Below are 144,179 nucleotides of genomic sequence, written 5' to 3'. Positions count from 1 at the left end.
GTAGGAACAGGTAAGGAGAGATAGGGCACCCCTGAAATATACCTCTTTGCATTGAGATGCGATCAGTCAAGGAACCATTATTCAAAACATATGTCTGTCTGTTTGAATACAGAGTTTTTATCCAGTCAATAAACTTAGAGCCAAAATTAAAATGTTTTAAAGTTCGGAAAAGGAAGTTATGATTAACACTATCAAAAGCTTTTTCAATATCAAGTAATATTACTGCTCCAGGAATGTCATTTGTCTGTGTATATTCAATGATATCAAAAATTAAACGCACATTGTTGCTAATATTTCTGCCCTTTAAAAAACCAGACTGATCTGGATGAATGAGATCATGCATGAAACAAGTAATGCGATTGGCAAAACATTTGGCTAGTATCTTATAATCAGCAGTCAAAAGAGTTATAGGTCGATAATTTTTAACAAACAGAGGGTCTTTATCTTTCTTTGGGAGAAGTGTTATAATTCCATTCCTCTGAGAAATTGATAACACACCATTTTGAAGGGAATAATTGTATGAATCCAATAGTAAATCACTAATATCAGCCCAAAATACTATGTAAAATTCAATAGGAAGGCCATCAAATCCTGGGGTTTTATTCATCTTCATAGATTTAATAACATCAAAAATTTCATTTTTGGTTAAAGGATTTTCTAAGTTATGTTTTGCATTATCAGAAAGCTTGGGGATATCTAAATTATCAAAAAAGGCTTCATTTAGGTCATCATTTTCTGTTTCTCTGTCATGGTTAGAATACAGGTTTGAATAGAATGCACAAATTTCTTCAAGAATATTATCAGGGTCTGAAACAATATTGCCTTGGGCGTTCTGAACTCTAGTAATAGTTTTTTTTCGCCAAGATCTATTTTCTAAATTACAAAAATATTTTGAACTTTTTTCCCCTTCCTCTAACCATCTGACCCTTGACCTTGTGATAAGACCTTTAGTTTCAAATTCATAGATTTTATTCAACTTGTCTTCCAAGTTTTCAAGTTTTAATAATTCAGAATTGTTAGATGAAGTATTATTACCTAATTGTGACCTTAATTTATCAATCTCATCTAATAAATGAATCTTTTCTTTCTTTCTCTCCTTTTTCTTCCTGGCACAGTACTCAATACAGTTACCTGTTAAAGTACATTTGAGGGAGTCCCATAGTGTGTTTGGATTGCATTCTGAATCGTTATGAATGTGTTTAAAATCCCGGATACTATCCTTTATCAAATTAATAAAGTCAGAATCATTGTGTAAGTAAGAAAAGTTAAGCTTCCAGTAGCCTCTTCCTCTGATTGGTTGATTATCAGTAAACTGAATAAAAACAACAGAATGGTCTGACTGAATTCCTGGAAGAATTTTGGATTTAACACAATTTTGCAAAAAATTACTAGAAACTAGAATATAATCAAGCCTTGATAGAACCTGGGGTGTTTTTTGATGTCTTGTGTACTGTCTCAATGCTGGATGATAATGTCTCCAAACATCAACTAAATCATATTCATCAATAATAATAGATAGCATTTCACTTGCCCTAGTATTAGAATGTTTTTGTCTTGTACCTTGGTAGTCAAGGGGGCCAATCACTGCATTAAAATCTCCACCAATAATCAGAGAGGAGTTGTCAAATTTATCTAATTCTGCAAAAACTTTTAGTACAAAATCAGGATCATCATTATTTGGGGCATATATATTCACCAAAGTGACTGGAACATCATTTAATTTACAATTTAAGATCAAAAATCTACCATCAGGGTCGTAAAAAACAGAAAATACTTTGACTGAAATAGATTTTCTTATAAGAATGGCCACACCTCTACTATTAGAGGAAAAACTAGTAAACCATGCAGATTCACCCCATTGGGATTTCCAAAAAACTTCATCCTCTTTGTTAGAATGTGTTTCTTGTAAAAATATAATATCACTGTTAAGGTTTCTCATGTAGTGGAAAATTTTCTTTCGTTTTGTATAATCCTGCATTCCCCGACAATTAAAGGAGCTAAGTTTGATCAACATATTAGGTTTTGTTCTAAACTTTGATTGAATAGATGCATGCAAATTAGACTAAGAAAACTATGCAGAGAACAAGTGAAGTCTAATAAGATTATACACGAGTTCACATTTACATAAAAATCAGTTTGGTCACCAAAAAGAGAAAAAAGAAAAAAACAATCATTGCCAAGAATAAACAAAAAACAAAAAAGAAAAAAGTAAAAAATATCATTACAATAGCTTAAAGGGAGCAAAAGTGCAAGATGAAATGCAGAGCCTCAAATTAAGTAACAGCTCTGCATTCAGCACAAATCCAAAAATCAGCAATACAACAAAAAGCATCCAAAATTCAACGATGTTTAAAAGAGGGTAAAATAAATTTACAAGCTTCAGCATTAAAATTTAAGTATACATATACATTATGCATGCATATTTAATCACAAGTAAGTTACAAAAATGCACCTTTTATGTGTATGATTATGCATACACTAATACAAACAATCTTATGACCATATGAAAAAAATAATAAAAATGAACATACAAGTATAAAGAGTTCAACTATGCTAAACAAACAAGTATAAAAAGTCCAACTATGCTAAACAAACAAGTATAAAAAGTCCAACTATGCTAAACAAACAAGTATAAAAAGTCCAACTATGCTAGTAAAGCTGTGCCAAACAAGGTGATATAAGACTTTGGCATGGCATGATACTAAAAAAAGGAAAATGAACTGACATTTAAGTTCCACCATTCAGATCAACGTAACATTAAGTATACAAGAGAAAACACACCTCTAAAAAAAAGTTCACCGAAAAAGTTCAACAAAATATGTTCATGAACAAAATAAAAAACAAGAACTCGGCAAAGTATGTCATCATAAGATATAATGGAACAAGCTAGAGAGTTATTTTACAATAACGAGCTTTCCTGAGGTATCTCTGTAGGCCAACTTGTCCGGATATAAAAAGAATGGCCTTTTCCCATTTTCCTTTAGTTTTTTTAATTCATCCATCTTTTCCTTCCTCTGCATCATTACCCTTTTGGAGAAATCTTCGGCGACAAATAATTTCCTTCCATGAAACTTGGCATCTTTGACTTTGAACTTCTGAATGCATGCTTTTCTGACTTGCTCTTTATCTGCGAATGATGAGAAGCACGCATGAATGATCCTAGGTTTCAGATCCTGGTCACCGGCTTGATCGCGAGGCTGGATGGGAGGTCATGTAGGTGTACGGTGGCACCTTTCAATCTTGTACTCGGAAGCAGACAGCCCCACAAAATCCTGCAGCACTTTCTGTAGAGTGACAGCTACGTCTTCTCGTGAGCCTGGACCATGAGCTTGCTCTGGTATCCCATGGAATATTAAATTGTTCCTCCGACCCCTATTCTCTAAGTCATCTATCTTGTTAACGAGCTGGGTGTTATCCAGCTTCAACTTCTTGACCTGCTTTTCTAAGTCTTCTATCTGCATAGAGCATGCAGATAGTTTTTCATTTTGCTGATCTAGCGTGGAAGAGAGCTCGCTGAATTTGGCCAGAGTAATGTTTTCAATGTAGTTTTCTAGACGAGCCTCAAATCCTTTGAAGAAATCAACGAACCACTGTGGAGGTGATTGACCAGGCCCAGGGGCCAAATCACTAGTGAACAGGGCCAGGGAGCGCTTCATACTCTCTTGTGTACCCGGTTTCGCACTCAACGGAGAATCCATTTCGACAGTACCCTGATCTCCGGGGGGCGAGTTTCCGTTTTACACCCTGGCGAAGGCATTTTCCGGAAAAGTAGCCAAAAAGCGACTAGTGAAGAGTCTACACACGTCGCTGGTTGCATTCAGCGTGCGACACAGGAACGACAAATTGAAGTTTGATGGATTGATACACTTCGAAGCTGCCGAAAGAAAGATATAGAACACTGATGAATAGATAGAGACAAGATAGACAGATAGATAGATAGAAAAAGAGAGAGAGAGAGGTGGATAGATAGATAGAAATAGAGAGAAAGAGGGAGAGATGGATGGATAGATAGATAAATAGAGAGAGGGGGAGAGACAGAGAGGTCGATATATAGAGGGAGAGGGGGAGAGAGAGAAAGAGAGAGAGAAGGATAGATAGATGAGAGATAGATAGATGTTAGATAGATAAAGAGGGAGAGAGACAAAGAATATTAACAAATTAACAGATAGATAAGTTAAAAAATAGATAGATAAATAGATAGAGAGAATAAGAGAAAGACAGACAGATGGATAGATAGATAGAGAGAGAGAGATATTAAATAGATAATTAAAGAATGAGAGAGACAGAGAAGACTATCAACAAATTAACTGATAGATAGATACTCTAGTTCAAAAATAGATAAATAGATAGAGAGAAATAGAGAAAGACAGACAGATGGATAGATAGATGGATAGAGAGATAGATAGAGAATTTGAGAGATAGATAGATGTCAGATAGATCGAGAATGAGAGAGAAGAGCGACAAATTAACAGATAGATACTGTAGTTACATAGGTAGGTAGAGAGAGAGAAATAGAGAAAGACAGACAGATGGATGGATAGATAGAGATAGAGAATTTGAGATAGATGTTAGATAAAGAATGAGAGAGACAGAGAAGATTATTAGATAGATAGATACTGCAGTTACATAGATAGATAGATATAGAGTTTGAGAGATAGATATATAGACAGATAGAGAGAAAGACAGACATCAGCGAATCGGAAAGGCAAATGATCAAGGCAAACTTTCGTATTGAACCTGGAAAGTACATGTATAAGCTCAGCTGCAAGTACGGTATGTATTTTCTGCGGATAACTTCGGTGCGGACTTTGGATCGCGCGCCCAGCTGATAATGTAAACAAACGTAGACGTAGACTCTTCACTCGTCGCTTTTTGTCTACTTTTCCGGAAAATGCCTTCGCCAGGGTGTAAAACGGAAACGCGCCTCCGGGGGAGGTAGAAGATGTAGATTGATTGGGCTTCTTACGGGCAATCTTCGAACTTTGAGGTGTTTTCTCCGGCGAAAGAGGATGTTTCCTGGAATCTCGATTGGTCGACATACTTGAGGATAATATAAAGTTTAACCCTGCGGAAGCTCTCGAATCACTTTTTTCGAACACCGCTGAAAATTGGACGCTTTGTCGTGAACTAAATCACGGACATCTTGCCATACCGCAAGATCTATGGAGCGCTGCTGTTGAGATTATTATTGTTCTATGTCATGTTTTATTTAGGATTTAATAGTACAATGTATGTGCCATTTTAGTGTTACCAATTTGCTATTCTTATTTTTCTGGCTTCTGAATATTCTTCCAACCCTATCCCTGTCCCTTTTTCACTCTTGACGAAACTTTTAATCCAACCTCTTTTTTTTCTGCCTGTCGACTTTCCTGTTGGCATAGTTACATGTGTCTGCCTCTGACCAGTGTTCTCAGCTGTTTTCCCCTTTCTGGCATCCCCCTGACCTCTCTCTGTCTGTGTGCTCTCTCTCTCTCTCTCTTTCTCCCTCTTTTTTCATCCAGGCCAGCTGCATGTTGTGGTCATCTCCTCTTTGAAGTATCACTTGATCCCAATGCATTTTTTTTATTGCTGTGATATTACAGAGAGTTGGTGTGTAGGTTTCTGTGTCTCTAGATGAACTTATGATTTTGTTTTGTCTTCCTACATATTGGTTTATTGATAGCATGAGAAACTAGAATTTCGTAAATGTATTCTCTCATTATACATTGTTCCATATCTATATTTTATGTTATCTCTTTCCCTTCTCCTTCTCTCCCTTTCTCCGTCGCTTTTCTTCAGGCTCTTTCTTCTCTCTTGGTTTTTTTTTTTCTCTCTTCACTCTCCTATTCTATTCTATTGGACTAGTATCAGTTTTTTGGTTTAGGTTTTAATCTTGCAAATGTTCTCATTGTGTTGGATTCTTGATAGTACATGTTTACTTGTTTGGATTGCTATGTTTTTTTTGTATTAACATGTATTGTTGCTGTCTTACATATGCCGACAGTATTTATTCTTGTAGAAAAATTGCCTTTTTGTTTATATCTTTCTGTTTCTGACATTTGTTTAGCCATATAGTGTAGGTGGTCTATATGCACATGTTTAGAATTGCCTCTGATGAGTGTATACATGTGGCTACTCCTTTTTTTTTGGAAGTTTCACACTTCTCTGATTTATGGGATATGTCGTGTCATGATTCAAGTGGTTTGTCATATGTATATATGTATATATTTCTTTGCTCCTTTTCTTTTTCTATTCTTCGGGGTGTGGGAAACATCTTGGTTATAATTTGTTTTTAATTTCCTGGTGCATATATACTGCCCACTTATACTTTTGGTTGCTGTTTTACCTGCTTTCTAAAATAGGCTATATAAAGATGACTATAATTTTCATCCACCATTGTAACTTGTACTCTGAAACAGATTTCACATTGCAATTATCAACGACATTGATCTGGTTGATTATTCTGAGGATTTATGTATTTGTCTTGTTTTGCATGCTATTCGCAAGTGTTTTTTTTTTTATTTTCGTTCGAATATGCATAGGTTTTACTCCCTTATAGATCATATTTAGAAGTACATATAAATGTACATTTATATAATTCTTGAAACTTTGCGGATTTACTGTTAACGGTTTTTTTTTTTTTTTTACTTAATGGGGCTCAGACACTCCATTTTGTTGTCTCCTTGACTTCAGTTTCAATTGCTAGAACTCAATGAATTTTACAATGTTATAATTTCAATAATTTGTATTTTTTTTCTTTGAGATTTTCCTAATTGATTTTCTGGTCTTATAATTATGTAGATTATCTGTCTAGCACTATGTTATTTTGACATATTGTACTCTATTCAAAACCTAACTATTAATGACATACAGGGACATTTTTACTTTATAGATATAGTAATATGAGTCTTAAGACTTTTGTCATGTATAATTTTTTTTTTACAATAACACCAGAATTTAACTGAAGTGAATTTATCTTCGCCTGGTTTACAGTTTGTGTTTGTATTGGGGACAATACCATCATTTTCAGAGGGGGGAATAGTGTTACGGTCACATACCTGACCTGTGTTTGACCTGATATGTCATATAGTTAGGCAGATGTAACATTTTGACCACTTCATAATAAATAGGGTCTCTATTTCCACTGACCAGAGGAAATGGTCCGATACATAAATTTGTCTGGGAAATGACAGGCCCAAGGTACATGAATGCCTTACATTGTATGTGATGATAAACACATGTTTCCAGGGGTGGTCCAGTTTCAGACCATCACCAGGGTATATAATGGGGTAACATTCATTGGAAGAGGGAGTTTTTCCTTCGACAGTTTGATCGATTAAAATGAACCCAATGAACCTGTACATACGCCTGCAGTCTACATTTGTATGAGTTTGTAGCAGACTTAACAATAGGGCTGGAAATAATTGGACTGGTTGAAATGTATACGTGCGTATCCAAAAAAGTTTACACTTTGAAAAAGTCCTGGAAATTGAATAATATACATATATAATATATATGTGGGTAATATGTTCACATTCAATCTTGGGTTTGGGTCTCATCTATCCAATGAAAGTAAAAGTATTTTCAGAATGTTACACTTGAGTGAGCACTGTCCATTTTTGTAAAGCTCGCAGAAACATGTTAGCGCAGAAATGCTCTTTTTTCACGCTGTGTCAAGGGGAAAGGGCAAAATTAAAGTTACCGTGTAAAACATTTCCCTTGCACTTTTAGTCCATTGAAATAAAACGGACACATTCAAGCATTTTGTAACAACTTTGCCACCCAAATTGAAATTTCAACACTTAGTAAGCACAAGCTTTACCATTTTTGTGCCAGCTGGATCTGAGGACATAACTGAATCTGAACAAAAGTTTATATCAGACATCTCAAGCATCAAGTTTTTATCATTTAATGTGGGTTTAAATTTCATTTTTATTTAATAATTGTTTCTCCACACTTTTCCCAATCTTGACAATGATTAACAAACTGAAAATCAAGCCAAAGCCATTTCATGTAAATCACAGCTCAGTGTAAAGCAGGCGCGTACGCAAGGGGGGGGGGGTTTCGGGGGTTCAAACCCCCCCTTTTCGTTTCCTTTTTTTTTTTTTTTTGCTCTCCCCAGAGGTCGGTCTGGTCAAGGAGTTATCGGGCAAGCGCCTGATAACTCCTTGGTCTGGTTACGGACAGTTCCCCTACCCAATAATGTATATGACAGCAATAATGAACAGAATCTCATGTTTCCGACGAAAAACACAGAAAAAATTTCCGCTCGCTTCGCTCGCTCCATTTTATTATATCTTTTATTTCCGCATGTCGCCGACATGATCACGGTATCGCCATTAACAAGGTCATACATGATTATCATGATGTATACTAATGAATACAAGTGAACCAAGACAAAGACATACGTTTTCTTACAAAATATGTTTTACCAATATGAAAACCAAAATGACGGAAAACGCTAAAATGTCGGTTAGCTCGCTCCGCTCGCTCGTAATAATTTATGAAATTCCATAAGTATCTAGTCTCCTGTTCAAGGCCGTATTATGAGTGTTACGAATAGAAGGACATGTAGCATCGACTAATACTTGATTTACTAACAAACTATTGACAAGAAATGTATGTTTTGACGGGAAAACGCGAAAATTTCGGCTCGCTCACTCCGCTCGCTCGTAATCATTTGAGAAATTTTTTAAGTTTCTAGTCTCTTGATCAAGGCCATATCATGAGACTTACGAGCAGAAGGACATGTATCATCAACTAATATGTAATCATTACCAACAAGCTATTGAGAAGAATTGTATGTTTTGACGGAAAAACGCAAACATTTCGGCTCGCTTGCTCCGCTCGCTCGTAATTATTCATGACATTTCTCAAGTTTCTAGTGTTCTGATCAAGGCCATATCCAGGCGCGTAGCCGGGGGGGGGGGGCGGTCGCCCCCCAAAAAAAAGTCCCCAAAAAGAAAAAAAAAGAAGGGAAAAAAGGAGAGGAGAAAAGGAAAAGGGAAGGAAGGAAAGGGAAGAAAGGTAGCTTTGTGTTTTTTCTATTTATTCTTTATTTTTTCTCAAAAGAGAAACTCCTTCACTCTTCTTGCTTTAAATTCATATATGAATTTTGCTTCCGCGCTGCGCGCGGTTAAATGACAATATTGAAGTTCTCCATTGTTCCCCCACCTTTTCTCTAACCCTGTTTTTCCACCTCAGCTATGTGCTTCTTGCCAGTTAAAGTTAAAATTGTATACATTAGGGCATGAATTTGAGTAAGGTTAGGCCGAAGTAAATGTATGAAGTTATTTTTTTTTTCAATTGATCGCGCAACTTCTGGTCTGGTCGGCTCCGAGCGGGTAAAATCTTTATATCAGTTTCTGCCGTCACCTCCATAAAGTCAGCTTCTCCCGCTTTTCAGCTCATTGCTAGCCCTCAGTTTGAAATTTTGAATGACACTTAAGTTTCTTTATATTCAAAATGAAGCGCTTCAGGATAAGTCAAAAAAATTAATCATCCTTTATTATATAGATAATTTCAATAAATCACAGAAGTTTCAACTTTATGCGCACTATTTTCCTTGTAATGAAGTTCAATAATCTTAGAAAATCAATTGAATTAGAGACGATTGGGTATTAGAGATATCTACATTTGATGAAACGTCCGCCCTTTGAAATTTCAGAGTTTCATTGCTCATCGCGGGGAGGAATATCTTCCTCTACCAATCTTCTCCTCTGTTTTGCGAGTTAAAAATATGCACTGATGCTAAGTTGTTTGTAATCAAATCTGATCTTTCCAAAGAAAGTTTCAATATATCTTTGAGAATACCCTTTTCTCGGGACCCTTTTTATGGCAAGAAAAATTGATAAATCACTTTAGCTTCCGCGCTTCGCGCGGAGTTATTATCATTTTAATTTCCTCCATTGTATACCTCTTTTGTGCGTTTACAATCACTTTTGAAAACAAGGTTCAAAATCGCAATATAGTCAACCGAATTGGAGGTACTAGAGACAAGAGAAACGGCTCCTTTTCATTTTAATTTATGAAACACTAAAAGCTTCGCGCTTCGCAAGGGAGGGGGAAACTCCCCCTCCCTGCACCCACCCCTAGGGAGCGCGCTTCGCGCGCTCTGTAAGTGTTGGCACGCTTCGCGTGCATTTACCGCCCCCTCCAAAATGAAATCCTGGCTACGCGGTTGGCCATATCATGAGTGCTACGATCCGAAGGACATGTAGCATCGACTATGATTCAAACAAACTATTTACTAAAAGGTTATGTTTTCAACGCAAAAACGAGAACATTTCTGCTCGCTCGCGGGTCATGACCGCACTGTTACATACCCATCCCCACTTAAATGTTATTGTCTTATTTGCAGCGCTGAAAAAAAAATCATCACCTCCCCCCGCTCATCACTTTTTAGAGACTGGGCGGGAGATTTAAAAAAAAATCAGCTCGAACCCCCCCCCCTTTCAAAAATCCTGCTTACGCGCCTGGTGTAAAGCAAATATCGTCACGATGGCCTCGGTGTGTGGGGGAGTGGGATGGGGCGCAATGCACCCTTCGTAGTGTTTTCGGCAAGGAAACAAGTTTAAGAGGTAGAAGCTATCTTCAAATCAATTTTACTAGCTAAATTCTACGTGTTCTTCATGATTAAGGTTACTTTTATTCGCATAACTATTTCAAAGCTCTGCGCAAATCATTTTTCACCAACTTTTCAAAATTAAGTGGTGCTCACTCAAGCGGAAATATTTTCGACAGTTATATCGTCATTTGCTTAAATGGATCTGTACTAATGTTTGAATGTGGGGAAATCTTCAGGATATTACAAATGTATAATTTTACAGGATTTTTTTAAATATAAGTGTAAACTTTTTTTAATACACACTGTATACAGTAATAGCACATCAAAAGTAGGTTGCAAAATATCGGTTATCATGATAATTGGCAAAATCCTATAAATGAGAGAAACATAATACGATAATACATACATACATAATACATAACATGTACTTATACTGTAAAGTGCTTTACCTAAATATGATCAAAGCACTTTACAATGAAAAACTAATGATAATAATAATAATGAAATTACATTGAAAAACCCTTAAGTGCTGTTTCGTTTTATACTGTACCGTAATCATACCACCTAATTAACTGTATCATTAATCTTTGTCCTTATCAGCCTTTATAAAATGATAGTAATATCACTTAGCACAGATAAGTGCCATTTTCACATGTTCCAGGAAGATTTCCTTTTAATATTTTTTTCTAGGCCAGGACCTGGTCTTACAAAAGAAAATATTTATCAAACATTTCAATCAAACAAAAATCAATAATTGCTATAGGTGATTGTGTGATATTTACAGCCCTTATAAGTGCTGCGCTAGCGACAAGCCGTTATAAAATTATCGCGTGCTCAGTAGACGATAAGCCGTAAAAATTAGATAGATAGATAAATGGTTTATTTGATAAAACTCATACATCATGGCGGCCAAGCCGAATTGTGATGCATTTACATCAGTGGCGTAGCTAGGATTTTTTTCCCGGGGGGGCACTGGGGGTCCTTGCTTTTTCAGGGGGGGGGCACCGGCCATTTTTCCGGTGTGTGTTTGTATGTGTCACAAGGGCGGATCCGACTTTCGCCAATAGGGGACGGGGCCCGAAATTATCTTCACCTATATTTTCCCCGATCAGTCACTTCTTACTTTTATTCTTATAAAACAACATAAACATGAAATAATCTCATAAGCCTTATGAAAAGTGCGAGCGCGAAGCGCGAGCGATTTTTTTTTTACTTTCATGTATTTTTTCCTGAAAATTTAATTTTCTGGGCAATGTAATGTGTGATCCTGAACAAGATTCGTATATGTAACTAGATGGTTACTGCGAACGCCAATATATTTCAATAATGCGAGCGCGAAGCGCGAGCAAATTTTTTTTTACATTCCGACCTAGAAATTGGTCATTCTAATTTTTGTATTGATAAATGGGATAGGTATGTAACTAAACAATTGATGCGAGCGCGAAGCGTGAGAGGAAGAAAATTGAGATTTTAGACCTAAAATTATCATTAATAATGCGATCGTGAATCATGAGCAGACAGATAATGATATTCTGATGTGAAACTGGATAATTTAAGTACATTTTAAATAAAGAACATGCAGGCTATCGAGCTTGTTTTAGATTTTGACCTAGAATCAATCTGGGCATTCTGAATACATTTGTTTAATGGAATACACGTAGACAATATGAACTTGGCAAATTAAACAATATGACCACGCAGCGTGAGCTTAAAATGCTGATATGTAGACCATAAAACAGACATTTTACAGACCAATTAAATTTGGAATTGAAAAAAAAATAATAAAAAACTCGATGTCCGAGCTAACATATGTTTTGTATATTGTCTTCAAAACTTGTTCATATCAGCCTATTGAACAAGATATGAATCTCATCGAACAGGCAATTCTAGCGCGAAGCGCAAGCAAAAATTTTATATAGTAACATGATTTGTTTTTTTAATTGCAAGTCTTCCTCCTCTTATTTTCCTCTTCTTTTTTTCTTCTGTCTTCTTCTTCTCCTTTTTTATTTTCTTCTTTCTCCTTTTTCTTTCTTTTTTTTGCTTTGCCAATTTTTTCTGGGGGGGCACCTGGGGGGGGGGGCACACCAAATCTCAGGGGGGCACGTGCCCCCCCAGGCCCCCCCGTAGCTACGCCACTGATTTACATATAAATTAAAATAAATCAATACATTAAAAAGGAATACATATCATTGAAATGGAATACATAGAAGCAATGTTAGTCAAAATGAGTCTTGTATTGTATATGTATCTTCCTCTGCACCATCTTAGATTATCCAGCGACGTATCTGCCATCAGGGGAGCGTTTCATCAATATTTTCATCCGACAAGTTGTCAGATCTGACATCTTTCCATGATTTTGATTGGCTGAAAAGCGTTGTTCCTATGGTAACTGTCGGATAAAATGGGACTTGTCAGATAAAACGTCCGACAAATCCTTTCATGAAACGTTCCCCAGGTGAATCACATTCAATCTATATACCACGCAATAGTATTGGAATGTTTTAACACTGCGTATCCCAGTGTTGTGATTGCATGTTCTTTGTGGTAGGTTGGGTCAAACATCTTATTGGTGACAGCCCGCTAGACCGAAGGTCCGCGAGACCGAGGGTCCGCTAGACCGAGGGTCCGCGAGACCGAGGGTCCGCTAGACCGAAGGTCCGCGAGACCGAGGGTCCGCGAGACCGAAGGCCCGCGAGGCCGAAGGTCCGCGAGACCGACTTTTTTTCCCTTCATCGGTTGCCGCGGTCGAGTGGTTTAAGGCGCCTCGTTGCAGCGGCGTAACAGGTACTTGTTATCAGAGGGGGCGGGGGGCAGAGCCAAATATTTCCGAGTAATTCCGTCTAGAATTAATTGCTAGGATTTCAGTTTAGGTGGCAGAAGTGAGCACGGGAAGCGCGTTCCGGGGGGGGGGGGGGTGCAGGGAGGGGAGTGTACCTACCCCCCCCCGGCGAGATAAGAGGAAGGTCCGACGTTTCTTTAAATTGTTCCTTAGCTGCTCTCGCTCATCTTAATCCATCCTCTGCCTGTTAACGGAGGGGGGCCGGGGGGACAAATTTCGAATTGCGGAACCCCCGACGTTTCTTTGAATCGTTCACTAGTCTGCATCCGCTCTTATTACGTTTTCTGCCTGAAATGGGGAGGGGCACAACAAAAAACTTCCCGTTAACTAAGTCTAAAATTAGTGGCAAATCTAGGATTTAGTTAAGGGGGCGGTAGTCGATCAGCACGCGAAGCGTGTGTGAAACACTTACTGAGCGCGCAAAACGCGTGCCCGGGGGGGGGGGGGGGGGGTGCAAGGAGGGAGAAGCTGCGACGGTCCCTTGAACTGTTCCTTGTCTGCTCTCGCTCGTCTTACGTTCTCCTATACATTTGTATTTTCTCGCTCACGTTTCCCCCTTATTTTTTTTGAGGGGGTTGGCGTTTGTTTTGATTTTTTTTGGCTACGAGGGTGTAATAAATTGTTAATATATCTATTCATTCATTCACTCAACTATTCTTTAACAGATTCCCTTTTTAACATCATTTTTTTTATATAGATAACATTTCAGCTTCTGCCGGAGTATCATTAGACTGGGAATAGTTTGTAAAAATGCTTTTCATAATAATTTTTAACATTTTAATGCGTAACACATCTCACCCAGGAAATTTGGCAATTGACCACTGAAAGTGCACGGTAAACTCAAACTAAGATATTTATAAACAGTTTTCTTTTCTCTCAATTTAAAGTTGGGAGTAGAATTATCGAAATCTCTATAGTCAAGGGCTGATTTTAATAGTATGTGGCAATTAAAATGTATCGATTTCTTTCTTTGTAAATGCTGTATTAGGCCAAATTGGGGGAGGGGCTGGAGTGCACTATTAACAAGGGGCAGATGAAGCTTACATGATATGCGAGCAAAGCATCGACAACTGCAACAATTATATTTTTTAAAACCCTGAACTAGGCCCTTTAAAAGGCTATAAAAAATATTATGAGATGCTGAAGCGAAATATATTAATGAGGGGAGCAAAGCGAACGAGCTTCAGAAAAATGTGGCATTTAAACCGTCAGAAGACTCTTTTTATTATCTGATGCATTTACACTACGAATGGGAAGGGGGCGCTTATGCCTCAATATTAATATTATAAGTTTCTCCATTGTCTACATAATCTTTTTTTCTCCTTTGCTTCTACGCTCACCTCCAAGTGCCACCCCATGTTATATTTGAATTTCTTTCAAAATAATGTTTAACCCTGGCGAATGCTGTATAAGGCCACACCGGGAAACAACATTCAAAGAAGCAAAAAAATATTCTACTTAAAAAAAAATCTTCTATAAAAAAAGGCTGGCCAGTACATCAGAATACTCAACCCTTGGCGTAAATCCCGGGGGATGGGGGATATATCCCCGCCCCCACACACTCACTTTTTGGAGTGGGCGGTTGGCGTGTACAAATACCCCCCACACACACACTTTTTAGGGAATAAAATATATTTTAAGTAATTAGTAAAAAAAACGTACTTCAAAATTTCTATTTGAAAATGCGATTGAAAACCAAAACAGTGGTTATTTTGGGGTCGCTCGCTTCGCCCCCTCGTAATATTTTAAAATTTATATTATGAAATGTGATTAAAAGCGAGAAAATTGGTTCTTTATGGCTCGTTCGCTTCGACCGCTCGCTAAATAGATATTCAAATGTGTGTATAGAGGGGGCAGGGGCGGATCCAGCCTTCGCCATTAGGGGTCCCTGAATTTTTTTCATCCATATTTTCCCCGATCGGCCGCTCAAAGATGATTTTTTGTTTGTTTCTTTGAAGGGGGTAGTCCTATGAGTCACTTCTTATCTTTATTCTTTAAATTAACGTAAATATATAATATCATAATCCTTATTCAATAATGCGAGCGCGAAGCGCGAGCAAATTTCTTTTTTAATTGTATGTATTTTTTCCTAAAATTTGAACATTCTGAAAAAAAAATGTGCCTGCAATAATTACTACGAACGCGAAGTGCGAGCAGAAATTGTTTATACACGTTTTGAAATGATCGGAAATGTAGGCCTACCTGTTAAAGACTGCTTGCAGTTAGCCATAAAGTTGTTACATATTTCAACAATCAAATAAGGCGAGCGCGAATTACGAGCAGAAAAATTTTTGTCATTTCTACATAAAGAATGGAAAATTATTTTTTGTAATCATGAAAGGATACCTACATAACTAAACAATTGATGCGAGCGCGAAGCGTGAGCGGAAAAATTCTAGTTTTAGACCTAGAACGGAACACTATTCATGTTTTTTAAATAATGAAAAGGATGAGTAAGAGGGGATATTCTTATATTAATAATTCGAGCACCAAGGGCGAGCAGAAAGTTTTTGATATTGTGATCTGAAACTTGATAACTGAATGAACATGCGCGCGCGTGTTTCAGATCTAGGCATTCTAAATACAACTTTTAGTATGAAATAAAGGTGAGCGCGAAGCGCAAGCTTAAAATATTTGATATTCCGATTTGATTTATATTTCAAACACTTTGTAGGAAAATTGTAAGGTGGATATAAATCGCACTTGATAAGGAGCTGATATTTTTCATTATTATTTTGAGTTTGGGACAAAGGACCATGACATCCTTAGGACATGTTATCATATGAATATGATGACTATATATCTTCCTATTCATCTTGTTAAGCGCGAGATTAAACAAAAGGAACAATTTAATTATTAAATTGATACCTTATTTATTAATGCATAATGAGGGCGCGGAATCTGATGATATTATGGCCTGAACAATGTACATTTCAAGCACTTTTATAATCATGAATAGGATGCTTCAGTAATCAGTTGATATATTTTTAACCATTAATGCGAGCGCAAATAGGGAGCCGAAATTTTCTTATAAACTGCCATGAAAAGGGGATTTTAAGTAGTTTGTTGAGACAGAAATACCTCACAAATCAAAATGCAAGCATGGCAGCGCTAGCTGATATGTTTTGACAATCAGACCTGAAAAAGGATATTTTGAAAACTTTAGGGAATACATGAAAATAATAGGTACCTGATAAATCTATTTCGCGAGCGCGCAGCGCGAGCAAAAAATGTGAATATTTAGACAATAAAACTGACATTTTTACAGCAGAGCACTTTTTAGTCATCAATTTGTAAATCACACAAATTAATGAAAGTTCGATTTCCAAGGAGAAATATGTTTTGTATATTGACTTCCAAACTTGATATTTAAGCTCCATGTTGAACAAGATATGTGAATCGCCTGACAGGCAATGCGAGCGCGAAGCGCGAGCGAATTTTTTTTTTCAAGTCTTCCTCTCCTTTTATTTTATTCACTCGTCTTCCTACTATTTTCTTTTTTTTTCTTTTTTGCTCCGCCAGTAGGAGGGGGAGCCGGGCCCCTCGCCCCCCTGGATCCGCCTATGGGGGGAGGATAAAACTCGATCATCCCCCACTCCTCAAAGTGGATTTACGCCGGTGTACTCAACACACCCTTTCGAGACAAGTCCCCTCCCTAGTTCCCATGAATAGGTGTTTATTAATTTATCTTGAGTTGAGTTTATTAACATTAACATATTTACATGAATGAATATATTATGTATAATACATATTTACAATAATGTGTTTGTATAACATGAATTATATAAATGCAGTTCATAACATAAGCATAGTCTATATAAGAACACAATGTGATACCCCATGATATCAGCATATAATACAAGAGTCTTGATGCAGTTTCACCTGACAAGAAGCAAATCACCATAAAAATTGATCGTATGCATGAACATAAATTATTAATGGTTTGGGTGATTTTGCACCAAAAGAAATGCTGTTTAAGGGAGAACCAAAAGTTAGCAAAAGTGCTAGTCGAGAATGGTTTCCCCAAAAGGATCAAAGTGCAATGTATCTACTCTACTAAAACAACTTTCTTTTTATTTTTTTTCCCCCAAACTCATGTCAATCATCAAACTTCATTAATCAAGAGAGTTTTCATATCTTTTACGAAATGAAAACCGTGTTCTTGAATACTCTGGGGCAAACTATTCAAAAACTCCAATAAAATATATAGAAAAAGTGCCATGTGTAGTGTTACTTTTCATGCTTTTGGGGAGTCTTAGCATGGAATGTTCTCCCCGCTCTCAAGCCATCCTGTCGCGATAACTGGAGAAGGGGTGGGAGGGGGGGCTTCTCTCGATAGGGTGCAGCCATCCCCGCTCTGCTCACCCACCCTTTCGAAACATCGACAATCACTTCCCCGCTTGCTCTCACTTTGTTTGCTTTTGTTTTGTGTTGTATTTTTTTGTTGTCTCCAGCCCGGTTGAAGAATTAATGTGTGTTTTTTTTCTTGGGGGGGGGATACCCCGACCCCTCTGGCTATGTAATGACGCAATCGATCCGCATCTTTTAGTTCTTGTATATCACGTCGATCTGTCATCATCTGTGGGATAACCCAGTAAGGTGGGGGACTGAGGCCATGCGGCATGTTATCTATTAATGAAACTAGAATACTTACCCTCATCCTATGTGGACGAGCCCCATCCTCAACTTGGAAAACATTTGTTGTTGCTCGTCCCTGACATTGTTTCCTCCAACAACGCCAAGATATATATGCCACATTTACTTTGATTTTGTGATATGGCCATGAGCAACTAGAACGAGCCCCTCCCAATCCCGGCTTTGACACATGCGTCTAATTCTTGAGCCAGTTTGTCAGAAGATAAAATGAAAGATAAAATGAAAGATGTGCCCGTTCTCAGGTGCATGCCATTGGTCAAGTGGGATTGTACATATCATGAATGTTAATTTCGTCGTGAGTCTGCCAGAAGGGCGTTAACTCCCGCTCACACTGTACAATTCACGTAGAGAGCGCTCAAGCTAACGCCCTTCTGCCAGACAGAAAAATTGAAATTGGAGCTCGCGCATGCTTCCCTTCGCTTTCAACCCCCTTTTCTGCCAGCTGCATGCATTGGCGGCGGAAGCCAAAAAAATTAAGGGGGTGTCCAACTGAAATTTTCGTATGGACACATGTAAAAAAAAAATTTACAAGCAAAAAAAAAAAAAAAAGTCATCAACCTAAATTTTAGGGGGGGGGGGACAACACACGTTTCAGGGGGGTCCACGTGAATTTGGGGGGGGGGTGTTGCACCCACAAATGTAATAACGCCCACAAATGTAATAACGCCCACAAATGTAATAACACTTTACCCACAAATGTAATAACGCCCACAAATGTAATAACACTTTACCCACAAATGTAATAATTTCACCCACAAATGTAATAATGCACTTTACCCACAAATGTAATAATTTTTGATCGCCCACAAATGTAATAATGACTTTACCCACAAATGTAATAAATTTGAAGGGATTTTTGTCAAATCCGTTCTGAACTAAAATCGTATAGTAATGCGTTCATATAGCACAAAAGTGCAAAGTCTCTTTTCCTGACCCGGTTAATTAACAAATTATAATATAAATCCACAGTCTTTATTCCAGACCTGGTTGTTTCAAAAATTTTAATATAAATCCAAAGTCTTAATTCCATACCCGGTTGTTTCAAAAATAATAATATGAGCCAAAAGTCTTTATTCCAGACCCGGTTGTTTAAAAAATAATAATATAAATCCAAAGTCTTTATTCCAGACCCGGTTGTTTAAACAATAATTATATAAGTCCAAAGTCTTTATTCCAGACCCGATTGTTTCAAAAATGATAATATAAGTCCAAAGTCTTTTCTCCAGACCCGGTTGTTTCAAAAATGATAATATAAATCCAAAGTCTTTTCTCCAGACCCGGTTGTTTCAAAAATTATAATATAAATCCAAAGTCTTTTTCCAGACCCGGTTGTTTCAAAAATAATAATATGAGCCAAAAGTCTTTATTCCAGACCCGGTTGTTTAAAAAATAATAATATAAATCCAAAGTCTTTATTCTAGACCCGGTTGTTTAAACAATAATTATATAAGTCCAAAGTCTTTATTCTAGACCCGATTGTTTAAAAAATGATAATATAAGTCCAAAGTCTTTTCTCCAGACCCGGTTGTTTCAAAAATGATAATATAAATCCAAAGTCTTTTCTCCAGACCCGGTTGTTTCAAAAATTATAATATAAATCCAAAGTCTTTTTCCAGACCCGGTTGTTTAAAAAATAATATGAGCCCAAAGTGTTTATTCCAGACCCGGTTGTTTCAAAACTTATAATATAAGTACAAAGTCTTTATTCCAGACCCGGTTGTTTAAAGAATAATCATATGAGTCCAAAGTCTTTTCACCAGACCCGGTTGTTTCAAAAATTATAATATGAATCCAAAGGCTTTTTCCAGACCCTGTTGTTTAAAAAATTATAATATAAATCCAAAGTCTTTATTCCAGACCCGGTTGTTTAAAAAATAATAATATAAGTCCAAAGCCTTTATTCCAGACCCGATTGTTTCAAATTTTATGATATAAGTTCAAACTAAGATACGATAATGATGTTCCGTTGGAATAAAAATGAGAATCGAGCCTAGTCTTCTCTCCAGACCCAGTCAATTAAAACTGGTGGAATCAAAGTCTTTGTCGTTGTTTTAAATTATACTGAACGTATTGTGAATTTATGCGCTATGAGTAAATTGAGAATCAAGCATAGTCTTTTCTCCAGACCCGGTTATTTAAAACTAAAAACTAAAACCCTATAGTAATGCCTTCATATAGCACAAAAGTCCAGTCTTTTTCCAGACGCAGTAGTTTCAAAAATTATAATGTAAGTGCAAAGTCTTTTTTCCAGACCCAGTTATTTCAAAAATTATAATATAAGTCCAAACTAAGATACCATAATGATATTCCAGTAGAAAAAAAGAAAATCGAGCTTAGCCTTTTCTCCAAACCCTGTTATTCAAAAATTGTAAATAACAATACAACAACAACAAAAACCGTATAAAGACCCCATAATCTTATTAATGCTGGATAACATGGACATATAGCGTAGTCTTTCAGCCAGACCCAGTCATTTGTTTTTCAAAATAAGGCTTAGAGTAAAAATACAAATAACTCCAAATCTAATACCAAGCAATCCTTGAACCTAAGAACATGTTTTTAAAAAGAGGTTTAGAATGTTGTCTTTATTCCAGACCTAATCATTACAAGAATTACGAAAAAAATCTTCTAACATAAGACCCTGTCATATTCTCTTGATATAACATGAGTTGTAAAACGTACTCTTTTCTCCAGACCAGGTTATCTAAGAAATTAATTAAAAAAGAAAATCAAATCTAAAGCCAGTTTTCAAAAGTTACACCCAGTAAAAAATATGTCTGTACCCCACACCAAGATTCTTTTGTATAATAATACTAAGACCCATACAAAACATTGTAATTATGCATTTGCAAAGAAAACGCCCATTTTCCAGACTTGGTTATTATTTAAAAATAAAATTGTCTAAAACAAATACCCAATAATCTAACTACTGTGGAATAACATGGAGATCGATTGTAGACTTTCCTCCAGATACAATTATTTCAAGAATAAAAAAACAATAAAACCCAACCCCCAACAACGATTCTAAGAACCAACAATCCTCCAAATTAAGACCAAGTACAAAAGCACATGTTTAGAGCGTTGTCTCTATTCCAGACCCAGTCATTTAGAAATTAATTCAAACAATCTTAAAAACATAAGACTTTGTCACATTCTTATTCCTGTTGAATAACATTATTATTATGCTTAGACCTTCGTATAGACCCAGCTATTTATAATAAAAAGAAATATTGAAAAAATCAAAGCTAAGACCAATCTTTAAAATTAAACCCAGTTAAAATGCTTGGGTTTAGAGATTTGTCTTTACCCCACATCCAGTTCTCTTAAAATACAAATTAAGCAAAAGATTAATCTAAAAACTTAGACACCAGCATCTCCCAAACTATAAAACCCTGTGATAAGGCATACCGTAAGTTGGTATACAACTTGTTTTTGTTTGATGGAAGTGAAACAAATAAAATTGAATTGAATTGAATACCACAAAAACGTCAAATTAATAAAAGGTGTAAGTATTCAGATCTGAATGGTACGCGCCTTAAAAACCCAAAATAACAACAACAACAACGTTATTCTACATCAATGATATTGTGGCGTCTTTGTTAATATTGTTTGTCTGTTTTTATCGTTTCTAATAATTTCCTATTTTGAAATAACTGCATGGGTCTAGAGCAAAGACTACACCATATTTAAAGACTGGGCGTTGTGGCGTGCGCCTGTAATCCAAGCTATGTGGGGAAGTTACAAATTGATGCAGAGGTTCGAGGTTCGAGCCCTGGTCACGTCTTTCGGATGGTGACGTTAAAGGTCGGTCCCAGACGTAAATAATCATATCTGATTGAGACACGTCTGACAAAACTCAAACACACACACCCACACACGTATGCCCCCTGGAAAGATTAAACCTCAAGATGTTGATGGACCTGAATCCACAGACGGGACAGCCTAACTCCGTAACTCTGGTACGGGTGTGGGAGGGGGCTCTTCTTTCTTTGCCTGTCTCTCTTTCAGTCATTTCAAATCAGTTTTTTTCCTATCTTATCACTTCTTGATCACATAAATCCTGTCTATCCCTCTCTCTTTACTTAACGGGTCAATATAACCCCAGAAAATATATCTTAGGCCACTGAGATTATTGGAATTGTAACTAATAAAAAAAATGCTGTATATATTACAAATGGTGCTTGGTACACTGAAAATTTAAAGTACCGAAGAACTTCTTAAAACTTTATCCCCTCTTGCTAGAATGATTTTCTTTTATATAATATCTCATAGATCGTCGATCAACAACCTTATCGTTTACGGGAAGTAATCCCCATATTGTGTGCTGATATCTTATTCCACAGTTTTTTGTTTTATATTCATTTAAAGGTTTTGTGTTTTTTTTTCATAAAAAAGCAATGAACTTTTAGAGATAGGATGGTAATTCAACAAATACCCCCAATGTGGCCAAAATTCATTGACCTCACATGACCTTTGACCTTGATCATGTGACCTGAAACTTGCACAGGATATTCAGTGATACTTTATTAATCTTATGTCCAAGTTTCAAAAGTCAGATCAGTAAACTTGCAAAGTTATGATGGTAATTCAACAGATACCCCCATTATGGCCAAAGTTCATTGACCTTTGACCTTGGTCATGTGACCTAAAATGCACACAGGATGTTCAGTGATACTTCATTACTCTTATGTCCAAGTTTTATGAACTAGACCAACATACTTTCAAAGTTAGGATGGTAATTCAACAACAACAAAAAACTAATTCGGCCGAAGTTCATTGACCCTAAATGACCTTTGACCTTGACCATGTGACCTGAAACTTGCCCGGGATGTTTAATGATACTTGATTACTATTATGTCCAAGTTTCATGAATCAGATCCAAAACCTTTTTAAGTTTTGATTGTAATTCATCAGATACCCCCAAATCGGCCAAAGTTCATTGACCCTAAATGACCTTTGACCTTAGTCATGTGACGTAAAACTCATGCAGGATGTTTGGTGATACTTGATTAACCTTATGTCTAAGTTTAATGAACTAGGTGTATATATTTTCTAAGTTATGATATTTCAAAATCTTAACCTCAGGTTAAGATTTCGATGTTGATTCCCCAACATGGTCTAAGTTCATTGACCCTAAATGACCTTTGACCTTGGTCATGTGACATGAAACTCTAATAGGATGTTAAGTAATACTTGATAAACCTTATGGTAAAGTTTCATGAACTAGGTGTATATACTGTCTAAGTTATGATGTCATTTCAAAAACTTAACCTTAGGTTAAGATTTGATGTTGACTCCGCCGCCGCCGTCGGAAAAGCAGCGCCTATAGTCTCACTCTGCTATGCAGGTGAGACAAAAAGAAGTGATAAGAAATAATACTAAATGAAATTGTTACCCTACTTCTCATACAGTGGGTGGCAAAAATAGTCAATCATGACTTATTGCCAAATAAAAACATGGTATGGAATGGTTATCCCCTCTTGTTACAATGTTTTTCTTTTATATAATATATCATAGATCGTCAATCAACAACTTTATCGTTTTCGGGAAGTAATCCCCCTATTGTTTACTGATATCTTATTTCTCAGTTTTTTTTTCATATGTATTTTAATGTTTTGTTATTTAGGTTTTTTCATAGAAAAAAAAGGAAGGAATATACAAGAAATTATTTTTTTGAAAGGACAAGTCCACCCTAACAAAAACTTGATATGAATAAAATGAGAAAAATTCAACAAGCATAACACTGAAAATTTCATCAAAATCGGATGTAAAATAAGAAAGTTATGGCATTTTAATGTTTCGCTTCATTTCACAAAACAGTTATATGCACATCTCGGTCGGTATGCAAATGAGGAACTGATGGCATCACTCACTCACTTTCTTAAATGAAATATGAAATATTTTTATTTTCTCGTTATTGTCATTTGAAATGAAGTTTCATTCCTCCCTGCAACACGTGGAAATTTATTATTTTAACATTTTGTGCTTTAGGCAAGGAGGTCCTAATCGTCAAATTCGTAAAAATTGAAATAATGTTTAATTCAAACAGTCAATGAAAACCAAAATAAAGAGTGAGTGAGTGACATCATCGACTCTCTCATTTGGATGTAGCTGGCTCGTTCATATAACTATTTTGTTGAAAATAAACAAAACTTTGAAATGTCATTAGGTCGCATTTCATAAGTTGGGTATGCAAAAAGGGTGGCGTATGAACAATTTCCCACAAGGTGCCATGGATAAATTGTTGCTACATCACAGCATCTTGACCGAATTTATTGGGCAATATCTCATTTTGAAGCTAGAACTATAAGCTAAATATATTACTATGAATTAGATCAATACAATATCAGGAACAAAAACTATAGCACATTAAGTTTGAAGTAACAGGGGTGGCGGAGCCGGTGGATGTGGAGCCGGTGGATGCGGTAAATGATAAAATATTAATTAAACCTAATTAACAACTTACTATAATATGTAATATGACTGTTATCCTCATATTTCTGGGTGTTTTAAAGCAGGGAACAACTAAATGTCATAAAACTTTGACAATTTTGAAAATATGCAGCAATGGAATACATGTGTATGTCAGCTCTGATCTGCAACCTAATCAGTTAGTAAACCGGAGAGATTTGGTTAATTATCTAATTTGTAATCTTAATTTTTAGTACAAATGTTGTGTATCATTGCAACAAACATTTCTACCCATGATGTTGTCATTTTGCCAAGTATATAAATACAGTAACAGGTATTTTGGGGGCAAAAATGTGAAATTAAATACTGTTAATTAATTAGTATAATTAATATGAATACAATAATAGATGATTATTCAATTTTTGGTACAGATTTAATTATTGATCTTTCAAGATTATAACTGCAAAATACTAGGGTGATCCAATGTTGCATTAACTTTTGACACCATTTCAAAATTCACATTTACATTGACGTCTATGTAATAATTAGCTGTTAATTAGTTATTTTAAGGAAAAATAAAGATAATCGAGACTTAAAACTTTTTCATTATTTAGAGAATGGTAATAGCTATAACATATCAAAAAATAAAATTTTTGACCATTTTTACCCTGTTCACGAAATTGGACCACCTTATGACATGCGACCATAACTTTCTTATTTTACATCCGATTTTGATGAAATTTTCAGCATTGTGCTTGTCTGATTTTTCTCTATTGATTCAAATCAACATTTTTCTGAAGAGGACTTGACCTTTAATGGTTGCAGGGTCTTTGTTTTGTTGTTGTTGTTGTGTTTTTAATGACTTTTATAACTGGGTCTGACAGAAAGACTACGCTTCATTTCCATGTTATTCAACATAAATAGGATCGTGGGTCTTTGTTTTTTTTTCAAATATTTTAATTTTTGAAATAAATGGGTCTGGAAAAAGACTTTGGACTTATATTATAATTTTTTAATTAACTGGGTATCGAAAAAAGATTTCGCATTTTTGTGCTATATAAACACATTACTATAAAGTTTCAGCTTTTAGTTACCGGGTCTGGAGCAAAGACTATGCTTGATTTTCAATTTTCAATTTCAATACGGTGCCAGCGGCGGAGGAGGCAGGTCATGGCTGCGGGCTTCTCTTGATTTTTCAATCTATATCTCGGATTTATTTAGGATTTTCTGGATTTATTAACTGGATTTATTAACTGGACATACGTGCCTGTCTGATAGATACATACATTGGAATACTATTTGGATTTGTCAAAGGTCTCGGTAAGCAAACTTTCTGGGTCTTGCAACTTTCATGCACAACTAACACAAATTTGATTTTCCCGCCAAATTTCGGCGCGTGGTCATTATGACCGACACGTCGTCATTGATGATGGATTCCGATCACATTGGTCAAAATAGTGGGGGAGATAATTGGTCTGTCGTTAATAACAAAACAGTAAGAAGAAAAAAGAGAAAAGTGAGAGAAGGCAGTAGCCAGAACATAGAGAATTTATCACCATGTCGAGGAGACTCGTCCTCGGATGGAAATGACCAATCAGTTTTTTCAAACTCCAACTGCCTCCTCCAACCATAATAATATGACGGTATTAATTATGCCCATTGCCAAAGAAAGGTCACTGAGAAATGTTAATATGCGGACAGTTGCGAATGCAATCCATAATTGTTCTGGATCAGCACCTGCTAACATGAACTTCTTTAGGTCAGGCATTCTTATCAAGTGTGTAAATACTAGACAGTATAAGTTACTTCATGACATTGAGGATATTGGTAACATACCGGTTAAAGCCATTGATAGAACAATCACGCTAAAAGGTGTTATCTCTGACATCCCCACGGAAATGTCAGAGGAAGAATTACTCGCTGAGTTGAAATCACAACATGTAGTAAATGTAAAGAGAATTATGAGAAAGGGAAATAATAGGCCTAATGGTGCAAACAACAAAGAAACAAATTACCCTACTCGCAGCTTAATCATTTCCTTCGAAAAGGTGAAAACTCTACCAAAAGAGATTGCCTTGTGCTACCAGAAAAAAGAAGTAAAACAATACATCCCCCGACTTATCCGTTGCTTCCAATGTCAACGATTTGGACATACAATAGCTAATTGTCGCCAAAAACTTAGATGCGTTCGGTGTGGAGGTGAACATCCATTTGAGGAATGCAATCGCAAGGAAGAGCGAAACTGCGTTAATTGTGGAGGTAACCACTCAGCCGCCTTTAGAGGATGTGAAGAAGCAATTAAGGCAAAAGAAATCTTAAAGATTAAGGTTGTCAATAAAATGAACTATGCACAGGCGCTCAAAAAATACAATGGGATGCAAAATGACAAAAATCTTGCTAATAATGATAGCGCGCCCTCCTATGCACAGGCTGTCAAGCCTAACTCCAAAAATGCTCAAAAAGACATTGGAAGCAAGGAAAGTCGACCGAATGAGATAACAATCGAGGCTGAAATTCATGATTCAACTTCAATTCATGAATCCGCACAAGTGGATCTCCCTGGCCCAACCCTAGTAGAAAATAAAGTGAAACAGGTTGAAACTAATAGATATATGCCAACCCCCCTGGCAAAAGAAAATTTCTTGATGTCAGCATCCAATGAAGATCTAATTACTTTCTTTGTAAAATTGTTTATGATTTTCTTCCAAGAACACTCAGAAGCCGAAGTTGTAACTCTCATTGAGTCTTCTGTTGAAAAACTTGTGGCTACCAATTCATCAAGAGCGAGCTAATTAATTCATTCATGACTGCACTTTTAGTCCTACAATGGAATGCACAAAGTATGATTGGACACGGTGATGAGTTAATAAAGTATTTAGAATGTAATAAGAATACACCTTTCCACCTCATCTGCATTCAAGAAACGTGGTTTTCAGAGGAACATATACTCCACATCCCGAATTATAGCTGCTTCACTAGAAATAGAGATAAGCAGCGAGGTGGTGGATGTGCATTATATGTTCACGACTCTGTTCACTACGATTATCCTACAATACATGCAGATATAGAAATGCAATTGATAAATTTATATATGCATAATTTTACTTTATCCGTTGTCAATTATTATAATCCTTGTAAGAGAATAGACGAAAACATTCTGAATACTTTATTGCGCCATGTTAAGGACACTACGAAATTGTTATTATTAGGGGACTTTAACTCCCACAATACACTTTGGGGAAGCGATACAACAGATAATAATGGGCTCTTGATAGAAGACTTCCTTATGCATCATGATTTGATGGTTCTTAATGATGGTTCAGGTACAAGATTGAATTCTGTAACAGGAAAAACCTCATGTTTAGATCTATCTATCATCTCCACTTCCTTAGCTATGAACTGTCATTGGTACACCCTTCCTAATAAATTTGGAAGTGATCACTTTCCAGTTATAACAGAAATATATACCGGTAAACAGATCTCGAAACAAGACGAAGACAGAGAGACTAAATACAAATGGTCCCTGAAAGGCATGAACTGGAATAATTTTAGTAATATATGTGAGAAAAACTATAAACAATATTATATGAATAATACTATTGATGTTAATATTCTTTATGAAAGATTTATGGACATTTTAGCAATGTCTCTAAATGAATCGGCACCCATTAAGAAAAGGGCGCATCGCAATCCAGTCCCATGGTGGACAAAGAAATGTTCCTTAAAAATGAAAGAAAGGAATAAAGCGAAAAATAAATTAAGAAAATGTCTGTCAACTGAGAACCTGATTAGTTATAAGCAAAAGAAAGCTGAAGCTCAAAAAGAAATTCGACTTGCCAAACGTCAGTATTGGCAGTTATACTGCTCTAAATTGAGTCGCTTCACTCCACTTGGTCAAATTTGGCGTTTTGTTAAAAGATTGAAAGGTGTCCCTAATCCAACAAGGCGTAACATGCCTGTATTGTTCTTAGAGAATGGAGAAACGCTTCTCAGTGATACAGACAAAGCCAACGCTTTTGCTCGATCTTTTGTACAAGTTGGAGAAACTACCAATGCTGACAGTTCGGATAAAGAGATCAATAGGCAGTTTGAAAATCTTCCTTTCGAGAACACAGGTAACATGCCTCTAGCAATTAACGAACAATTTCAGATGATAGAGTTAGAAAGTATCCTACAAAGTAAGAAACCCTCAACTCCAGGAGAAGATGGAATAGGTTATCAAGTGTACGAGCACCTGCCGGAGTCCCTTAAACATATGATGTTATATGTTATAAATAGGATCTGGGAAACCGGTACAATACCAGTGCCATGCAAGCACTCCATACTTATTCCCATGTTAAAGCATGACAAAAACCCATCCAAAACAGATTCTTATCGACCAATTGCACTCACGTCTTGTTTCATCAAAATTATGGAAAGTATGGTAAAAAAACGACTTCAAATGTACCTTGAAAAACACGTTTTACTATCTCCTATACAGAATGGATTCCGCAAAGGTCGAGGAACAATTGATAACATTGTTCATCTTGAGAATGAAATTCAAAAGAATTTGAAAACTGGTGTTAAAACATTAGCAATCTTTATAGACATAAAGAAAGCATTTGACTCCCTATGGACAAAGGGACTCCTAGTCAAATTAAGTAAATTAGGTCTTACAGGAAACATTCTACTTTTCTTAAAAAATCTATTGACACATCGCACTATTCAAGTTCGAGTAGGGGATCATCTTTCTAACATTATGGAAACCAATAATGGAATTCCTCAAGGCAGTAGCCTAAGTCCTGAATTATTTAATATTATGGTGCACGATATTCCAATTTCACCAACCATCCACAATTTCCTTTATGCCGATGATTGTGTAATATGGAAATCTGCCAATGATATAAGAGAGGGTACCAAAGAAATCCAGGAATATCTAAATATACTTTATGATTGGTTTCTCTCTTGGGGAATGATAATTTCTTGTGAAAAGACGGTTCCCGTACTTTTTTCTCATTCCCCTCGATATGATCCATGTCTCGAGATATATTTGGGGGACAACCTCCTAACGCCAAGGAAGGAGTACAAATATCTTGGTACTATTTTCGACTCTAGGCTAACATGGAGACCCCACATACATGAAGTAGTTCAAAGATGTAAAAAGAGAATTAACATTTTGAAATGCTTATCTTATGCCAATTTCTGTGGTAATGTTGGAGAACTACTCCACGTATACCGGGCAATTATTCGGTCACTCATGGATTATTCATGTGAGGCTTATGACTCTGCAACCACAAATGTTAAAAATATTCTTAACTCCTGCCAATATCAGGCACTCGCCATATGCGCGGGAGCAAAAAGGGGCACTTCCCTTCGAACTCTTCAAGTAGAACTTGGAGAAATGCCCCTAGATATACGACGTGAAATGCTGAGCGTAAGACTCAAGAAACGCATAGATAGTATACTAAATCATCCATTGAAACAAGATCTTCAAGACTGTTGGCAGTTTCAGTTTTACTCTGACAAGAACACGAGGAAGCCGTTCGGGGAAAGAATATCGAAATTACCCCAACCTCTCCAATATGAAATTGAATATATGTACTCGTATACTTTTATACCTTATTGGCATTACCGGTCACCAATAATATCCACGGAGATATCCGATTATATATCGAAAAGTGACAATTTAACATTCCAGAAACAAACAAGTCTTGAATTAATACACAAGAAGTGGTATAACTTCTTACAAATCTTCACTGATGGTTCGAAGTCTCCTGAAACAGGAAAAGCAGCAGCAGCATTTCACGTACCCTATTACAAATATATACATTCAATGAGACTCCAAGATAATACATCGTCTTATAGATCAGAGCTTGCAGCGATTATACTAGCATTAAATTGGTTGAACCAATTACCTGGCCTTTATACAGGAGCGGTCGTATTTTGTGATTCACTCAGCGCGCTAGAGGCAATCAAAACTAAAAAAGAAACTAACTTTGTGAATGAAATTTTGTTAATGTATACACAATTGTATAATAAAGGAATAACAGTGTATTTTGAATGGATCCCAGGTCATTGTGATATCAGGAACAATGAGGTGGTGGATATCGCAGCCAAACAAGGTTTACGGCACAGCCAAATTGATGTAAATAACAAAATTAGTAAGCATGAATCAAACTGCATTCTTAAAACGTACTTCACACAAATATGGCAAAAAAAATGGGATGAAACACTATCACCATTGAAGGACATTCAAAAATCAGTTTCGAAAACTTTCAAATGTGTTCTAAACCAGAGATATAGCACATCTATTTTACATTGTCTCCGAATGAACAATATTGATCTTAACGAGAATAGGCGGCTTGTCAACAACCATGAAACAGGTCTATGCTCATTCTGTGCTGTGCCGGAAACAACTCTCCACTATCTCACAAAATGTCCAGAATACTCACAAGAAAGGGAAAGGCTCTTACTTGAAATAAATGAAAGCGAATTGGATATAAAGAGACTTCTCAATTCAGCAGAGTACTCGCATCAAAAAGCTTTGGTATCCTTCGTAAGAAGGACCCAAAGATTCACATAGTATATTCGAGTCATTATTGTTAATTGAAATAATTGAACGTTGTATTAGTTCCATTCATATATAAATATTGATATGTTTGTTGAGTCTTATAAACCCATGTTGGAAAAAAAATATATATATGATTATATACGTGTTAGATATGAATGCATTACATATATGTCTTCCGTATGATCTTATTAATTTGTAAATATTTGATATATTGAACAAACTATGAGATGTGAAAATTAACCCAATGCACGATAACTGCACAAGACTCAGAACGTTTGTTTTGTCTCGAACCTAACCATTTGTATTAACATAGAGCTATTTTGAAACTCGGTTGAAGGAGATAATTTCGTCAACAGACATCACACAGCCTTGACTGGTATTGGGGGGGCCTAAGGCTACGCATGCGCATCATGCAGTAGCTGAGAAACCTGATCAATGTACCGATCCGGGCTTGGCCAGAAAATACATCTGAAGTGGTTAAGTGATTTGTGATGACAGTCTGTTGTGAATCTCCAAAATTGCGCGAATAATGCAGCGCCGTACCTGACTTTTACTGAATTGATTTAAGTACAGAAAAATTTATAAATAAAATTACCGCAAATTATGCTGGCGCAAATATTCACTACTGAATGACACGCGCCGTATAAGCTAAAACAACAACAACAACAACATTTACCATTAGCGTCTGGAGAAAAGACTAAGCTCGTTTCTCATTTTTATTCCACTGGAATATCATTAATGTATCTCATTTGGGACTAAAATTATAATTTTTGAAATAGCCGGGTCTGGGAAAAAGACTTTTGATTTATATCATGATTTTTTTAAACACCCGGGTCTGGAAAAAAATTTTGGATTCATATCATGATTTTTGAAACAACAGGGTCTGGAAAAAGTCTTTGGACTTGCAATATTATTTTTTAAACAACCGGGTCTGGAATAAAGACTTTGGACTTATATTATCATTTTTGAAACAATCGGGTCTGGAATAAAGACTTTTGGCTAATATGATTATTTTTTAAGCAACCGGGTGTGGAATAAAGACTTTGGACTTATATTATTATTTTTGAAACAACCGGGTCTGGAATAAAGACTTTTGATTGATATTATAATTTTTGAAACAACCGGGTCTGGAAAAAGACTTTGGATATATATTATAATTTTTGAAACAACCGGGTCTGGAAAAAGACTTTGGACTTATATTATCATTTTTGAAACAATCGAGTCTGGAATAAAGACTTTTGAATCATATGATTATTTTTTAAACAACCGGGTCTGGAATAAAGACTTTTGACTTATATTATTATTTTTGAAACAACAGGGTCTGGAAAAGACTTTGGATTTATATTATAAGTTTTGAAACAACCGGGTCTGGAATAAAGACTTTGGGCTCATATTATAATTTTTGAAACAACCGGGTCTGGAATAAAGACTTTGGGCTCATATTATTATTTTCAAAACAACCGGGTCTGGAATAAAGACTTTGGATTTATATTATAATTTTTGAAACAACCGGGTCTGGAATAAAGACTTTGGGCTCATATTATTATTTTTTAAACAACCGGGTCTGGAATAAAGACTTTGGATTTATGTTATAATTTTTGAAACAACCAGGTCTGGAATAAAGACTTTGGGCTCATATTATTATTTTTGAAACAACCGGGTCTGGAATAAACACTTTGGATTTATATTATAATTTTTGAAAAAACCGGGTTTGGAATAAAGACTTTGGACTTATATTATAATTTGTTAATTAACCAGGTCAGGAAATGAGACTTTGCACTTTTGTGATAAATGAACGCATTACTATACGATTTTAGCTTAGAACGGATTTGCCAAAAATCCCTTCAAATTTATTACATTTGTGGGTAAAGTCATTATTACATTTGTGGGCGATCAAAAATTATTACATTTGTGGGTAAAGTGCATTATTACATTTGTGGGTGAAATTATTACATTTGTGGGTAAAGTGTTATTACATTTGTGGGCGTTATTACATTTGTGGGTAAAGTGTTATTACATTTGTGGGCGTTATTACATTTGTGGGCGATTATTACATTTGTGGGTGTAACAGGGGGACGCAGGGAAAAAATTTGACAAGCAAAAAAAAAAGGTTATCAAACAAAAATTTAGGGGGGACCGTCCCCCCCACCTAAAATTTAGGGGGGGGGGACACGTCCCCCCGTCCACCCCGCTTCCGCCGCCTATGGCTGCATGACGAACTTTTTTCATTATGTATTCACCGTATTCTAGGGAAATAAGCATGAATGTTCAATGTTCCAGGTGTATGTATTTCCATAATATTTCCAGTTTTCTTGTTAAACATTAAATGCACAAGATCATGAAGCAGAATTACCATAAAAATAAACGTTAAAGGACAAGTCCACCCCAACAAAAACTTGATTTGAATAAAAAGAGAAAAATTCAACAAGTATAACACTGAAAATTTCATCAAAATCGGATGTAAAATAAGAAAGTTATGACATTTCAAAATTTCACTTCATTTCACAAAAACAGTTATATGAACGAGCAAGCTACATCCAAATGAGAGTCGATGACGTCATTCACTCACTATTTCTTTTATTTTTTATTGTTTGAAATATGAAATATTTTTATTTTCTCGTCATTGTCACGTGAAATGAAGTTTCATTCCTCCCTGAACACGTGGAATTCCATTATTTTAACATTTTGTGCTTCAGGCAAGGAGGTCCTAATCGTCAAATTCGTAAAAATTGAAATATTGTATAATTCAAACAATAAAAAACAAAAGAAATAGTGAGTGAGTGACATCATCAACTCTCTCATTTGGATGTAACTGGCTCGTTCATATAACTATTTTGTTAAAAATAAGCGAAACTTTGAAATGTCATAACTTTCTTATTTTACATCCGATTTTGATGAAATCTTCAGCATTGTGCTTGTCTGATTTTTCTCTATTGATTCAAATTGTTCTGAGGTGGACTTAACCTTTAAATGAGTAGAGGTAATGATTAAGTAGTGTCAGTAAAATTAGGCAACGTAAGTTTCTACTGCAAGTATCGGAAACACCCCCCCCCCTATAAGAGAGCCCTTTCAGTATAAGTGTTTCGCACGATTCGCGTGCTCACTACAGCCCACTACCGGTATCGGGAAATGTTTTGGCTCTACCCCCTCCTCCGAAAACAGGCATACGCCGCTTCAACGAGGCCCTTTAAACCACTCGTCACCTGATGAAGGAAAAAAAAGTCGGTCTCGCGGGCCTTCGGTCTCGCGGGCCCTCGGTCTCGCGGGCCCTCGGTCTCGCGGACCCTCGGTCTCGCGGGCCTTCGGTCTCGCGGGCCCTCGGTCTCGCGGACCCTCGGTCTCGCGGACCTTCGGTCAAGTGGTCGGACCCCATGATATTCACAACCTTATTTTCTCTCGATTTTATAAATAGATTACACTGCGACGTATCTGCAATCACGTGAATCTTATTCAATCGACATACCACGCAACTACACAAGACGATTTTACCATGCAACGGTGCTACAAACAAATGATACGAATGGATTTCGAATCGTGTTCCAAGATATCTATATCAGATATACTAATCAAATCCAAATAGGGAGAGGTACTGATCCATCTGATCCACAGTCTGTCATTACAAGCCTCTCTGGTACTAGCTCTTCTGATGATGTCTACGTGGAGACCGATCAGATGTGGATTGCTCTCGTAGGAGGTCTGACTGACACCAATCTTAAGATTAATGCGGACATCATTGCTTTCAACCTTTCAAGTAAATATGATATGTTACTAATAGTTTAATATCAGGTATAGAATAATAGGGCCTGCCAACTCTCCTGCAAAAATTATGAACCTGATGAGAATAAAACCTTTTTGAAGGTATGAGGAATATATCCAACAAATAACAAACAGAAACACGGGTAGATTGAGGGTAGAATAAAGTTGTAATCAGAAAATACCATTATATAATGCATTGTTATGATATTGTGCTCATATAGCTGTACGATTTTTCCTCTCCTTTCTCATTCCTATCAGCCCTGCTAAATTAGCATGCTAGAACATCATCTATTAAGATTGCTTGACATGAGACAAAAATCCTACATGAATTTAACGGTCCAAGTAAGAATGAAGTACTGAAATCAGTTATGTGAGTGTATGCAACACACAGTTGCGATGAAACTTGATGAATAAACTTCTTTTGATATAAAGTTTGTATAGCTGGGGCCGTACGAGCTCGATAAGTCTACTAAGCAGAGATATCTGTTGTTCATGCTTACACAGTTCAGTAATTCAAATACATGCTGGTTATTTACGAATTTCTTCTACCATTTTTGGCTGCTTATATATTCAAGCTCAGTAATATAAAAGACTTTTGCTCCTAAGGATTGGCATAGGCCTCGTCATCAACTTTGGGCACTCATATCTTGTTTTAAGAGCCTTCCTGCTGTGGTTGAAGTTGACATTGAAGAAACAGTGTTCACAACTAAGCTTATTGGTAACATTAGTTTTAAAAGGGTTATCAGTGATCTAATGTGATTTAAATTGTAATATCATTTTCCATGTGGAGATTCAGTTTGTAGGTCAATTTGAATGACCGTATTGAATAAATAATAATAATAAGTTATGAACCTAATAATCAAAGTTATGAAAAAGATGTGGATTGCTGTCATAGGAGGTTTGACTTACACCAATCTTGAGATTAATGCGGACATCATTGCTTTCAACCTTTCAAGTGAATATGATATTTTACTAACAGTTTTATATCAAGTATAGAAAAACTGGGGCCTGCCAACTTTCATTGCAAAACAATTATAAACCGATTAAAACATTAGTCTATTTTAAAATAAATGAGACAGAAACACATTGAGGATAGACATTGTTGTGATCAGAAAATGTCAGTACCCCTAGAATAACGCATTGTCTGGATTTTGTGCAAACATAGCAGTGCATTTTTTCCTTTCTACTCCCTGTCAGCCCTGTTTAATTGCCCATTGAGCAATATGAACGTGTCATCAGATGTTCTGTGTGATGGAGTGTACCATTGCGATCATTATGAAGATGAATCGACATGCAGTAAGTAAAAAAAGTGGTATTCTGTCTCTTGCGTACTTCTTGTTCCATTTGAGTTCTATTTAGGTAACAATGTTGTATGTATACTGATAATGATATCAATGTCAATATTCTAAGTGGCAGATATAGTTGTCATCCGAAGTCGCAAATTGAACTCCCGCGATGTTTCGGTTGCAAACTGCTAGTACATTCGTTATGTTCATCTGGTATGGAGAGCTTGATACTTTTATGATACGTGTTCAGTGCATGTTGTGAACATGGCTGTCCCTTCTTTTCCATTGTGTGCAAAATATCGGCAATCTTTATAATAGGGAAAGGTCTTCAAATAAATAAAAACATAATCGTACACTATACACATTCCTCTACCTGTATTAGTAGTCTTCATAAAATGATAGTTTTAAGGCATGCACTACTACGTGTAACAGAAGCATTGTGTGATTGGATAGCACAAATGAGTGCCATTTCCATAATTTATGTTCCAGGATAGTTTTCTTTTTTATTGGTTTAATTGTAGACCAGAACCTGGACTCTGTAACACAAATGTTTGTAATCTATCGCTAAATATCAATGACCAATCAAGATCATCGTTGCATACACACTCTGTTTCAAATACTGACCGGGAACCAATCAGTGCGGTTCGTTATTTCATAATTTATTTGCAATTCATTGCAAACATTTGTGTTACGGAGCCCTATAGTCTTACAAGATTGTAAAAATTTAAATCAATTGAAATGCAATTGGTAAAAATTCACTTCCATTGATTATAGAGATATTAGTTAATAATTGTAATCCGACGTTGATATGATTTTCATTCCTGGTAAGTGCAGCACTAACGGGCAAGCCGTTATGAAATAATGGCATTCTCCACCATCCAAACATCAATGTGAGTTTTTAGTTTTTGGCTCAAAGTTTCAACTTAACAAATTCAACATTGATTCCATTTCTATCTCGGGCAAAGACATCCCCTTGTCAAAATCATGTCGCAATCTTGGAGTTATTTTTTAAGCTCACATGTCCATGTCCAACCAAATTACAAACATTTGCAGATCAGTTCGTTATCGATTGCGCAATATTGGCTTCATAAGAAAATATCTCACTCGCTCAGCAACAGAGAAACTGGTACATTCACTCGTTTCTTGACGATTCGATTTTGGTAATAGCCTCCTTTACAACTTACCAGATTCTCAACTTGGAAAATTGCAAAGGTTGCAAAATGCAGCTGCGCGTATTGTAACTCTATCTAGCAAGCGCAGCCACATCACCCCTATATTAAAAACTCTTCACTGGTTGCCCCTGAAGGAATGCATAGTCTTTAAAATCCTTCTTTTGATTTAATATACAGTCAATGGAACTTCCCTCAGTTACAATAGGTCTTTGATGCATCATTACCAACCCTCAAGAAATTTACGATCCTCATCATCTAATCTCTTACAAATTCCAGTTGCTAAGAAATCATGCGGGGAGCGGGCCTTTGCTCATGCAGGACCTAGCCTGTGGAATTCTCTCCCACACAGTTTGAAAACCCAGACTTCAGCGACGACCTTCAAGGGCAACCTGAAAACTTACCTGTATAAAAGTGTTTTTTGATAGACATTGACTTATTAATTGTTCAGAAATGTGTTACATGTATATGTAAATAGTTTTTGTTGTTCTGCTCTGAAGCGCCTTGAGCATCTAATCAAGATGGAAAGTGCGCTATATAAATCGTATGTATTATTATTATTATTATTATCAAATAAGCATCAATATAAGTCGTAACGTGCCTTTCTGTGCATCTTATTCATGTTCTTAGATTACTCTACGACGTATCTGCAGTCGGGTGAATCATATTCATTCATCATACCGCGCAACTATACCATAACGATTTTACCACGCATCTTTGCTTCAAACAAATGATACGAATGGATTTCGAATCGTGTTCCAAGATTTCTTGCTCTATTCTAGTCATCGAATCCAAATAGGGGCAGGTACCGAACCATCTGATCAACAATCTGTCATCACAACCATCAATGGATACAGGAACTGCTGCCCTGTTGATGTCTATGTAGAGACCAATAACATTTGGATTGCTGTCATAGGCGGACAGACTTACACCAATTTTAAGATTGATGCGGACATCATTGCTTTCGACCTTTCAAGTGAATATGATATTGAATTCTTTATAAGGTGTAAAATAACTAAGACCTTAAACCTTTGTTAAAAGATTAATGCGAATAAAACCTTTTTCCACGGTAGTATGAGTAAAATATCTAACAAATAAAAAACACTGGTAGATTGAGGGTAGAAGTTGTAATCAGAAAATGCCAGTAAATAATGTATTGTTATAAATTTGTGCTCAAAGACCGTACGATTTATCCCTTTCCTTCTTTCTCCTCCATATCAGCTCTGTTTAGCTGCCCAGTGAGCAATATGAACGTGTCATCAGATGTTCTATGTGATGGAGTGTACCATTGCGATCATTATGAAGATGAATTGGCATGCAGTAAGTGAGATATAGAGTCATTTCAGTATCTTGTTTATTTCCTTTATTTTAGTATGATGTCTATTAAAGAAGTAACACTGATGAAATTATGTTGAGTGGTATATAGTTGTCATCCGAAGTAACAGTCTGAACACAGAGATTTTACGGTTGCAAACATGCCATCATCTAGTAATGTAGAGCTTGATGCATAGTGTGTGTGGGTGCAACTGATGACCGTCGATCTTGCTGCTTTCACCCAGTTGTGCAAAATATTGGTTTGCATCGTAACTGACAAAGGCATATAAATAAGAGAAACATATACACTACCAGCCTTCATAAAATCATAGTAATAATGCATGCACTGCCACGTGAACCAAAAGCATTGAGTGATTGGATAACACAGATAAGTGACATTTTCACAAGTTGCAGGAACATTTCATTTTTTATGTGTTGACTCTAGACCAGGCTCCGGTTTTACAAATATTTGTGAAACATTTAAATCAAACTGAAATTGCGTTTGGTAGAAAAACATTTCCTTATAAATCAATAATTGCAATGTGTATTTCATGCGATATACTCTCCTTGTAAAGTGCTGCGCTATCATGTAAAAATTGCGTTTCATAAAAATAAATTGCTTATAAATCAATGATTGCAATATGTAATTGATATGATTTACTCTCCTCGTAAATGCTACGCTCACGGCTATAATAAAGCCGTATTGAAAAAAGTGGTGTGGTCAGTTGACCACTTTCCAAACATATAAATAAGCAGCAATGTGAGTCGCAACGAGTCTTTGACAGGTTATTCTATATTTCTTCTCGTCTTAGATTATTCAACAACGTATCTGCAAGCAGGAGATTCACATTCAATCGACATATCACGCAACTACACCAGACGATTTTACTATGCAACCGTGCTACAGACAAATGATGCGAATGGATTTCGAATCGTGTTCCAATATCTTTATATCAGATCTACCAATCAAGTCCGAATTGGGAGAGGTACGGATCCATCTGATTCACAGTCTGTCATCACAAGTCTCTTTGGTACTAGAAGCTCTTCTGATGATGTCTATGTAGAGACAAATAATATGTGGATTGCTGTCATAGGAGGACCGACTTACACCAATCTTGAGATTAAAGCGGACATCATTGCTTTCAACCTTTCAAGTAAATATGATATTTTACTAACACTTTAATATCAAACAACTAGGGCCTACCAACTTTCATGCAAAAATTATAAAAACTGATGAAAGTAAAACCTTTTCCAAGGTAGTACGAGGAAAATATCAAACAAATAATAAGGAGAAACACGGGTAGATTGAGGGTAAAAGTTATAATCAGAAAATACCATTATCAAATGCATTGATATGATATTGTGCTCATATAGCTGTATGATTTTTGTCCTCCCCTTTCCCATCTCTACCAGCTCTGTTTAATTGCCCAGTGAGCAATATGAATGTGGTATCAGACGTTCTATGTGATGGAGTGTACGATTGCGATCATTATGAAGACGAATCGGCATGCAGTAAGTCATAACGTGGCATCTTTCTGTCCTCTGTTTTTCGAGTAGGCCTACTTTTTAAATCATTTGATATCTATTCTAGTAACAATGATAAAGTATACTGATAAAGATATAAATGTCAGTATTTTTAGTGACAGATATAGTTGTCATCCGAAGTCGCAAATTGAACTCCCGCGATGTTTCGGTTGCAAACTGCTAGTACATTCGTCATGTTCATCTGGTATGGAGAGCTTGATAATTTGATGATTCGTGTTCAGTGCATGTTATGAACATGGCTGTTCCTGCTTTTACCATGGTGTGCAAAATATCGGCAATCTTTATAATAGGCAAAGGTCTTCAAATAAGTAAAAACATAATAGTACACTATACACATTCCTCTACCTGTATTAGTAGTCTTCATAAAATGATAGTTTTAAGGCATGCACTACTACGTGTAACAGAAGCATTGTGTGATTGGATAGCACAAATGAGTGCCATTTCCATAATTTATGTTCCAGGATCGTTTTCTTTTTCATGTGTTGATTGTTGACCAGGACCTGCATTCTGTAACACAAAGGTTTGTAATCTATCCCTAAATATCAATGACCAATCAAGATCATCGTTGCATACACACTCTGTTTCAAATACTGACCGGGAACCAATCAGTGCGGTTCGTTATTTCATAATTTATTTGCAATTCATTGCAAACATTTGTGTTACGGAGCCCTAGTCTTAGAAGATTGTAAAACATTCAAATCAATTGAAATGCAATTGGTGAAAATTCACTTCCATTGATTATAGAGATATTAGTTAATAATGTAATCCGAGGTTGATATGATTTTCATTCCTGGTAAGTGCAGCACTAACGGACAAGCCGTTATGAAATGATGGCGTTCTCCACCATCCAAACATTAAATAAGCATCAATATAAGTCGTTACGAGTCTTATTTTATGTGCCTTTCTGTGCATCTTCTTCATGTTCTTAGATTACTCTACGACGTATCTGCAATCGGGTGAATCATATTCATTTATTATACCGCGCAACTATACCATACGATTTTACAACACAACCTTGGTACAAACAAATGATACGAATGGATTTCGAATCGTGTTCCAAGATTTCTTTCTCCATCATAGTCATCGAATCCAAATAGGGGCAGGTACCGATCCATCTGATCAACAATCTGTCATCACAGCCATCGATGGATACAGGACCTGCTGCCCTGTTGATGTCTATGTAGAGACCAATAATATGTGGATTGCTGTCATAGGAGGACCGACTTACACCAATCTTGAGATTAAAGCGGACATCATTGCTTTCAACCTTTCAAGTAAATATGATATTTTACTAACACTTTAATATCAAGTATAGAACAACTAGGGCCTACCAACTTTCATGCAAAAATTATAAAACTGATGAGAGTAAAACCTTTTCCAAGTTAGTACGAGGAAAATATCAAACAAATAATAAGGAGAAACACGGGTAGATTGAGGGTAAAAGTTATGATCAGAAAATACCATTATCAAATGCATTGTTATGATATTGTGCTCATATAGCTGTATGATTTTTGTCCTCCCCTTTCCCATCTCTACCAGCTCTGTTTAATTGCCCAGTGAGCAATGTGAATGTGTTATCAGATGTTCTATATCTTTATTGATGTTAACATAATTGCTATTGACCTGAGAAGTAAATATAAGATTATATGTATATATATAAATATAAAAGTGTATATGATTCAATGTTTTGCTTTATTTATTGCTATTGATCATGACTTGTTCTTGAACAATATATGAATGTGTAAAAAGAAAAAAGGTCATCATCTACATGTTATATTTTTTTTCAAAGAGCTAAAAAAACTACCATTCAATTACATTCTTTTCAAACTACCTATTCAACGACGCTTCACGTCGTTGAATAAGTAGTTTCAACTCCTTCAACTTGGTGTTCGTCCATTACACACACATTCTAACTACCATTTTTTACAATCACCATTTCGTCTAATAAACAGTTGGATCAACAGCCATTTAGTCCATATACATTTGGTCTAATTTGACTACGTGTTAATTTTGCGAAATTAATGAAAAACAAATGGATATTAGACCAACTAGTTATGGGATGAAATAGTGATATACGAACTGGTGATTAGACGTAATGACGATTGGACAAAACAGGTTATTGAACCAAATGGTCGTTCGACGAAATTTTAAATGATGAAATGGCATTAGACTAAACAATGTTAGACCATGTGATAAGCAAACGAATTAACAGTTTACCCCTCATTATATATGCATTCCTCCCTGTCTTGTAGAATCCTTTCATTGTCCAGTATCGAACAGAAATATATCAGTAACCTTGGCATGTGATGGATATTATGACTGCGATTATTTCGAGGATGAATTATATTGTGGTAAGTAATGGGAATCACTTCTTTGGATTATGTCCTTGTATTGACGTTTGCTGTTTTTTTCTCAGTGGGTTATTGAAATGATGATACATTCAATTCAAGGAATAGACAAACATAGAAGCATACATTCAAGATTCAAGAGGTTTATTTCATTTCCAAAACAAATATAAATCGAATGCAAATACAAATCAAAGTACGAATACAAAATAATTTTTAACTTAGCATAATTATATAACAAACGCTTGTATAAAAAAGCGTATATGGAAATGAGGAGATCCACTAAAAAGCATTGCTTGTAGAGAGTGGATCCCCTATAGCTAGTTGAATAAATAATTTACATAAAGCAATTAAGACAAGACAAAGCAATAAAAATTAAGTAAATATGGAAATTCATTCGGCTGAACGAATATACAATATCATAAAAATGGGAAAGTAAAATGTGATAAATATAATAGGAAAAACTATTTTAGAGTAAGAAAGGAAATGATAGCAAACAATGGAAATAAGGTGACAAAGATATGGGACATGTATTATCAAAGACACACACACATACAGACACGCGAACAAAGAAAACAATATAGTGACATATTAGAGGATGGAGGAGAGAGAGAGAGAGAGGGGGGGGGAGAACAAAATTTGAACATGGATCAACGAGAGCGCTAGCATGAAAACACAGATTTGGGATTGATACCCGGGTGATAAAGGAAAATTTAGTGTTAAATACAAGATGGATACAAGACAATCAGGACCTACAAACAAATCAACTTCGTTTGTAGGATACTAACAAAAATACTTTTAATTTTCTCTTAAAGGAGTTAATGGAGGGGGCCTGTTGAATATCATTGTGGAGAGAGTTCCAAAATTTTGGGGCTGTAAAAATGAAAGTACTTTGAGCAAAAATAGTTCTTAGCATTGGTAGATGAAAGTGATCGCCATGTCTGGTAGGATATGTATGATAACTGTTATTTTGAAGAAACATATCGTGGAATACGGAGGGAATCATGTCGTTTTTATAGTTGTACATAAACTGTCCTAGTTGAAATAAATACAAGTCTTGGATTTTAAACAAATTATATTCGAGGAATAGCGGGTCAGTGTGAGAACGGGGATGTGAAAATGAAATGATACGAAGAGCTTTCTTTTGTAGTAGTAATATTCTGTTTAGTAAATTTTGGTGTGTATTGCCCCAAACCAGGATTCCGTAGTTGAGATATGGTAATATAAGAGAAGAATATAGAGTTAGTAGAGAGGTAACAGGAATAAATGTTTTTATCCTATTTATGATGCCTGTGTTACGAGAGATGGTTTTGCAAATATTGTCAATGTGACATTTCCAGGAGAGTTTGTTTTCTACATGGACACCCAGGAATTTGATTGACGAGACACTTTCAAACTGAATATCGTCAATACATATATCAAGAGGCAACGAATCTATAGTATTACTGAATACCATGTATTTAGTTTTTTGAAGATTGATTGATAATTTGTTGGCTCTAATCCAACTCAAAACTTTAGTTAATTCATAATTTATTATTTCAGCAAGAGTAAGCGGATTCTTGTGGGAAAAAAATAGATTTGTGTCATCCGCAAAAATAATGAAAGATAGAATACTGGATGCTCTGCTAAAGTCATTTATATACAAAATAAAGAGGAGTGGTCCCAGGATACTTCCTTGCGGCACACCACAGCTAATATTGCACATATTTGAGGGGTGATCATTGAAAGAAACAAATTGTTTTCTGTTGGAAAGGTAGTTCCTGAACCAATCCAAGGCCTTCCCACGAATACCATAATGCGAAAGTTTATGAAGTAGAATGTCGTGGTTTATTGTATCGAAGGCCTTGGAGAAGTCCAGGAAAATACCAACCATATGGGAAGACTGATCGAGTGCATGAGTAACTTTTTCAACAAAAGATAATAATGCATGAACTGTACTATGCTTTTCTCTAAAACCAAATTGGAAATTAGAGAAAATGTTATTATCACAACAAAATTTGATCTGTTATATATTATTTTTTCCAAAATTTTACAAAACACGGTAAGAGGGATATTGGCCGATAATTGTTAATGCTAGATTTATCGCCTTTCTTAAAAATTGGAATAACTTTAGCAATTTTCAGGGAATTGGGGACTTGTCCATGAATTAAAGACATATTGAAGATGTAAGCAAGTGGTTCTGCAATATATGGAATGATAGTTTTAAGTATTAGATTATTGATGTCATCATAGCCAGAACTTCTTTTATTATCGAGGTTTGAGACAATATCAGTAATTTCATGAGGGGAAGTAGGGCATAAAAATATTGAGTTCGGATTGGGCTGGGCAAGAAATTCGGCAAAATGTTTGTTTGAGGGCGCTATATTCTTAGCGAGGTTATTTCCGATCGATGAAAAATGGTCATTAAATATATTAGCAATGGTAACAGGCTGTTGAATGATCTCATCGTTAGATCTAATTTCTGTTATAATGTCTTTATTTTCTGAGACATTCATAGCTTGCTTGAGAATTTTCCAGGTGTTTCGCATATCATGTTTATGTAATTGTAGCTTATTTTCAAAGTATTTTTTCTTTTCAATACGAATAATTTTAGTTAAAGTGTTTTTATAGGATGTGTATTTTGCTCTGTTTTTTGCGTTCCTTTTGATTTATATTTGTAATACAGGTTATTTTTCCGATTTATTGACCGTAGTATGGATTTTGATATCCATGGTAATCTAGGGGACTTTTTGTAATTCATCTTATTGTTTCTCTGTTTTGGAAGGTAAATGTCAAGTTGGCCTGAAAGCAAATCACAGAATTTATCGTAACAAGAGTTGATGTCTTCTATTTCATCAACACAGGACCAGTCGATATTTTCAAGACTAGCACTTAAACGGGTTAAATTATTTGTATTAATATTACGCCTTAAGGAACCGACACCTTGCCGAATGTTTGATTGTGATATTTTGTAAGATGTCACGATTGGATAATGATGAGATATATCGGACAAGATTATAAATGAATCAGGATGGGGGATGTTATTAGAGAAAATATTGTCAATGAGTGTAGCAGATAAATTTGCGACACGAGTTGGTTTGGAGACAAGTGGTAGGAATGAGGCCGCTAAAAAAGTTTCAACAAGTTCGTGCGCAATATTATTATTTGTAGTTTTTAGTATATTTATGTTGAAATCTCCCATGATTAAACAGTCTTTATTGGTAAAAATAGGCCATCGCAACAATTTCGACAAATGTGAAATAAATTGATTAGCATTAGAATTGGGAGGTCGATAAACGACACCTGCAATGATATTCCTGGCGCCGGTGACTTCAATTTCTATAAAAAGAGATTCAATAAAATCATTGACAATTGAAATATTTTCGTGGACAGAGTAATGAAAACTATTATGAATGTATAGAGCAACGCCTCCACCTGTCCTGCCCTGTCTGTTTTTGTTAATGAAGTTATAGTTATTTAAGGAAAATGGAAGGTTGGTGTCCTGCGATAGCCACGTCTCTGTAAGACCCATAACAGACAAAGGTTTGGGTGATGGGTTATTCAATATCAATTGTAACTCATCGAAGTGCTTGCTCAAGCTCCTTATATTCAAATGAAGTAGGGAGAATGTATTGGAGTAAAATTCTTAACAATATCATTAAATTGGGAAACAGTTACGTATTTACAAAGGGAAGTATGTGCCGGGTCATTGTGATCCAAGTCAAATTGCAGCTCTTCAGCCGATGAATTAATGGCATCAGCCAGGGGCGGATCCATGATTTTGAAATAGGGGGGCGCCAGCGGCGAGGGAGCGAAGCGACCGAGCGGGGTGAGGGTGTGGGAGGGGGGATACCCCCCTCCCACGGCAAGGGCTTTTTCAAAAAATCATGTCCAAAAGTCGTATTTTGAGAGCACATTTAGAAGAAAAATGCACACTTAAATCACTGTAACTTCATGAATAAAAGACACATACTGACTCATTTAGGAGCTGGTTTCCAGTCACACACCGTATAAAGCGGTCATTCAAAACATACATTTGGCAAAGGCTCTTCACTTGCTTGCATCGTGTGATTGAAACGTCAAATTTAAATGATACGAATGAGACTTGTAATCGATAAGTTCCGAATAATCCATTCTGTTTATTGTCATTTGTGTATTTACATTGTGTGTTTCAAACGAGAATTGTTTAGTCGTATGGCAACATGCATAAAATTTGGTTCTTTTTTCCCCAAAATGCACAGTAAATTGTTACAAACTACAGAAAAAAACGACATCATCTTCTGGTAATCAACCTTTTCCCTCGTATTATTTTCAAATCATCTTCATTTCAGGGAGGGGGAAATCTGTCTTCCACCAACCTCCTTGGTCAGGTGGATTTGGGTTTACGCGCATATCATCGGCAGCGATCGGGGGGACGGGGGACGTCTTCTCCCTCAAATATTTCAGGGGGAGGTCGTCCCCCCCTAGATTTTTAAAACTATTTTTTTTTTCGATTTTGCTGGTAATTTTTTTTAAAGATATATTGTAATCAGCAAACCTATAGATTATCAAACATTAAAAATGGGGTAAGGGGGGATTAATGTCACAATTTCTACTTTTTAACAATACACAATGTGTCCTCGGGACGTTTTTCCCCAGCACGAAAGTATTTTTATTCTCCCCCCCCCCCCCCGTCACATAAAATCTTTGCTCCCTACGCTGACATATAGCTGCCTATACACAGCAAACGCGGAGTGGGGTCGACTGGTGATTGAGAATATACAATTTTGCTCCTTTATAATTCGTTGGAATGATTGCTTCGGCGAAACTTAGTTGGGGCGCCCCGGATAATATGCCTCTGAATCTACCAGAAAGTGTAAAAGTTAGTTTACATTAAATACAAATATGTCTGACCTGTACATTTCAGTGAAAACGTACATGACCAAGGCAGAATGATAATGCTGCGCACGTGGCGCCCGATATAGGGCTTCATCTTTGAGTGAAGAATAATCTCGGGGATAGACATTATCATTCGCATCGTTGACACTTTCTCTCGCGATCTGTTACTTACAATTTACATGTATTTGCCATAAAGACGGACAAACGCATGTTACAAAAAAAACAAAATTTCGGGAAAAAATGATATCCAATCCAACATCTTCACACTGGTCACTGCACTGCAACTCCCGATTACAAGTGGTGCAACTTTCCAACCAATCGACTTGCGCGCCCTGGAATTCCGGAATTTATATATTGCAATACAGTATGACAGAGGAGCATTTGTGCGAACACAAAGGCCATGAGCGTAAGTTAAAATATAGTTTTTACTTAGATCTAGCCCTTGAAATTGACTACATTGTACCAATCCAGTAAATATGACCATCAAAAAAAAAAAATCCGGCGAAAATAGGGGGGGGGGGGGGGCGCGCCCGGGGCGCCCCCCTCTGGATCCGCCACTGTCAGCAATGAAATTTTCATATGTACCTGAAGAACTTGTGAGGGTTACGTTAGTGGGAGGAGATCTAAACAAATCAAATAGTTCGTCATCTGTTAGAGTGTTAAAAGCGAAATTGTTGTCCACACTGGCCATTGAGAGCTAGGAATTAAAGCCTGTAGAAAAGAATAATTGCCAGTATTCAAATCAAATGAGACATTGTTCGTGCTCTCGTTGATAGAGGAGTAGTGAAAGGTAAAGACAGGGGAAAGAAATATGCAGCGGTAACAGAAACAACGGTGGTGAATGACAGGCACACAAGAAATTGACAAACAAGATGATGATCGCAACACTTAACAAGTCACAGACAAGGAGGGAGAGAGAGGGGGAGGGAGAAAGGGGAAAGCAGGAACAGGGGTAGGGGTCTTAGAATGAAAAGGAATAAGAGAAAAGAATGATGTAGAAAAACTAATAAGATGCAACAAAAAAACACACTTAAAAACAACACAAAACAACGTACGAGAAAAAGGATGTGTAAAAAAAAGGATGCAATGAATGCAACAGAGAACGAGCACGTGTAAAACTGAAATATTATAAACTATAAAGAATGTGCAGAACAGTTACATAACAAACAAACACAAAACACGGAGACGCGTGAACGAACACAGTACACAGAAAGAAGTGAACGACTACAGAAACAAAATAGACGAAAATATAGAAAGGAAAATCTGGAGACGGCGGTAATTGCATAAATGGCAGCACACACAAACAAAAATAATCAGGCATTTGCCAGCAACCCTTGTGATTAAACACACAAACCAATAAGATCCAATTGAGAACCTTAACCAACTGATGGCACGTGAGTACTTATAAAAGCTGACGGCCACCCCTGGATACCAAAAAGAAATATACAACGGTTGAGCGGTTCCCAATAAAATCTTACTAGGTTGTGAAATACGTTCAAATTACCAGTAACAAGTTACATCCTATCTTGATTTATTGCAAGATATACACATTTATTCATGAAAAATATAAATTGAAGTAAATAAACATGAGCTATTGAGCTTGCTGCATGACATTAGGTCCGTGAAGGGTTTACACATATGCAATTCAGTGCGTCCATCTCTCCCTACTAACAAAAAAAAAACATTGTTCAAAAGCGAATAAAATTAAAATTATCAGTACAGCACAGCCATTACGTTGCCATGATATATGGAAGAAATTACATCGTAGTGGCCTACTTGAGTAGGCATGGTGATTAAAAATGGGAATAATCATGATACACGCTACGCACAATCTTGGCATGCTATGTTGGTGGAAAAACAAACAAAATGTAAGGAAAATCCATTTGCAAAATGATTATATCAAAAGTGCGGGATGATAGGCGCACTGAATGGGCTTATACACCATGCTTGGTATGAAAGAAATAGGCCTAATGGCAGAAAAAAAGAACAGAAAGAATGATCTTACAGTGATCATTATAAATATATTGTACTAATGACAGCAACTCACTATGGTGATTGTCGACTATGAATCAAAAGACAAGAAAAGAAAGTCTAGAAAGAGAGAGAGATAGGAGGAAAGAAAGAAAAACAAATCATCATCAAATAAAATTAATAGCAATATCACATACAATTTTTTTTTGCTTGTACCAAAGTTGAGGCTAGTTCTCAAGTGGAGATAAAGCAAAATTATTTACCACCTCCAACATGTGTGTCCAAGGCTTTTGAAAAAAAAAAAAAAAAAAGATCACAGGCCAGAATTTAGCTCCTTATAATATAGGCCTAGATATCAATTTGATAGTTTAAAGGAAGACAAAATTTTATATAATAGTCTTACAATAATTTTCATATAATACAGTCTTACAGTAACTTCAGTTCGAAGTTAATTGTAACATCAGGTAAAAGCTATATTAATTCTAAGTATGGCCAAAAAGAAAGATCAAATGCCTATGACAACAGCTTGACTCCTTCTGCATACAAATAGTCACAATGGAGGACAAATATAGTCTATAATTCAACCTCATCATCAATTTGAACTATTTTCTCATGTGAAGTTTAAAAAAATGCATTAGAAAAATCCTACCTAGCCTCTAGACAATATAGTCGAATGAAAGTTGCTATTACACGTACAAAAATAGTGCGCGGTTTAGATCATAACAGGCAGATTGTCATAATATATTATAAGGACAAAATCTGTTTACATTATTATATCGCCTATTGTAAGTCGTTTGTTATATCAGGCACATTCCGTCTATAAGAGCAGCAACAGATACAATTGAAATATGGATTTGGAATCACAAAAAACCACGTTTCACAGAAACCCTTTATAACCCAATTCAAGGCTGAGTGTTAGAGCAGGTTTGAAGTGTGATATTGCATTTATTAAAGTTATGTGTATTCAATCAAGTGAACTTGGTTGTAGAATTTGATTTCAAGTATAATAAAGTAATTATGTGATAGCAGACAGAAAGTGACATAATAAAATGATTATTGCATAGAGAAATATTTCAAAGAAAAAAAAATTCTATTCTCAAAGTGAAGTAAATGTTTCGTTTAGCAAAAATATCAGATATATATTGCATATATACAGTTAAACAATCTATTGTTCTATGTTATTGAAGTACTAACTCAGGAGTAAATCAAATGGTAAATATCGTGCGTTTGCAGTAATTCGGAGTTCTTATTCAAAAACAACAAATAAGTTTCTTCTCTTGATTAAAGACAATAGTGCTACAATTACACTCTACTCAAACTCAGAACACCACTTTTGAGTTCTAGATTTAAAGGTAAAAACTGACTGAAAATACATATCTTTTCCCTTCCTAGGTTTTCCAAGAAACGATCAGGTATTATTACACCAGTCATATTCAGTGGCATTAAGAAAGATAATTAAAACTCAAGTCTTAACAAATGTTTCCTTTTAGCAAGAATATCAGATATAAATTGCATTGACTAATTATGCCTCATATAATTGCAAATATCAATCACCTATTCGGGTAATTAATACTTTCTTATTCCCTTCAGTGCAATACACTTTTCCTATTAATGAATATTCATTTTTGAAGACATTATGATTGAATAGTTTAGGTAGATTGCTAGACTGTTGTTATTTGATATTTTTTTTAGTATCGTAAAAGAAGCGGCACATTCATGACATCATGCCATATAATTTACATGAAGTTAAAATGATCATGCAGATGTTGACAATCAGTTTTATATTTATCACTATTATTATCATTGTTATATGAATTAGTTTCTCTTATTTTTGTAGTCGCTTATTTGCCTTATTACGATATTTTGTAGATTACTTGTTTTGAGCTAATCTCCATCTCCATTATTGTATATAGCTTTGTTAATTAGTATTTTTATATACGGATTTGCCTTTTATAAAAGCATTGCTTTTCTTGGCAAATTCTGTTAATTTATCTTCAATATTTGTTTTGAAATGTTATTAAACTGTCTGTACTATTTTGAATATGTTACACCTATGACTTCTATTATATCTAAATCTTCTCCCAGCTGTTCGAAAATCATAAGTGATAGATTGCGTTGAATTTGATCCTCTTCTCCGAAATAGAAAAAGAGAGTGTTTTGGGGTTTCAGTGACATATGCAGTAAAGAATCAATAGCTTTCACGTGGGAAGATCCATTCAAGATTTAAACACTCGAGAAGAGCGATTATCTTTCTATATTCAGTCGAGATAGGAACCGTCATGAGATAGGACTGACATTAATTTTTTTCTTTTTCTCTTATTTTCTGAAACAACTTCAATTTAGATAACCCAGTTACACACCTCGAGGAAGGCCAATCACATTCTATCAGCACGCCATCTTTCACAAGAGAATTGTATAATACAACCCTGTTGAAAGCAAATACTACAAATGGGTTTCGAATTGCGCTTCATCGTTTGTATCTTAATTCTTATGATGATGAAATCCGAATAGGGACAGGGAACGATCCATCTGATATCCAGTCTATTGTAACAACTATCCATGGATATGCATACTACGAGGATGATATATACATAGATACCCATAAAATGTGGATTGTTGTTATAGGATCGCAACAGTACGGCCATTCGTCCTATCTTGATCTGGACATTAGCATTACTGCCATCGATTTGTTTAGTGAGTATTTGAACTTAATTTAATTCCAATTAAAATTGTTGTTTAAGTTCTAGATAAAATGTAATGAGAATTATATTACATTACACAATTTTAATTCTCAACCAACCTTGTAATATAAATAAGCCACTCTTGAATTTTTCTCACGTTTGAAATCTTCAATATACAGTGCGTCCCCCCAAAAACTATACACTTTTGAAATGGCTGCCAAATAAAAAATATAGCACTTTGGGGAAAAGGACTTATAGATATGGAAAGCCAATAAAGTCAACTCTCAGATGACACCAAAAAGTTAGAAAACTATTCATTGCTTGAGCGAGCAGTGCCCACTGAAACAAAGGGTATGAAAATTAGGGTGGGCCGGAATTAGCCTTCCAATTTCTCTCAGGTTTTTGTGTTTGGCACATGCAAATTTGAGGGTTATTTGGTGATTTAAAGATCAGCTGTGATTAGTTTGTTGTTTGTGAAAATTTAATGCGTTATTAAATTTAAATTGAATGCATGAGGGATCATGAATTGCAATTTTTAGGGCAGCATTTTGTCTTTATCATGTGGAACTCAACAATGTGTTCATGACAGGAAAAGGGGGTAAAATGACATAGGTAGGTGAAGAACGTTGATGGGATAAAGGTCAACAGAACATTTAGCAGCCCCTCTCTCAACCTCAACCTCCCCCCAACCCCACCCCCCCCCCCGCTTCTCTCCTGAGAAACTTAGCTCGGCTAGGCTGGGCAGGAATTAGCCTTATACTTTTTTTTGAGTGGTTTGTCCTTTGGAACTTGCTAAGCTAAATATTAATGAGTGAGATAAGTTTTAGTTTTTTAGGCAAATTTCATGAGTTACTAAATCGAAATTTAATGCATGAGTGAACAGGAATTGTAATTTTAGTGTAGCATATTCATCTTGTGGACCTCAGAAGTGTGTTCGTGGGAGTCAGAGTAATGTGATGGTACTGTTACAAGCAAGAGGGTGAGATATGCTAAGACTTGGTTAAAAGGGCATTCCTCTTCTTTATGTCCTTTTACAAATTAAAAGTCATATGTACCCTACCCTCTTCACCTCCATTTCCCAGCCCCCCCCTCTCTGTCTCACTTCCTGGATTGTAGCCGATTCAAAACTTATAACTGCCAAGTGACCGGGAGCTGATTGTCATTTTTTTATTGAATGATTACTAAGAAATTTAATGATTATGATGATTAATGAAATAATTTATTGAAAAAAATGAATGTTTGATTGATTACATTGCACATTGAATGAGTTGATTTACTAATGAATTGTTGATTAAATTATTGATAGGAAAAAGTTTATGCCCCAATGCAGAATTAATCATTAAATCAACATTCTCCACTGGAATTCACGCGTACATGACAATAGCCATCAGTCTCTCAACGGGAGGGGAGGGCAGGAAAGAGGGATGGGGTGGGGCTGAATGTTCTGTTGACCCTTATTCCATCAACCTACTTCTCCCACTGAAGTCCAATATCACCCCCTATTCTCCCGACTCCCATGAACACATTGCTGAAATCCACATGATAAAGTTGAAATGCTGCCCAAAAAGAGATCCAAATAATAAAGTTGAAATGCTGCCCAAAAAGTGTAATTTGTGTCCACTCATGCAGTAAAGTTCAATTTGATAATTCATAAAATTTGCTTATGCAACCAAAACTGATCACGGTTGATCAATAATTTATCACAACGCCCTTAACTTTGCAAGTTCGAAAGGATTTGACTCTCAAAAACTGACATAAATTGGAAGGCTAATTCCAGCTTTTTTCATACCCTTTGTTTCAGTGGGCAGTGCTCGCTCAAGCATGAATATTTTTCAAACTTTTTGGTGTCATTTGAAAGGTGACTTTATTGGCTTTCCATATATGTAAGTCTTTTCCCCCAGAGTGCTACATTTTTTATTTGGCAGCCATTTGAAATGTGTATAGTTTTTTTGGGGACGCACTGTATATAATTTCACCAACATTTCCGTATTGCATGGTATTCTGATAATGTCTAAGGTAAATCAAGAGTAACATTTCTATCATTATTACAATAAGGTTTAGCAACCCATAAAATATTGCATACTTGTAGATTATGGTTAGCATTAGTTTGATAAGCAGCAGGATGGCCCGCAATGAGATATTCATTATTCTTCAATTTCAGATTCCTTTCCTTGTACGTCGTCGTACATGAACGTGTCAGTGACGTTGGTTTGTGATGGATATTACGACTGCGATAATTACGAAGACGAATCATTGTGCGGTGAGAAATGCAGTAACATTACATTATTATTGAGCTGATATTACATCAGTCACCAACGCATACACCCTACCTACAAAACACAATCTCATTTCGCAATCACACTCACCATATTATGCACAGACCCACATCCTTGGATATGGCAGGGAAGTAAACTCTAACTTCCCTGGATATGGCATCTCCTCTTGATCTAGCCTACATGTAATCTAGGTGGAGTCTGCAGCTATAAGAAACTGTTCGTAGTTTGCCGCATCAGGTGGGTGTTTCATAAAGCTGTTCGTATTAAGAGCGACTTTAAGAACGACTGGTGAAGCGTTGTTGTAAATGATATACACCATAAAGTTCATTGGGCGATGGTTTAGCGCGTAGGAAAAGATCACCAGTCGTTCTTAAAGTCGCTCTTAACAAACGAACAGCTTTATGAAACGGTCCCCAGATGATTCGTTTACTTTTGCAAGCAAATGCAATAGCTCCTGCCTCTGCCTCCGTTGTAGGCTTCTTTTGAACTCGCATACATGTCTTAAGAGAAAAAACAGCCACATCAGTCTTCTTTCAAAGAATAAACGCCTTTACTCAACCTGCCTAATAGCTACAACCTCATAAACTTCCGTCCTCCTTGCAGACTACCTTACTACATTCTTACTAACAAAATCCTTATGAAGCGCACACCCTCCTCATTTTTTCTTTCATATTGTTTTATTCTGATTCCATGAACAAAAATATATAACATTTCAAATTAACATTTCAAAACACATAATATTTTACATTTCATATTTGGACATTTTTCACTAACTTAATACCAGCATAAATCATATATAACTTAAAGGAGAAACAATGAAATCAGTTATAAAAAATGTTTGAAACACCACTCCTCCCCCCCCCCCCCCCGCCCCAATCAAAAAGTCTTCCCTTGCACATTTGTGGAGGGCTATTTATACATGGAATACAAAGAAAGAACAAAACAAAGTAGACCCAAATCCAAAACAAACCAATTAACAAATAGATATACTGACACTAGGATCCCCTTAAAAAAATACATATAATATGCCTAACACTTTTCCTTTCATGTATCAAATATTCAACAATGATTTAAAACTATATGAGATTACTTGGCTTGCACTCATCAAAGACAAAGCAAATCAAAAAAAGAAATCGACAAGTAAAAAAAAAAAAATAAATAAATAAATAAAAAAAAAAAAAAAAACATCCCAAAGAATCACCCATCCCAAAGGAAAACTTCATTATCCCTCCCCCAAAACACACATACACACACCCTCACATACACCCTCACACACACCTACACAGTCACTTTCTCCCAAATCACACCTGGATATCGCCCTCAGTCCTGCCATTTCGGTACATTCTCTCCCATTTTAATAAATGCTTGTCTAACTTGTTCCTTTTAATAGCTATTGCTTTTTCTTCATTTCGATATTCTACGACTCTCTGAATACTCTCTTCTTGAGTAGGAACTTGACCTTGATCTAAAAATGATATATTTCATTAAAAAGATTACCGTGTTACAAAATTTCACTTCAAGATCGGATCCATTAATTCCCACATGTATATCTTTCCACTCTGCATTTTGAAGCTTTATCAAACTAAGTTTTTCAATGACCCTCTGCCATAAAGCTTTAACATCATTACAAAGCCAGAATAAATGTTCATAAGATTCCGGGTTATGTTTACAGAATGAACAGATATTAGTATCTTTAAAACCAAATTTGAACAAATGTTCGTTGGTGTATATTGCACCATGAAGTAATTTATATTGAAATTCTCTTACTTTTGGTAAGATTATTGTGATTCTAGGTCTTATAAATATTCCTGAGATTTCTTTTTTTGAGACATCAAAATTATTGTGGCCATCCCTTATTTGTAAAGTATAGAGATGTTGTAAATTTATTACAAAATTTTCATAAACCTTTCTAGAAGGTACATCTTTCAGTAAAATTATCTTTCCAAACATCTTCAAAGAGATATTGTACTTGTGTACGTCATTCGAGCATAAATGGTGGAAATTCCCATTATATTTCCCGCTTTTCAAAATTACATCAGTTAACTTCCAAATTTCCATGATATTTTCAGCACTCAAACCTAAATTATGAAAATAATCGATTGTTCTCACCTGCTCTTCCTCGAGAATGTGACCTACTAGATAAATATTTTTCTTAAACAAGTCTTCATCAAAAATCATTTTACCTCTCAAAATATAATCTTTATTATTGAAAAAAATTGGATTAGCTTTTCCTGCACTAAAATTCCGATTTTCCTCCATATCTTGCCAAGCCCTTAACATATCAAAATAAAACACTGGTGCTTTTAAATTTAATAATTTAACATCGTAATTACAGAGTGAAATAAACCTATACCTCCCACTTTTCTAAAGCTATAGTCAAAATAACGCTTCCAGCCCATATTTCTTTCCCATAAAGCAACCGTTTTAACCACATTACTCTTTGAGTTTTCACAAATAAATCAAAATCTATCATCCTTAAGCCGCCATTTCCGTAGTCCTGGTAACAAATGTCTCTTTTAATTCTGTCTTTTCCGTTCCATATAAATTCAAAACAAATTTTCTTGATCTCTGTTACTACCCACTTTGGAACAACTAATGATGACGAAACATAATTCAGTTTTGACAAGGCATATGTCTTAAGCAAATGTACTTTCCCCATTATTGTCACGTCTCTCTGTTTCCACCATCCCAGAATCCTTTTTATATTTACTCAAAATCTCCTTATAATTCAGGTTTTCCATCCTCTTTACATCCAAGGAAAAATATACGCCTAAAATTTTCATTTCCGTTACAATATTGCCAAATGGTAGTGTTCCCAGGTCATTCCTGTTTTTTCCTATCCTCATTATATTAGTTTTTTCTATGTTAACCTTTAAACCGCTTAAGTCATGGAAAGCTTGGAATATGTCCTGTATTCTTTTAATTGATGTTTCATTCCTAACAAACAAAGTCATGTCATCGGCATATAAAATTTGTCGAACTTCAGAATCACCAAATTCCACTCCTTTAATAACACTATCATTCCTAAGCGCGTGAGCCATGGTTTCTATAACTACCAAAAACAGATACGGTGAAAGTGGGTCACCCTGCCTTAACCCTTTCTTAATATCAAAATAACCAGTGGAGAAACCTCCATTCATAACACAACTACTAATTCCGTTATACATGGTTTTAACCCAAGAACAAAAATACTGTCCAAACCCAAAAATTTCTAATACTTTAAAAAGAAAGTTATGTGAGACAGAGTCAAAAGCCTTTTGGAAATCGACTGCTATAAGGAAAATCTCTTCCTCACAGTAATTGTTACAGTGAAAAATTACATCATCTATCAAACGTATAGCTTCACCAATGTGTCTGTCATTTATATAGCCAACTTGATCAGGAGAAATAATGTCATTCAAAACGTCCTTTATTCGTTTTGCCATTATTTTTGCGATTATCTTATAGTCAGTGTTTAACAATGTAATTGGTCTATAGTTTTTAGCATATAAAGGATTTTTGCCATCTTTTTCAATTAATGTTATAACACCTTGTTTTTGAGAGGTTGATAAACAACCCTTTTCAAATGCTTCGTTTAAGACATCTACCAGTAACCCTCCTAAAAGCGGCCAAAATGTAAGATAAAATTCTACAGTAAACCCGTCGTTTCCAGGAGATTTGTTAAGTTTCATACTTTGTAGCGCTTTATAACATTCTTCTTTGGTAATTTTTCCGTCACAAGTATTCATACTTTCAACACTTAGATGCGGTAAGTCTTTACAAAATACACTGTTAGCTTTTAAGTCAGCCTCTATATTTAAATTTCCTGAATACAACTTTCCGTAAAACTCTCTAAGAATTAACTGTATTTCTTTCATTTCTTTCACTACTTCCCCAGTGTCATTGATCAGTTCCCTTATTACAGTTTTCTTTTTATTGGAGCGAAGTAACTGTTCAAAGTATTCCTTATTATGTTCACCCTCTTCATACCAAACCGCTCTAGACCTTACCTTGAGCCCATCTACTGACTCATCATATAATTTCTTTAACTGACCTTTTTTAGATTCTATATTTTTGATAACTGAAGGACTATTAGGAGACTGCACTAGATCTTCCTCGAGTGATGTAATTTCTTTTTCAAGTTTTTGTATATTGAGTCTCCTCTCTTTCGATTTCTTTTTAGAAAAATTCGATGCATAATTTCTCATTTTCATTTTAAGAAAGTCCCAAAAGGAAGATTTGGTATTAAATTCCTTCAACCACTCCGTTTTTATCACTCTGATTTCCTCACACATTCCTTGTACAAAAGCTTTATCTAAACATAAACTATTGTTAAATTTCCAATAAGATTTACCATACCTTTCATTAAATCGAAAAGGTTTCAGTTCTAAAATAATTGCTGAATGATCAGGAGCTATTGAAGTAATAATGTCACATGCACTTATCTTACCCTCTAAAGTTTTTGAAATAAACCAGTAGTCAAGACGACTTTGCACAAGAGGAGTATTCTGTCTAAAGGTAAATTTCTTTGTTGTTGGATTCTGTTTCCTCCATATATCAATTAATTCAAGTTTACTTATAAAATCTCTAGCTGGTTCGCGAAGTATGTTTTGACATTCACACTAGTCCCCATGTAATCTAGGTCTTTATTAAATATTACGTTAAAATCTCCCCCTAAAATAAGCGAATAATTTTGAGAGTATAAGTTTGAGAGACACTTGTCCAAATTCTCCAAAAAATCAATTTGTTGATGTATTTTATCTCTAGTTGGAAGATAAACATTTCCTAACACCAATTTGTACCCTAATAAATCCCCTTTCAAAAGGACGAAACGTCCATCATCATCTTTAACTACCTGATCAATTTTAAAATTTATTCCTGGTTTAAAAAGAATAAGAACGCCTTTGCTATGATTTGACCCATGGCTAAAAATCATCTGCCCTTCCCATTCCCTTCGCCACTCCCTCTCAACGTCGTAGGTACTGTAAGTTTCCTGCAACAAAACTACATCCCCTTTCCTCATTCTGACCCATCCAAAAATTATGTTCCTTTTACTTCTATCCCTCATACCTCTTACATTTAATGAGATAAAATTCAAACCCTCCATATCCAGTGAGCTTTACACAAAACAAAACTTTCAAACGTATGCCTATGCCATACATACACGCCTGTAGAGAGAAAGGAAGTGCAAAATGAAGAAAAAACAGCATTAATAGTACTCAATGACCCGTAACAGCACAAGCTACATATATGACCCATTCTATGAAAAAACCTCAACCTGATTAAAGAACAGCAGGAATGAAGGCAGTATCCAACACACTTAACATACACCCTCACATACGCACACAAGCCCACCCTCCCATATCCTACCCCTGCCCAAAACCCAAAGGTAGAAAAACGATCTACCATCTCCCAAAACCAGACATGCAAGTTTCGAGGCCCCTCCCATCACCTATTCTAAATGAAAGCTTGATGGCTTTACAACGCAAAGTATTGAGTCTTTTTACAGAGGAAAATTATAGTAAGCTCGTCTGCTTAATAGGATACCTCATTGCATTCTAAGGAAAGAGAGTAAATGAGAGAAAAAAAAAATACGAATGGAAAGAAAAAAAAAAATGGGTAAAATTTTCTCTGTATTGGGTAAAAAAAAAAAAAAAAAAAAAAAAAAAAAAAAAAAAAAAAAACCCAAATTTAAAAAGAGAGTGCCAAAAGAGAGAGCACCTGGCCCACTTTTAGTTCAAATATTTACATGTAAATATACCTTCATTAGCTTCAAAGGGCAATACGAAACTCGGAGTATACATGACTTGTATATCTATATATGTTTAACAGAAGAACAGAAAAAGAAAGTATAAGCATAAAACTAACTATATATTTTTTCCTCAGTGCATAGCTCATAGAAAAAGACCTTAAGTGTAATTGTTTTCCATTCTTTCCTTTCTTTTCTCTTTTGTTTTGCATTCTTTTCACTTAACTTTCCACATTTAACTTGTAACTAAGTCTTTGCATTAACTTTTGAATATCTACTGATAAAATTAACCTGATCTTCTTTCTTGTTTTTAGTATCAGACAAAAGAAGAAAAGAAAAATAGAGAAAAAAGTAGGTACGTTGTTATATCGTATTTCTGATATCGTATCATCCTCGAGACATCCAGGGCCTAAGACCGGCTGGGAACGAGTACAGTTTTATAAGCACATCTCCCTCCTGCCGTCAAGACCATTCAACCATTCAGCAAATCCAGCTAACTGTGGTGACCACAAAGGGCTGGTGACGAGGTCAAAACACAACCAAGTACCCTCGCTTTCCAGCTCTAGCGGACCAATCATAGCTGAGGAAGCTGCACATATCATGGTTCATGACTTCGTCAAACCACTCATGCGAAATCCTTATCTCCTATCCTTAGAAAAAAAAAAAAAAAAAAAAAAAAAAACAAACCCCAAATTTAAAAAGAGAGTGCCAAAAGAGAGAGCACCTGGCCCACTTTTAGTTCAAATATTTACATGTAAATATACCTTCATTAGCTTCAAAGGGCAATACGAAACTCGGAGTATACATGACTTGTATATCTATATATGTTTAACAGAAGAACAGAAAAAGAAAGTATAAGCATAAAACTAACTATATATTTTTTCCTCAGTGCATAGCTCATACAAAAAGACCTTAAGTGTAATTGTTTTCCATTCTTTCCTTTCTTTTCTCTTTTGTTTTGCATTCTTTTCACTTAACTTTCCACATTTAACTTGTAACTAAGTCTTTGCATTAACTTTTGAATATCTACTGATAAAATTAACCTGATCTTCTTTCTTGTTTTTAGTATCAGACAAAAGAAGGAAAGAAAAATAGAGAAAAAAGTAGGTACGTTGTTATATCGTATTTCTGATATCGTATCATCCTCGATATCCAGGGCCTAATCCGGCTGGGAACGTACAGTGAGTAATCGTGGAATACGTATAGACATCTCAGACCATTCAACCATTCAGCAAATCCAGCTAACTGTGGTGACCACAAAGGGCTGGTGACGAGGTCAAAACACAACCATGTACCCTCGCCTTCCAGCTCTAGCGGACCAATCATAGCTGAGGAAGCTGCACATATCATGGTTCATGACTTCGTCAAACCACTCATGCGAAATCCTTATCTCCTATCCTTAGAAAAAAAAAAAAAAAAAAAAAAAAAACCACTAAAACTAAATTCCCTATGCATTTGTTTCGCAGACGTGTCAGCTTTTCATCTAAAACATCAAAATCTAGTCCCTGGAATCTATACACACGTTGAGATGCTTTCTATTTTATTATGGGATACTGGACAAATTCTTTTATCCCTCACACCTAATTGCCCCCGACAACACAATGTCATTCATTTATGTAGGAACTCCTCATTTGATTATAAAAGGTGCTTTCAATGACCTAATTTCACTAGGACAGCCTTTCTATGGAATATCAATTAGGCTTGCATTCTTAAAATCAATAAAAATTCATGTTTATAATAGTACGTAATGACTGCTAAAATATGTTCACCTTGCTTTCCTAAATGTTTTGACTATCAAGAAGTACATTTTGTAATACAAAGAATTAGACCAGTGATGGGGGACAAGAGAGTACTGACCTTTTCCTAACAATTAAAAGCAGATTCCATTCTCAAACCCTCCCTCATTTGTTGACGAGGTACTCCTATTCTCCCATAGTATTGTATTTTTGTTTTACTACTGAAACAAATTCTGTAACAAATGAAGGTCAGGAGGAACAAAGGGGTGTATTGACCACTCCCAACATTCAAGCAAACTTCATTCAGACACACCTCCCCTATTAGTTGGTGAAGTATTCCTTTCATATCATAGACTTTTTAGTGACGCAGAAATATCCTAAAGCAGATGAGGGTCAGTGATACGAAACCGAGAGAGTACTGACATCTAATAACATTTTAACAGACTTCATTCAGAAAACATCTCCCTTATTGGTGGGTGAGGTATTCCTATGCCCCCTAGTTTTATCATTACGCAATTCAACAGTGACATTACCATTTAAAAAGTTCACAGGTGTAGTCATATCGTCCATTCTACCCCTTTTCTTTATCGTTGCAAATACCATTTCCTTTCAGTACTAAGTCAACACAAAGCTAACATTTTTTTTAAAAGGAATGTCCACGCCCATTTCTTAATAGAGATGTATTTCTTTCCTAGTCTTAATCCCAGGAAACTTAACGACGTTGCAATATTTTATCCTTGTCATGTGTTATACCTATGTTCCTTTAAAACCAAATAATGCAGATAAAATAGATTTGTATAATGAGCTGACATTTCCTCCACTTGAAAATTATATACCAAACCAGAGTGATCTTCATCATTCAACCAAATAAAATATGTAATGTGTAAAAAGAAACAACAACGATCAATATCTCGTGATCAGTGGTATTACAATTTCCTTCTTTCCTATAGCATTCAATGAACAAATTGCTTATACCTTGAAAGGCAAAAGCCTCTAGCTTTTTTTTGACTATCAAGAAGTACATTTTGTAATACAAAGAATTAGAACAGTGATGGGGGACAAGAGAATACTGACCTTTTCCTAACAATTAAAAGCAGATTCCATTCTCAAACCCTCCCTCATTTGTGACAAGGTACTCCTATTCTCCCATAGTTTTATATTTTTGTTTTACTATTAAAACAAATTCTGTAACAAATGAAGGTCAGGAGGAACAAAGGGTGTATTGACCACTCCCAGAATTCAAGCAAACTTCATTCAGACACACCTCCCCTATTAGTTGGTGAAGTATTCCTTTCATACCATAGACCTTTTAGTGACGCAGAAATATCCTAATGCAAATGAGGGTCAGTGATACGAAACCTAGAGTACTGACATCTAATAACATTTTAACAGACTTCATTCAGAAAACATCTCCCTTATTGGTGGGTGAGGTATTCCTATGCCCCCTAGTTTTATCATTACGCAATTCAACAGTGACATTACCATTTAAAAAGTTCACAGGTGTAGTCATATCGTCCATTCTACCCCTTTTCTTTATCGTTGCAAATACCATTTCCTTTCAGTACTAAGTCAACACAAAGCTAACATTTTTTTTTTTAAAGGAATGTCCACGCCCATTTCTTAATAGAGATGTATTTCTTTCCTAGTCTTAATCCCAGGAAACGTAACGACGTTGCAATATTTTATCCTTGTCATGTGTTATACCTATGTTCCTTTAAAACCAAATAATGCAGATAAAATAGATTTGTATAATGACCTGACATTTCCTCCACTTGAAAATTATATACCAAACCAGAGTGATATTCATCATTCAACCAAATAAAATATGTAATGTGTAAAAAGAAACAACGATCAATATCTCATGATCAGTGGTATTACAACTTCCTTTTTTCCTAAAGCATTCAATGAACAAATTGCTTACACCTTGAAAGGCTAAAGCCTCTAGCTTATTAAAAGGCGAAGGAAAGAGAAAAAAAGTTAAATTTTCGTTCCCCGTCTTAATTTCTTAAAACTCAGGAGTTAAGGACATTGCAATAGCTTTATCGATGCCTCAAATTGAGATGACCAACTTGAAACACAAGTTATAGACAGAATAAGAAAATATCTTAACCTAATGCTTCACCTTTACCCAAGTTATACACTGACTCAAAACATTTCTATAGTATAAAATATGCTCAAGACGTGAAACCATTTCTTTTTTTTCTGGGTTGTCGTTTTTCTTCTTCCTTTTTCCTCTTAGTCAAAACGTCATAAGTTTCATTATTTCTTCTTAATCGGTGATATTACAATTTTCTTGATACAGCATCCAATAACATCTCTTTTATCTAATCGGAACAATTTTTTTTGACAGACTAAAAAAAATATCTTCACATAATTCTCACCTTTACCCAAATTATGCACTAAACAAAAACATTTCTCTAATATAAAATATGCTGAAAACATTTTTAAAAGTATATGTCTCTTGTTTCTATGTTTTTTTTTTCTTTTACCTTTTCCCTCTAATTCAAAACGTCATAAGTTTCATAACTTCTTTTTTATCTGTGATATTACGATTTTCTTGATACAGCATCCAATAACATCTCTTTTATCTTAATCGGAACAAAATCTTTTTTTTGACAGACTAAAAAAATATCTTCACATAATTCTCACCTTTACCCAAATTATGCACTAAACAAAAACATTTCTCTAATATAAAATACGCTGAAAACATTTTTAAAAGTATATGTCTCTTGTTTCTATGTTTTTTTTTCTTTTACCTTTTCCCTCTAATTCAAAACGTCATAAGTTTCATGACTTCTTTTTTATCTGTGATATTACAATTTTCTTCTTGCAGTCTTCAACGGACACATTGCTTATACTTTGAAAGGCTCTCCTCTATCTTGGTAAAGGGAGAAGCAAAGAAAAAAAGAAAACAAGAAAAAAAAAAACGTAAGATTTTCGTTCCACATCTAAAACTCAGAAATTAAAGGCATTGCAATACTCTTATCGATAACTCAAATTGAAATGACCAACTTGAACAGTTTATAGACAGAATAAAAAAAATCTTTACATAATTCTTCTCCTTTAAAAACAAAGTTATAAAAAAAAAACACACAAAAAAAAGCACAACACGTGGAAGTATGTCTCTTGTTTCTGTTCTGTTCTTTTTCTTCTTCATTTTTCCACCTTGTCTTTCTGTCCTCAGACATTCTTGCCAAACTTTATTACTTTTCTGATGTACGTTTACCTCCATAATTTCTGGTGTGCTTGCAGTATCTTGTTTCTTCAGAAGTACATGTACATGCAAAACCTCAGCTATTGGCATTCCATTCCTTCTAGAGAGCTAATGCTGCTTGTGTAAACTCATAAAAATTCCAAAACAGCCGAATTTCGCATCCATATCCTGCATAATAAAATCACACCATAATTTACCCCCAAAAAGGCAAATCATTCGCCATTTTCCTTATCCACACACGACGACTACATACGCTGACTTGAGCAGACCGATGATACGAACAAAACGGACAAATATCACAACCACACTTTCCTTGGATTTTCCACATCATCTGATATCGTATGTGACAATATGTGACCAAAATGCTTTCTTCAAAACTTTCCGGCTTAAAAAAAAGGTGTCAAAACTGCACTTCAGTAATTACCCTAGATGTTTTGTCGCTATTCACACTTCCATTAAATTATGCTCTGCGGCTCCTGCTGTAGCTCCTAATCCATCTTCCTCAGTGGCTGGCCCCGCAGCTCCCTCGGTGATTCTCACTGTGGCTCCCGCTGTAGCTCCTTCACTAAAACTCACTCTGGCTGATGTGACTGGCGATGTGGCTCCGGCATTGGTTGAGGGAGTAGATCTTAGATTCGCTGTCGGGATCCTCGTTGCCGATGACTTCATTCTAGCCCCTTCTCCTTGTCCTAGTATGCGTTCGGCCTCCCGGACAAATGCTTCCTGTTGGTTAGGCGGCATGTACACGTTATTGATAAAGAGCTTTGCTGGGTCAGCCCGTGAGAAAAATGCTAACTTTCCCATACGCCGTGCTACTTTCAAGGCAGCAATTTGTCCCTGCCGTGCCTCTCTCACCCTCTTCGGCAGATCATCTAGAATGAACATATTTGTCCCTTTTAAGTTTTTTGCATGCTGTTGTACTAATACTTTGTCCGTGTATTTGACAAAGCGTGCTTTAATAGCTCGTGGTCTCCCTCTAACTACACTAGCGCTCCCAGACAGACGGTGAACTCGCTGATATTCAAACCTATCTGCAAGCTCGGTTGGGATTTTAAGTTTCTCCACATGTAGGTTTCGGAGAGTCTGCTTAACGTCTTCGTTTGGCACTTCTGGAATCCCATTGTAAATCAAGTTCTCCCTTGCAACATAGGTGCTCAACTTGTCTATTTCCTCCTGTAGCAACTTTTCCTTCACTCTTAGGCTCCCTTCTATGTGATCTACTTTCACTTTCACTTCCTGTGACTCCTCTCTTTGAAATTCTACGCTCTCCTTCAGATCATCTATCGTTTCTTCTATTTTTCTCAAACGCTGTCCAAAAGTATCCTGCATAAGATTTAATCTGGCGTCAATTTTCTCCCATTGGTTATCCAAGAGTATGCGGATCGAAGGTAACAAGCTAGTGTCCGGGCTGGGCGGCGTGCCTGACCTTGCACGTTTCGATGCAGACTTTCCTCCTTTACCAACGTGACTGGCCATATTTCTGCACGTGTTACGTAATTGAAGATAAGAGAGGCCTCCAAAACACGTCCTTCTCCTACGAGCTCATGTCTAACCTACATCATGCTATTTCAAGTCTGCCTTTCAAACGCACATATCCATTTACAACTCTCTACATCCATGCTCACACACCCGCCCTATTTTAAAAACGCAAACACTGTTTAATATATCCTACACCCACATTTACACCCCTCTTCTTTCCAAATACACATGCCTACTCCTTTGTAATAGTTTACACTCACCTCATCATCTCATTTAGAATGCAAAACTTCTTTATTGTACACTAACGCACTCCCTCAAACGCGCAAAATCAATCGTAATACACACACACACACAACACTCGTCTTTATTTAAGTTTAAAAAGAACATAGACCTATATACTCTTTCGCAGTATTCTACCCCGAACCCGCACTTCTTTACTTTGATTACACTATCCCATTTGCAATGTTAAACAAACTGGCACGTACACACCCACACGCAAACTCACCCTCCTACACTATTCGATTAAAACGCACACATTCCATCCTTATATTTACACGCACACATTGGCCCGTATTCTGAAGTCATGTTTAACTTAGACCATGGTCTAAGTCTGTATTGAAATCATGGGAAGCCAAACGTGTCAACAATTTTATTAAGTTGTGTTTCTTATGTTTACTGTGCTCTATCCTGATTCATCGATGGTGAAGACAATTGTCTAGTTATACTTCCTAGACAATTATGAATGATTTGAGAGCCAAATGAGCTGAAATATGATATATCTACTGTTAGTGATGTATGTAACAATTGGCTATTCATACTTAAACTATAAACCTGAGTTTAAGTTAAACTCGACTTCAAAATACGAGCCATTATGTTTTACTTCCTTTTAAACGCACATACTACTTTGAAATATTCTAAACTCACACTCTCATTTTTTTATATACTTAATATTTTACACCCACATACACCACCCTCTCTTAATTCCTTTGAAACGCCCACAGCCCTTTGATTATTCTACACCTGTGCGCAAATACTCTCTGAAACGCACACATTCCTCCGTGATGTATACGTCCATACGTCTCACACACATTTCTTAAAAAAAGAAACAACCAAGTTCCAGTTTGTAATATTTCTACACCCACACACCTCGCTATTCTCTCAACTTAAGATCGCATGTACTCATTTGAGAGTTCCTGCTCCCACTATCACACACCCATCTCTTCCTTTAAACGCACACATACATACACACTTTTGTTATATTCTAGACCAACGCTTGCTCCTTCTCTTCCTTTGATGTACCAATACTCCTTCATACTATTTGTACACCCTCATCTAAACTCTATTTGTTTAATGAACACACTTTATGATATTATACACCCACTTAAACCCATATGCAAACACACACTTCAATGTTGTATCGTATTTCTACCCTCACGCACACAGTTAAAAATTGTATTGTATTGCTACCCACACTTCACCGTTGTATTGCATTGCTACCCACATTTCAACGTTGTTTTGTATTGCTACCCTCTCGCACACAATTCAACGTTGTATTGTATTGCTACCCTCACGCACACAGTTCAACATTATATTGTATTGCTACCCTCACGCACACACTTCAACGTTGTATTATATTGCTACCCACACTTCAACGTTGTATTGTATTGCAACCCTCACACACACACTTCAATGTTATATTTTATTGCAACCCTCACGCACACACTTCAACGTTATATTTCATTGCTACCCTCTCGCACACGCTTCAACGTTGTATTTTATTGCAACCCTCAACCACACATTTCAACGTTATATTGTATTGATACCCTCACGCACACACTTCAACGTTTTATTGTATTGCTACCCACACTTCAACGTTGTATTGTATTGCGACCCTCACACACAAACTTCAACGTAATATTTTATTGCTACCCTCACGCACACGCTCAAACGTTGTATATCATTGCAACTCTCACGCACACATTTAAAAGTTATATTGTATTGATACCCTCACGCACACACTTCAACGTTTTATTGTATTGCTACCCACACTTCAACGTTGTATTGTATTGCGACCCTCACACACAAACTTCAACGTAATATTTTATTGCTACCCTCACGCACACGCTCAAACGTTGTATGTTATTGCAACCCTCACGCGCACATTTAAAAGTTATACTGTATCGATACCCTCACGCACACACTTCAACGTTGTATTGTATTGATACCCTCACGCACACACTTCAACGTTATATTACATTTATACCCTAACACACACACTTCAACATTATATTGTATTGCTACCCTCACGCACACATTCCAACGTTATATCTTATTGCTACCCTCACGCGCACACTTCACCATTATATCTTATTGTTACCCTAACGCGCACATACGTGCGCGTAATTCGTATTAGACACACAATTTTTTTTCTAATACTCTTTCTTAAAACGCACACACATACACTCTCTCTATCTCTTCCTTTAAATCACTGACACTCCTTCATAATATTTTAGACGCACACTCTATCTCTACTTTTAAAACACCCAGACCCTACTGAAATATTCAACAAATATGTTTCCAAAGCATCTCTTTAAAACGCACATCCTCCGAAATATTCTAAACTCGAACTCACACACACACCCTCTTCCTTTAAAACACTCATACTCCTTTGTTACATTTCTACACCCACATTCCTCACATACGCTTACTTCGTGTGAAATGCAGCTCTCCTTTGGAATATCATACTTCTACGGTGACCCATTCTTAGTCTGCAGGCACAGACCCTGATTGAAACTTTGATCAACAAGTATGTCTCTACGCAAAGACTAGCACATACAAAACTTGCTGTTTGGCCTTCAGTACACAAGGCATGAGAAGGCTGCTATTCAGACCCTTTACTCGAGTGAAGGGTTTGCCCAGCAGACTAACCCATTCTCACGAACCCTCTTTTCCGTTTGCTCATACACTACTTTGTCATATTCTGGACCTACGCTGACGACCTCTCTACCTATAGTCCTTTGTCTTTTCTTTTATGTATTCTTTTATAGTAGCACACAGTTCTTTGCAATATTCACCAGCACACTCTCGCATATACACCAACCCAGTATCTCCATCGATTGAAACACACACTCCAACGTTATGTTCTAATCCTAAACTCATATACACACATAAAACACACGCACTATCTATTTGAAACGCACAAATTCCTTATATTTACGCCCACACTTCCTATTTAACGTACATAGTCCTCTGACATATTCTAAACACACACACACACATAATTTCTCGAAAAAGTACAAGGCCCTTTTCTTTTGCAATGTAATAACACACAATCTCATCAAACAGCACCCACCCTTTGTAACAGTATTTTTTTCACGCACACATGCTCTACACACATCCAGCCCCATACACTTAATTGTAAATACATCTCTTTTGTGGAAAATAAACGAAACTTTAAAATGTAAAAACCCTTTTTTATAGAATTATACATCCGATTGTGATTGAATTTTCAGTGTTATGCTTGTCTCATTTAATGAATCAAATCAACATTTTCTGGGGTGAACTTGACATTTAATGTTACCTAGGCGTTCCACTACATTCCACCCCACACCCTCCCTGTTCTGTTTAGATCTTACAAGCTCTCACCCATGCAACCATAATCACATTCTGTGTGGTCTTTATTATTTATTGTAAAACATTACTATCTTGCTCAAAGTAAACCCAGATATACATGTACATGTTACTATTTAACTGCGTAAGCTGTCTTCCAATCGTATGATTTATAATAATAATAATTATTATACTTGCTTATAAAGCGCTTAATACTTACTTTGTCAGAAGTCTCTAAGCGCTCTACAGTATATGCAGCATAATTACCCTGGCTTTAGCAGTGCAGCTGTAACGCGCGCTGCGTTTCAAGGAATACATTCCTGCCAGGTACCCATTTACCTCACCTGGGTTGAGTGCAGCACATTGTGGATCAATTTCTTGCTGAAGGACATTACGCCATGGTTGGGATTCGAACCCACGACCTTCTGATTCAAAGTCCGGAGACTAATCCACTGGGCCACAACGCTCCATTTATTACAGATTATACATTGTTTGTGATCACATCTATTTTTATGTTCCTTCTGCTACATTATTTTAAATCATTTTAAATGATTTTATTTTTCACAGAATATCCCGCAAGCTTTCTACAAAAAGGTGAGTCATATTTTATCTACACACACAACACAACGCGCAGACGATCATACGATACTCACCTTTTGCAAACGGATGCTACGAATGGATTTCAAATTATATTCAGGGATTTATATCTCTATTATGACGAACAAATCCAGATAGGGAAAGGTACTGATCCGTCTGATCTACAGTCTGTCATCACAACCATCGATGGATATAGACATTGCTGTCCCAGTGATGTTTACGTAGAGAGCAGTGATATGTGGATTGTGATCATAGGAGGCATGGAATACTACAACCTTGAAGTATATGCTGAGATAATATCTACTGATCTTTCCAGTAAGTGATTTTAAAATCTTAACGTTTTATGTCGATTGTCTCTGATGCACTTAATCCATAAACGGCTTTCACAAGTATCACTTATATTATTCTTTAAAACAATAATAAATAGAAGTGTTCAATTTTACTATCAATTTATAAAACTTGAACAATATTTGTAAATGTTTTTAAAAGCCTTGTTTGAAATTTATCTTTGCTCTAAAAGTGCAAACACAAGTTCAAAGTAAACCAGGCTGAATAAAAATTGCACAAGTGAGTAACTGTTCATTTTTTTTCTGTGTCATCTTTTCATAGCTTTATATAGATGTTCGATTTCTGACAAATTTGTTCCAACATCGGCCCTTTGCGATGGATTTTACCACTGTGATCATTTTGAGGATGAATTAGCGTGCAGTAAGTATATAAATAATGATTCAGTACTGTTCCCCCAATGATGGTTCACCGGCACTAACGTGAACATGTCCTGTAATATTTTGAAACATAGGGAAGACAAAGCCTTAACTTTATGGATGGCTGGGCCCTGTCTTTCAAAGAGTTACGAATGATTCGGTCAACCTCAATTATATGGAAATCCGTTAATGTCATAATCTTGTAATGTCCTTTTGTAAACTAAGAGAAGCAACTAAATTTTCAAGAAAACTATGAATGTATAAATGAATATACATATCGAAAAATATTTTGAGCAAAACGCATTTCAGTTGTTGACGTTGCTGGCTTTCCACAGTGGTTCGGATCAATTGTAACTCTTTTTAAGACAGGGCGCTGATGTGCGCTTCATACCATTCCAAACACACTTCCAATAAGGGGCATTTCTTAGCTTGGACGAATACTTTGAACAAGTCCAAAATTTTCAAGTGGAAAGCTTGTACATTGTCAATAACTTGAAGGCAGATTGCCCTCAACACGGTTATCTTGCCGAGCTTGAACAACGAGGCTCCACCTTTTGCTTGATGGCCCTTTTAGAGTTTACAATTGGCAGTATGATCTGAGTCCCCCATGGGTACAATCCTCGATCCAATCTGAGAATATATAGCGGATCATTGATTGGAAATTATCTATTTCTTAACAATAGATCACTCAGCAAGGTTTTTAGCCTCTGGCCAGTCTACTTTCATCACCCCTTATTTCGTGGACAGCGGGCATTTTGGTATATCTGTTCTAAGCACAAACGCGACTGCAATATTTCGACTCGAGTTCCAAGAGGATCATCGTCAAAACAGTGAGGAAACAATACTAATAGGAACCGGAAATGACGTCAAATCGGCCATTAGAACATTCCATGGACATACTCCATACCATCATGATATATACCTAGGATCAAATGTGATTTGGATTGCTATTGTTGGTCATAAGGACTACAACTACTACGGGAACTATTATGACTCTTATGAGGGTTACGACTCATATGACTATAGTTATGACAATAGTGACATCAATCTCAAGGTCACTGCAATTGACAGGTCCAGTAAGTATATTTATGTTTATTTATTTTTGCCATTAAAAATTATGAAAATTATTATATGATCAGGTGGTTTGCGTAATTCCATGAAATCTTCTTATTCTAAAACAATCTGGAAAAAATGTCCGAAATGTTACACAGTGTACTTCATCCTGGTCCTGGTTCAAGTTTTCTTAACCATTGGTGACCATGATTGGCATAGATGATATTCCGGTCACATCCATAATGTTCTTATTTAAATAATAAAAAAGCAAATGGGTACTGGCAGGAAGTAATTCCTCAAAAAAGCTGTGAGCATCGAAATCTGTAGACTAGCTTAGCCGGGATAATATAGGAGCGCCTTAAGCACCTAACAAGGTGGAACGTGCGCTATAAAAATCTTATATTAGTACTATATATAATACGGGAAAATATATGTATTCGTAAGTAATCCTGGATGTGATTTCTATTTTTGTGTGTATTTACATTCACAACAGATCTACAGGAATGCGGAATGACTGGCCTGTCTTTCTCAAGTAATGACCGATGCGATGAAGTATTTACGTGTCCAGACTTTGCCGATGAAGAAGAGTGCAGTGAGATTTTCTTTCTTTTTTCATTTTGAAGATGTCGGAACTACTTGACTGTCCACAAATAATTGATAATGCGGGATTTTTGGGCCCTTCTATATGCGACCATTCTAACTGCTCGCTCCGTCATATCAGACTGAAATAAAACACTTGCCAAAATGTATTATGTTGAAAACTTCAGAGATAAAATGTTCGAAGTAAAATCTTAAAGAGGTAAAATTGAGTGGCAGAAATGTCTGAAGAGAGGTGTCCGGAAAGACCGAATGAATACTTGATATAAATGTGTAAGGGAGGAAACGTCAGATTTTGAAAATGACAGACCGAGGGGGAGAAGAGGTTAAAAAAAAACCTCCGACCACATTTACCTATTAAAAATGTTGGGCAACATACTGTCCACACAACAATTGGTTAAAACTTTATCAAATTCTGGGTAGTTTTAACCAATAATGTGTGCTTTGGGTGAAAACTACACAATATTGGTTGAAACTACCCAGAGTTGGATATATCTTTAACCAATTGTGTGGACATTATGTTGCCCAATATTTGAAGAGTGTAACAATCTCACATCTAACTTAACCGTTTACTTCTGACAGGTTTACAACTGCACTTTTACCTCATTAGAACTTAACCTCTAAAAAATCTTACGTATTTACCCCTACCTCCACAATCTTAGCCCTGACCAATTTTACTTGTGATATTTTACTCTTTTGATATTTAGAACCTTATTCATTTTTACAACTTATAGATAATTGTAATTGTTGAACTTGTAACAGGTTATGACTAAACAAATATCTTATCTGACAGCAAAATCGGTCTATTTGGAAATACTAAGGTATCTCTCATATGTTTCTTTCAATAGATGTGGTATTAGAATAATTTTATAATTCACTAATTTTACCGATATTCAATCCGCAAATTTCATTAGGTATATGAATTATTCCCGGTACTTATTTGATACTATAAAGATAATAGTCCTGTGTAATGTCTCCAACGAATTCTTCTATGCTCTCATTAATAACGTAATATGCTGTTATTAGCTGCGTTTCCGTTTCCCTCGAAGATCTTTTAACATCAGCCATCATCACTTCCTTACTTTAATTTCATTTGTTTGATTTAGAACAAATGGTAAATATGTAATCCAATAAGATGTAAAAATAATATTCATTTCTTTCTATTTCGGGAATACACCCCATTAATTTATCATCATTGTTATGAATATTTTTACTTTTATAATATCAAAATCTCCATGCTGATGTTTATTATTGTATTACGATAATTATCATCACCAATGGTAGTAGTATCGCTATTATTATTGATATCATTGTCATTGTCAATACTAATTATCGGTAATAGTATTGCGATTATTATCACTGTTTTGATATTAGGGCCTATTATTATCGTTGATAGTATTGTGTTTATTCTTCTCATATTCAACAGGTCATCCATCCATTTTTCTCCTTGAAAACGAAAGTTACACAATAGCCTTTTCCGATATCAAAGCAGAGTCCTACAATGTATCACTTTTCATGGCAAATGCTTCAAATGGATTTCGAATAAGGTTTTTGGATATCTACCTTGATTGCTATAATTACTATAGTTATAGAGAATGCGACGATATCATTCAGATAGGCACCGGATATGGTAATGCTAACAGCCGATCGATCGTGAAAACGCTTCGTGCTTTTACTTCTTCCGAGGACGATGTTCATGTGGATTCCAGTGAGATGTGGATATCAATCAGCGGTATTTGGAGATATGGCTCAAACTACTTTTACAGCCATGGCGAGATTGAAGTGGGCACTGTCAGAATGAATAGTACGTATCGGAGGTTTAATAAGCATTGACAATTGGCAAATTTCACAAGAAAAACTGAACAGTCAAAGTCAATGAATATTTTGTTTTACGATATTCTTTTCACTATTTCAGGATTGTAATATATTACACATCAGCTATGAAAAGATTTACATGATATAAGAATTGTAGAAGGGGAGGGGGCTACAAAAACAAGGGCTAGAATTTAGGAAATAAATAATTGTTCACATATGACAATAGAAGGATAGTTGAATACAGAACGAGCGATGATGGAACTTGAAGTTAACCCCAATTTAACTGGACTATTGCAGACCAGGCTTTTACGGGGTGGGGGGGGGGGGGTTGATCTCCCTTAAGATGTCGGCCGTAGATTGTGCGTTTGCAGCGAAGACATGCAAGTGTGTACTGCCGGATATAGAATTTAAGACTGTATTGTTAAATTTTCAAACAATTTTTTGTATATCTTTAAAATAGATAATTGAATATTTTCATAAACGTCTGTGCATTGAACTTACTTTGAATAGTCAGTGGAATGCGAATTTTTCTAGCAATTTTTGGAAAACTTGGGCTTACAAATTATTGCGTAACTTCAAATCGCTCAAGATTTGAAAGTAAAAAGACAGTGAACGGTACGGTCAAAAGATACGGCGCGGTAGCATAGTAACAAAATTATTCGAGGGGGGGATGTGGGTTCAGATTAATCCCCCAGTTAATAAGGCTTGAAGACAAAGAAGGGAATCGAAATGTGAAAGGGAAACATACCTAGAAATACAGAAAAATTTGAAAATGTTCGATTTCTTATCTAAAGTATTCTAGTAATGTCGCCAGCAATTGTGTTTATGAAAATGTTTGTAATTGACCTATATCAATTTTTACATAGGTCTGAGTTCCTGTGCCCACACGAATCTGGTGATTTCTCAAGAAGATATCTGTGACGGATTTTATCAATGCGATGATTATTCGGATGAAATGTCTTGCGGTAAGTATTCAAGAAATACTGATTGCTATAAGAAAACAAATTAATATTCATTATGGTCATTCTTATGCATGTTATTGTAACCATCGTTATTGTTCTTAATATATTTACTATTATTAGCATTAGTGCTGATGTCGTTATCATTCTTATCCCCCTTTTTTCTTAAAGGAGAATGAAACCATTGGAACAAGATAGCTTGGGTTAAAACAGAAAAATCAAAGAAACAGATCAACGAAAGTTTGAGAAAAATCGGACAAATAATGAGAAAGTTATGAGCATCTGAATATTGCAATCACTAATGCTATGGAGATAGCAAATTGGCAATGCGACATAGATGTGTGATGTCACTTGTGAACAACTCTCCCCATTACTTTAGTATATATTTCACTTGAATTGCCTCTTTTATCACATCTATCCATAGATCATGTGTTCTTTCTACATGAGGGCATGTAATACATATTTTTTTACGAATACATCATGGATATACTGACTATAAACATAATTATTAACGAAATATATTATTCATATGCCATGTTTGTGGTGAATGTTGTATTTTGATATTCAAAATGGCTGCCAAAGGCCCTAAAAGTATAATGCACAATGAGAAATGGGAGAAAGGAAATCACAAGAGTGAGCGCTAAAATGCATATATATGTGATAAATTAATTGGATACTGTCTAAAAACGTATTTTCTAACGAAATATATCATTCGGGTTTCAAGTTTGTGTTAAAAACTGTATTTCGACTTTCAAAATGGCCGCCATCGACATTAACTGTAAATCAGTTTTCCCTATTTGTATTGTACATGATAGTGTATACAATGGCCTATGGTGGCCATTTTGAATATCAGGAAAATAAATATTTCGTCAAAAATTATTTTTTAAGATTGTAGTTCACTCCTGCCATACAATTTCATGCATTTCACAGCCATTGTGTGGACAATTTTATGAGTTTCATGAGTAATTTGCACATTTTGGCGGCCATATAGGATTTTGCCAATTTGTGGAAAATGCTCAAGGTTACACGAGTGGCATCATCCAGATTCATAATCAGCACCCTCGAATTGACGAGAAACCATCAAAAAATATTGTATATATAAAAAACAAGGTTTGGTCAATTTTCTATGGGGCCTATCCTGGACTATTTGTCGAATCAAAAGATTATCTGATGCTCTTCACTTTTTGCCTACCCTCATACATTGTATTCCGGGGGGGCATTCAAATTATTTTTTTGATGGGGGTGTGCCTCACGAAACCCTCAATGGGGGTCAAGGAAATCACCGGGATTGTTATCCCCATAATGTTAATGTAAAAATATACATAATCTGATAATGTTATCTAGTTATTTTTCCCCAAGTAGTGACTGATGTTGTTTTTGTTCGTATTTTAAAGATCATGCAGACGTAGTTTTGGATGAAGGAGAATCGTTTGGCATAAAGATTGTAAATGCTGCACGTAGATCATATAATACTACGATACTTCGTACAAATTCAACATTGGGATTCCGAGTGCATTTCAGTTCCTCCGAATACTGGGATGGGTACGGAGCTCGTATTGCAATTGGTACACAGACCAACTCAAGTCCAATCTATCAATGGTCCTCGACCAGTAACTACCATTATTTCTACAATGACTATGATGTGTATGTGACGACGAATGAAATATGGACTGCAATCGTTGGTGGTGTTCATCATGCGTATGGGTCTATGGAATTCAATGTCACTTCGGTTGATATACCAGGTAAGTAGTGTATCATTCTAGAATCCTTATAATAATGATGATCATTATAAGGTATTTTAGTTTTGCATATATCCAACTCGTTGAGCACTCAAGGTGCTCATATACATTACCCCGACTAAGCTACTAGGTTACCGATACCGATGTTCACACAGCTTTTTAGGAAATTGTCCGCTGGTACCCTTTTCACCTCACCTTGGTTCAGTGAAGGATTGATTTCTTACAGCAATGAAACTGTAAGCTTTTCATAAAGATTTCCTTATTTGTGGTCTTTCACGTCCTTTTCGTTGATAGAAATCATTATTCGCATTAAATTTTATCTCATATTTATTTCATAAAGATTTCCTTATTTGTGGTCTTTCACGTCCTTTTCGATGATAGAAATTATTATTCGCATTAAATTTACCTCTCAATGCAAAAAATATATTTGGGCTCATTAGTCATTTACTTTTAAATTTAGTTTTAAAAAGACTATTTGCACTCTGAACACGGCACGCACACCCCTGCTTTCCAGGATGCAAACTATATTTATTCAAAGTTCTTTCAAATAGATGCAATGATAGCAATAAAAAGTGTGGTCATCACGTCTTTTCGTTAAGCAGTGATTAAAGCACAACAAAAGCCATATTTAATTTTGAATCCTCCACAATTGATTACGACTAATCCAGTTCAAGTTTGATAATTTAACCGTCTTTGTACATTTGCCATCAACATGAATTGACAAGTTGTATGATGTGTTAAATGGTGTACAATTTTAATGACCCAATTTTGGTATACAGTGAAAATAACGATGATGAGGATGGTAATAATGGCATATTTACTCAGGGTAGCCCCCGCAGTTCTGAAAATTGTTCTCCCAGCGGGCCCTGCTACTATCAGGATTATTATTACCCGGCTAAGCTAGGATACCGTTTCAGGTGCACACAGCTTTTTGAGGAATTATTCCTGCCGGTACCCATTTACCTCATTTGGGTTGAGTGCAACACAGTGTGGATAAATTTCTTGATGAAGGAAAACACACCATAGCTAGGATTTGAACCCACGACCCCCTGTTTGAAAGGCGAGAGTCACCACATTGAATTGCAAAATGTTTTTAAGGGTCGTGTGTGGTTGGGTGTGGGTGTGTGAGAGAGAGAGCTCATACACATTGTTGCTTGTAGTTTCATCAATAGCCTACCTGGCGGATGTATTAGAAAAAAAAAATCTAGGTCTGTAGAAAACAACGACGTTAAGTGATTTATTGATTTTAATGTCTCAATCAATCTTTTTCTCTCAAATCAGACTTGTATACCTGCCCGGGAAATCCCCATATCGGAATTCCTCATAGTAGACTGTGTGATGGAAGGTATGACTGCAGCAATTATGAAGATGAATTGTCATGCAGTAAGTTCATACTTTTTTGTAGGATTTCGTTAGTATAATATCTGTATAGTGGTGTTACAAATTTAGTGAACCCCACCAGGAAATGAACATATTTTAAAATGTAGATTGTTCTGCCATGTTTTAGAAATTTAATTGTTAATATCTTGGTCACATTTGTTCTACGGCGGCCGTACGGCGAGTTGAGAACGGCCGTTTTAACATGTAGGTGGTTTGAATAAAAATGAATAAAACGACTGTTTTCGACTCGCCGTACGGCCGCTGTAGAACAAATGTGACCAAGGTATATGTCGGGTGATAAAATATAAGAGTCAATCTAGGTTCTTTAAACATTGTATTGTTGTCTACGTGCAACACTCGGCATGAATGTGTGCATTTTGTGGTGGGGTTGACTATCTTTTGGGCACAAATGTACATGTATATGTACACATCTGTGAGCATATCGTTGACGTTATGTGTATTTCATATTGATAACACGTTTAACCTTTGAAAACAAAGTTTCCCAAATTGAATGAAATACATCAAATTAGATAAAGGTATATTTTCTCAGAATGCCATGCTTGTGTGAGAACTGTCCAATATTGAAACATTCACAGAAATCGGTTTGCGCCAGTGACATTTACACAAAAGTTCCACTTCTTAAGGTTAATTACTTGAAAATCGTATCTTGCAGACTTGTTTTTAGTATTTATACCAATCAAAGTATTGATGATACACATTGTAAAAAAAAAGGAATTTAATGTCGTTTTTGTAGGACTTATTTCAATTTGGTTGTTGTGACTTGCATGACGTGACACTATGAAGATTCCTGACCTTAACTGTTATTAGTCTGTTATTTCCTCAGAAGAAACTCGCCAGATTGTGATAACATTTTTGGAGAGTATTTTGAAATATAGGGAACTATTATGTTATTATTTTTAAATATTCATAAACGCCTGATTTTTAGTTTTGATTCGATTGCCATTTAAAAATGAAAGTCACGTGACACAAGAGTGTGACTCTCGTGACAAGTATCGTTTGGGACCACTGGTGGATCCAGGGGAAGGGAGGAGTGACCCCCCCCCCCCCTTTTGAGAATCCAAAATTAGTTTGATAATTTAAATGGTAAGTAGTGAGTGGTATTGGCACGTGTCAGGAAAAGGTGACGTCACCTTAGAAATAAGATTCAACGCATCGCATGCACTTACTAAATGCAGACGCGCAGGGGTTACACTGGCTAATGTGCATTGCCATCAGTCGACATTCTCCCCATTCAATTAACATGCTATAAGGTCTTTGGATTTACACTCCAAAAATCGACTGTTATATTGTACAATACAACTTTTTGAAGGGAGGTCAAGTGGTACCTACTTAGCCAATCACAGCTCGTATTTCACTCTCTCTCTCTCTCTCTATATATATATATTTATTCATATATATATATATATATATATATATATATCTTAAAGTTTCACGTATTGGCTTCTCTAATAGACAAGTAACAAAATATGCTGAAGATAAAAGGTAATGCGTTCAATGCCAATATAGTTTTTATTTACTCAAATTTTCGACGGACCTCCGTCTTCTTCAGGAGTATATACAAACTATATACTCCTGACAATATATATATATATATATATATATATATATATATATATATATATATATATATATATATATATATATTGTTATATAAAGTGCCGGCCGCGGGAAACGTAACAGTGCCCCCTAGGGTGAGCGCGGTATCCCGTAGCGGACATGTGAGGGAAGCGGACGAGGAAGACGCCCGCGTCCGCTCCCCTAGGACATGAGTGCCCTAGGGGAGCGCCCGAGGGAAGTGCCCGCGGCCATCCTAGGGTAGGATGTTCGGCCGTGCATTCTTGGTCGAAAGAAGAGGTCTGATTTGACACATTCGTTCAAGACTGCATGTGATTTTTTTATTTCATATTAAGCATAAGTTTTCGATCATTTATCGTGGATAAAATCTGTTATGAAAATTACAAAATTTGAGTTGATAACTGGGATTTTAGGCTTTTTCACCGAATGACTTATTGTGTTCGATTACACACTGGCACCAGCGTAAAGGGTCCTTTCCTTTGAATATTCTTCCCGTGGTGTCCGTAATTTCATTCACTGACATGGTTAGTCGTAATCATAAATGAGTTTCTGACAAAGGAGCAGGTATTTGTCGATGTTGACCCTACATTCCAGAGTTGGTCGTCCTAGAACTATTTACTCTATTCTTTCCCTGCATGGTCATCCTTTTTTTTTATATATACCCTGACATCCCTTTCAGGCGGGAATCTACGAAATGTAGATAAAAGGGAGAAGAAAACAAAATGAAAGAAAAAGGCGAAAAGGAAGGGATTGATTGAAGACGAGAAGGAAAGATATAAGGGAAATAGAAAAAGTGAGAGAAGGGGAAAGGGGAGAAAGAGAAAATAGAGGGAGGGGGGGGGGGCGAAGAGGAGAAAGAGGGAGAGGGGGTAAAGAAAAGAAATAAGGAAAGGGTGAAATGGAGAAGAAAACAGAGGGGATGAAAAAAGGGAAGGTGAGACAGAAAGAAAAGAGGGAAAAGGAGAAAAGGAAAATAGATTGAAAATCGAAGGGGAGAAAAAGAGACAAAGGAAGAAAAGGAAGAAGGACAGCATGAGAAAGAGAGAAGAATAAGGAGGGGGAAATTAAATCAAAGGAAGAAGGGAGACATGATAAAATGGAGTAAAAAAGCGGAGGGAAGAGAAAGAAGGGTGCAGGGAAAGGTAAGAAGTACAGGGGACAAAAGAAGTGGGACTTAAGAATAAGTAGAGGAAAAGAGAGAAAACGGGATTTTTGGGGGAAATTGTCCAGTTTTTCATGTCAGAAAATACTTTAGTAACTCGCATCTGCCCACTTATACGCTGATGACAAGTATTTAACATTCTTGCGCTCAATCTTGTAATTACTTTCTCTCTCCACGCTCACAATTTCCTGCTCTCGTTGCATCAATTAAAAACTTGTCCCGAATTAACAACCGCTCATTCAACAAAGAAGAAGAAAGAAAAATGAAAGAAAAAGACCAAAAGGAAAAAAGGAAGGGATGGAGGGAAAATCAAAAGGAAAATAGAAAAAGTGAGAGAAGGTGAAAGGGGAGAAAGAGAAAATAGAGGGGGCTTATTGTTTGATGGTAATATGGATACCCTATAGTCCTGCAGTACTTAGTTATAAAACTTGTTTTACTCAGTAATGCTCACGCGTGATGATTAAATGGATTTTCGACTATATAGAGGTGAACCGGGACGGGGCTTTCATTCTTTAACTTGGCTGGACTAACTCATTTGTTCCCCGAAAAGAATTGTTAGGTTTGATAGTTAGCGTTTGCGTGAGCACCCACCGAAACTCTTAACAAAAGAAAAGAATGGTTTGTATAGCTCCATTCTTGCTTTGTCGGCAAGTGATAATTAACTCGTAAGTACCCATTCCACACACTACGTCATAGTAGCTTTCGAAAACACATTGTTTTACTTGGGTTTGTGTTTAAACATTACAGCTAAATGTTCTAGAATTTTTTTTAATAGATATATTATGTAAATAGCTTTCGTTGCCTTGCTTTGAAGCGCATTGAGCATCCAATCAAGATGGAAAGTGCGCTTTACAAATGTCATGTATTATTTTTAGATGCCATATAAAACTGAATTCTGTATTATACCAAGTTGTGACTTGGTTCTGTCATTTCCAATTCATATATACAAAATATATTTCGAAAGAAAATTTTGCTTTACTGAAATAAAATAAATATTTTTTTATAACTTTAATTGATGTCCGACTTATCTATCAATATAAAACCGCAGTTCGTAAATATGATAGTTTTAATCTTTACTTCGACGTCAACTATTCGTGTTATTATCATCATGTAGGTGTATCAGGGATGTTAATATTCGTTTTAATCCTATCTATAATTTTGAATAAAATTGCGCGAAATATATGCATTGTTCTCATCATGAAGCTGGAACCCCTCTTCATTTTCTCATCCTCTTCCTTCTTCTCCTTTATTATTTTCACCACTTCCATCTCTTCTAAATTCGAATATCTACCAATGTAACTTAAAAACCGCAATAGAGAGCAGGTAATGTAATCAGATGTTTTAGCAAAGAGATAAATCTGTTCCATTTGTTACATTGAGGTAAATTTATACTTTTATAGGGTTAGGGTTTTAGAGACCCGATTTGAACGGAATTGAACCGAAATGAAAAGAATATCCTCATTTATTATTGTTAACGCATCAACAAATTAATCCCCCCCCCCCCATTACTATGAACATCCTGTCATAAATTGGGAAGCGGATGTGATCAAAGAAGATCAAAGGTGTTGGCGGGGAGCAAGACTCTCTCAGACTGCTGACAATAACAAGAGAATCAAATAAAAAAATCGATGAGCACAACCAGTTTTGCTGGTGTTCGCTTTTTGCACGTCTACTTTGTATGATCTTGGTCATACTAGTATTAGTTTTCACGTACCTTTCATTCCCTTTATTAGGGTTTTATCAACCATGTCAACGAATTGACGATCCCAATATTGACCGCACGTTTGTTTTAACATAACGAGAATTCGCAAATGCCCTTGATAATTCTGTTTTATTTTAAGTTTGTCATTAATGTTTGTTAACATTCACTTTAATAACTTGTCAAGTTTGATTTACAAAAAAAATCAAGTCTGCTTATTAATGTTTTTAATCTATTTTAATTCTTTGTTGTTGTTGTTGATATGCCTTTCTTTCTTCTTTCCTAATTCCACCCTGTGCACCCCGTTAAAACTCAAGGAAGAATGTTTCAAATGTTTTCTAGTTCTTACACTGTTCATAAGGAGATGGGATTAGGTGTATAGTTCACGCTGAAGGGAGAGGAATGGGTACGTATGGAGAAAAAAACTTTTATCCCAAAAGGTAGAGAATTGATCTCCATTACATTAAATCACAATTGTGTCCTATTTTTTTTAAACACAAGTTTGTATGATACATGCATATCTCCCACGTAAGGCGTAAGGAAAAAAGTTTACCTAATGCATTAAATTAGATTGATTAGATTCACTGCGGTAAATGAAAAATAATAAATTAGATGTTCCAGCCAGGGTGACCATATTTCACAAAATTAAATACGGGACGATCGACAAAGCACTATGTACCATCGGATCGACCAAGCCAGGCCAAAAAAATCAACAAAAAAGCTACCGTTAGACTTGTTAACAAAATATATTAAGAAAGGAGAAGCGGAAGAAAGAAAAGAGAAAATATGAGGAAACAATAAATGAAATGAGAGGAAAGAAAAAACAAGGAAAAATTAAAATAAAAAAGTTTGAATAAAAAGATGAAAGAAAGAATAAAAGACAGATAACGGTTTCCGTCATTACTTGAAATTAATAAAGAAAGAAAGAATTAAAATAAAGGAAGGGAAGATGAATACATGTGTGAAAAGAAAAAAACATAAGGAGAGACAAGAGAAAAGTAAGAAAAATTGAGGAAAAGAGAAAGAAAGAAAGGAAGAATTCCTTCATTATTTGAAAGAAACAAAGACAGAAGAAAAACAGGAAAGAAGCAAGGAAGGAAGAAAGGGAAAGAAGGAATAAGGGAAAAGAATTGAAAGGGAAAACAGAAATTAAAGAATGAAAGAAAAGAAAACAAATAACATCTAAAAACAAATCTAAATAGGGAAAAGCCGACAATAGATTGCTACACAATAGCCAGCCTGCAGTGAAAAAAACAGTAGGATTAACTATGTTATTGACATGTTGATTCACTGAGGCCATTCAAGAATGTTTTAGAAATGTAGAATGCTCCAGAAAAATGGGCAGAATTTTCTGAATGACAAAATGTAGACAATTCTAGAACCTTCCATAATAGCGAATACTAGAAGCCTCTAGAATAGCGAATACTAGAAGGATCTAGAATAGTTGAAATGTGTATATATAAGGTGGCAGTTTCTTCAAGGATCATCATATGATACCAGATCGCTTTATCAGATCAGATCAGAACTCAGAGTTTCACGCCAGACTTTATGTCAGAGCAGAGTTTATTTCCTCCTGGATTATTTATCTTCTGTGGAATTATTTGCACGCCATCAATGAACTGCTTGCAGTTATTTGAAGAGAGGAATTCTCAGTTCTCATCGAGATCATCAACCTGTTTAATGAACGCTTTTCAACCCATGGATTGCTGAAATTGACTGTTAATCATCATCAACATCGTCTTCACGGACATTCCAACTCGATACAGTGACTCTTGTTATTCATCATGCTTCAACATCAGTTTCATCATCGCCATAATTGCGAACTTTCATTTATCCCACTAACTTGGATTATTACTTGGATATATCATCACCACTTCACAATTTTACCTTCGAGCACTTCAAGAGATGTACATGTAAGAGCAATATATATTTATGTTTTATTAGTTTTTGAGTGTTATATTTCTGTAATAAAAAAAGGAAATTAAATCTAAATTTCAAATTATTTCATCGTTATTTGTTGCAGTATCGTAACAAATAATTGGGGGGCTTGTCCGGGAAATGAAAGCCAATTTGTACAAGAAGCCAATTTGAAACTAAAACCAGTTTTCGGGAAACGAAAGCCAATTTCAGACGATAGTCAATTTGAAACAAAAGCAAATTTGAATTGAAAACATTTTGGAAATTTTTGAAAAGTTCTAGAAAATCTGTACTGTGTTATTTCTTGCTTGTATTTCTGTATATTCCGCCATGGCTACATTTGAGGTTGAAGAATTGGTTACACTTCGTAATTCCGAAGGTTCGTAATTCCGAAACACGTAAATTGCCTATACCTCGATGTTCGTTAATCTGAAAACTTAAAAGGGTTCGTTAATCTGAACATTTGCGGCGTTATTCCGAAGGTTCGATAATCAGAAAACAAAGTAAGGATCGATGTTCCGAAGGTTCGTTAATCCGAAAACGAAATAAGGTTCGTTGTTCCAAAGGCTCGTTAGTCCGAAAACGAAATAAGGTTTGTTAATCATTACAATTTCGGACTAAGAACCTTCGGAATTACAAACCTCATTTCGTTTTTGGACTAACAAACCTTCGGAATTACGAACTTTCGAATATATGAACCTTCGGAATAACGAAGCTTCGGAATTACGAATGTATGCGGAAGAATTTCTTGCAATGACAGAATTGTCATATGATCATTTGAAGTCACTGAATAAAGATGATTTGATAACAGTTTGTGATCATTTGGGTGTATCTCTAGCCCCAGGTTTAAAGAAGGCAGAGATAATTGACTTGTTAGCTAGTCACATGAAGCTTACAGAGGAGTCTGAAACTTCTATCAATATTCAGATGATACTTAGATCCAACTAGCAAAAATTGAATTGGAGAAAGAGAAAATCAGAGAAAACATTGAAATGGAGAAAATGAGATTGGAGTACCAGTTTAAATTAAAGAAATGGAGCTAGCTCATGCAAATACTAACTCCGCTAAAGATAAATCTCCCCACGGCTTTGATGTGGTGAAAAACATTCGCCTTGTGCCAAGATTTGATGAAGAGGGAGTTGATACATATTTTGTGTCATTTGAAAAAGTGGCCAAGAGACTGAATTGGCCCGAGGAATACTGGACTCTTCTCCTCCAAAGTGTTTTTGTTGGAAAGGCTGCAAAAGTCTATTCTTCGCTCTCTGAAACGCAATCATGTGACTATGCTACAGTGAAATAAACAATTATCAATGCATTATGAGTTGGTACCAGAAGCGTACAGACATAAATTTAGGAACATGCAAAGACAATCAGGCCAGACGTATGTTGAATTTGCTAGGGAACAAGAGATGATGTTCGATAAGTGGTATAGATCACTGAAAGTTGACAAAGATTTTGTTCACCTTAGGGAAGTTGTCCTCCTAGAAGAATTCAAAAAGAGTCTTCCTTTTGGCATTAAATCTCACTTAGATGACCATAGAGTTACTGAAGTCAGTAAAGCAGCCATAGTAGCTGATGAATTTTAGGTCACTCATTTCAAGAATTATTAGAAAAAGAAAGGTAAAGGGTCATTGAATCTCACAATAGACCTAGTGAGGGAAAATATGCAAGCAAGGACAAAGACACTAACAAGAATCAGGCTAGTGGGGCCACAGAATCAACCAAAAGGTCTGAGAGTCGTAGTTCCAAAATTTGTACTCATTGTCATAAACCGGGACATTTGAAAGAATCATGTTGGAAATTGGTTGGAATGCCAACCAAAGTTAAGAAAGACATGGGTTTTGTCAAGCAAACAAGTGTTCCCTCGATGGAGTTTGTTCCATCAGAGCCCAATCAAGATGTTGAGAGTGTTTCTCTGCTATTTGCTGATAAAGTCAAGCAGGTTGATGAAAGCTTTAGAAGCTTTTTGTATGATGGTGAAAAATCCCCTTGTTTGGCTGGTGCTGCTGGTAGGTCAGTGGTGATCCTTAGGGATACAGGGGCTGCACAGTCCCTGATGGTGCCAGGGGATTTGGCTCTTCCTCCCGAGAGATCAGAGAATGCCACAGTCTTAATTCAAGGTATTGGCCCAAATTTCATGTCGGTTTCTTTTGCATAAGGTCGACTTAAGGTGTGACCTAGTTAGTGGTCCTCATCAGACCCTGAAGACCATGAGGGCTTATTGTGAAGACTATCCCGATGACCGGGATAAAGGGATATCATTCCTACTGTTTGCAACTAGGGATTTCCCTAATGAGTCCACAGGTTCTAGTCCATTTGAATTGGTCTATGGTCATGAGGTTAGGGGTCCCCTAAAGCTTATCAAAGAGAGGTTTATGGTTCAGGATGATGATGTAAACCTTCTAGACTATGTGTCAAAGTTTAGAGAAAGTCTCAAAAGCTTGTAATGTGGCTAAGGAAACTTGAACGAGTCGCAGGGAAAAATGAAAGCTCACGCTGACAAAAATGCAAAAGAACGAAGTTTCAAGCTTTGAGACAAAGTGTTAGTGTTGTTGCCTTTGCAAGGTGAGCCCTTGGAAGCTCGGTTTAGTGGTCCCTACATAGTCAAAAAGAAACTGAATGATGTCAACTATGTGATCAGTACCCCTGATCGAAGAAAGTCTCAAAGAGTTTGTCATGTAAACATGTTGAAAGAATATTTTGAGCGAGAGGCTAGTCAGCCAATAGGTATAACACAGGTTAAAGAAGAAAAACATGTAGATGTACATAAAGAAGAATGCTATGAAAAGACAGATAATGAAATGTCTTATACATGTACAGATATATCTAAGAACGAACCATGTGGTGTAAAGTTGTCTAACTCAGAGATGTTAGGAAATATGAATGAGGCATTAAAACACCTGCCTGAAGATCAGACAGGTATATATACCTGTCTGATATATCGGGCCAGATATATCTGGCCTGTTAAGAGACTATGAAAATGTGTGTAAAGACAAACCAGGTCGTACACCTTTAACTGTACATGATGTAGACGTAGGTGATGTAAGACCTATCAAACAGAATTCTTATAGGCTCAATCCAAGCAAGTTAGAAAGGTGAATAAGGAAATACAGTTTATGTTAGAAAATGACATAATCGAACCGAGTCAAAGTAGTTGGAGTTCCCCAATTGTAATGGTTCTAAAGCCAGGCGGCTCTCAGAGATTTTGCATTGATTACCGAAAGGTAAATGCAGTAACTAAGACTGACTCGTATCCAATTCCTAGGTTAGAAGATTGTATTGATAGGGTTTGAAATTCTGCCTACATCACAAAGATAGACTTGCTTAAAGGATATTGGCAAGTGCCACTGACTGACCGAGCCAAAGAGATATCAGCCTTTGTTACACCTGAAGGCTTATTTCAATGCAAAGTCATGCCTTTTGGAATGAAAAATGCACCAGCAACCTTCCAAAGGTTAACAAATCAAGTGATTGCCGGACTTGACAATTGTTTCGTATACATAGACGACATCCTAGTATACAGTGATACTTGGAATGATCATCTGGATCATTTGCGAGCACTGTTTGACAGGCTGGACAAAGCCAATCTAGTAGTGAATCTGATGAAGAGTGAATTTGCCAAGGCAAAGGTCACATATCTTGGTCATGTGGTTGGTCAAGGGCAAGTGCTACCAAGAGAAGCCAAGATACAAGCTATCTTAGACTTCCCAATTCCAACAACTAAGAAAGAATTGTCCTCTGACAAACCTGCTGAAGGCAAAGTGAAGTATTTTTGGTCTGACGAATGTCAAAGATCATTTGAGAAATTAAAGGCCATTTTGGTGAATGAGCCTGTTTTGGCAGCTCCAAACTTCACAAAGCCATTCAAAGTAGCTATTGATGCATGTGATGTTGGAGTAGGAGCAGTATTGCTCCAAGAAGATGAAGAAGGCATCGAAAAACCAGTGTGCTACTTCTCTAAGAAACTCAATCGGTTTCAGAAGAAGTACTCAACTATTGAAAAAGAGGCCCTGAGTCTCGTACTTGCCCTTCAGCAGTTTGAGGTGTATCTAACCAATGGAGAGATTACAGTCTATACAGACCACAATCCTCTTGTGTTTTTGGAGAAATTCAAAACAAAGAATCAACGACTGTACAGATGGAGCCTATTGCTCCAACCATTCCCTTTGAAAATTGTACACATAAAGGGAAAAAATAATGTAATTGCTGATGCTCTTTCAAGAGTATAAAAAGTGAAATTATTCATGCTTTTGACCAAGTGTGTCATTTGAAGAGAATGTTTTTTGATGTTCATTTGTTTAAATATGTTTGTTAGTACTAAACCTTTGTACACAATATTGTAAATGCTTTATCATGATGATTTTGAAAAGTTAAAGAAAAAAAAGTAATCTTAAAGAAACCTTTACTACGGTAAAGCTTTCTTTTCCCCAGTGGGGGAGGTGTTATATATAAGAAGAATTGTAAGAGCAATAACATTAATTTATGATAATGAACATTCCAGAATGTCTTTGTAAAAGCTTTTGTTATGCAGGCCTCGCCTATCTAAAGGCCAAGCAGTTTTATTGTTGAATAGGGAAAAGCAGGCAATAGATTGCTACATAATAGCCAGCCTGCAGTGAAAAGAACAGTAGGATTAACTATGTTATTGACATGTTGATTCACTCAAGAATGTTTTAGAATGTAGAATGCTCTAGAAAATGGGCAGAATGTTCTGAATGACAAAATGTAGACAATTCTAGAACCTTCCATAATAGTGAATACTAGAAGCCTCTAGAATAGTGAATACCGGAAGGATCTAGAATAGTTGAAATGTGTATATATACATGATATAAGGTGGCAGTTTCTTCAAGGATCATCATATGATACCAGATCGCTTCATGAGATCAGATCAGAACTCAAAGTTTCACGTCAGACTTTATGTCAGAGCAGAGTTTATTTCCACCTGGAATATTTATCTTCTGTGGAATTATTTGCACGCCATCAATGAACTGTTTGCAGTTATTTTGAGAGAGGAATTCTCAGTTCTCATCGAGATCATCAACCTGTTTAATGAACGCTTTTCAACCAATGGATTGCTGAAATTGACTGTTAATCATCATCGACATCGTCTTCATGGACATTCCAACTCGATACGGTGACTCCTGTTTCATCGTGCTTCAACATGAGTTTCATCATCACCATAATTGTGAACTTTCATTTATCCAACTAACTTGGATTATTACTTGGATATAGCATCATCACTTCAGAATTTTACCTCTAGCACTTCAAAAGATGTACATGTAAGACCAATATATATTTATTCATGTTTTATTAGTTTTTGGGTGTTATATTTCCTGTAATAAAAAAGAAAATTAAATCTAAATTTCAAATTATTTTATTATTTGTTGGAGTATCGTAACAATATATATATATATATATATATATATATATATATATGTGTGTGTGTGTGTGTGTGTGTGTGTGTGTGTGTGTGTGTGTGTGCATCATACCCAAAGAAAACAACAGCCTCTACAGAGACGACAGATTAGCCGTAATCAGCAAACCACCAGCCATAGCTGAACGCATAAAAAACGGCTCTGCGACCAATTTCAACAACTAGGCCTCCAAATCACAGCCACAGCTAATGCAACAGTCACCGACTTCCTCGATGTCACTTTCGACCTGACCAAGATGGAACTTAAGCCATACGGAAAACTAGGAAACACCCCTACGTTCGTTCATGTTGAATCCAATCAACCACCCAGCATCACCAAAAGAATACCCAAATCCATAGAAACGCGACTATCCAATATTTCAAACAGCGAGGAAATATTCAACAATGCCAAACTGGAATACGAAAAAGCCCTGAACGAAGCCGGCCACAATGCTACCCTCTCCTACAACCCCAAGAACAACACGGATCCAAGGCCACACCAACAGAAAAGGAAAAGAACGATAACCTGGTTCAACCCGCCAAAGAGCCAAAATGTCAACACGAACATCGGGAAAAGATTTCTGGCCCTGGTGGACCAACACTTCCCCAAGGAACATGAACTCCATCAAATCTGCAACAGAAACACCCTAAAAATAAGCTACAGCTGCATGGATAACATGGGCAAATCCATAAAGGCACACAACAACAAAGTATCGAATACAGAAAAAAGCCGAGAAACCGAAAAGTGCAACTGCCGGAAAACAGAAGACTGCCCTCTACCAGGAAAATGCACAACAAAAAACGTGATCTACGAAGCCAAAGTTACCACCCCCACGACGAAAAATCCTACATCGGACTGACCACCACCACATTCAAAACCACACATGCATCTCACAAAGCATCATTTAAAGATAAAGAGAAGAGGCACAGCACAGAGCTCAGTAAGCATATTTGGAAACTGTAAAATGAAGGCACACCCCACAAGATAACCTCGAGAATCGTACGCCATGGACAACCCTACTCTCCACTCACAAAACGCTGCAACCTCTGCCTATGGGAAAATTACTTGATCATCATCACCGCAAAAAAACCCCAACAATTTGAACTCTCGAACTGAACCTGTAGACATAAGAAAAAGTTCCCAGTTGCGGGATATGGATAGCCCCACCAGCCTCCCCCCTCACTTGTAACCATGTAGTAATGACCCCTAAGTACCACTTCTATTTTATTTAGTAATTCATGCCCGCCTCCCCGCTCACGTCTCCCTCTCTTGTTCCCTTTCCTTTTCTTTTCTCTGCCCTTTCCTTTGCATTGTTTATTGTATTGTATGCATGTCTACAGGCGTATCCCGCCACAAGCCTCAGCTTTTAGGGTATACGCCTTCTTCCTTAAACCCAATATGTACATATTTATATTTTTATAACAAATTGATTTATGTATGAATTTATGTTTACGAAAAATGTAAAGACATGGAAGAATATAAATGTTTCATTTGAATTGAATTGAAATGTAATCAACAATACACATGTAATTCAGTAACCCCATTCAACAACGCTTAATAGAAATGCATGCTCTGTCAACCCAATGTTATACCCTAGTGTACATGCTCTGTACACTTCATTCTGTCTCAAAAAATTGTGTTCTTAAATCTGTCGCTGATGAGCCGTAGGGTGGAACAGTCTGTACGACTAGCTTAGTTAAGAAATCCAACCAATAAATTATTTATACTCAGCTCCTACACAGTCGAGCACTATTAGATATTGCAGTATATCATTACTTATATGTATATGCATATATATATATATGTATATATATATATATGTATATATATATATATATATATATATTATATATATTATATATATATATATATTGTAAACATATATATAATTATATATTGTATAAATGTGAGAAATTTATGCGCATCGGCTCTTGAAACTATTTTGATTTTTATATATGTTGTGAATGAAATGAAAGGGAAAATAGCTCTTGGAACTTTTGGGGACCGTCATTGAATTTTAATGCTTCATCATTTAAAGGACCCAATTCGACATTGACTTTTCAGATATCGAGCGAGCGCTGCCATATGCGCTGGCATTTTTCGCGGAAATACGGTATGCATACAGGGAGCATGTAGTCTGCTATGCAGACTCTGAATGGCTCGTGAGGTGGGATCTGCTACTGGTTTGCAAAGCGAGCCATGCAGCCTCAGTAGACATAGTCTGCTATGCAGACTCGTTGAATCAGCTGAGGTACACACACTGCAGATGTGGGTCTACATTTGTAGACTAGGGAGCTTGCGCAGTTCTCCCTCGAGAGAACACATCGAGCGGAGCATGCGCAGCTTTCTCCATGCAATGATACTTACCTTACTACTAATCCTGTTAATCGATCAGAGTGGAGATGTCCATTTTTGCTGCTCTCTTTCAGACAAAATTACACAGATGCATTTATACAGATACTTGTGTTGGCAGGGGTATCGAGGACAGCTACAAATTCAATTAAAATGTACGGAGCTATAACAAAATTTTACGGAGCTATTTTCAGCGATGTGTTTTTCCTATTAAAATTCTACTTTGTCACATAATCTGGTGATTACGAATTGACCAATCGTTTATCTAGAATACTCTTGAACATTCATGAGAGGGATATATATGTATGTATATGAAATTAATCTTACCTTGCTTACTTTCTTAATGATCTTTATTAAGTAATTCTAAATTCATAAACAGATGTTTTCTTCTTTCGTATTCACATGTAAACGAAATTGGAAACGTTTATGAAACGCACAGAAGAAATCACGAGCCATTCTAATAATTATAAGGAATATGTTATGTTCTTGTAAAATATGTCAAATAACCTGATTAAATTGTTATATTTACAATTAAACTTATTATTCTATTACCACTAGACGCATCTGCAGCAATACTTATTAACAACGAGACGTTTTACTTCAGTGTCTACACTTGGTACTACGATTATCAACGACTTTACAGAAATTGGCTCTTCGAAACGAACACTGGAAATGGCTTTCGTGTTGACCTGTATACATACGTGGAATGCTTTGACTATTACTGTGGACATGATGCAGTGTTCAGTATTATTATTGGGACAGGAAAAGATTCAACCAACCAGGAGTCAGTTGTTCAAACATTCACTACCAAGACTACTCATTGGTGGTTGTATACGTATGAAGAGTTGTATGTTGAGAGCCAAGAAATATGGATAGTTTTGATTGGTCCGCAGTTAGTTGGAAATGGTGTCTACGGCGATCTTAATTTAGACATAAATGCCGTTAACATGTCCGGTGAGTATTTAATTGGCATAAATTAGACTGATACAAGTGTATCATTTGAGCGATGGTTCCGTATCGCTTAATAATCTCAGGAAGGCCCGGGCTATTTGAATTTACCCCTCAAACTCCTTCCCCGCCTAGATCATTAGAATATATATAACTAAGGAGGCGTTCGTTCGTTTGTAAAAATAAGTCGATGTAATAATCGCAATTTAAGGACCGTCATAAAGCCGAAGCGTGAATAATGATATCAATCTGAAAAAAATATTTTGAATAAGTAACCCACCCATTCTTATTAAGTTTATCAACGAACTGATTATGACCAATATTTAGTCTTAATTCTACATGTCTTAGCTTAGGCCAAGGTAATTTGGTAGCCAAGAACTTGTCATTTCGTAATTTTACTGATTTTAAAGTATTTTTCACTTTCATAGCAAGTTTAGTGGGTCATATAATTGTGGTCTGAGTGAGTTGCTCCTGAGTGGGTAGGATAAAAAGTTGAAATGACACTCTTAAAAATATTGGGTAAAAATGCTTCATGATGGTAATTATGTATCCAACCAACATTGGGCATTTCTTTTGGGCATTATTATTTATCCAGTGTGATGAAAATTTTGCTCATTCTAAAGTAATTTCTGCTTATTTTTTAACCTTACTGGACAATATGCTTCCAGCATTGGGTAAAATACTACCCCAAATTGGTTGGATACATAATTACCCTCGTGCTGGTTAAAATTTTGCCGAATATTTTTTACAGTGGCGGATCAATATATCCATACTGTTTTCATACAAAACGGAAGCTTCTTTATTACGATACGAAAACAGGGGCTGTTATTATTTGAAAACAATTCGTTTTAAATTCCTTTTGAATGAATTTACATAAGTGGACACATCTGTGGCTGTAAACAGACCCCCCCCCCCGGAAAAGGGGCGGCGAGACGCACACATATCTTTTTAAGAAACTCGAGATTGACGGAGCTTGTCATGGGGACCTTTGCATGTTTTAATGTGAAATTGGAGGATTTTATGTACACTTCTGGTGAATTTTGCAAAAGTTATGTAAAAGAGGGAAGTTATTAAAGTCCCCCACCCCCACTGCGTATACGGTCGTAAGCACAGTCGGAAATATAATCGTGTCGGTGAAAGTTTAATGAAAACAAATGTGCATGAGAGACTTGAACTTGACTAAGCTCCAGAGGTAAGTTGTTTCCCATGAAGTCGAAATCAAAATCAAACTCTTAAAACAACCCCAAAATATTTTGTAATGTAAGATACGCAAATTGTACCTTGTAAATCACGTCTTCACTTATTTAACCCAAAATAAAGAGGTATTTGGTGGGGATTGGACTCTTTGAAAGCGTATATTCGATCGAAAAAACAATCTTGCAAGCCACTTCTGAAATTATGTAAACATGGTAAATTCTATTTATTTTTATCTATTCTTATTTAAGCACAACTGCGCCTCCCTTCTCACCTCGCGGGCTGGTATCCGCAAACGTTTTTTGTAATTTTGTTTCTTTTTGTAATTTGACTTATCTTACATGTAAAAATCATATAACCTTCTTTTCCATTTAATATCATATATCATGTAGGATGGATACCATGCAAGGATTCAAGAACAAGTGTGCCTCCAGATTACGCATGTAACGGACGGTACGAATGCGACGATTACGGAGACGAAACATCATGTGGTACTGTTAGACTGCTATTACATTTAACAGCTATGACTAAACTTCTAAATTCTAGTATACTAAAGAATCAGAAAAAGGCAGGCGCCATTTGTGTCTAACTCGTAAGAAATGATCGATCATGTGAATGCCAATGGTATTAGTTGGTGAAGCAAAGATTAAGCTCAAAACATAATTTTAAGGTATCTCAAATGGAATATTGGATATTGATATGAAACCAAATAACCGTTCTAAGTTAAATTCATTACCCCCCTCCCTCTCCCAGGATTGGGTAAAAATAAGGGGTTGAAAAAAATAGGATTGGAATTTACTCTTATTTGAAAGTATTTATAAAGCAAATTCTATAATAAGCAACAAAATATGTACATACACTTTCAATAAGGGTAAATCCCAACCTCACATACGGGAAGAGAATAATCTATAAAGTGTAGTGTTACTTACGTTTTGTCTATTTACCGTTCTTATTGAATTTACTAATTTTTTTTAATCTGATGTAAAATGCAACCTCAAAAGATAAAATAAATAAATGCCTTATACAGTGCGTATCAAAAAAAAGTTTCCACTTTGAAAAAAATCTGGGAATTAAAAGAATATACAACATGTGGGTAATTTTTTCACATATAATATTGGGTTAGGGTCTCATCTATCCAATGAAAGTAAAAGTTTTGACAGAATGTTACACTTGAGTGAGCACTGTCCATTTTTGTAAAGCTCGCAGAAATCTGTCTGTGCAGAAATGCTAGTTTTCACGCAGTGTCAAGGGGAAAGGGCGAAATCAAACTTAATCTGCAATACATTTTTCCAACATTTCCCTTGCATTTTTAGTCAATTAAGATAAAACAGATACATTCAAGCATTTTTTAAACAAATTTGCCACCCAAATTGAAATTTCAACACTTAGTAAGCACAACTTTTACCCTTTTTGTGCCAGCTGGATCTGAGGACATAACTGAATCTGAACAAAAGTTATCAGACATTTCCAGCACTTTTTCACTAAGTTTTTATTATTCAAAGTGGGTTGACACTTAATTTTTCATGTAATACTTGTTTCCCCACACTTTTCCCAAGCTTGACAATGATTAACAAAATAAAAATCAAGTCTAATTCATTTTATGTAAATCACAGCTCAGTGTAAATCAAATATCGTCTTGATGGCCTTGGTGTGTGGGGGAGTAGGGCGGGGCGCAATGCACTTTTCGAAGTGTACTGGGCAAGGAAACAAGTTAAAAGAGGTCAAAGATATCTTCAAACCAATTTTAATTGCTAAATTATATGTGTTCTTCAAAATAAAGGTTTACTTTTATTCAGATAGCTATTTCAAAGTTCTGCGCAAATCATTTTTCACTAACTTTTCAAAAGTATGTGGTGCTCACTCAAGCGGAAATATTTTTCGATAGTTATATCGTCATTTGCTTAAATGGATCTGTATCAATGATAAAATGTGGAAAATCTTCAGGATATTACAAATGTATAATTTTACAGGATTTCTTCAAAGTGTAAACTTTTTTTTGATACGCACTGTAGTTTAAGCATTTCGGACGTCATATAGATATCTGATTAATTATGAATAAGTGCACATAGGGAAACCACTGTGGAGAAAGGATTCATAAGCACCTACACTTTTAAAAGACTGGCATGTACATGTTCTTGAGAATAATTCGCTTACCTGAACTGTCACCAACATTTTAGACAGGAGTCTTTGTAGGTATGGATGTTGGGTGTTGTTTTGCATATATGCATCTTTTACAAATATTTTTTTTTCTTAAAAATTTACATTTTTATGAATAAATCATTTTCTTGTTTTGAGATGATTTGTGAAGATATAGTTCCTTGTATATAGTTTTCAACATCTCTGAAAAAACCCTCGTTATAAGTTTACAAGTGTAATATTTGCTCTATATTGTTCTTTATTCTCATTTGGTGTGTCAGGTGCATATACTTGTCTCTTTTAATGGAGCATGGAATAAACAAATGACAGTGAACTTGAAAGTTTTGAAGGGAAATTATAACTCGCTTTTATTTTGACTTCAAGAGTGTTAAGTCTGCTGTCTATTTTGTTATTGACAGATCGTTCACCGACCATCCTCAGTGAAGGGGAATCTTATGCCATCTCAGATTTGGAACTGTTTGAACGGGAACACCATGCCTTTATTCTACAAACCAACCAATACTCTGGATTTCATATCAGGTTTCAGCACATATCTCTTGGCTGTTGTGATGAGCGAGTGCAGATCGGAACGGGGACTGACCTATCTGACGTAGAGTCCGTTATAATGTCCATCCAGGGATACACAAATTATGTCGATGATGTTTATGTGAATACTACCCATATGTGGCTTGTCATGACTGGTCAGAAGGACTCTGACAACTATCCTAATGGTCATGTCGACATGATTGTCACTGCTATCTCTCTTTCTGGTGAGTTTATTAGGGTGGAGTTTTTTAAAATTATATTTTCATGGTGGCATCCTTGAGGAAAGATGTTCAGATGACCAGTTCCCTTCATGGGGATATCCTAAAGATATCCTAAAGATGTAAGTATGGCTAAATCCAAGATCATGTCATCCGATGATCTCTTCTAATTGATGTGGACATGATGAGATCTGAGGTCCTGTCATACCTCTTCAGCAGGATGTTGACATGGCAAAATTCGAGGTCCCGCCATCTCAACCATCGTTTCTTCTACAGAAGTTGAAGAAACAACGAGATTAGAAATGCTGTAATCTTATCATCTCGTCTAAAGGGTGTTGACTTGACATGACTTGATTTTGGATATTGTACTGTAATCATCTCTTTTGCATGATATTGACATGAGAATATCCACGATCTTGTCATTTCGTCATCTTTCATAAAATGTTGATGTGAAGAGATGATTATCCGTACACCTGGCTGACACGTACTGTATGTGTCAAAATCCTAATTCGAGGGGATCGGAGAAAATCTTTCAAGATGAAAGGTTTAATGTAAAGAAGCCCTCATGAGCTTGAATTTGCATTATCTGTGTTAACACAACAAAACTTTGAAGCACATGGTGGCTGATTCGAGTCGTTCTCATTGTGATGACATTGTTAAAAACCCCAGCTTACAGTTCAAGGACAAGTCCACCCCAACAAAAAGTTGATTTGAATAATAATAGAAGGATTCAACAAGCATAACACTGAAAATTTCATCAAAATCGGATGTAAAATAAGAAAGTTATGACATTTTAAAATTTCGATTAATTTCACAAAACAGTTAATGCACATCCTGGCTGGTATGCAAATGAGGAGACTATGAGGACACTTTTGTATTTTATTATATGAAATATTCTAATTTTCTCCCCATTGTCAAGTGATACAACGATTAATTCCTCCCTGAACATGTGGAATTAGCATTGTTTAATAATATATGGTTCAGTCAAATTGGTCCTTATTGTCAAATCTATATATTGTATACTTCAAACAATAAAAAAACAAAAGAAATAGTGAATGATGGACATCATCGACTGACCAACCGAGTTGTGCATATCACTGATTTGTCATAACTTCCTTTTATACATCCGATTTTGATGAAATTTTCAGCACTATGCTATTTTAATCTATTTATTCAAGTTAACATTTTCCTGGGGTGGATTTGACCTTTAGGCTATGTTTTTTAAAGGAAACTATAGGTGGAGGTGGATTTATTACTTGAGTGCTTTAGCGTTTATAGCGGCTAAGGTTGTGATTATAACATGATTATACAAATGTACACAATATATGTATTTTCTATGATTTTTGCTCAATAAAACATCATCTTACAACTGTATAGTTACCCTCTGAGATGATTTGGCCGGCATTTCTAGTATTTTATCTGATATTATGGCAACATTGTCCTAGACAATACAGTTTGAAGAATTAAGTACCATCAGAATGTATGAGATAAGTTTATAGGCCATTAAACACGTTGCACTTTCCTATAAAAAACGTGCCGAAAATTCAAATCTAAAACATACTACAGAAAACCCTATAAACGTTAAACCCGCATTTATTAAATACATTTTGTGAGAAAAAATGAACTGTGATGATTATCAGGATACCCTACTAAACTGCTGAAGACCAACAAATCTTTACATTTGCGATTATCTTTATTTCTGGTATGTCAATCCCACTTGATGCTAGAAAAATGGAATTGCCCTCGAGATTAGGTAGATTTGTACGGTTTTCTTGATTTAAAAGGTGGTTGTCTCTCAAACCCCTGCCTAAACGGAGGAACTTGCAATCACCTTGCTGATGGCGGATACCGATGTGACTGCATGGATACCTTTACCGGACTCAACTGTCAAATAGGTTTGTGCAAGCTGGCAAAGCCCCCACCCCCCTCCCCCAAAAGATTTTTTGTTGTTTTACACAGTTTGCCTTTCCTGTAAGATATCTCTGACTTCTTTCACCTTTTATCTTATGCTACGACCGTGATATATACGATATTTTGCCAGTTTTCTGTTAGAGGTAAACACCAAATATTAGTTTTGATTGCACAGATGCTATTATCAGGCTTAACTGAATGACTTGTGTGCAATCAGGATAAGGTGATACGAAGAACACATAAATGTTTACAGTTTGCCTTTTCTAAAAAGATATCATTTGGAAAAGCCTGTACAAAGTGAGCTTCATACGAATTTGGGGAGACTGTTTTGAATAATGCTTCAACGATTACATGTTGACTGAAATAGCATGCAGCGTGTCTTACACTTCCTGAAAAAGTCATTACATATTCTTGGCCCTATATGTTTATTAAACACTACTGTCTTCTTTTCCCCTATTTATTATTCATATATATATATATATCTTTACAGCAAACCCCAATCCCTGTGTCGAACGAAATCCGTGTGTCCATGGTGTCTGCATTAACGTAGGACAAGGACGGTATGAGTGCGAATGCCAAGATAATTATGACGGGATTCATTGTGATGAACCCATTCGTAAGTAATTACATTCCTATCTCCATATTACAAATTCTTGTTCCGGGCAATACATTTCAACTCATTGTTTTTATTTCACAATTAGCAAGTATTTACCCGAAGTTTATATCAAATTCATTACTGAGTTGAAGAAACATCAGCTTATTCACGGGAAGACTGATTGTTTTCGAAAGCTCTTTATTACGGAAATGATACCCTCTCTTGGGTCATATCTTAAAAGTTTCGTTGAATAATTATGTATAAACATGTCGTTCCAGACATGGAAGACAATGCCCGAGCGAAACGACAGAACCGAGCATTTAAACATGACCTAATTTTTTGTGACATTCCTGTTCTCCTATTGTCTTGCACACTTATCACAATTATCTTCTTCATCATTATAATAATCGTTATCTGTCCATATTGCTCGCAATCTCATGGTCCTATTCTAGTCCCAATAGAGGTTTCTCAACATCCGTTTAGCCAAATAGTCAGTATCAATGCCAATGTGAACCTGACATGCGGTTTCGACCATGCCAAGCGGTACCACTGGTACAAAACTGTAAGAGAAGGAGGAGATGGTGTCCTTTTGACTAACAGTGAGAATCGGAATCCTCTGATGATCATGGCTGCCTCGCACAATGACATCGGGTATTACTTCTGTAGAGGTGAAGGTAGAAATGGAGAAACTTTGGAGACGACGCGAGCATCTGTATATCTTAGAGGTAAATACAATCATCTAAGATGCAACCTTTTCGACTTTAGTTTAGATTTTGACTTTCTCGGACTTCCAGCTGGTACAGCTAGTTACCTTTGTTCTGGATGCTCTCGAATCCTAGCATTCTCGAAGAGTAAACCCTGGTGTGATAGCATACCAAAGATGGAGAGCAGAATCAATATTAGGAGAGTTGGCTTCTTAAATTGAATACCATTCATAACCAAAATCACCTATTTTTTTTCAGTGTCATGGATCGACATAGTAGGTCTACCTACCCAATAATCACATATTTCCTTTCTGCTCAAATCCCGGGTATGATTTTTTTTACACATGACAATAAATTTGTTCTTCCCCGATTCCCGTGAATGTAACCCTAACCTTAAAGCAGATTCGAACCAATAGCGCCATCTTGAGTCATCAGCTACTCATACCTGGCCAGTTCCTGACCCATAATGCTAGTGTAGTCTAGTAATGTAGACCCATTTAAATGATAACATGTTGATTAACTACTCAATATATTTATACTAATATTTATGTTACCAAGTATATCAAAACAATTTTAGTTTCTCTATACCAATACAATTGTAGGTCAATTTATTCTTTGTAGTATTTGTATATATACAAATACTACAAAGAATAAATTGACTTACAATTGTATATCTGAAAACGTATATTTTAAGACTATGTGTTTATAACACACTGACAATGAGAGACTACACAGTACACCCCCCCCCCTTTAATTCCTGTCTGTTTTTTTTTTCAGATCTAACCAATTTAGAAGTTTTGAATGTTCGATTTGCTACTCCATTTCGCGAAGAGCTTCGTGACCAAACTTCAATAATTTATAAAGAAACGGCTTCCAATATCACCACCTTTGTGAGTTTTTACTGAGTTTCATTATCGGCACTTGTCGCAGAGAAAACCCGATTCATTATTCTATTATTATGATGTACTCCGATAACGATGATTGAGATCATATCTAAGAAACAATTTATGATATGAAATTCAATCAGAAGTTATAATTCCATTGTAGATTAAATGCCTTGCTCACAGGCATAGCTGCCGCGGCCGGGGATAGATCCTTGGACTTTTTCATGTACATGTATAGCCAGGCGCCTTAGACCACTAAGCCACGGCACCACCACGATTTGAAGTTTAAAACGATCTATTTATTGAGATTTAGTACAGAACCAATCCGAAGACTGGATAAATTTGAAGAATTTTATCCTAAGAACATAAAGCATTATACTGGGGCTCTGAGGAAACAGTGGGACGATTGTTATAACATCTTTGCATTTGCTGATGTGGTTTACGGTACACCATGTGGAGTGTTATAGAAACAGTGGATAGAAGAAGAGAAGAAATGGATAGGCGAGAAAGTGGAGATTTGAGAGTATTCTTTCTTGAAAGTAGTCCTGAAAAGGAATGTAAACCAGAAGGAATGTTGAGTGGTTAGAGCTGATGAGCTGATGAGTCTCCTGAAGACGGACAGTCAACCTGTCTGAAACGTCGAGTCTCTTTTCTACTCATCATCTCTACTCGCCGACTCAAGCCAGCATATCTCCTCATCAGCTCTACTACTCAAGCTGTTCTCACTCAACATTCCTTTTGGTTTACAGTTTGGTTTTCAGGACTACTTTCAAGAAAGAATACTCTACTCTCAAATCTCCACTTTCTCGCCTATTCATTTTTCCCCTTCTTCTATCCACTGTTTCTATAACACTCCACATGGTGTACCGTAAACCACATCAGCAATTGTACATGCCACCATGCAAACCTTCAAACAACATCTGATCTGTGCATTTGTCTAATATTTTTTCCATCGTTTCTCAACAAACCTTATAACGAGGATACTAATACCAACTAGGTAATTGAATGTCATTAAATGAAAGAAATGGGCTACAGATGTGATAGACCTATGCGTGTGAAGGTAATATAATGAAATCAATTCGTATCATTTGTATATTTTTCGTAGTGGTTCTCCGCAGGGATTTTATTAACTTCTCAAGCGGAGGGTCCACGTGGCCGATTTTCTCACATTGTATTTTTATTTTATCAAGATGTTTGTTTACATCTGATGTAAATATACATCTTAATAAAGGAAAATACAATTAAACCGATTCAATTGAAGAATTCCGGCTAAGTCTATTCTTTAATGTTATTTAAAAAAAAATCCCTATATCATTTCACCGAGGAACCGCTAATAAAAATATTTCTGTGACGATCAAATGAATTGTCGGATTCACAATAATATATCACTAATAACAGAAATAAACGCGAGGGACATAAGATCACATTTTTTTTGCAGTAAATATGAGTTTATTATAATGCAACTACATGTAAACATGATAGATTTATAGGACTGTTATCGAGTGTTCATAATTCATGATAAAATACATCACTGTTTTTCTGGTCTGTGTCTGTTGTAAAGATGGAAGAAGGTCTGAGAACAAGTACAGGTCTCGAAGGTGTATCGGTAGTATGTAGAGCTCTCAGACCAGGAAGTATCGAGGCTGATTTGAATATCTACCTTGATGAGACCAATATGACGGCATTGGATACAGAACATCTAATTGGTGATTCTATTCAAAGCATGGCAGAAAATTCCAACGGTTTTCTAGATTCATCGTCAATTTCAGTTCAAAATAACGGTAAGCGCTTTATTTAGTTATTTTTATTTTATTTTATTTATTTATTTTATTTTATTCATTTATTTATTTTTATTTATTATTATTATTATTTTTTTTTTTTTTTTTGGGGGGGGGGGCTGAGTAGTTATTCCCCGTTTAGATAAATTAGCATACTACGGTCATCGTCGGGTGGTTGTAGGGTGATCGTATCCTGTAACTCGTACGTTCCCCCGAGGGTGGTGTACGACGATCGTATGCTTTACGTACAGATCCATTATGATGATCGTAGGGTTTACAATTTTGTTTAGCACTGAGTTATACATATTTTTCAATATTATATGAACGTAGCCCTTACGTACCTTAAACTATGGTAAATCTTCCTAAATGGCAACCACCATGGTAGCAGCATTAATCATGCAGCCTCTCAAATTCATGGTTTCTACTGTACTTGCAATAATGGCAAAGTTAACATTGCTGCAAAACTTTATAAAAAACGGACCCTTGATACATCCATGTGCCGCTGCGCTTCGGGGCGTTCATTTAATACAGCTGTACTTTACTGTTTGTACAATATTGGTGGATTATCTGTTTACTTGTATATCAAGGCTCTCTTAAGTCTATATCAAGAAGGTGTGTCGTATAGGTGAAGAATGAGAAAGGAAGAGTATATGTTTTCCTTTAGCATGTCTAGGGTGCTTTTAAAAAATAGTGACTTCGCATCAGTGCTCCAAGTTATCTCACCTCCTGACTTTCTTAGTTTAAATCGTGATGCATTTGATTTTTAGAGTGAATTCGCTTATTTTGTTTCAACTCCCTTTTTCGGCACAAAAAAACATTTTTGGGGGGCACAGCTCATTTCTTGAAGGAAATTTCATAAATGTTTCAACCATTTTCAATACGGTATTCAAGTTGCTAAATATTACCATTGCTTCAGCCTTGTTTGTTGAAGCCTTTAAAACTTTCGATTTTCTTATTTTGTGAAGCAATTTGCCGGAATATAACATGGACTTCTCCGCGTCTCGAGAGGGTTGAATTTCCAGTTGGTGAAAATGGAACATGGGCAAACTCAACAGGAAGATGTCCGTTCAACACTACACAAGGTTGATCCATTTTATTATCTTACCTTGTTACTTTGTACTCTGAAGAAAGCTTTTGGTCCTGATCTCTCTGTTGTCGAACCAGGTCCAGGACTCCAGGACCAAATCTATAACGTTTCGTTCGCACTTACTACTCAGACCTGTCCTAAAAATAGCAAGATTGAAAGTTAGATATTTACATCAATAACTGGGATATACCCATTTGATTTGCTAGTTCATTACGATGAACCTGCGTGCCGAATATAGAGTACACAATTTTTCCTGCGCGCGCGCTGCATCTCCCTACCAACGCACTATCCCAAGATCGTCGCGCAATTTGGCGTCCATTGCCTCTTTTACTTTCGCCTGCGGTCGAGTGCAGTCGCAAGCTAAGTACACTCTCAAAATTGCATTTCTGTTTTCCGTTTGGATACTTTATTGTGCAATTCTTCCCTTATTTCAATCTTATTTTCTCTCATCTAAGATTGTTATAGGATTATCACGTCGCGCGGAGCTTCCGTGATATTATTTTAACGTTTCTTGTCCCTCTTCGTGAGTTTGTTTTTTTAAAGATACGTTTCTCACAGGCGGGTTGTCTTCACCTCTCCGCCCCATAGCTCCGCGCCTTCCTGCTCGGGCGTTGTCTTCGCTCCTTTTTAATCCTTTTAATTCTTTTTATTCACTGACTTCTTCGTTTATACGACTCGTCGTGAATTTAATTGATTTATTTCTCCACAGATAGGTTCTGTAGGACGTTAGGAGCGTCGTATTCCAGCCTCGTTTCAAGTTCTTTGTCTCTTGTTTCGAGTTAGTTGATTGTTCTTTTGTTTCAATCAATCCTTTGCTCTTGTATTTATTAATTGAATTAATTGGTTAATTGATTAATTAATTGATTGATTGATTCTTTTAATTCTTGACTTGCTCCTTTGCCTCGATTCAAGTTCTTTGTTTCTTGTTTCGAGTTAGTTGATTGTTCTTTTGTTTCAATCAATCCTTTGTTCTTGTGTTTATTAATTGATTAATTATTCAATTAATTATAAAAAAAAAAAAAAAAAAAAAAAATATTTTCTTTCCTTCACAAGAATACTTAGAATTTTTTTTAGGAAGCCGTCTCCTGTCAGCGTTCGTCGCCTTTGACTCGGCCTTCCTTCTCGGGAAAGCTATCTTTGTTTTTCCCCCCTTCCTTTTCAAGTCAGCTACCGGTCTCTGGACTTATAATTTTTTTTTTCTTAAACTTCTTGTTTATAAAAAAAAAAAAAAAGAAAGGGAATCTTGCTCCCCTTTTTTCCTTAGCTGATCCTCACCTCAAGAAAAATTATTATTTTTTTCTTTTGAACAGGTGGACACAACAAAACAACAACAAAAAAAAAAGAAGAAAACTTAGTGTTTTCTTCTTTTTAGATGCTTCCCCCTTCCTTCTTTTCAGAATTTTGGCGGAAGCAGATTCTTGTTGTGATAATCAAATAATTAATTTTTCTAACGGACTTCAGGGACAGTGTCTCTTAATAATTCTCAATTATTACTGTTTCCTTTGTTCTGGGATTTTACCTTGTATCATCCTTGTGAGATCCGTTTTTGACTCTCAAAAGTCCGCTTTTTGAGGTCCTTGTCTTCTGGGTTGGGGTTTGTTCCCCCCCCTACCCCCTTTGCTTCTCTTTTTTTCTATCTTACTACTAGATCACCCTACGGCAATAATGAGCCTTTCGGACTCTCTTTCTGAAGAGCCTCAGGCGGCTGCTGTTTCGGGGCCCGACACCGGGGTCTTATCCCCCACCACAGGTAGTATAGATAGCGAGAACAGAGTCAGAGCCCCGTGGGCTCTCAAAGGGGTGGAACCGTGGACGCGCGTTCACGTGTCCCGCTTAATAAGGGTGGAACCGTGGATTTGCGACCACGTGCCCGCACGGTGATGGCCAAGGCTTCCGTCCCGGAACCTGAACCTTATTGGGGAGCGTCGCACTAGTACAGAAACGGCGACTCCTCTAGGGCTGTCAGACCCACCGGCCATCGGGTCACCTAAAGTCCGGGGGGAGAGCACGGGTCTCTCCACCCGGCAAAGACTAGGCTCGATGCCGTGTAAGACCCCTCTAGGGAGCGTCGGCAAAGGGCTACCAGCCCGTAGTCGGAAGAGGCACCTGAGTCCGACCGTGTCGGACTCTCAATTCAATCTGACGCCGTCAGATTCGGCCGACGCCTCCTCTCGCTCGGCTAGCTCTCCCCGTGGGAGAGCTAAGGAGAGGAAGACAGGCGCAGCCCAGCCTCTTGTCCCTTCTTCCGCTCCGGCGCCGGAGCAACCGAAGAAGAAGAAAAGAAGAAGAGGAGAACCACAGACGTAAGCCCCGCTCCGTCGGGCGGTCTGTCCTCTGATTCTTTTGATGGCCAGGCCTCTCAGCTTCTCAAGCTAATCTAGAGTGCCCTCCAGCACTGCGGGTTTTTACCCCCAGGCTTGCCTGCTTCAGCCGACGGTACTACCAACCGAGCGGATCAAGCAGACACCGGCCATCCAACACACCTCGGAGAGTCACCGGCAATATCATGTTTCGCCGGCTCACGCACCTGCAAGGGAAATTCCCGCTAATACACAGGTGCTATCGACATACGGGCGTCGCCCGCCATTATGTCACCAGACTCCCGATCATTATACCCTCTTCTGCCCCCCGGCGGGGGCCGCATAGAAGAGGAAGAAGAAGAAATTCTAGGTCGCTAACCCCGCTGTGCGGGTAGACCTTCCCTTCTGATTCTTGTGCCGACGGCCAGGCGTCGTAACTTCATGTTACAACAGAACGCCCTCGAGCACCACGGATCTTCATCCTAATGCTCTCTGTCAGCTAAAACCGCCGTGTCGAGCACCAGGCAGGTCAAGCAGACAGTCGCCGTCTCGCACCTCGGAGAGTCACCGGCAATATGATTCGCCGGCCCACGCACCTGCAAGGGAAATCCCCGCTAATACACAGGTGCTATCGACATACGGGCGTCGCCCGCCACTATGTCGCCAGACTCCCGATGATTGTTCCCTCTTCTGCCCCCGGCGGGGGCCGCACAGAAGAGGAATAACAAGAAGAAAGTCTAGGTCGCTAATCCCACTTTGCGGGCAGACCTTTCTTTCTGATTCTTGTGCCGATGGCCATGCGTCGTAACTTCATGTTACAACAGAACGCCCTCGAACATCACGGATCTTTATCCTCATGCTCCCTGTCAGCTAAAACCGCCGTGTCGAGCACGGGCAGGTTAAGCAGACATTCGCCATCTTGCACCTCGGAGAGTCACCGGCGATTTCATGATTCGCCGGCTCACGCACCTGCAAGGGAAATCCCCGCTAATACACAGGTGTTATCGACATACGGGCATCGCCCTCCATTATGTCACCAGACTCCCGATATTTGTGGGTCAGGCGTCGCACATACTCCCATGAGCAGTGCGGGTAATTCACCCACGCTTCATATCAGCTTCAGCCGCCTTGCTAAGCACTGTGCGGCTCAAGCAATCACCTGTCCTCTCACACCGGGCATTTATTGAAACGCTGTTCACCTACACGGTGACCCCCGTTTCTATGCAGGTGCTTCCGACATACGGCTTTCAAGCATCAATATGTCGGCAAGCTCTCGGTGACCGACGGCTGGACTTTGCATCCGTTCAGGCTGCATCTATGCGTCCCCGAGCATTACGGGTTCTTATCCTCGTGTTCTCCGTCATTATAAGACCGCCGCGGTCTTATTGCTGGCGTCGGGTATTGAGCGGATTGAGACTTCTCTCGCCAACCCGCACTCCGGGGAGCCATCGGCGAGTTACCTGCATGGGTATTCCCCTTTTTATGCAGTTACTCCCGAATTCGCCCTCTACGTCAAGCCCACGTACGGCGACGACTCCTTCAGCGGTAACTCTCTCCATTCTACCCCCTAAGCGGGCCCGTAGATTGGAGGTAAGAATCTCTTACATACCGCATGCCGCACTTCTCTCGTGAGAATGTTTGGCTGCTTTGAGGGGGCAACCTATCACGTCCGCGGTCCGTCCGCCCAGGCGACGGGACCGTCGGTTTCTGGCCTGAACCTCACTTTCTATTCGAAAGTAAGGGTGCCCTGTCTTACTTAGCTCCTACCCTTGCAAGGCCAGAGTCAGGGCTAGTACAGACACCCGTCCTCCAGCGATCGCCGCTGAAGAGAGGGCGACTCCGATATGAGCACCATCACCGCTCAGCGGTATGTCTCACTACCTCATAGCTCTCCGAACTTATGAGTATGTATATCGGATCTGAATGTCACGGCGATTTAAAGTTCTCCTGTGCTTAGTAATCGCTACGCCTTCACCACCCGGTGCATTATGGTTATGTTAACCTATTGTCTCGTATTCGGGCGGCTCGTTCGAGCCCTGCCCGAGCTGCCATCACCGGTCGTCCAGCCGGACACCGCCGAAAGCACCCGCACCGAATACCTGGAGGGAATCAGCTTTTCATATGCTAGATATCCCTCCTGTTGACATTCACAGCTGTTCCCCGAGTCCTTCCCGGTCGGGTAAGCATCATCTCGGAGGAAAGAAACCGCCGTACATCTCATGAGATTATTGGCTATGTACGTGCGTTCAAGCTTGTTTAAAGCCCCAGACTTCTCTGTCGGCATTCTATGCCTATTTTCTGGGCACACCCACCGTACCGGGTCGGCGAGTTTACACCAAACAGTACGCCTTCAGACCATCGGTCGAGCTCTAACAGTCTATGTTATAGACTGCTCTCTATGTGGGTCAAGCTTGCGGGCGTCTCCGCCGTTTCCTCCTTGTGTGGAGTGGTCTACGGTGGATGTCTTACCGTGCCCATTTGTCGAATCGTCTTCTTATTTAGAAGCTTTTTCACTCGGCACACTCGAGTCACCTCGCATGCTGCTTTCATCCTCCCTCCATGCAATGCATGTGGCCATGGTCACCGCACGACCGAGGATGATGTAACCGTGGATGCATGTATGCTTATGCCTACCTAACCACAATCACTACGACCCGCTTTTTCTCGGGCCGACTGCGGATGAGTCTCTCCATGTAAGTGATTTACTTCACTGGAGTTCTTCTTTTAGAAACTTAGATGCTCATCCCCCACTGCTTAGGGCGTCATTTTTGCCGCCCCCCGCAGCTTTTTGGAACTCCTTATTCTCCGATATCGGACTGTTCCACGCTGCCGCAACCGGCGCCGGCGGTGCTTGCTCTTACGATCACCTGAGAGACCAGGCCTTGTGGCTGTTTTCATAAACAACTGGTTCTCACCGCAGACTGATGGAAATTTTTGTGTTTATTTTCCTCAAGTCTCCCTCCTTCGCTTGTTTCTTCAAGCGAGGACATCGACACTCTTAGCCAGTTTCCGTCCCTAACTTGATAGGACAGGGCCGTTGCTACCTCATTCGATTCCGTTGGGAACGTACTGTTGAGGTATCATATCTGGCGATGTCTGTTCGTTAGAACATCTCTTGATTGTCGCCTTCACGTATGATCATGACAGAGACTTTTCGCCAGCTCCCTCTGGCGTACACTTGCTGCTGCTAGGGATTCCCCCGCCCGGCGGTCATCCATCGCAGCCTAGCCTCACGGGCTCTCTCGGCAATGGTGGCTTGAGCCAAGCCACCTCTTCCACCGCGGGCACTGCACCCTCAGATGGGTGCTTCGATCAGTACGGGAGAAAGGGGATCCTGAGTTCTCTCTCGATCACTCGGTCTATCACACTTTTGTCGTGATGTGTACCGCGCTGTTTCTCTGACACGCCCGGTTGAGCTATTTTAACCAGACTGCTTTATTCTACATAGGCAGCAGGTCCGCGGTATTTCTTATTAAAAGGATGGCACTCAGTCGCTTTCTCGACCCTTGACTGCCTTACGAGTGGTTTTCTTAAATCCCTACTCTCCGTCGTTCCTAGTCCCCTTCGGACCGCTAGTAACTTTCTGCCACAGCTCTCTATCAGAATTCTGCAGATGTTCTGCCCTCACGCATTTGAGACGGATATCGAATTCTGGGCGCTTTCTCCCACGCGGAGGCTTCTGAGATCTCTCGCCTTCTCAGATTGTTCGATGGATCACTTACTGAGCCTTAAAGCTACAGTTTTCCGATCACGATTCTTGTTGAAAATTTCAACAAATTCCGAATTTTACGCTCTAGTCAGCTGGTGATGTTGTTCTCCTGACACTAGGCCGAGGGCCCATGATACTTAGTATCATTCTTCTTGGGCTCTTTCTTGGAATCGTCGTTCACGACTTCTCGAGGTCCGTCTATTGACGCCCCTCTTTCCTTCACTCCTTGCTCTTAAGGACTTCTTCACATGAGGCTTTATCGCCTCCCCTGTCCGTAAGGCAACGGCCTTTGTGTCTTCATCTCCCTATTTTAACGCACTTCTTAGTCTAGACATGCCTCCCTTCACGTTGAATCCGTGTTGGTCTAGCAAATCAAATGGGTATATCCCAGTTATTGATGTAAATTATGAAAATACTTACCATGATTTTCTTATTTACGAGATAACTGGATATACCCATTTGAACCCTCCCTCCTACCCCTCGCCTTGTGTGACAACATGTCTTGCCCGCAGGCTCATGAGAGGAAATGGACGCCAAATTGCGCGACGATCTTGGGATAGTGCGTTGGTAGGGAGATGCAGCGCGCGCGCAGGAAAAATTGTGTACTCTATATTCGGCACGCAGGTTCATCGTAATGAACTAGCAAATCAAATGGGTATATCCAGTTATCTCGTAAATAAGAAAATCATGGTATTTTCATATTCTCTAACGTAGACGCTATTTCTAGATCTAACACGTTAAAAAGTTAGACCTAACTTATGATCTAGGCCAAGGCTAACTGCAGCAGCCCGAACACAGTCTGAACTCCTGAAGACATGTCGAGGTCCCCGGGGCAAAGCCAAGGTCTAAATCAATATCTACTTACCCAATTTTATCGTCCAAAACCAGACCTATTTGTCCATTGCTCATCAGACATCACCACAAATCTTTGATGTTGGCAGAACAGTGAACTTCAGTCTCTATCCGCTGTCATGGCAATAGTCTAAGATAGTTACCGGTACTCTTCAATAACAAATCCACTTAGAAAATATATTCAGATATTTAGATAATCTCCAGAAACGACGGTTATTCCTGTCTACGCTTTTCTAACGTTAGGCTCCATGGGGCCACGCGCGTAAAACATTCCCATAGACTTGTGTGTTAAAATTGCACTTTTGAAAAATTCATAAAAAATAAATGTGAAATTAGAGGGTGGAATGTTTACTACCATTGGATAGGATATATATCTGGCATTCCATATCTGACCAGGAAAGGGTAGCGTAGCCAGCTCATTTTAAAAATAAATTGCCATTTATGAAGATAACTATCAATGGATCAAATTTATCGACTCAAACGGTAAAATAGCCCTAATTAGTCCGCCAGTCAAAAAAATAGTTCCAAGTCACTTTTTTATCTTCTCAATTTGGTCGAAGGAAGTTCAGTAGTTACCATTTCTAGAATCAGTGTTAGATTTTGAATCATATATCATACAGTTTTGTCAATCAGCAACATCAAATTGAAAAAAATTTGAATGGGTTGGGTCGAACGAATATCTTGAGCCCTCCTGATGTAATTAGGCTCATGGCACCCCATGGGGCTCAACTTTAGGAACTTATAAGAAGGGCGTAACGTTATCAGATCGTCGGACTCACTCGGGGACTCACTTAAATTCTGCGGTCCAGTCTGAAAATTGTTTCCAATTAATTGTATTGACCGATTGCAAACGATCGTTTTCTACTTACGCATACGGTATGTTATTTCCGTGTTGTTGTTGTTGAATATGATGGCGCTCTTCAATCTCTCCAGCAGGGGGTGGAAACTCCGCTTCTGCATCCGGTCAGAATTGAAGAAAATTTTGGAGGGTCAAAAGTGCACACTGCTCCTATTTTACATGTACAAGCCTATGGACACTGCCACTGCTTTGGTACACCAGCGAAATGGAGGCGTGGTCATTAAACGTCCTTCGCGCATAGCGCAAAAATATGTAAATTAGCATTTGGTCACTAATTAGCATAATGCGCGACCTGATTTGATGTCGTTGGTGTCTGTGATTGTAAAACATCATGCCACTCATTCATTCTTAAGTAATCTTATTTTATTGATCTATTTGTTCTTGTCTGTCACGATTATTACTGCACCTTTGATTTATTTTAGCTGCAGGTTGCCAGGATCTTTGCTATGGCAATAACTGGAAACTTTATGGGAGGGGATTTAATTGAGCTTGATTTGCCCTCGTTTCATATAATTTTCATTCTAATTACATTTCACTATTTATATTACAGAAGATCGAGGTTCCCAAAGAAAATGTTGCCATAATAACTTTTTTCCCCTTAAATCGTGTAAGTGTTCCTCGGTTGACAATAATGGTTGAATGTAATTATGATGGCATCTCTTTATGTTTCTGAAGCCCTTATTTGAAGAGCTCACTTGGAAAAGGGGTTAGGTCAACTTTTCATCAAATTTGATTTCTTTTTTGTCTCAATGTAATTTTTAGTAGCTCTATAATGTGATACCAAAGAACAGTTGAAATTCCCATTAAAAAGTGATCTGAAATGGCCAAGAAAAATAACTTTTTATCAAAAGGGGTTAAGGTCCATTTCAGTTTTGTTGCAAAAGGGGTTAGGTCCACACAATTTTTATTTGGAAATGAATATTTTACAAAATATGAAGACAGGTAGATTTCTTTCATAGCCAATTTTATGTTCTCATGGTAGGGCGTCATAAAAAAATAATTCTGCATAAGAATATTGCAATTTAGTTTTGCATAAAAATATCGCAATATGGGAGAGTGGACCTAACCCCTTTTGCAAACAAACTATTCTGAAGAGCTCATTTGTCAAAAGGGGTTAGGTCCATTGTTCACAAATTTTTAGTTTTTAGTCGTTCTAATGAAAACAACAAAAATTTGAAATTCACATGAAAACGTGAATAAAAGTGGCAAAGAAAAATCACCTTTTTAATCAAAATTGATTGGATTCATTTCAAATTAGTTACAAAAGGGGTTAGGTCCACAATGGTATTTTTTAAAAGAATCTATAGAAAAAAATTGAAGACAGGTAGATTTCTTTTATACCCAATTTTATATTCACATGATAGGGTATAGCACATCATGACAAATTAGTTTCTCATAAGAGTAATGCAGTAAGTGAGAATAAAAAACATGGATTTTCTCGGAATGGTAAAAAGTTGACCTATAACCCCTTTTGCAACTAAACTCTTCATTTATATTTTTATCTTTTCTGTTTATTTTGAATTGCAGAAAACTAAATGAACCTTTATTTCATTATTTGAACAAAAATATAAGAACAAATCAAATTCTTTTTCATAATTATTGTAGTCTCCAATATAGGTCCTATTATAAATAGCAGTCGGGAGCACTTAATTTTAAATGGCGACTTCTATGTCACTTTCATTTATCAATAACCATGACCTAGGTACAATATTTTAGGGGGATTCTCAAAATTATCTAGGCAAGAGAGCAAACTGATCGTAGGCTATAGGATATTTATTTTCAACTGGAAATGAATCTGGTATAATTTTTATATGGAAAAAAATACATTAAATATACAGGTTCCACATTTTGTAGAAATAATTCCCCTCCCCCGTATACCCATGATGAACAGTAAGGTCTTATGATTGCTTCTTCCAAAACAAACAACTTTCTCTATCCCCATTTCCTGCCTCTTCTCTCTCTCTCAGAAACTGACACACACAAATATATGCATAAAGGCAAACAATTCCCCTGTCATTTTACTTTCTTTCCCACTCTTATCCTTATTTCTCTTGAAGAATATTTTGACTGCTGTTTGCTCTCATGATTTCACAGTAGTATCATTACATTTGAGTACAGAGTGCAAAATCTTGTCCATTTGTGCATAAAAAAATTTGGTAGCAATATATCATCACAAACTGGTGATTAATAAATGAAAATGACCAAGATCAGATAATTTAATTCAAAATTAACATGTTTATTAAGAAATCCATTTTCTAAAACATTGAAAATAACATGATAATTAGAGTCTATAAGTATTAAATTAGATTAAAAAATAAAGGATTGAGTACATTTTTCTACACTTAAGTCAAAATATACAATTTTTATTAAAATTTCATTCAAACGATGTCAATGAGCCAAATGAGGGATGCATCCAGGATTTCATAAAAAGAGCATAAAAATCTGTGATATTCTGTTTATTTTCCACAAAAGTTTGTCACAAAAAAGAAAGAGGTAAATTCCTTCCAAATTTGCTGACTAGAAATATTCTACTAATGTGAGAGCACAGCAAGGGGGGGGGGGATAATTCCAGAATGGCAGAATCTCCCTAAAGAGTGCCTTTCCCAGTCAATACATTAGTGAATCATTCACAAAATTTGATATTGTCTACTGTCACTGTAGCTAGAATTCAATCTATTTTTAAAAATATAGTCTATTCATATATTTTTGCAGAGGTAATTCATGTCAAAACTTTTTAAAAAGTGAGATAACAATAAATGCAATTTAATATCCCTACATAATTATTAAGCCATTATATGAAGACTTGCAATTGTGGTAACTTTGTCCAAGCCCATTGCAGCTACCATAAAGACCTTGATTTCTTGCTCAGCCCTGTTACCATGGTAATTGTCATAGTGACAAGATTACAATAGTAATAACTTGTTTATGAAATAAGGTCCAGGAATGATACTGAAATTATTTCTTAATCCTCTGATCACCTTTATTAACATTTATCTACGCATGATTTTTATTTCAAAATATAAATTTTTGTCTTATATACAATAGGCCTTTAAACTGGAAATTACATTTAATTTCACGAAAACTTTAAGAACTAGTAGAAGTATTAATATTAATAAAGGGTGATACATTTGCCCATTGGAAAAAAATATTTCTTACTTGTATTTTGTGTGAAATTTTGTATACATGTACTTTAATGTCTTGATTGCCCGCTGATGAATCTGAACTTGTACTGCACTCTTTTCTACAGATATGCAGTTTAAAGAACATTCAATGCTTTGTTGATATCTATTCAAATTAATTTGAAGTAACTACTTATTAACTTGGCCTTCATATTTCTTTCATCTTGGTACTTGTTGTGGTACCAGTACTTAAACAGCTTGGGCAGTGGGAAACCTGCATTGTAAAAAATAGAGAAAGAACAAAATGAGCTGCTGATGTAAATTATTCTTACTCATCTAGTCCACTTTTATTAAGATTTAAACTCTATTTAATACTTTTGTCCTACATCCAGATAAATTGATATATCAATATAACTATTTACAGTATGTTTTGATAATAAAGAGTGCAAATTATTTCAAATATTTATCAGATGATAACTGTTAATATCATGGTTTTTATGTACATGTACATGCACATAGACATAAGGTATGGTCGGTGAAAATGGAAATACTGGTGAATCTGAATTCAAGCAAATATTAACTATCAATGGAGCTTTAATTTTACATGACATCTCATCTTTATTCAGCTCAATTGGCCATACCCCCCCCCCCCCCTCCTCCCCCAAAAGAGGGAATATTTATTTATTTAGACTATTTGTTTTTTTTTTTTGGGGGGGGGATGAGCTTAGATACAGACTGTATTATTATTAAAACAACAAGCATACCTTGCAATTTTCCAATTCAGATGTCCTGTTCCTCATTAGAGTGTAACTCACACTTGCTGATCTGCATAGTTCTCAATTTTGTCCCTCTGACCGGGTGCGAACTGCTAAGATCTTGGTCCTATTGGATCTGCAATAAACATTTTTTTTTAGTTTGAGAGTATTAGAGATAAATAAAACTACTCTTCTTAAACAATATTTAAAAAAAAATCCAGCTGCCCATATCATTGAAGTATGAATATTCCAAACTAAATTATCTGGTCCAAAAACTTCTTTCTCTATCATGAAGTTTCACAGAGGCATACGGTATGCATACCAGGTACCCGACTGTTTATTAAAGTAAAATGATTCTAACCACATATTGATTCAGCTGTATAGCTGAATCAGGACCTGGTCTATGCTGGTCCTGTATATAACTGAAGAATCACATCACATTTGAATGAAGTAATAACTATGTACTAAAAACGTTTTCAGAATACCACCCCAGGCCAGGCCCAGGGCATCCTGTTCAAATAGAAACTTGATTTACGTCTAGGCCTAAGTCATTTCATTCAAATCCTAACACTAAATCAATTGGATTTCATTCATGATTACTCTGAAGTAAAAAGTTTCTGAATAAAAGAAGCTGCTGAGAATTATACTTATTCATATGAAGATGAAATAGCGTGGACGGACTAGGCCTAAACTCTTTCAAGCTTGAAGTTTGGGCCTAGTCCGTCCCCGCTATTTTCATACCCCATGACTACATCGACAATCTTGCTAGCCGGCTAGCGCCGGCGATATCAAGGCCGGATCTCGCTCTGACCAAAATCGACAGTTTGTCGTTACTAAAACAGGAGGTCGGAAACAAGTCCACATCTACCCCTGATAATTGACAATAAAACTGAAATACAGGTTTACTTTTTGCCTACATGAAGCATATTCCGATGAAGGTCTACGAAAAATGGTAAGTTAGGCCTATTTTTTGAGAAACTAACTGACAGATGATTTATTTGGAAGTCAGGCAAAAGAAATGGGAGTGTATGGAAATGGAGATTTACGTAGTAAAGTAATACGGGATGGGCCCCGAACCCGGCAAACACATCACCATTGCAAGTGAGATCAAAACATGAAAATGAACTTAACTTACTTTTATTCTTATGGAATGTCATTAAATTAATATTGATGTTCCCTCCAAGATTTTATGCTCCAATGAAGTTCACTCAGAAATCACGATTTCGAACATCAATTCTATAAACAGATGATTAGTCGAGCTATTTCGTTGTAGAAAGTGGAAATTCGCGGAGAGCCGAAAGAACAACACTTCGCACAGATCTCGTAGGGAATTGTGGGAAGGAAAACATGTTTAATTCATAAGATATGAATAAAACATTAGCGTCTTAGCCAATCATAGAAGTGCATTTTGCGTAATTTGACGTCATTCTTATGAATAAAACATTGACCCTCCAAAATCACCCTTCAAATTGTCCGCCGGCAGCCATATTGGCTGTGTACAAAACCTATGGGAAATAAAAACGCGTGAAAAGAGTTACCTCTCTAGCTCCCTTCGGGAGCTTACGTATACGTAAGATCGTATCTCTGTGCTCTCCAGATTATACGCGCCAGTCGCTTTCGTAAGTAGGACGTCGTCGGCAAAGGAGATCCATACGACGTCAAACCATTGGTGACGATTATGACATATTAATGTAGATTAGCCACCCATCCACCTATTATATTAGTAATTGGTAACATCTATTCGACGAGAGGGCGCCACACACGTAGACAAAATACAGATTTTGATTTTGATCGTATCACATGACGCGCTATGGACCAATCGCGCTTCACTATCTGTCTTGGCTATCTAATGTAAAATATTTTCACCCAAAATGAGCCTTCTAGGACTTTAAAAAAATGAATCAGAGCCACAGGCGGCGGAACCGGGGGGGGGGGACCCCAGGACCAAAATCCAATTGAAACCAGTTGGATTTCCAACTGGTTTCAATTGGTTTCAATTGGTTTCAACTGGTTTCAATTGGTTTTAACTGGAATTTAACAATTTCCAGTTGAAACCAATTGAAACCAGTTGGGCAACTGGAAATCCTAACTGGAACCAGTTGGGTAAATGGATATGACTTCCAACTGGAAATGATTTCTAACTGGAACCAGTTGGGTAACTGGAAATCCTAACTGGAACCAGTTGGGCAACTGGAAATCCTAACTGGAACCAGTTGGGTAACTGGAAATGACTTCCAACTGGAAATGATTTCTAACTGGAACCAGTTGGGTAACTGGAGATGACTTCTAACTGGAAAGATGGGTAACTGAATTCTAATTGGAACCAGTTGGGTAACTGGAAATCCTAACTGGATCCAGTTGGGTAACTGGAAATGATTTCCAATTGGTTTCCAATTGGAAATTTTCCAGTTACCCAACTGGATCCAATTGAAACCAGTTAATTTGCATATTTTCTGCCAGTGTGCACAGATTAATGTTTTATGAGATTCATCACAATTTACAATGTATCTATTTAATTTTTTTCAATTTGAAGTTCCACACTTTTTTCAGATAAGTGTTTCCAATACTTAGCAGTGAAAACCATGTTCATAAATATTATAGATTATAATTAAAACAGATTCAAAGATAATTAGTACACCACTAACTGTTACCAAATTACATCAAATAATAATACATATATTTGAAGAACTCCAATATGAATATATACCTATGAAAGTCTGTATTTTATCAATGCCCTTTACATTGGTATTAATAGACAAATAACACTGCTTCTGTGTTGGCATGAGCAATAGTTAGTGCAAATGCTAATTAATTTGTAACTAATTAAGTTCATTCCAACTGGAAGTTCCAATTGGATCCAGTTGGAAACCAATTGGTTTCAACTGGTTCCAGTTGAAAACCAGTTGCCTCCAGTTGGTTTCAACTGGAACCAATTGAAACCAGTTGCCTCCAATTGGATTCAACTGGTTTTAATAGGGAAATTGGAACAACTGGAACCAATTGAAAACCAATTGAAACCAATAGCCAACTGGTTCCAGTTGCCCAATTGGTTTTAACTGGAACCAGTTGGCAACTGGTTTTCAATTGGAACCAGTTGTTCCAATTTCCCTATTGAAACCAGTTGGCCAACTGGTTTCAATTGGTTTTGCTCTAATTGGTTTCAACTGGATTTTGGTCCTGGGACAGGTCCCCCCACTAAATTTTATGTTGATAACCTTCAATTTTTTTTTTACCTTTGTCCAGTTTCAGGTGGACCCCCCCCCATAATTTTTTTGGCTTCCGCCGCCAATGATCAGAGCAAAAAGGTATTAGAGCAGATATCATTTAATTTCAACTGGCTAAGGGACTAATTTCAAACTCGAATATGCATATTGGATGACTACGATGACTAAATTTTGTGGTCTAAGGTCAAATAGATCATTATTTTAATGGTGTTAAATAAATGCTTCGACTGGCAATTGCGGAGAATTACATTTTGAGTTGAAAATTCATCTAGTTATTATTTCATTTTCACATCAAACAGCCGATGGACCCATTGGACGAGCACTTTGTATCGGAGATGGCATTACACAGAGTCGATGGCAACCTATGGATAATTGTGGACCTTTTAGAAATGTTACAGATATTCTCACAGAAATTGCAGAGGTTATTTTTTAAGCTATTAAAACCTTTTGGGATACAATCTTGCATCCTAATTGACAAACGTGCATATTAAATGTATCAGTGCACCCAGAAATGCCAGTTTGCACCATATATGGTACAACTTCGCATCGTGCAGGGTGCAAAGATTGTTATCTTCAAAAGGTGATAGTTCGCCCATGATTTGCCAAATGGTTACATTTCTGCACCTTTTACGGGTGTCCTTATTAAGGTGCAAAAAGTCACCATAGGGTACAAAATTGCACCCAAAAGGTTTTCAGTGTTAAATAATATGTACATTCGAAAGGGTGCATATTTACACCTTTTTCTTCGTGTTTATCAAATAAGGAACCTGTGGTGAAAATATTATCTTAACAATTATCGCTGGAAAGGAAAAATATTGTTATTGCAATCCTATTTTGAATATCTATTCCTTAACTAATTCAATTCCGGGGGGGGGGACAAATGCACTGAACATGTTCATATTTATTTATTCCTTAGTCCATCAATCTGTTTACAAAATACTGGAATATTCTACCTCGTATCTCATTCTGTCTATATACTGTTTGTATTTTTTTAATGTTACTTTTTCTCCTGCTGTTTTTTTTCTACTTTTATGCAGTCATGGTAATGATTTTTATATCGTATTGTTAGTTTTATTTTAGAACAATAACCCTGCCGTAACAAGTATAATTAGGATATAGGTCATTCTTATCAATATATTTATTTCTACATTTTTATTTTCAATAAACCAGCCTATAACTGAATGTCGGGCCTTGGCGACTTCACGTATAATCACGATAGTAGAATGAAAATATGTAGAGGTTTACAAAGCTCGACACTGTAAAAAAATATTGGGTAAAATTTTAATTAGCACAAGGCTAATCGTTTGTCCAACCAATTTGGTGCAGTATTTTACCTAATGGGGGGAAGCATATTGTCCAGTAAGGTTTAAAAAAAGGCAGCAGTTACTTTAGAATGGGCAAAATTTTAATCACACTGGATAAATAAAAATGCCCCAAAGAAATGCCAAATGTTGGTTGGACACATAATTACCCTCATGGAGCATTTTTACCCAATATTATTGAGAGTTTATTCTTTCGATTTTGAAGTAATTAAGTGAGGTAGGCCTACATGTAGAATCAGATTGTGTTTTTTAAACATAATTTGGAAATGTGTGCTATTCAAAAAATGTAAATGCTGTCAGAAGAAATTTTATATACATTTATTTTGTCTGATATTAGGCAAGCATCACCGAAGAAAACGCAGGTGAAGTTAGCCAACAAGTGGAAGCAGTTTCTTCAAATATCGAAGACATCACATCAGATGACGTCACATTGATAGCAGAGATTACATCAAGTATCGTACAGCAAAATGTTACAAATGAACAGGTAGCATATTTTCTATGCCTGATATCTTTGGAAATAACTGTAATAAGTGTTCCTTTATGTCATTGCTCAACATTACAATTTATAGTCGTCAAAACTAATCATTTCATGGATCAGATTTAACCTTGGCACAAAGTGTGCTTATGGAAGGAACAGCGGTTACATGTGATTTAGATGTCATAAGACCCGATGTCATAGAAGGCGTGGTCCATTGTCACAGCAGACTATAAATTTTATGGATTAATTAGAATCTTACTTGTATGAATGCACACGGGAATGATGTATCAATTAGATTGTGAAAATTGGTTCCTTTAAAAAAATAATATAATTGCATTGATGGAGTGATAAGTTTCAACCGCTCCCAGTAAAGAACCCATTAAATTTGTAGGGTTCTTAAACCGCATGGGATATTGCAGATGTCGTCTAATAATAATATGCTAATGTATGTAGTTGCAATAGTTAGTAGTGTTTTGAAGTTTTGTTATCGTCATAACGAGGAGTCCCATAATGCCTCCATACTCCATTGTCATCCAGTGGATGAAATAGATTATAGTTGGAGCATTTTTTACTGTTTTAATTTCATTGGTGGTTATGTCGGTGAAGAGATGGTAAATTGATTTTTGAAATACCAAGAGTGATAAATTGCGTTATGCTACTACTTGCCACATGCAACAAATTGAAACTGATAGTGTGGAGCATACAGCATGTACAGTTTATTTCCTTGGACCGATGAACAGGCATAGTCTTACAAGCATCGTTAAAGGACAAGTCCACCCCAGCAAAAATTTGGTTTGAATAAAAACCCTAAATCCAACAAGCATAACACTGAAAGTTTCATCAAAATTATGATGTAAACTAAGAAAGTTATTACATTTCAAAGTTTCGCTGAATTTCACATCCTGGTTGGTATGCAAATGAGGAGACTGATGACGCCATCCACTCATTATTTTTTTTTTGTATTTTATTATATGAATCCTGAAATGTTCAAATTTTCTCCTTATTGTCAAGTAAAACAATGATTAATTCCTCCCTGAACATGTGGAATTAGGATTGTTGAATACTATATGGTTCAGTCAAGTTTGTCCTCATTGTCAAATCTGTAAAAAATGATATAATGTATAATTCAAACAATAAAAAACAATATAAATAGTGAGTGATGGACATCATCGACGGACTCATTTGCATGTCACTGAGTTGTGCATATCACTGTTTTGTGAAAATAAGCGAAACTTTAAAATTAGATTACTTATTTTGCATCCGATTTTGACAAATTTTCAGTATCATGCTAGTTCGATTTTTTCCCTATTTATTCAAGTCAACATTTTTCTGGGGTGAACTTGATCTTTAAATAAAAGTAAAAGTAAGTAAAGTAAGTTTTAAACGTAATGCTGCCCATTTATGGGAAACTTTAATTGTGGTCCTGAACAAATGTCTTTCCATTTATTGTTTGACAGGTAACGGAGGATCTAACTGGTACTCTAAGCAATGTAGCAGAGGTACAAACAGATGTACTCGTAGCTGCGGAGGAAGCAGTTTCTAAATTAGTAGAGGCTTTTGAGGAGCAAATCAATCGTGTTGAGGTAGCCGACGGTGAGATGCTCAACATTCAGCAGCCAAATGTTGCTGTACAGGTGATTATGACGAGTAAAATGATTCAAGCAGTGACTCTTTCAAAGAAGAAGAAATGGGAAAATATTAACTAATTCTTGGTTGCAGATTAGTTTAAGAATTATTATCACGTCATTAATTATCATTAAAATCAAAGTTGCCATTTTTTTTTGGGGGGGGGGAGGGGGATTACTCACAAGTAAAATAAATATGAAATCTTCATTGGTAAGGTTTCAATAACATTTTTTCCGTTTTTCTGTTTTGCAAATTATCTTCTTAAACGTAATGTTTACTTTATAAACCAATCATTTTCGGTTTCAGGAGAGATATTTGTTATCTAGTGCAATCTGAAATTGCGAGCATCATGCACATTCAAGCTATGATTTTAAAGAGGAAAATAAAGAATGGATTCCAACGTTGATTTTTTTTTTACTCTGAATTCTAGATCCAGAGTGTATCTGCTGATGAGGGTATGGGTGGACTTGTTCTCTCTCTGGCCGGATCCAGTCTTTCTGATCTGACTAAGGCCAATTTTAGCATCAGCGCTCCGACCCAAGGTGACCACCAGGACGATGACATTGCTTCCAAACCAGACACCATCGCACAGGTCAACATCCCATCTTCGGTTTCATCTGCTATATCATCCACGAATCCTCTTACGGGATCATCGTCGAATGGCAGCGGTGAATACATTCGTATAAACTTCAACGTTTTTTCAACTCCAGCCTTATTCATTTCTAAATCACTGCGTGAATTCAGCGCAGATAATGAAGCCGTCAATCGGTCAGCTAACACTCCTGTCATAGCCGTCAGCATCGGTGGGAGAAAAGTTGAATCCTTGGCAGAGTCCATTAACTTTACCTTTTCGACACTGATGGTAAGAGTCTTTTAAAATAAATACACAATATTCCGGCATATATGCCTTCAAGATTTTACTTTTAAATCCAATCCGTCCATGAACAAAATCTCAATTTGTCTCCATATATTTTTTAGTGTTTTTACTGGTGCAATTATAGACGTATGCGTAATTTAGAATCTCTTATTCAATTCAATTCTTTTATTTCATTTCCATTCAAAACATAATACAAAGTAATATAGATCAATACACATTAAGTACAATTTTACAGAAGGGCATTCTTACTTCGTAAAACAGAAAAAACAGTATAATATAGAGCATAAATGGAAATGAGAGGGATCCACTAAAAAGCAAAGCTTGTAAAGTGTGGATCCCTCTGGAAAAAGAAGAAATTATAGTTGACTTATTCCTATATGCGTACATGCAGGTATTATAGGAAAGAAAAAGAGAACAAAAGAAATCATATTGATGCAAACATAATTACTGAAATGATGCAAAGCTTTTCACACATTATTTTAACAATGTGGTTAATTTATCTCAAGAAAATAAGCTTTACTACTTCTGTTAAGGACTAAGAATTGACAGATGAGTCATCATTCTTTTAAGAGCTATTTTTCATATTATCCAATGTATTTTTCTTGCATCTTCTTGCCTTTTCAGGGACTATAAATCAATAGTTGTTTTTATTTTGTATTTGTTTATAGTCTGGATATGATAATCCCATGTGTTCATTCTGGGATGATGAGAAAGCAGATTGGGCCCAAGATGGATGTTCACTTATTTCTAGAGTCGGATCAACCGATGACGATAATAGTTATGCCAACTCTGAATCAACACAGGAGGGTTCTTTTGATGAGAGAGTGCGCTGTGCGTGTGATCATCTCACCAACTTCGCCGTATTAATGGTGAGTGACTAAGTCATTCGGCTGCTATAAAATCGGTCTATCTCCTGCATGTCCTGGAAAATCCTGCAGTCTGATCAAACTTGACTGACATATCGCACCTTTGCAGAGAATTAGCAACAATTTGGGTGATAACTTTAATGAAGAAGGAAGCATCGATTGTTATTAGCTCCGATCGACCTCCACAAAGTTTATTTCTTCCTTCTTTTTGTTTGCTTAAATGATGTATGTCTACGATCTTACTCAAGGTAATACACACATAAACAAAACGATACAAACGCATCCCAATAATATCCAGACTTTCAGAGATGACCATTTCGTTTACAGTGCTCACAACCCGTATTCAGGATGGTTTCTCTCTTTTTATTTGGGGGGGGGTCGGGACGCTACGTATCCATATCTTCCCGTTGTACAACGTGGCACCAATGTCATGCAGTAGTTGGATTTGTTTTGTTATTTGTTTTATCATAAAGGATATCCGAGTACAGGATTCCCCAGAGGCGGTGTACAACATTCTGACCTACATCGGATGCTGTCTCTCGATCCTCAGTCTCCTTGTCACATTGGCAACCTATCTCTGGAACAAGTGAGTTCGAGTTCAAGACGTTCATTTTTTTTGTGAGAAATGAGCGCGCGGTGAGCGCTTCGTCATCATTTTTTTTTAATTCGCCCGTGGTTACTCTACCATTTATTTGTTTATCGGAATTGAATATGTCCCTCGACATTCTGTACCTTCTGAAATGTAATATATCACAAAATTTGTTATTTCATTGGCACATAAACATAGATATGTGTCTGGATAACTGAATTATGACCGCAATATTACAGGGGCGGATCCAGCCTTTGCCAATAGGGGGGGCCCGGAATTTTTTCAGCCATATTTTCCCCGATCGGCCGCTCGAATATGATTTTTGCCGGGATTTTTTGTTTCTTTGAAGGGTAGTCCTAATGGTCACTTCTTAGCTTTTTTCTTATGAAACCTAAATGTATAATACCATAACCATTATTTATATAATGCGAGCGCGAAGCGCGAGCTAAATTTTTTGGAAATCTTATATACTTTTTCCTAAAAATTTTGAACATTCTGGGAAATTTTTGTCTTCCTGAAAAAAAAGATGTGTATGCAAGTTAATAATTACTACAAACGTAAAGAGTGAGCAGAAATGAAGTGATGGAAAGGGTACTGTTCAATACTTGCTTGGAATTAGCCATGAAGATGTTACACATTTTTAAAAATCAAATAATGCGAGCGTGAAGCGCGAGCCGAATTTTTTTACCTAGGGAATGAAAATTCTTAGCACTTTTGTTTAACAGAATAGGTATATAATTAAACATGCGAGCACGAAGCGTGAGCAAGAAAATTTTGAGATTTACACCTACTGAACAAGATACTCTATTCAATTAGTTTTGTAAATCATGAAAAGGATGAGTAAGTGGGGATCTTCCTTACATTAATAATGCGAGCGCAGAGCGCGAGCAGAAAATTTTTGTATACGTTTTGAACTGCTCGAAATTGTACCTGTTATGGACTGCTTGCATTTAGCAATGAAGACGTTACATATTTCAACATTCAAATATTGCGAGCGCGAGCCGAAAAATGTTGACCTTTTTTACCTGAATAATGGAAATGCTAAGCACTTTTTGTAATCTTGGAAGGACTCTAAGTATTTAAACTAAACTTTATTGATGCGAGCACGAAGCGCGAGCGGAAAAATTCTGGACACTCTATTCATGTTTTGTAAATCATGAAAAGGATAAGTTATTTATCCGCGAGCAGACACTTTTTGATATTGTGATCTGAAACTGGATAATGATTTAAATAGAGAACAATCTGCATATCTGAATTAACGCGTGTTTTAGATTTCGACCTAGAATTTTGCATTCTAAGTACCTTTCTTATCATGAAAATCAATAAAGCGAGCGCAAAGCGCGAGCTAAAAATATATGATATTCCCATCTAACAAAGGGTCAATTTAAGCTCTGTATTGCAAACAAATTGTGGGAAAATTGTGAATCGTGATGGATGACAGTTAAAAAAGAGCTGATGTATTTTATTATTATTACTTTGAGTTTTTACATAGGACCGGAACATTATGTCATCATAAGAAAGTGATGACTATCATCCTATTTCTCTTCCTAAGTATGAGAGCGCGAAATCTGTTAATATTATGGCCAGAAAACTGGATATTTAAAGCACTTTTGTAATTATGCATAAAATGCATGATATCTATCAATGCGAGCGGATATCGCGAGCCGAAATTTTTGATAAACTGTCATCAAAGTAGTTTGATTTAGAAATAATATTTGGGATACATAACTCACTAATCAAAATGCTAGCGTGCAGCGCTAGCTGATACGTTTTGACAATCTGACCTGAATATGGAACTTTTTGAGAACTTTATGGAATACAGGAAAATAATAGGTACCTGACAAATCAAATTTTGCGAGCGCGCAGCGCAAGCAGAAAATGATAATATTCAGACCATAACACATACATTTTTACAGAGCACTTTTTAAAAATCAATTTGTAAATCAAACAAAATAATTAAAGTTCAATTTCCCAACTGAAATATGTTTTGTATATTGACTTCAAAGTTTGATATTTCAAGCTCCATATTGAGCAAGATATGCAAATCCCCTGAAAGACAATAAGAGCCCAAAGCGCGACCGAAAATTTTATATCCTAACAAATAGAATTTTCAAAAAATTATTTTCAAAGACTTCCCCTCATGTTGTTTTATTCAATCATGTTCCCCCTCTTATGTTTGCCTTTCTTCTTTTCTCCCTCTTTTCCCTTCCTTTTCTTTTTCCTTTCTTTTTCCTTTCTTTTTCCCTTTTTTTCTTTTTTTTGCTCCGCCAATAGTGGGGGCCCGGGCCCCTCGGGCCCCCCTGGATCCGCCTATGATATTATACCAAAGAAAGGGTTTCTCCTAAATTTGATGCCAATACAGTTGGTTGTAGCAAGTGAGATGCAATAATGGATAATGGATATTGAATTAATATCTAATTTAATAGATATTTTGGTCGTTAATATGAATGATCGATTTTTATTTCTTTTCCATTCAAAGTTCATTATGAAATATTTTGTTTGAAATAATGTTACAATCTTGTCAGGGATTTGAGGACGAAACAGACCAGTCAGATCTTCATCAGTCTATGTGCAACCTTACTGTGTCTCTACATAACGTTCGTCATCATGATCTCTCTGGATTCGAGCAGAGATTACCGTGAGGTTCAAGCAGGACCTTGTGGGTTTCTTTCAGCCCTTGTACACTACTTCGTTCTCTCCTCTATTGCTTGGATGGGAGTGGAAGGATACAATACATATCTTATCATTGTGAAGATATTCAACACCTACATCCCTAACTTCATGATCAAGGCATGTCTGGCTGCATGGGGTAGGTCTAATGTTTGTTTTTATTTTTCTAAGACCAATGTGAGGCAAATGTCCTCCATACTACAATTTCAATGTGCACTGCATGCTGGCCTCCATTTACTATATTCAAATTGTATGTTGCTTAAAGCGTAACTTGTAATTTTACTCGGATAAGATTAAAACCAACAAACCAATGCCTAATTGAGCTACCAGTTCGCAATGTTCCCATTATGATTGTTAAAGTTTTTGTCTCGCATGCCAGAGCGAAACTATAGGCGCCGTTTTTTCTGATGGCGGCGGCGTCAACATCAAATGTTAACCTAAGTTAAGCTTGAATTTTTGAAATGACATCATAACTTAGTATATGGACGTAGTTCACGAAACTTAGACATAAGGGTAATCAAGTATTACTGAACATGCTGCCTTGTTTTTAGATTACATGACCAAGGTCAAAGGTCACTTAGGGTCAATGAACTTAAGCCATGATGGGGGAATAAATGTCGATATCTAAACATATAACGTTAACGTGATGGTGTGTTTGTGTAATGAAACGATGTGGGACTGTATGCATGGACTGCTGGACACATAATATTTCAAAAGTGGAGAAAGTAAATAAATTGTGTGCAGTCATGTCAGGTTTCGACGACCAGAGTAATATAGACACATTATGCATTAAACGATATAAATGCAATTTGTATTGATTTTTATATTTTTTTAATATATTCTCTATCTACTTTGGGTCAATTAAAATGATGCAATCTTTTGAATATTTTATTTTTAACCAGTCATGCCTGCACACATCCACATGAAAATGGTACCAACAATCCCTGGTACAATAATAATAATAATAATAATAGTCAGTTCTTGTAAAGCGCATAACACATTATGAATAACGTCTCTATGCGCTTCCAAAGGACTTGGATATTACCCTGGCTGTAGCTCAAGCAGCTTTTACGTGCTCGGCATTTCAAGAAATAAATTCCTGCCTTATACCCTTTCACCTCACCTGGGTCGAGTGCAGCACAATGTGGATTAATTTCTTGCTGAAGGAAGGTACGCCATGACTGGGATTTGAACCCACGACCCTCTGATTCAAAGTCCGGAGACAATCCACTGGGCCACAACGCTACATATGAAATTCAAGTCTTCCTGCACCCAACAACACAACTTGTTATGGGATATATTTTTTCAGTCTTGGTAGACTGTACTTGTATTTCACCAGAACGGAATCACTTAAAACCCCAAATAGGGTCTGAATTGTTGGTTTTGAATATGGGATGGGGGGCCATATACATAGAATGTTATACCAACCTTCATAGCCAGCGAATATTCATATATTGTACCAAATCATTACTTTCAGGAGTTCCTGCACTCATTGTGCTTCTCACAGGAGTTATTGCCAGAGAATCGTACGCCCATGATGATTTGTAAGTAGTACTGTTTGGAAAATAAAAAAAAGTAAAATTTTGATGAGATATGGTGCTGACCTTGCATTACATTGTATATGTAAATGCTTAGATTATCAAGTTCACAAAACTCTTGTTTTTCATATTAACCTATAATTAACTGTTTCAATGAGCTTGATTCAGTGTTCATCAACTTAAGATGGCATTTGATTTTTTTTAATCCTTCTAATGCATGAATAGTTAATGAAATAATTGTCATAATATATATGAGTATTCAATTATCAGTTACGTACTAAAGAGTTGCAGTCCTTCAATTAGTAAATGCATTATATTACCATTAACAGGTGTTTCCTGCAATTCTGGGCTCAAATTGGTGGTCTCCTGATTCCTATGTCTATCATCCTCGTCATCAACATCGTTATCTTCATCCTGGTCATTCGTCAGTTGTACCAATCAGCCAATATCGCTGGTCGGGTGAAGAGGGAGGCTGAGGTTGAACGTCGAGAGACCATTGAACGAGTCCAGAATGCGATTTGTATCCTGCTCCTTCTTGGTCTGACTTGGATCACTGGTTATCTTCTGCTGATCCCATCATTTAGTCCAGTAAATATAGATCTATATCATTGGTCTATCGTTCCCTATAATCTCAATAATATGGCTTACAGTCAACTCTGTATAGGTTGACCTTCAATAAGTATTTCAATAAGTCGAAAAATCGACAATGTCGGAGCAACTTTTGAGATCAGATTATGCATGACATATATGTTGTTTATCTTCTGCAAGTTGAACTGATCTCTGTGGTATAAAGAGATTCGACTTTTATAGGCCGAGTGGCCTTTGAAAATTAACAAGGTAATCAGTGTTGCAGTCTTATATCACCCCGTCTTCTCTCCCATCTAGATAATACTTCGATCCTCAAAATTTCCTAGAGCAGTATCAAAATTCTAAATGCAGAAACATGACAGTATTTTTAGAGCGATAATCATATTGATTTTACATTTTTTTTAATTTAACAGGTGGCTCAGCCAATATTTATCGTACTGAACTCCTTCCAAGGACTGTTCATCTTCCTACTCTACTGCGTCAGGAAACCTCACATCCGCAAGAAATGGGGGCTCACTTGTTTTGACAAGAAGAAAGAAGTCAGCACTTCTTCTGGTGGTGTACAGAGTTCACTAAACCCATCCAGTACGTCAGCTGGCGTCATGAGCGGCGCGATTGGATTGTTGTCCCCAGATTCATCAGGTAGTTACATATTACCTATAAATAAAGCGGAACCTGTATGTCTGCACAACCCAACATATGACGTAGGGCAGATTGCAGAAGAAGTCGACCCACCACTCGACAGAGATGTCCATAGTTCTAGCATTGGCCAGATGAATAAAGACAATGATGCAACTGATGCTGGGATGGTTAGTTTCCATGTTGGTTAACTGGCCAAGGATATTAATAATTTTCATTAGATGAGTAGAATATTTGAGGTGTGTGTGTTATATGGCGTGAATGATTGTATATTTGGTGAAAATCATTTCGGATTTCAGTAATGAAGAGCTCATGCAGTTGCAAAAGGGATTACGTCAATTTTTTCATATGTCTCAATGTATAGATTTTTAGTAGCTCTATAAGATCATTCCCATTATAAAGTGAATAAAAATGGCAAAGAAAAATCACCTTTTTTCAAAGGGGGTTAGGTCTATTCAGGTGGTTGCAAAGGGGTTAGGTCCACAAAGATTTCTTTTTGGAAAAGAAAAATTACCTTTTTTTCAAAGGGGGTTAGGTCTATTCAGTTGGTTGCAAAGGGGTTAAGTCCACAAAGATTTCTTTTTGGAAAAGAATATCTAAAAAAAAAAATATGAAGACAGGTAGATTTCTATTATACCAAATTTTATGTTCTAATGGTAGGGTATCATGGAAATTTAGTTTCCCGTAAGAATATTGCAATATGGGAGAATAAACAAAAAATAATTTTCTTGGAGTGGACCTGACCAATCCAATCCAACTCTTCTGAAGAGCTCATTTGTCAAAAATGGTTAGGTCCATTTTTGTCTCACCTGCATAGCAGAGTGAGACTATAGGCGCCGCTTTTTCGACGGCGGCGGCGTCAACATCAAATCTTAACTTGAGGTTAAGTTTTTGAAATGACATCATAACTTAGAAAGTATATGGACCTAGTTCATGAAACTTGGCCATAAGGTTAATCAAGTATTACTGAACATCCTATTAGAGTTTCATGTCACATGACCAAGGTCAAAGGTCATTTAGGGTCAATGGACTTAGACCATGTTGGGGGAATCAACATCAAAATCTTAACCTGAGGTTAAGTTTTTGAAATGTCATCATAACTTAGGAAATATAGGAACCTAGGTCATTAAACTTGGACATAAGGTTAATCAAGTATCACCAAACATCCTGCATGAGTTTCACGTCATTTGGGGTCAATGAACTTTGGCCGATTGGGGGTATCTATTGAATTACAATAAAAACTTTAAAAGTTTTTGGATCTGATTCATGAAACTTGGACATAATAGTAATCAAGTATCACTGAACATCCTGTGCAAGTTTCAGGTCACATGATCAAGGTCAAAGGTCATTTAGGGTCAATAAACTTTGGCCGAATCGGGGTATTTGTTGAATTACCATCATAACTTTGAAAGTATGTTGGTCTAGTTCATAAAACTTGGACATAAGAGTAATCAAGTATCACTGAACATCCTGTGCGCATTTTAGGTCACATGACCAAGGTCAAAGGTCAATGAACTTTGGCAATAATGGGGGCATCTATTGAATTACCATCATAACTTTGCAAGTTTATTGATCTGACTTTTGAAACTTGGACATAAGAGTAATCAAGTATCACTTAATATCCTGTGCAAGTTTTAGGTCACATGATCAAGGTCAAAGGTCATGTGAGGTCAATGAACTTTGGCCACATTGGGGGTATTTGTTGAATTACCATCCTATCTCTGTAAAGTGTATTGGTCTTGTTCATAAAACATGGAAATAAGAGTAACCAAGTATCACTGAACACCTTGTGCGAGTTATAGTAGTTTTCAAAGTCAGCACTGCTGCTATGTTGAATCGCGTGATGCAGGTGAGACGGCCAGAGGCATTCCACTTGTTTCGTGAATTTTTACCGTTTTCTGTCTCAAATCAATAGATTTTTAGTTGCTCTGATGATACATGTACTAAAGAAAAATTGAAATTCACCTTAAAACGTGAAAAAGTGGCAAAGAAAAATCACTTTTTTATTCAAAAGAGATTGGATTCATTTTAGTTTGCTTGCAAAATAGTGTGACGGAACCCGCTGGGCGGCGGCGTGGGTTCGGTCCGCCGGCAGCTCGCTCTTGTCAGGATGCCTGCCGCCGGCGGGTGCGTCGCCACGTCGATTTCCAAACTCTAAGTCGTGGATCCGTTTGGCAGAGATATACTGCCGCAGTTGACACTTGCACACGCCTCGATCCTGTCAGTACCACCACCAGGCAACCTCCAGACGGTTACACTCTTTGTTATCAGCTCCAAAAGCTCACCCGACCATATGCATCTGATTCCTGTAGTTAAGCTCCTACGACCATATGCATCTGATTCCTGTAATTAAGCTCTCTCGACCATAGGTATGGGTTTCTCTGTAGTTAAACTCCTACGACCATACCCATGGACTAATTTCATCCGTCGTCTGCTTACGACCAGCTACTACGTCTGTTCAGTACAGCAACCACGTCTGCTCCGTACTGCAACCACGTCTGAATTCCGTACTGCAACCACGTCTGTTCAGTACACGACCACGTCTGATACCGTACTGCAACAACGTCTGTTCAGTACTGCAACCACGTCTGTTCAGTACTGCAACCACGTCTGTTCAGTACCACGACCACGTCTGAGTCCGTACTGCAACCACCGACATCTGTTCAGTACTGCAACCACGTCTGTTCAGTACCACGACCACGTCTGAGTCCGTACTGCAACCACCGACATCTGTTCAGTACTGCAACCACGTCTGTTCAGTACCACGACCACGTCTGAGTCCGTACTGCAACCATTGACATCTGTTCAGTACTGCAACCAAGCACGTCTGATTCCGTACTGCAACCACGTCTGTTCAGTACCGCAACCACGTCTGTTACCGTACTGCAACCAGGAACCTCTGTTCAGTACCGGAAACTACGTCTGGTTCTTCGACCATATGTATGGGTCCTTCTGCAGTCAGGTTCCCACGACCACACCCATTGGCTCTGCTCTACTTGTAGTTTTTCCCGTTTTCTGCTCCGGACCTCCGACCGTCTGCTTCCAGACCAACCCGTCTGCTCCGGACCACCAGCCGTCTGCTCCAGACTCCGAACCGTCCGCCTCCAGACCAACCAGACTACCAAAAGAGCAAGCCCTGGTATAGTCTCTTGCTGGCGTGCAAAAGACCCAACATACAAGGAAATCTAACCACAGTCGTCGCCTAGAATTCTAGGTTTCCCCGTGGAAAGACATGCGAACGATCATATAAATCATTTCGATCGCATCCACCAACTTTATTTATTGGATAGCGAATCCAAATCGATCTGCATACTTTACGTGCAATGCACCCCGTGGGCGCCGTATTTCAACAGATCATCGGCAAAGCCTCACGAGTACATTGACTTACTGTAGTTATGCATTAATTATACAAAATCTGTTATAGTTAACCTCTGTAACAATCTTAAAACAGCTATAACTTTGGTATCCAAAACCGGATATGCATGAATGACATATCAAATTAAAGCTTTCATTTAGATCAAGCTAGTGATAACCATAATAATCAGTTAAGCATCTCCAGAAAATTGTTATTCCACAAAAACGGTTCAAAACATGCATAACTTTCAATGTCTTATCTACGTCATTATTAGTGTAGAAACATGCATGTAATATCGCCAGCTACGACAAAATCATTATAAATCAACCAAATATAATTTCCTAACACGAAATAAAACCCATTTCGTGACACAACTCCCTTATTTTTCAAAGCTCGGCCCCCGAGCGTCATTTAACAACATCAGACACTGCAGCACGAAATAAATCGTATCTGTATATCAAACTATGCATTGTGTCTTTTCTCCACAAACAAAAATGCATAAAGGAGTCCTAAAACAACTAGTGTTGAGGTTCAACAAAACACAACAGCTAAAGTCCAAAGTAAACTCAGCATGAAGAATAATATCCAAGGTACATGGTGACATGCTGTCTTATAGTGTCCTTGTATTAACAACATAACTCCAGAGAACACGAGAGATACTGTTCAAGACGACTCCTTCTAGAGTTCCACTGTCATTCTAACAGTTCTCCTTCCTTAGTGATGTATCGCTCCGTGGTACGAACAAAGCTAGGTGACATCTGGTGGAATCTGGAATGTGTCGGTTGACTTGTTCAGGGTCACCTTCTCTTCTGATCTGCAGGCTGTCGTCTCTTGTAAGAATGCCTGAATTCTCTGGCAGGGGTTGTCAGTCTGCATCTCAGCATCCTTACTGGTGCATTCTATCCAGTCACTGGTAGACGGCATTTCCGACACCACTTTCCTAGAAGCGTATCTCAAATCAAGCGGTGAAGGCGGTGTCTCATCATAGTCCAGGTCCTCTGGTTCAGGGGTAGAATTCCGACCATGCCATGGAGATACTTCTGGTCGGTCAGGTTGAGGAGACTTTGGACAATCTGGAATGGATGATTTAGGTATGTCCCTTTGTGGTATCCTGGACCTCCGTCTTGGTGATCGGGAACGGGAGTATCTAGCCAAGCTACCACGTTCTGACCGACGTGGTGACCTCTTCAGAGATCGACTCAGTCGTGGTTCCTTATCTTCCCGGTCCGGTGGCACAGGGTCTATTCGAAGAAGACGGCATGTAGAATCTTCCTTCAGTTCTAAGGCATCCCAATATTCCAGTAGATGTCTAGAAGCCATGGAACACGTGCATGCTTCATCTTGATTAGGCCTGTTGCCAAGTTTCTTGGCCGTGTAGATAGGACGTATGTCCTTGTCTTCTTCTTGCCAGTCAGCTATCTCCTGTGAACTTCGGTCAGTTATGGTTTCGACCAGCTGTACCCGCTCTTGCATGTCGTCATTGGTTCGTCCACACTGTCGACATGGACGTCTTGACATACCATCTGCGTTGCCATGTTTACGACCTTCTCGATGCTGGATTTCAATGTCGAACTCTGAAATTATCTCCATCCATCTGGCCATCTGTCCTTTTGGGTCTTTGAACTTGGTTAACCAGCGGAGAGAGCCATGGTCTGTTCGAACCCGGACTGGTCTTCCGTATAGGTATGGTCTGAATTGTTTCAGGAACATTACAATGGCCAAGAGTTCCTTACGTGTAACGCAATAGTTTCTCTCTGGCTTGTTAAAGGTCTTGCTGCCATAGGCAATGACCTTTTCCTCGCCATTCTGGATTTGGGATAACACTGCACCAGCTGCATAATCACTTGCGTCCGTGTCCAGTACAAACTGTCCCTCTGGTTGTGGATAAGCGAGGATAGGTGGTGACACCAACCGTTCCTTGAGCTCTTGGAATGAAGCCTGACATCGATCTGTCCATTCGAACTTATGGTTCTTTTCAGTGAGTTCTTGTAGTGGTCTTGCGATGTCAGAGAAGTTTCTGATGAAACGCCTATAGTAAGATACCAGGCCTAGAAAGCTTCTGACTTCCCCAACCATGGTAGGTTCTGGCCACCTCTGAACAGCTTCCAATTTGTCCGGTTCTGTTGCTACTCCTTCTGCTGAAACCACATGTCCAAGGAAATGGACGCTGGTGTGGAATAAGTGACATTTCGATGGCTTCAGCTTGAGGCCTGCTTGGCGTAATCTCTGAAATACCACCCTTAGTCGTTCCAGTTCAGCTTCCACGGACTTGGCATGAACTATCACATCGTCAAGATATACAAGTAGTGTATCCCATTTGAGTCCAGCTAACACACGATCCATCAGTCTGCTAAAGGTTGCAGGTGCGTTTGATAACCCAAAGGGCATTACTTTCCAGGAGTAGAGGGCGCCATTGGCAATAAACGCCGACTTCTGTTTGGCATCTTCAGTTAGTTCAACTTGCCAGTAGCCACTTGCAAGATCTAAGGTTGAGAACCATTGTGCTCCTGCAAGTGAGTCTAGTGTGTCATCAATTCTAGGCAGCAGGTAGGCATCTTTAATGGTCTCAGCATTGAGTTGACGGTAGTCAACACACAACCTTTGGCTGCCATCTTTCTTTTTTACCAGTACGATGTTAGATGCCCATGGGCTGTTCACTGGCTCAATCAGGCCTTGAGCTAGTAGATTCTTTACTTGCTCGTCTATTTCTTTCCTCTGCGTCAGGGGATGTCTCCTCTGGGCTTGACGTATTGGTTTCGCAGTACCAGTATCTATGCCATGTTGGACAAAACTGGTCTGTCCGAGATCCGAAGGTCCTGTAGAGAAAACATCTGCATTCTCAACCAGCAGTTCTTTTATCAAATCATGGCATTGGGCTGGCACTTCGTCAGTACTGCGAACAAAGAGGTCCTTCAAATGTTCTGGTATGTCTTTGTTGGTATTGGTCTCAGTTGGCTCGGCAAGGTTACACATTTCCATGCTTACTTCTTCCAGCCCTGACAATGAAGCAATGGCAGTGCCTGCCTTTATGATCCTTTGTTCCTTGGTTGGGTTGAAAACCCGAACAGGTAGTACATCTTCGTCTGCCTTCACAATAGATCTGGCGACGATGAGTCCTTTCTTGATTAGTTCTGTTGGATTTGCAGGTGGTTCTACTAATCCATCACCTAGTGACACTTTTCTGCCTGTAACTCTACCTGCTAATACCATCTCGTGTCCTGGAGGAATTGAATAATCTTCTCCCGCCACTATCCTCCTGCAGAATGATTCTCCATTACTATCTAAGCATGGAATTATGCCATAGTAGGTCCTCAATTCCATCTTTTGGCAGTCTAACACAGCATTGATTTTGACTAGGAAATCTAGCCCTAGAATGCCCTCATTCTTTAGACTAGCCACTGTAGCCATTGTAGTGACGACTATATCTCCAATCTGCACTTCCAACATTGACTTTCCTCTGATTCTCAATTGAGATCCATCTGCTTGTAGTACAACACTTGTCACTGGTAGTAATTCTGGTCTTCTGATTTCCTCTATCTGGTCAAACACTTTCTCTCCAATGAGAGTGTTGGTAGCTCCAGTGTCGACCAGTAATTTTAATTCTTGTCCATTTACTTTGCCTTGAAGGTAAAGCCCTTTTCTCTTGGTATCTAGAGTCGCTCCGACTCTGGTTTGTTCCTCTTTCTTTTGTCCTCTTTTATTTTGCTCATCTAGAGTCACTTCGACTCTTGTTTGTTCCTCTTTTTCTTGTTCCTTTGTTCCTCTTTTCTCTTGTCCATCTAGAGTCGCTTTGACTCTGATTTGTTCCTCTTTTTCTTGTCCATCTAGAGTCGCTTCGACTCTGATTTGTTCATCTGTTTCTTGTTCTCTTATTCCTTTCTTGTCTTGTCCATCTAGAGTCGTTCCGACTCTGATTTGTTCCTCTTTTCCTTTTATTTCGTTCATCATTTCCCTTTCGGGTACTTGAAAAGCTGCTGTTCTTCCTTTTATTTTCTTTGGATATGGGCAGTTGTTCCTCCAATGCCCCAATCCATTGCAGTTGAAACATCTTTGTTTCTCTTGTTCATCAATCCTTGATTTATTTGGTTCCTCTCTTTTTCTTTGTGGCTCAAAGCCATCTTTTCTTGATTCCTGATATTTGGTCCTGATTTTTGTTTCCTTTTTCTTGTCTCTTTCATCCAAGGCGTCTATGACAGCCTTTACTATCTTGTCGATAGTTGGATTTCTTGGTTGCTTTTCCTCCACTGCTGCAACCTCACACTCCTGCTCTTCCAGAGCTCGGCTGTACCTTGTAATCCGCTTTACTTCATTCCTCTGACCCTCCATTCTCAGAAAGGCCTCTGTGTTTAAAGCAGCTTCCACAGCATCATCCAGTGTGCGAGGTTGAGCACGGAACAATCCCTCTCTTATTTCTGGTGTTACTATGGCATCTAGAAAGTGCCCTCGGGCAAGCCGATCTTGCCCCTTTTCGTCGAATTCGGGATATGCCAATCCACACAGCTCCCGTATTCTTTGTCCTAACTCCTGGAGGCTTTCCTTTGGTTGGCGACGACGTTGCCTCAACTCCGCCTGGTATACCTCAGCTTTGCCCCCTAGGCCAAACCTATTTCTGAGCATGTATACCAACTCGTCGTATGTCAACACCACTCCAGGTTGTTGGGTCAACAACTTCACAGCAGGACCCCTCAGACTTGCAGCAAGAAACTGAACTGCTTCCCTTTTTGTCCATCCGTTTACTCCAGCACAGGCCTCAAAGTGATGCAAATAATCTTCGACAGGTGTGCGTCCATCAAATCTGTCCGGAACCAGATGTGGTCGTCTGCCAATCATAGCATCAAAATTTGCCATCCCCGCATCCTGAATATGTGGGGAAAACTGTGGGGGTGTAAATTGAACACCGGGTCTTGCAGTAGATGATCGTCTCATCTGCTCTCTGGGCGTTGAGCTGAATCCAGCCTGCTGTGCCCCTTCCATCTGTGAGCCATTCCTTGGTCCTCTATCCGCTTGTCCACTCACAGTTGGGGGAATATTCTGTTCCCTTGATTCTGCACCGGGTGCTTGTCTCATGGACAATCTTAACTGCTCCATCATTTGGTCAATCTCTGTCATGCTCCTCTCTAAGTGCGCCATCATCTCTCCTGGCGTCGGTCGATACTGCATATTTCCTTGTTGTGCCATTGTCACTGGATCCCACTTCTGACACCACTTGTGACGGAACCGCTGGGCGGCGGCGTGGGTTCGGTCCGCCGGCAGCTCGCTCTTGTCAGGATGCCTGCCGCCGGCGGGTGCGTCGCCACGTCGATTTCCAAACTCTAAGTCGTGGATCCGTTTGGCAGAGATATACTGCCGCAGTTGACACTTGCACACGCCTCGATCCTGTCAGTACCACCACCAGGCAACCTCCAGACGGCTACACTCTTTGTTATCAGCTCCAAAAGCTCACCCGACCATATGCATCTGATTCCTGTAGTTAAGCTCCTACGACCATATGCATCTGATTCCTGTAATTAAGCTCTCTCGACCATAGGTATGGGTTTCTCTGTAGTTAAACTCCTACGACCATACCCATGGACTAATTTCATCCGTCGTCTGCTTACGACCAGCTACTACGTCTGTTCAGTACAGCAACCACGTCTGCTCCGTACTGCAACCACGTCTGAATTCCGTACTGCAACCACGTCTGTTCAGTACACGACCACGTCTGATACCGTACTGCAACAACGTCTGTTCAGTACTGCAACCACGTCTGTTCAGTACTGCAACCACGTCTGTTCAGTACCACGACCACGTCTGAGTCCGTACTGCAACCACCGACATCTGTTCAGTACTGCAACCACGTCTGTTCAGTACCACGACCACGTCTGAGTCCGTACTGCAACCACCGACATCTGTTCAGTACTGCAACCACGTCTGTTCAGTACCACGACCACGTCTGAGTCCGTACTGCAACCATTGACATCTGTTCAGTACTGCAACCAAGCACGTCTGATTCCGTACTGCAACCACGTCTGTTCAGTACCGCAACCACATCTGTTACCGTACTGCAACCAGGAACCTCTGTTCAGTACCGGAAACTACGTCTGGTTCTTCGACCATATGTATGGGTCCTTCTGCAGTCAGGTTCCCACGACCACACCCATTGGCTCTGCTCTACTTGTAGTTTTTCCCGTTGTCTGCTCCGGACCTCCGACCGTCTGCTTCCAGACCAGCAACCATCCGCTTCAGACCAACCCGTCTGCTCCGGACCACCAGCCGTCTGCTCCAGACTTCGAACCGTCCGCCTCCAGACCAACCAGACTACCAAAAGAGCAAGCCCTGGTATAGTCTCTTGCTGGCGTGCAAAAGACCCAACATACAAGGAAATCTAACCACAGTCGTCGCCTAGAATTCTAGGTTTCCCCGTGGAAAGACATGCGAACGATCATATAAATCATTTCGATCGCATCCACCAACTTTATTTATTGGATAGCGAATCCAAATCGATCTGCATACTTTACGTGCAATGCACCCCGTGGGCGCCGTATTTCAACAGATCATCGGCAAAGCCTCACGAGTACATTGACTTACTGTACTTATGCATTAATTATACAAAATCTGTTATAGTTAACCTCTGTAACAATCTTAAAACAGCTATAACTTTGGTATCCAAAACCGGATATGCATGAATGACATATCAAATTAAAGCTTTCATTTAGATCAAGCTAGTGATAACCATAATAATCAGTTAAGCATCTCCAGAAAATTGTTATTCCACAAAAACGGTTCAAAACATGCATAACTTTCAATGTCTTATCTACGTCATTATTAGTGTAGAAACATGCATGTAATATCACCAGCTACGACAAAATCATTATAAATCAACCAAATATAATTTCCTAACACGAAATAAAACCCATTTCGTGACAATAGGTTAGTTCCATAATAATTTTTGGAAAAAAAATATATATATATAAATTGAAGACAGGTAGATTTCTATAGCACCCACTGTCATATTCACTTGATAAGGTAGTACATCATGACGATTTAGTTTCTCTTATGAATACATGTATTGCATTAAGTGAGAATAAAAAACACGTTTTTTCTCAGAAAGGTCCAAAGAGGATAACCCCTTTTGCAACCAAATTCTTCTAATAAAATACAAGCCATGATTATGCGTGATAGATGACATAGTGTGGTGTATAGTGTGTTACACAGATAGGAAATATGTTTTCTTCATTTTTGTTTACAAAATGCATTAATAGGATTACGAGCGAGTCGTTATCACAGCTTTCAATATTAGGTTATTGAGATGCAGTAGCTATATAATGCTCTTAAACATACGCTCTAAATTACACGGATTTAAAATAAGTCCACATGGACTGTAGTTAGGGACCAATCGAATTTCGGATTTAGTTTGAATCATTAAGCTTCATTTTTAAATCTCGAAAGATTTAAATTTAAATCAATTGAGATTTAACTCTAAGTCTTCGGGATTAAAACTAAATCCAGAAATCGATTGGTCCCTAACTACAGTCCACCTGGACTTATTTTAAATCCCTGTAATTTAGAGTGTACGGTTCTATACATAAATCTCAGCGGCTATCTATTAAATGTATAGAGTGTATAGTTCTTCTTTTTTGGTATATTACTCAGCGATGTGAGGTGCTTAAACTCAGCTTATGAGATTGTTCCTGAGTAAAGACATTTTTGAGGTTTAAACATTATTGTTAGTGTATACTGCTTTAATGGATTAAAAAAAAGTTTTACAGTGTGGATCGTTATAATCATCGCCGCATAGATATTGTCGCTAATTAATTTTGCATATATTGTACACAGATAAACCTGCATACAAGATTGTATGATTGTTCATTGATGGTTTCGTTATACCAGCCAATCATTCATGATTTTATCGCTAAAATACTCAGAATTTTCTTGCATTGGTTCCAATGTAATGTACCAGCAAATCATCAACAAATAAAAGCAGCATGTGGTGTATATAAACATGATCTGGGCCCAGTAACAGACGTTGGCGATTTATCATATACTTGAGTTTTGTGATACTCAAACGTTAAAAAAATGTTGAACGATGATTGCTAACGTTTGTGGTACGGACTCTTGTTCATTGCATACATTACAAATTGTACCATGAGAATTAGTTCATTACTCTACCATTATTTTCATGTCAGGCGTTCCAGACAATAAATTGATAGAAAAACAATATAATCTCAACCAAAAAAGTAAGTCCCCCCTTAAGTAAAATGCTGCAACTCTTAAAAGAAATAATTTCGAGATTTCTAATTTCGCAAGGAATTTTCTACACACGTTGGATAACTCCTATGAAAAAAAACGAGATTGACCGGTTGAGTCGTCCATGAGTATTCAAATATTAATTTAAAAATTACGATTTTTGGAAGTCACAAGATTATTTTTTTCGTATTGTGTAAATACAGTGAGCGAAATCTCTCTAAGCAGAGTTCCTCAGTAATTTTAGTATTCTGTCCAAATTCATACTTTCAACTGATAGAAGCGAGACCAATGACAACGACAAAGAATTCATGCTAAGAAATTCTCCGGGAAATTCTCGATGACTTTTTCAAAATGTATGTACAAAACTTTTCAATTTCAGTTTATTTCATTTTCAACAGAACAAAGTAAAGTGGTCGAGATAATTACAGTGAACGTATACAGACAATATAAATTGAGGCATGTACAATATATGATATTGTATGTTTGATTTTGCCAGCGCCATAATGAGGCTGCGATGAATGCAAGGAATGCTCCCCAGGGAGTGGAAATTGTGCACTTCTTGTGCGGGATTGAAATGAATCCAGTGACCGGGGTAATAATATGCTGTAACGCGCTTTGAGCCATTGTGGGAAAAGCGCTTTATGAAAATTGGCTGTTATTATTATTATTTCTATAAGTAAAACAAAACAGAGTATTATATATATTAGCAAAATATCATACACATTATAAAAAAAAGTTCTGAGAAAAATGAGGGATCCACTTAAAAGCATTGCTTGTATTCTGTTGAAAATGAAATAAATAAACTTTTCATGACACGCACTTTATTAAATTGTATATTTGATCATGTAACTATTACTGAATAAAATCAAACAAATTGTGTGCGATGCAGACAGGGCCGCTGCGGAAGGCACATTTGTAGCTGACAATGCAATCCAGTGTAAAGAAAAAGAAATTTAAACATTTTTTTTGTAAATAAACGTATGACATGTGTGATCATTTTCGTTGTCTGTGTTTGTTGTCGATGTAAATGTAATGTTAAAAGTTCAATATAAACTTAATTTTAAATCAATATCTAATCGGTTTTTAATTTTGGCAAATTGTTGCAAGGATTATGGTGCGTTTAGAATATAAACACACAGAAAGACCCATATGACTACCCTAAAAAAAATCAGGCAAACATGCTGCGCATTCATTTCTTACTCCCTATTAATCACTATTTATCAGAATGTATTGAAATCATTACTATTTCCCATTGTGCTATTATCAAACTCTAAATTGTGTCCAAGTTATGATATATTTGATATATATGGTATATATATATATATATAGTGCGTATCAAAAAAAAGTTTACACTTACAAATAATGCTGTAAAATTATATATTTGCAATATCCTGAAGCTTTTTCCACATTTACATGTAAAACATTGCTACAGTGAGCACCAATTTTGTGAAAAATGATTTGCGCAGAACTTGGAAATAGTCATGTAAATAAAAGTAGACGTTAATCATGAAGAACACATGATTTAATGATTGATTTGAAGATATTGTTTTACGTTTTAAGCATGTTTCCTTGCCAAAAACACTTTATAGAGCGGCACTGCACCCCCCCCCCCCCAATTTCCCAACTAGGCCATC

The 144,179-nt window shown here is 37.1% G+C and overlaps 2 protein-coding genes and 2 long non-coding RNA genes across 5 annotated transcripts; 3 read left to right on the top strand and 1 right to left on the bottom strand.

Annotated features, from left to right (window-relative positions):
- Positions 1–34,405: 34,405 nt before the first annotated feature.
- Positions 34,406–38,133, top strand: LOC121424290. Of its 2 annotated transcripts, none has more exons than XR_005971356.1 (3): positions 34,406–34,753; positions 35,956–36,054; positions 37,844–38,133. It is a non-coding gene; the product is annotated as an uncharacterized LOC121424290 (long non-coding RNA). The 2 variants fall into 2 exon arrangements; XR_005971357.1 differs by lacking the exon at positions 34,406–34,753 and adding an exon at positions 35,629–35,713.
- A 222-nt stretch (positions 38,134–38,355) lies between these two features.
- On the top strand, positions 38,356–74,944 carry LOC121423700. The gene is made up of 12 exons (XM_041619127.1): positions 38,356–38,533; positions 39,340–39,681; positions 39,941–40,039; positions 41,002–41,346; positions 42,325–42,423; positions 51,589–51,939; positions 54,088–54,186; positions 70,536–70,880; positions 71,175–71,273; positions 71,953–72,345; positions 72,816–72,914; positions 74,346–74,944. Exons 1-12 carry the CDS (start codon positions 38,365–38,367, stop codon positions 74,750–74,752), a joined length of 2,847 nt encoding a protein of 948 aa, XP_041475061.1. The 5' UTR covers positions 38,356–38,364; the 3' UTR covers positions 74,753–74,944.
- A 662-nt stretch (positions 74,945–75,606) lies between these two features.
- Positions 75,607–131,458, top strand: LOC121423781. The gene is made up of 22 exons (XM_041619270.1): positions 75,607–75,699; positions 77,088–77,435; positions 78,714–78,815; positions 93,511–93,906; positions 95,487–95,585; positions 97,650–98,000; positions 99,779–99,889; positions 100,396–100,521; positions 100,953–101,225; positions 101,982–102,094; positions 103,650–103,869; positions 104,832–104,948; positions 120,071–120,192; positions 121,431–121,577; positions 123,029–123,205; positions 123,628–124,059; positions 124,743–124,943; positions 125,414–125,526; positions 128,055–128,338; positions 129,677–129,743; positions 130,067–130,325; positions 130,739–131,458. The coding sequence occupies exons 1-22, from the start codon at positions 75,690–75,692 to the stop codon at positions 131,153–131,155; spliced, it is 4,485 nt and encodes a 1,494-aa protein (XP_041475204.1). The 5' UTR covers positions 75,607–75,689; the 3' UTR covers positions 131,156–131,458.
- LOC121423782 lies at positions 115,191–117,813 on the bottom strand. Its single transcript, XR_005971308.1, has 3 exons — positions 117,683–117,813; positions 116,557–116,683; positions 115,191–116,066 (listed from the first exon to the last, which is right to left on the bottom strand). It is a non-coding gene; the product is annotated as an uncharacterized LOC121423782 (long non-coding RNA).
- Positions 131,459–144,179: the final 12,721 nt, after the last annotated feature.

Source organism: Lytechinus variegatus, chromosome 11 (assembly GCF_018143015.1).
Source record: "Lytechinus variegatus isolate NC3 chromosome 11, Lvar_3.0, whole genome shotgun sequence".
NCBI lineage: Eukaryota > Metazoa > Echinodermata > Echinoidea > Temnopleuroida > Toxopneustidae > Lytechinus > Lytechinus variegatus.
Note: the sequence above shows the minus strand (reverse complement) of the source record. Positions and strands in the feature narration are given on the sequence as shown.

Bases quoted from the DNA above. Each gene is read 5' to 3' on its own strand.
- LOC121423700 (XM_041619127.1), top strand. From the start codon at position 38,365: ATGTATTGTTATAAATTTGTGCTCAAAGACCGTACGATTTATCCCTTT. The intron at 71,274-71,952 runs GTAAGTATATAA...TCTTAACAATAG, and splicing joins TGAGGATGAATTAGCGTGCA to ATCACTCAGCAAGGTTTTTA. The intron at 72,346-72,815 runs GTAAGTATATTT...CATTCACAACAG, and splicing joins CACTGCAATTGACAGGTCCA to ATCTACAGGAATGCGGAATG.
- LOC121423781 (XM_041619270.1), top strand. The intron at 101,226-101,981 runs GTAAATACAATC...TTTTTTTTTCAG, and splicing joins AGCATCTGTATATCTTAGAG to ATCTAACCAATTTAGAAGTT. The intron at 104,949-120,070 runs GTTGATCCATTT...CACATCAAACAG, and splicing joins TCCGTTCAACACTACACAAG to CCGATGGACCCATTGGACGA.